Raw genomic sequence first — 144,179 nt, forward strand, 5'->3', positions numbered from 1 at the left:
GACAGTTAGGAACCAATGCCAGTCACGGTATTACGTACGAGGATTATGCAGGAGGCTACGCTTTGTGGGCTTTCGATTTCACTCCAGACCAAGGCAGCGACGAGGGACATTTCCACCCTATAAAATCCGACCAGATTCGTGTGGAAATTCAGTTTAAAGACCGAGACCCTGATGAAACGGTGAACGTCATCCTGTATGCAGAATTCGATAATACCATAGAAATCAACAGTTTGAGAGAAGTCATCCTAGATTACTAGAAACCATGGAAGACTGTTATCCCTCTTTACCTAGTGGAGAAACTTTTAGTGTTGCATTGTTGTTAAAAAATGTTAGAGTTGTTGTTGTTTAGTGTTAAGTGATTTTTGAATAAAAAATGTTGTGTTTTGAAAAAATTGTTTGATGATATATTGTTGGATTATTGTTAAAAATGTTAGAGTTGTTGTTTAGTGTTAAGTGATTTTTGAATAAAAAATGTTGTGTTTTGAAAAAAAATGCCTTTGTCTTTTGTTTAGCTATAAGAATGTTGGATTGATGCTCTTTCATTTCTTACTATCCCTCTCATGACACTCACTAAACGTTGCGACTCAAAAACCGTGTGGGGGATGTTTTCCTTCACGTCCGCGCTTTGACTTTAAGAACCGGGTTGTTTCCAGTCTAACCATCCATTGTCGACTCATCCTCCTAAGAAGATGTGCTCCAAACTAGCTAAACTCAACGAAGCCTACGTGAATTTGCATAGGGTCAGACACAGTCTGATACCGAAGCCAGAAGAAATAGAGAATGTGAGAATGTTAAAAATCACTGAAGACCTGATAGAAGAGCTCTTCAGAGAAGAAATGAACAGGGAAAAAGAACAATGGACAGAGAAGTACAGACTTCAGAGACAGCAGCAACAACAACAACAAGAGCAACAGCAGCAACCTGAAGCTGACAGAGGCTTTGTCGATTGTCGTATCGACACCAAAGAGTTCTTCTTCTCTTTCCGAAGAAGCAGACCTATCGCCAGAAAGTCTATCCTCAGACGACATCGCATTCTTAGAAACTAAAAAGAATGCCATAGCAAACAAAAAAAAAACAGCTCTTTTCAGGGCTACCCAATACTCTAGAAAAGAAATAACAATAGATTTGCCAATGTGTGTAGGTAGAGTAGCGTGAAAATAAACACTAACTCTTTTTTAAAAAAAATGTGAGGGTATGTGTTTGTGTGTTTGTGTTTGTAAGTGGTTAAGTAAGTTGGTATGGATAGTAGATTAAAAAGATGTCTTTTTTTTTTTTTGGTGTTTGAGGTGCAAATTTGGGGTTAGATTGGATTGCTTTGCGTATGTGGATAGTCTATTGAAGTGATTTATAAAAAGTTTTAAAATAGTGATGGGTAGCATAAAAAGTGAGTGAGTGTTTCTTTTAGGTCCGCGCGTTGTTGTTTTTTGGTCATGATGTAGGTAAGATCAATTTTATGTTTTTTGGGGATGTTTTCCTTCACGTCCGCGCTTTCACTATAAATTGAAACTCGTTCGGCAGTCCAGCTACCCTTGTTGATTGATCAACACCAAAAATGAACACGAGACTGGAGAAACTGTTGGAACTTCATGTGCATCTGGAATATGCCAGGCGCATATTAAATGAACTGGCCGCGGAAGCCATTGTGGAGGAGGGAAGGATAAGAGAGGAGGAGGAAAGAAGAAACAAAGAAGAGGAGGAGAGAAGATATAAAGAAGAAGAGGAAAGAAGATACAAAGAGGAAGAGAGAAGATACAAAGAAGAGGAGGAGGAGGAAAAGGAGAGAAGAAGAAGAAATTTCAGAATCCCAGAGAGCGAAAATTGGGATTCTGAAGCGACATATCCTGCCTCTGCTCTCTCCCCCAAAAAGGTAAAAAGTAACTGGGGGACAAGATGTGTATGCGGCGCCAGGCCTGGAAGGTGCCACCATTAACCAGGTGTCCATGAAGTTCCAAACAAAAAAACAGCCCTTTTCAGGGCTACCCAATACTCTAGAAAAGAAATAACGATCGATTTGCCAATGTGTGTAGGTAGAGTAGTGTGATTATAAACACTAACTCTTTTTTAAGATAGTGTGAGGGTATGTGTTTGTGTGTTGGTGCTTGTAAGAGCTAAGGTATGTTTGTGGGAATAGTAGATTATGGGTTTTTTTATTGTTTCTTAGCGTAGGTGAAGAGTATAGTTTGGGTTTTGTAACCGCTCACGTACGATTGTGTGGATAGTAGATTATGGATTCGTTTATTGTTTCTTAGCGTATGTGTTTGTGTGTTTGTGTTTGTGTGTTTGTGTTTGTGTTTGTACCCGCTCACGTACGATTGTGTGAATAGTAGATTATGGATTTGTTTATTGTTCTTAGCGTATGTGAAGAGTATAGTTTGGGTTTTGTAAGCGCTCACGTAAGATTGTGTGGACAGTAGATTATGGATTTTGTTTATTGTTTCTTAGCGTATGTGGAGAGTATAGTTTGGGTTTTTATTATATGAAATGAGAAAGTATAGTTTGGGTTTTATTATATGAAATGAAAAAGTAGGGGGATGTTTTCCTTCACGTCCGCGCTTTTCGTATAAGAACCCACAGTATTCGTCGTTCAAACCATTCTGCAAAGAATAAAAAAAGAAGATGGCTTCTAACCAAATGGACAAAATGGAAAAATTGCAAAACGTCCTCGACAATTTAGGAATGATAGAGCAAATGTTGGTTAACCTAAACGAGGATCACTATTCTTATAGTCCCCATCGAGTGAAGATGGAGATAAACAATTTACGAAAAATGAAGGTAGTCATCAGTGATCTGTTGAAAGAAATAAAGGAGGAGAAGGAGGATGAAGAGGAAAGGATAAGGATGAGAGCATGGAATGAAAAAATTGAAAAAGAAGAAGAAAATGAAAAGAGGAAGAAAGAAGAGGAGGAAGAGAAGAAGAAAGAAGAGCAGGAGAAAAAAAAGAAAGAAAAGAAGAGAAAGAGTGTTGGAGATAAAATAAGAACTTGGTGGAGAAAAAGAAGAAACTAGAAGCAGAAGAAGAAGAAGAAGAAAACCCAAAGGCCCTTTTCAGGGCCAGCCATATTTCTCGAAAAGAGATAGCCTTTCCATTGCCTACCCCTTTAAAAATTTAAATTTAAATTTAAATTTAAATTTAAAAAAATTTAAAAAAAAAAAAAATCCCAAAAGCCCAAACTCTATTCCCCATGTTAATTTCCCTTGTCCCTAGACAGACCCAAACTCTATGTTAAATTCCCATTGTCCCTAAAGTGACCCACGATTTCTCTCCATGTTAAATTTCCATTGTCCCTAATCTGACCCAGGGGTCTTTTTAATGCTAAGTCCCATTGTCCCTAATGTGCCCCACTTAACTACTTTCGTGGGTTCGAGTCTCGGGTTCGACTGATGTAGGTATATGAGAAAGCCAGCAGCTTATCGTGGTTTTATTTTGTTCTTTCTTGGGTTTCCCCGGATTCTTCCTCCACCATTTTGGTGCTGAAAAATAACGTTAAACCCTACAACAACAAATTAGAAAATATGGGTTAATTTCGGGTTATCACCTTTGAACTATCTCTAATGGTGTACTTCGAACATAACAAGATGTTAAACGATGGGCTTAGTTTTGGCACCAAAATTGAACTTTACAAATGTTTTGACAATCAGATCGTAAAGATTATTAGTTTCAAAAGCATGTAATAATTTCCTTTGAAATATATATACTGCTAGTCCTGAACTCAAAGTACGTATTCTTAAAAAGTAAAGTAGAAACTGTAATATCTAAATCCAATCTTCTAAATTATCTTTTTTGAAAAAAGTTTTTGTGAGTTAATTAACCAGTTTATTAGTGAATACTTTCTTTAAATAAAAAAAAACAAAACAAGTTCGCATTTAATAAGAGAAGCTTTGTGAAAAGGGCACGAGAAGGTTCTCGCATCTTATTTCTGCAGTCATCGCCACATGCGTTACTGTACATATAATGTTTTATTAACGTTTCCAATGAATGTATTACCATATTTGGGGATGAAATGTGGTCAAAATATAATTATAGTGCCATTTTCACCATATTTTGTATTTGGACTGTAGTCGAAATTTATGACAATGCCGTTTAGTTGGGTGGTCATGAAAAGTTAAGACACTGTAGGAGATAGTGGTAAAACTGAAACATGTTATCTACAGTTTAAGGTCCCCAGGAGGGTGAAATTTCATAGTCATACTCCAAAAGCCATCAAGGTGTGATGAGTGTAGATCGATTTTGGGGAATAACTTCTTAATGGGGATCTTTCTTCATACCTCTAAAGTCATAATCATTGTTTCTATTTTCCTCCTTAGACTCACGTTTTCGGACACAACGACATAACAGTTATAAACCAGTCACGTTTATTATGAGCATTAATTTGTTGCTGGTGACGAGCGACCACGTGATACATTCATTATGTTTGACTAGTAGGACTCAACGATACCTTCAGTTCCTTTTCGTAATCCATTGACTAGTTTGACGACTTAACTCTGATATAAATATTCGTAGAACACATACTGGTCTCTCCAAACAACATTAATAGTTTCGTACGTTTTTTTTTTTTTGGACAGCAAAATATTTCGTAATAAATCAGTGTGTAGATGTTCCACAATGGAATTATCCCTAAAACTGAAGCCCTCGTATCTATGCAACAATAACGGCATCATAATTATTGTGAAAATGTTTTTTTCTTGTAAATCCAAAGATACGGACAAATTTCTTATGATGTGTCATATACCGTCTGTATGCGCTTATAAGTCAAGTCAAATTGCAAACAGCAAAGATCCTGATCTGCAGTCACATAAAGCGCCTGCAGATCAGGCTCTGTCTTGTTCGTTTTACTGAATACTCCTAACAAACTGCACATGACCAGATCCAACTGCGCATTATGAGACGACATATCTGGAGCAGTGCAGTTTGCAGTTGGACCTGCTTTATAAGCGAGTATATACGGTGCCAAAACCGTCACAATACACTATCAAATCTGCCGACGATGCAGTTGAACCCTTTGCAACAATTCCACTTTTCTTTCTTTTCTGTTTCTCCCTCTCTTTTAACAATATTCTGTTAAACAATATTTTGTCAACTAAGTCCATGCCCTATCCCTCGAAAGGCACCTTGTCTTACTCCTTTTTGGGGTGCGTAATCTAGGATGGTTAGCTACTTAATTGGCCGTTAGCTTTTGAACCGGGCTTGACAATGAACTCGTTGAAACAGTTTGTGAAAGGGGAAATCTGAATAACCTTCTCAGACGCGAGTCATGACTAAGTGGATGTATCCAGGTCCAATACTTATCAACTGAATGATGTTATCCAATACTTCATCCAATAAAGATTACGACACTTGGACTTACACATGGACAATTTTGCAGGGTTAAATTAAATGTTTTTAATACCAATGTTAGTAACTTGAGCTTGAGTTTCTTCTGAGGTTCTTTCTCCTACCTGACATAGGGCACATAGAGCTAAACAAGTGCGGAGAACTGGAAATAAATCGAAGTTAAATAATGAAATACTGATATGCATCCAATATAACCAATATGTTAATTAAATAGAATAAATGTTGTCAATACATTGATGAACACGAATAAATTAATAATGTTTGTAAGCTTCTCCATGGACCTAAACTTCTTAGATATTCAAATCAACGCATCATTAATATCAATATTTGACCGGATTATTATTTAAAAGAACTACAACAATAAATCCTCTTTCGAAAACATGGCGTGTTTTGGAATGCCTGAAAATTATTGTCAAGCACATACATTTTATCTTCATGCGTGGAGGAATCAGGTTACACTCTTAATGACGAAAAATGTTCAGACTAACAGAACGGTGCAATCTACTTGATAAGGTGATGATACGTATCGTCACTTCAGACTCTCTTTTTGCCACAATTACAGGCCGATAAAGCTAGAAGACTTTATATTAAATCTTCACCGACTCAGAGAGTTAAATGTTCACGGCTATATTGAGAATTTAATTGTTGCAACAACATAAAATGGCTAGTATGTCCAGCAAAACCAAAATCCAGGGATAGTCCCACATAGATCTAGTTCTCTCTCTCTCTCTCTCTCTCTCTCTCTCTCTCTCTCTCACACACACACACACACACACACACACACAAACAAGTTGTTTAGGATTTAATGACACCACACCTACAATACCTTTAAGTTCCTCTACAAACTAGTTGTAAACTTTACGAGGTTCTAATGAATTGAACGAAACTGATTAGAAATGGAACGTAAATATTTCACAACCAATTAAGCCTACTTACATTTCAAATTCTTCAAAATAACTGTCTGTGTTCGATGATGATGTCCTAGTGCATTTGAGAGGCGATCTTGATGCTGTCAATGACACTGGGGGCATCGGAGTGGGCGGGGTGAATGGGGCGTGACAACAAATCGGCTCCTTCATTTTACAGCATTACTGCGTTAGTTATATCATTTTGTCTCACCTTGATGGGCCATGTATATCATTTTGTCTCACCTTGATGGGCCATGTATATCATGTTGTCTCACCTTGATGGGCCATGTATATAATTTTGTCTCACCTTGATGGGCCATGTATATCATTTTGTCTCACCTTGATGGGCCATGTATATCATGTTGTCTCACCTTGATGGGTCATGTATATCATTTTGTCTCACCTGACGGGCCATGTTTGAATCTTTTGCACTCTTGGTTCCTAACATGGCAATACCGCTGTACAACACAATGGCGCCCCGTCCGTTTCATAAAGTTGATCTTTGACTATTGCGTTTCCTTTATCTGTCAATAGACTTTTCACAAAGGTGTTGCATATGTGTTCTTCTTTACATTTTCTGTTGTTCACTTTGTTAAATTGTACGCTAACTTAACCGGATAAATTATTTATTTTCATTTATATACTTGCTTCATTGGAGTGTATTGGATTGCTTTTGGCATTTGTTTTCTGTTTCGTTTACGCTTAGTTTGTTTTCTTTGATTTTATTGTTTTAAATAGGGTTGATTCGTTCTGCGTTTGATTGTTTTACATTTGTCAGTTTTGTTTGTGCCTTGTTTGTTTCATTTGAGTATTGATCTTATTGTCTGAGATTTTGTATTTTTTCGACAAGCAAATTGTTTTGGGGTTTTTTTTGTCTTCCGTTTTTCTTGGTTCATTTTAAAGTTAGTTATGTTTTAATCTCATATTTTTGGCAGCGATGCTTCGCATTCTGTAAAATAAGATTTTCGAAGCATCATTAACATTTTTGATCTTATGTAATGGCAATATTATAGTATGTTACTTTATTGAAGTACCTAGTATATTTTATATGTAACAAATCTGCTTTTAAAGTATGTAACTCTTATCTTTAAATTACACAACAAAGCATGTAATCACAGTTTCCAAACGATGAAAATCTTCAAGCTGTTAAATCAACAAAAACAAAATCGGCAAACAGGAAGTTACGGAATTGTAATATAGCATGCTGCAAGTGACAATAAACTAATTTAACGATTTTCTGATAAGAAATTGTAGCAAAAACGCTTTTATGTTCTTACTTCATACAGTAACGCAATTTTTGTATATAATGATATATCAGGGGACATTTAAAACTTAATTAGATTACACTTAAATCTTGGATAACCATTCTGAACAGAGTAAGTGTAAGTTTAAACAATCACAATACCTGATAGTTTCATTATCACGTGACAATAATGATGGGATGCACTGACGATATAGGAACAGTTTTCAGAGATATTTCATAAAGTATGGACAGTAAAAGTAATGGAGGTTTGTATCAAGACTGCATTGTTTTATTGTATTTGAAGTAGAATATAATGTTAAAAGATTTGAACATGGACTTTACAATTATTTACACCACGCTAATAAACACGTGCGTATATCAACAGATAAACATACTTCATTTTCATTCACAATTTATATTGTTTCAGTGCATGTTGTTTTCCATTGAAAATAAATTTGTATTGTTTAAGTGCATGTTGTTTTCCATTGAAAATTAATTTGGTATTAAGAGCGTGTTGTCTTCTATTGAAAACAGATTTGGTATTGTTTAAGTGCATGTTGTTTTCCATTGAAAATAAATTTGGTATTAAGAGCGTGTTGTCTTCTATTGAAAATAAATTTGGTATTGTTTAAGTGCATGTTGTTTTCCATTGAAAATTAATTTGGTACTAAGTGTGTAATGCTTGTCGTTGAAAATAGATTTTTGTATTGTATAAGTGCATGTCGTTTTCCACTGAAAACAAATTTCTTAGTAGGTGCGCATTGATTTTCGTTGAAAAAAATGTGGTATTTTTTAAGTGCATGTTGTTTTCAAGCGAAAATAAATTTGGTATTAAGTGCGTATTGCTTTCCGTTCAAAAAAGATTTGGTATTGTTTAAGTGCATGTTGTTTTTCATTGAAAATTAATTTGGTATTAAGTGTGTATTGATTTTCGTTCAAAATAGATTTGGTATTGTTTAAGTGCATGTTGTTTTTCATTGAAAATTAATTTGGTATTAAATGTGTATTGATTTTCGTTCAAAATAGATTTGGTATTGTTTAAGTACATGTTGTTTTCCATTGAAAAACTATTTTATATTCGATATGAGCGTATTTCTTTTATTGAAAATAGCATTTTACATTATTAAAGTGTAGTTTATGTTCCAATGAAAACACACAGTCAAGTTATGGATTATGCCAACATCTAATAAGGGTCTGATCTTTTTACATAGCATACAAGCTAAGAAGTTTCCTAAGAAAAAGATAGCGATAATAACAAAGGAGAGAAAACTATAATAAACATTTTATTCAGTAAAAACAATGAAAGATGAAATCAGAAGAAGCGGAAAAGCTACACAAGTCACATTTTATATGGGATTTTTCTCTGTTAAATATTGTTATAATTGTAGCCAAACTATAATGTATATGAATGCAAACAAATACACCGTATCTGAGACGAAAGCTGTGCATACTCAATAACTCGTTCAAAGTTGTTCACAATTCAGAAATTTTCATATCGATGATAGTACGTGGGAGATTCAAATTTATTCAGTTCTTTACAAGCCTTCTCAACGGCCAGTGTCAGAGGATGTGGTCCACAGCTAAACACACCTAGTCGTCTCACCTGAAACAAAGCAACATTATCCAACTGATGGCGTTCAACATATTAAAGTCATCATTTTATCTTCGAAAATATATTAAATCGTGTTATTAAAAGACAAAATAGTAAAAGAGGCACTAGGTGTTAAATTTACAAAATAGTGTCTGATATGGCTTGTGTTCTGTCCAAGTATTATCACTTAAAATATTAATCTCTTTACAAACTAGTGTCTGATATGGTTTGTGTTCTGTCCAGCCGTTATAACGTAACCTTTTTGCAAACTAGTTGCTGATTTGGCTTGTTTTCTGTCCAAGTGCTAGAACTTAAACTCGTCCTCAAATTCCGAGTAGTCTTCATTCAACGTATTACTGAAGTCCGTAACCTATTAGACATACCTAATTGCTATTTAATCTTTAACTGCACTCCCAAAAGCTATGCGCTGTGCATGTAATGGACCTTTGTCGGCGGGACAAGTTTAATATCTGCAGGACCTACCTAACGTTATTAAATAACAAACAGATGTGACTTCATTTTACGAGATGACCTGATTAAAATTAGCTGGTATCATGTGCACATTAAAGTACAATGGGACAGAAGAAACTAAAATTGCATTTCAGAATTTAAATATGTTAATAGATTTCTTACATTACGATGTTCATGACTGAGGGATGCTAGGAAATCCTGGAATCTGGGTCGTCCAAAATGAGTCGTGGCCCTCAGACCTGTGAATATGCTTTTACCTGCAACTTTCTTGAAATGTCTTTCGCACAGGTACTGTGATGGGTAGAGAAGATATTATTAATTGTACAGCGATACATGCAATGTTGGTTTTGTGAAGATAAACAAAAGAATACACACAAACCTAGAACGATTTCGAATTTGAAGATTAATAAGATATTGTAGAGATATTTATAGATAGGTATACACATTGTATGAATCATGTAATACGTGTACAGCATTCAGACCACACATGTTCAATTAAGCCACACCTGCTCATTTAGGCCACACCTGTTCATTTAAACCGCACCTGCTCATTTAGGCCACACCTGTTCATTCGGAACACACTGGTTCGTTCAGACCACACTTGTTTATTTGTAATGTATGTTAAGTAACGTCAAACAATGCAATCAAGTTAATTGTATCTTACTAACTCTTTTAAGTAATGCAAACCATGTTCATAGAGTTTTGTTAGATTTCTGTAACTTCTGAATAATTTTGCTTGTTCTGCTACCATATAAAAAAAACTGAACTCAATAAAAGCGATATTTTACGTACCAGCATTGAAGTTCTCAGATCGTATTTCTTCTTGAACTGCGTGACAAATATGTGAACTTCTACCAGGTCTTTGCTGTCACGATTTTCCACCTCACGGATTATATCTGTCATCCATTCGAACTGCTTCTGAGTTCGTGTTACCCAGAGAAAATAGATCTGAAATCAAAAAGCGTCCATAAAGGCCACTCTACAAGTTAACAATAGCATGATATATTACAAAACGTGACTGCCGTCGCCCTTTGTCGCTATTGTGTTAACAGCTACGAGATTTTTGGTCTTCTATTCAAGTCGATATCAAAAGCACTGAGATCAATTACGTCACTATCATTTGTTTGTACCTCTGCAATATCCGAAAGAATACAATACGTTTATTGTCGCTCTAGTTAACTATTTGTTTTAAAATTGGTGCAATATTTGTATGTTATTACCACTCTCTGGCCTTAAAATAAGTAAAAGAGTGAGAAGAAACAAGCTTTGTAAAATTCAACGAAAAATTTATTTATCTGGGATACAAAATACAAAATGTAAAAGTACTTTACGGTATACCGAAATAAATCCCAAATCATACTAAAATTTTGAACACAAGCCCTAATAATTAAAGTTCTTAACAAACTTTAGTCATTTTCTAAAATAAATCAAGCGCTGGAAGTATCGATATGCATGTGGTTGCCGTGTCGTATGTGCTATCAGTCTTGTTAAATCACAATAATACAATCCAAGAATATATCCTTATTTTAAATTTCACTATAAATCCAAGTCTCTATTTCGAAGAATGATATTTTTCAGTATTTTTGTATCTCCAGGAAGAATAACATGAACTAAATAATGTGAAAAATTACATTCTACCCCAAATGAATAATTTACACAGCAATAATTCAACTGATTCTTCTATGATCTTACGGTACGAATAAATAATTTTCCCATTTAAACGATTAAATAGTCTTCTACCTGACCTCAGGTCACAATCAGCATTTTATAATTTAAAAAAATTATATATTACCTTAAGGAAAATTTCATTCTCGAATGTCCTAAATGTTTGCTAGATAAAATATTCATAATAATTAGAAGGTCTGTTCTAAATTTATGATAAACAACGTGGTGAACACAGTCGTTGATTCAGGCAAAGATAATAACCCTAGTAGCTAGTCCCTACTCATAGATAAAATATTAGCTATGTATTAGTCTTTTACAAAAAATTTTAACAAAATCAATTTAGGTAGAAAATGAACATGACTTTGGACAAGGTCAAGTCCAAATTACAAGTATCAATAGCACAAAATGAAATTTAAAAAAAAATAAAAAATAACCAACAAACAATGCAAATTAAATATACATAATCTAACCTAATGTTTCTGAAATCTTATGGTAATCAATGTAATACTAATTGTTGTTCAGCATTTTGCATATTGCGCCTAACCTAATTAGTCTGGAATCTATAGTAATCGATAGTTCAATAATTATATTTCTTCGTTTAGTATATTGTGTCTAACCTAGCTTTTCTGGAATACATGGTAGTCTATCCTTTAATAATTCTATTTCTACGTTTCTATATTGTGTCTAACCTAGCTTTTCTAGAATCTATGGTAATCTATACTATAATAATTCTATTTCTTTGTATATTGTCTAACCTAGCTTTTATATAATCTATGGTAGTCAATACTTTAATAATTCTATTTCTACGTTTTGCATATTGTGTCTAACCTAGCTTTTCTGGAATACATGGTAATCTATACTTTAATAATTATACTTCTACGTTTTGTATATTGTGTCTAACCTACCTTTTCTGGAATCTATGGTAATCAATAAATACTTTAATAATTATATTTATACCTTTTGCATATTGTGTCTAACCTAGTTTTTCTGGAATCTATGCTAATCTATACCTTAATAACCATAATTATATGTTTTGTATATTATGTCCAACCTACTTTTTTTCTGGAATATTATGGTAATCAATACTTTAGTAACTTTAATTCAATATTTGATGATCATCTGCCATTCCTATCACAAGACACCCAAATCCATTGATATACTCACTTTTTTACATGAAAAAGGAAGGTTCACGGCCGACTTGTGCACAATATCCTTTAGAATGGAGGCAAATGGAGTGACTCCAATACCTCCACCAATCAGAACAGAGAGGTCGTATTGGTACCAGTCCTGATTACTCTCCCCAAACGGACCGTCCAGGTAAATCTACAAGAATCACCAACTGATTATCTTCACACAATGAACTTTGGCAAAAAGAAGAGAAAATATAATCATGATAAAAACATGCTTCAATATTGCGGTGAGCAACATTTATAAAGTTACACAGCGTCAACCGATATTTCTGGAAAGTACAATGAAACGTCTTCATTATTCCGGTAAGAACTCGACCTATTGAAGCAACTACACGGACTAATTCAACAAATATTCATAAATTAAATTCAACTAATCAAACTTAGTTAAACTGTGGAATAATTACAAATTATGTTCACTCTGTTGTGTACAAATCAGCAAAATCATATGAGAAAAATCTCAATTGCAAAATGTTATTCAACATGTATCAAAACACAAAACAAGTTAGACAGTATCATTATTGATGAGAAAGACTTAAATATTGAGTTTCATTGAAATGTGGATTGTGAGATATCTGTTCAAAAAGTTTTTTAACCTTATGGCAGTAATCACTAGGTTCAGGAGATGCTGCACTTGGGGTTCTGTTTCTAATTTTGTCCACCAATCAGTAAACAATTGTTTTTTCTTTTCAAAATGGCAGTAAACATAAGTCGCAATTTATGGACAGAAATATCTATCAATTCTTATTCGTGAGAAATGTCATCAGTGGAAAACATAAGGAGTGACCGAAAGCGAACTAACTGCTAAAAGCTTTCTGTGGGTTTTCATGGAAACCTATTTGTATTGCCTACCTTAGGATAAGAAGTATTCCTGCTGGGGTCGAAAGTTTCTCGAATATTCTTGGTCCAGGGCCCCACGGCTCGTATGTGCATGCGTAAATATTTCTCGTGCGGGGCAGATGACAGAGTGAACGGGTGAAACTCGTGCTTGCCCAATGCCTCACAAGACATACGTACCCACTGTCCTGACTTGTGCTGAAAACCGGGCGGCTTTTTGATCGTCAGAGCGATTACATCTACCAAAATAGAATAATAACCAATGCGCAAAATAACCTTAATTAGATTTATAGCAAGAGCACTTTTTGTCATTATTTACTTCAAATAGATTTCCAATAAAATATATGTATGTAGACTTTACGATAGAAACAGTTCCATTTTGCAAAAAAGTTATTTTGGTTGCTCGGAATCTTCCAATTCCAATAATGATAGCCGGTGTTTCTATGAACGTGCAGTCTGTAGAATTTGCTGTACTTAAATGATAACACTCACAATTGCATCTGAGTACATTTCAAATATAGAACATATGACAATTTATAAATAAGGTTCATAAATACTTCGAATGTACTACTGATAAAATTACACAATAGCCTGTATATGATAAGAACTTGACTTAATGTCAATGGAAAATGAAATAACATGAATTAGTCTGGTAGTAACTACCATAGTGTTTGCCACCCACCCCACCCCCTTTAAAACATCATCAAGGATATTAGCCTAAAACTGGGCCATTCATTAGTCAATGTATAATTTCTAACCTGATTGTTGCTGGGGGTCGGGTGTCCCAAATAATGTCAAGTTAGTAACACGGTCGCCATATTTCATTTGCGAGTCTATGTTTACAGGCAGTTCACCGTCATTGATAATCTCAATAATTCCGTAAAATGTGTAACTTCATCTGCTTCTTTAAATAATACAAAACCTAGACATTGTAAATAGTGAACATAGACGACAGTTTTTAATGCAATACACTGTTCTAGAAACCAGAAAGAACACAAGTGTCTGTCTACTTGTTTTACATGGAGAGTTTTCGTTTGCATTGAAATACCAATACGTTGATACTTTTACGGACCCCCTGGCTATAATCAATTTAGAAATTTTAAATTGATAAAATGATTGATTACGATACTTGTGTTTTTTATAATCTTGATGCTTCATGTTTTTTAAGGGGATGGGTAGAAACAAACGGGAAGGTATGAAAATACTTTAGAAGCTGCAATTACCGACAATATGCAGAAAATATCTGCTAAATTAAGTTTTGTTGAATCCAATTAAGAAGAGCATTTGTGGCGTTATTGAAAGTCGTTGTAGCGTTATTGAAATTCGTTGTAGCGTTATTGAAAGTCGTTGTGGCGTTATTGAAAGTCGTCTGCTGCACATTATTTTGCGTCGAGACAGATTTGATGTGTCTTGCTGAGCAATTATGGCAACTTCAGTTGTCTTCTTATATAAAGAAATATGCTTCCGGCTTAAAACTATATATATATATATATATATATATATATATATATATATATATATATATATATATATATATATATATATATATATATATATATATATATATATAAGCGTTTTGCTACATACAGAGTTGCCCTGAGAAAGGTATTAATTTGGCTTAACTTTTTACAATTGAGGTTTGGGAGAAACTCCTATCATGCCCAAGTGAAAACTCTAGCATATAGTAATGTGTTTTCTTCTAGTTTCAGTTCAATACAGAAAGTGATGCAGAATCTATGCTAATTTCAAAAAATGTATCACGTCACCGTAACGTTATTAATGCCACTTTAGCAGAAATCGACGTCTGGAAAGTAATACCAATGAGCCAATCAGGGCAGAAACAAGGAGCAAATCACAACGATATTTCAGTCAATTGTTGCATGAAGATTCAAGCACTAATTGTAATGACCATCAGTTATTTGTGTTATAAATGACTATAGTCTGATAATACAAACCCGTTTGTTTGTACCCCCCTATCGATTTAAATAAAGGAAACCTTTAATGTGATAAAACGTGCAAGGAACTTAGTCAATTCATTCATTGATTTATAGTTTCTAACTGACTTTGCGTAGAGTGGCCCTAACACCGTCGTCTTATGCGCGTTTCATGCTTAACGGAAGTTTTCAGTGTAATAGACGGACATCCTCGGATACATTTCCAGTCTCTGGACAAGTCCATTTTCAGCAAAGGGGTTTATCACGACTACAGATGTACATATATAAGTCGTCTGCTTCCGATATTTACAATGTCGAATCAAGCAAAGAAAAATAATGACAACTACAAATTTGCTTTTCATGTGGATTTAACGAGCGGTTTAATTTCTATGTTCATGTATGCAGAGGGATATAATTCCAAACTCTAAACGTTATGTAATTTACGCAATTATTCAGCAGTTGCCGAACAGGATGAACTACGTCATTATGTTGTCTGATGGAAATAAACTAGCCTATAGTGTACGGAATATGGCGCCGTGTTAGTATGGAAAGTCCGTTAAGCATGAAATGGTGTAAGGGATGCCAGCATTAGTGCCATTCTGGTCATAGTCAGGTTAGAAATTATAAATCAATGATTCAGTTGACTTAGTTATGTGCACTTTTTATCACATTAAACATAATCGTTTTTGAAATCATGGGGGGGGGGGAGTACAAACAAACGGGTTTGTATTATCAGACTATAGTGACACTGACCTGAAGGTAACATTTCCGCCTTGAGAACTCGTAAATGAATTTTCATTCTACTGATGCTGACGATGCTATCAAAGATGTACCAGGTCAAAGGACCCAGGAGGAAACAGTGAAAGGACATTTCTTCAATCATCTGTCTGCTGCCATGGACCAGTATCAATCCGTATATTATGATATAAAGCTTGTGGGTCCGCCAAAATGCGTCAAACAGATATCTGCGAGCGTAGGGTAAAGCGAACACGTACATCACTATCACTAGTAAACACAGCGCTAGTCCAGACAGTCCTGAAAATATAAGCAGGAACGTCTTATCAGCCGGTTACAAGACCAATAGCCATTCCAGATTCGGAAAACAACTTCCAAAGACGTTCAAAAGACTAAGCAATCTCAAGTGCATCCTCCACGATAAATGTGTCGATAACGTGCAAAATTAAAGACAACATTATTTACACACACACACACACACACACACACACACATATATATATATATATATATATATATATATATATATATATATATATATATATATATATATATATATATATATATATATATATATATATATATATATATATATATATATATATATATATATATATATATATAGATAGATAGATAGATAGATATAGATAGATAGATAGATAGATAATTTCTCGGTCTTCACTTCATTAACTGCAGGTAGGGTAGACTTTTTATTTGGACTCTACAAGAATTCCCGCCAGAGATGTAAGGCAGCAATAAGGCTGAGAACTTAGACTTCGTAGATCTGTCCAAATGTAACTTATTAAATTCCATCTAAACATGAAAAGCAGCAGTAAATGTACAGTTTGTACTTACCGGTCACTGTTTTAAAAAGCCAGAACTGAAACGATGCAAGTTCGTGCGTCCTGCAAAATAACACTCTGGTAGTTAATGTTTTGTTTTGTACTTCGTTTGATTGTTTGGTGCTTTTTCATCAACTTCTAGAGTGGAAATATAATGTTTTACGTTCTACAATCGAATGGTAATTGCACATAGTAAATCTACTCAGAATTATTTGCAAAAGAGAAGCAACATTTTACGACATGCCCTCGCGTATTTGTATTTATTCTTCACAGTCCTTATAACGATATCATCTTATTACGGTTACAATCATTACGTTTCTGAAAGTTATGACTTGCTTTACGAGATACCAATTTTACCTAGTAAAATATGTTTCTTTGATAACACTTACCCAATCTTAATACATTAGGAGTATTACTACTACCTCTCAAATCTAGCTCTTCCAGATATTACGTTTAGCTAAGGGAGTATAAACTTCTCTGCTGACCTATGTGGCGGTCGGGCAAAGTGATCTCCCCTTAGATAAAAAAACTTGAGGAAACGTTTGTTACTATTGGAGCGGATGGCAGGCTATCTATGGATCTAACTACAGGGAGGTCGGGAGGGTGCACATTTATTAAAAGTTGTTACGAATTCTCGAAGAAACATATTTTACCAGGAAAATACGTTTCATATTCAAATACGATACCCAATCAAAATGCCTTAGGAAAATAGATAAGAGCTGGAGGAAAGTGCGACCCTTTTTTTGCGGAGATACAATCTCTGGTCCCCTAAGATATGCGATGAAGCTTCCAGCTAACCCAACTGGAGGGACTAAGTATGACATGGTGCGTCTTCAAATAGGGAAACATCACCACCACCACCGCAAATCCAGCGAAAGTCGTGAATTCGCGTCTAAAAAAGCAATTGTTGTTGTTGTAGAGCTTAACGCCATTTTTCAGCACAAGATACGCTATACATGGCGGCCAGTATAAATGGTGGAGGAAGAACTCGGGAAAAACCCCGGAAAGAACCAACAACAAACGACAATCTACTAGCAAGCTTTCTCACATACACACATTGGCCGAACCCGAGACTCTAACCCAGAGGATGACAATGATCCGTAACGGTGAGCGCTTTAGTCCACTATGTCAATGTTGAGATAAGAATATAGATCCTACCAGATCGAATTGGGCCGTTTGGGATGACGGATCTCGGAGATAAAAGGGAGAGAATGTGTGCTCAGATCTCCATCCCACAGTAATGATGTCGGTTAGCGAACAGTTCCAGTCGAATACTAGGCTGGTGGCAAATGCTCTAACGCTGGACGCCGAAATGCGTAATAATTCGTTTGTTTTTTTTTTTACTTTCTATAAACCTTGCGAATAACCCACTTAATCCAGGACGAGATTGTCTGCTTTGACTAATCCTCCAGTCCTTTTATGAAAATCAGCAAGCAACGTTATCTTCGTGGATGCAAATGCTCTGATCAGTTAAGGTACCCATTGAAAGCCCGAGCTGGGTCTTTTAGGTGACTTCAGCTGATGTGTGCAGACTAGACAGAAGATTCAAGACGAACGTCCGGTTACCCGTGGAAGGAAGCCGGTTCTTGACGATTAAAAAGAATGCCGTCATGAGAAAGACTGACCCGTCTTGTCAAAACTGCGTGTAATTCTGGTCGGCTGACAGGCTAATTATGCCTGCTCTCGCTAACGCCACGAGAAAGCAGGTCTTGTATTAAAGATAATCCACAGCTGCACTTGAAAGTGGTTCAGATATGTCTTGTTCATCCAGTTAATACCAAAACAGATTTCACAATGGGAATAAAGCTAAAGTTTGTGATTTCTGTATACATAAAGTTGCAGAGTAACTCGGATAAGTCCTCGTTTTGTCCGATATCCTCTTTTCCATGATGAAAATGACAGCGATCCCGGAGCGGTTACCTTTTATCATACTCAGTGCGAACATTCTCTCTAGGAAGAGCCACAGGAAGTTATCTATTTGCGGTACAGATGCCTGGAAAGGTACAGTGTGCTTATTTATGCAACACTTGGTGAAAACGTGCTATTTGCCTTCGTGTGCTTTCAGAGGGTAGGATCTTCTTGCTAGTGCTATTTTCTTTACGACTGGTTGGGAACATTGTTTGTTTCTGGGGACCTGTTTCAGATGATCCAGACGTTCAGTTTCCATAGCTCGGAGTAGATGTGAAGCAACTGTCATCGGGGTTGTTTGTGTAGTTGAGGAAAATCCGAAGTCTTTGAGGAGTTCCCGTTGCGAGATTGCTGAGGTCGTTGATCCGCGACTTCTCCCATCCAAGTGGTGCAATGAGGATAAGGCGATACTCTGATTCTCTTGCTTTCTGTATCACTTTATGGAATTAAAGATGATAAAGGATATGCCTATGCATTCAGGCCGTTTCCAAACTATCGATAGAGTACCGACTGCCCGGGGTTTGAGTCCGGAACTGGAGAAACGAAGGTTGGGAGTTGGTTTTTCACGCGAACTGGTTCACAATCGGTTGGTCCCCTTGTGTACATACTTAAATGAAAACCGAAGGATGAAAAGACCCTTCTGTAAGTATTAGTTGGTTGTTCCTTGCCAAAGCTTCGGTTCTTATGTTAGAAGTCCTGGGATATGGCGAACTTACTCGTGGGTTTATTGTTGTACTTACCACTTTAGAAAATTCCACACCAAGACCCAATGTTGTGATTTAGTTCCGTCTTGTCATTGAGGTTAGTCACTACTATAGGACGTGGCTCCACCTTGTCGTTTGAAACAAGTTACCATTGTATATATGTCGAACAGAATGAGGACATCCTTGTTATGGAAATAGCAGGTCTTGTATGAAAAATAATCCACAGCTTCACTTGAAAGTGGTTCAAATATGTCTTGTTCAGCCAGTTAATACCAAAGTAGGTTTCACAATGGGCATAAAGTTTGAATGAGGGCTCCCTTGTCATGCAAATATTCCTGCCACCAGTGACAGGATTTCAACATGGCCGACATCTCCCGAATTTAATGATATCAAAATGTCGTTCCTGTGGAGAGCATGCACCGCTGGCTTCCTGAATGGATGGTAATAGTTGGGATCCCCAGTCTTCCGTATTTGCATCGATACAGACTGTAATCTTGAGCGGTTGTACTGGTAGATACAGAGTTCCTTGAAATTAAACGTGCTATATTTCAAAGTCTGATCTTGACGAAATATGTTGCCTGTGTAAACTCTATACCAAGGTGAACCAAATGTTGAGATGGAACTAGATCAGATCTTTCCTTGTTGACGAGAAGTCCAGATTGATAATAAGGGATATCATGTCTTGTTAGATTTAACTCACTAGTGTTTCTGCAGGATCTCGTCCAGGTAACCTGATGTTGCCGCCATAAAAATGGTTCGAAAGAGATTCATCAGACACATGAGCCCTAATGAGAGTACCCTGAATTGGTATACGATGTTGTTGGTGAATCGCAGGAACGTCTTGTGAATCTTGAAATAGGGATATGAAGGTATGCACATTTGAAGTCCACACCGACGGCGATGTTTCCCTCATAAACGGCGTGAATGAATTGATTGAGGGCGCTTAGGTCAATGACTAGATGCAGAGTGCCTGTGGGACCAAGCCAAGTCTGAAGCAAATGATAGGACTCTTTTGGTGCTATAACCGCTTTGTATGCGAGAACTATGACTTTGGCTGGGTGAATCTTCGATAGGATGGTTTGAGAGCTTTGTATCCAATGAGTGGTCCCTGGGTCGTTTTGTTGATTTCCCGTATTATTCCTGTATCGATGTTGTGGTTATGGGAAGGAGGGAGGGAAGTTGGTCTCCTTGGTGGCTTGTTTGCGGACTTCTTCAATCTGGACGTTAAACAGAAGGTTTCAGGATAAAATCTGTGCTCGTAGTTTGGCCTTAGGGTGGTCCTTCACGAAAGTGCAATCAGAAATGACTACGTTGCGTTTTGCCAATTGTGAATTTGTAGCTGAAGCTGAGGCATTAGCCATAGTGAGGAGAGCGGCTCTATTCAGTACTCAGGCCATTCTTGAGACCAACTCTCATGCATGCCCTGAGGTATTCAAAAGGTGGGAGAAGATAAGCTATGTTTCGCCTGTTTGATGATAGCCATAAAGACGAAAGTACAACATCAAAACCATGGCAATTACTTTGCGCACTTCCAAGTATCATCAACAGCCATCTGGTCCACGTCTATGGAGTGTGTCTCTGTCATTCCCAAAGCGGCGATATCACTTTCAACTGCTTAGGTTCCCAAATGAAAGACTGGTGTGTGGCAAAGGAGCCGCCGCCGACAAACTGATGATTCAGGCGGTCAGTACAGCTGTAACTCTCCCAGACTGCTGAAGTAATTGAAGTCGGACTCTTCCATTCCGTTGTAAGATTAACATATGCTGGAGCTCTTGTCTAGGTTGCTGATGGACAGGGAAGAAGAGGACACAACTTAAGGGGTCTAAGGTAGAAAACGTCCTCAATGGAGACTCGGAAGGCTGAATCTTCACATGCTATAGCATAGTGTAGAATAGATGACAGCACTGGAGAACAAGCAACATCGTCTTGGCTGCTGAGTGAGGCTAAGGATCCATATAATGCTTGAGACTTAATTGGCTCAGAGAGATGAGGTGTGCCGCACACTAAACTCTTACAACGCCATGGATTGGAAACCGTGACTTTGAGACAGTCGCTCAGTAAAGAGGCTCTTCTCGTGGCAGAGTGCAGTGAAATTGCGAAGCGACATCTTTTAAGAGTGAGAAACTATATGTGGATTCGTGCCGAATGAGTATCTCGAGGTTGTTTGAGGACTGGTCCCTGCACATGTCTACAAAGGTCAGTTTGGACGTACTGGAAGCCGGGCTGTTAGTGATTCTGCACTTAATGTTGATGTTTTTGTCATTCATGATCCCTAGTCTATTGCATAGGCCGATCTCAACGGAAATAGTCCATCCAAGTGGGGAGGATATCGTTAGGGTCATCAGTTGCGGAGGCAAACGGGATGTTTGATCCATGTTACCTCTTCGTATGTCTGTTGAGTGAGAGGGAGCTTGGCTGTTTGTTAGCTCTGTCCCTCGCTGTACTGCAATAGGAATCACGTTGAACCCTGACGGCGTAAGGTAGAACTAGTTGCCAAAATCTTGAGTCCAATTGCAATGACCTGTGTGCCGGAGCTGTTTCAGTGCGTGACAATATTCGCCACTTCGTGGCCGAAGGATAAATTGATTTATCTCCCTTGTCCGAGTGAGACGCGACTGAGTAAACCACGTAGAGAGCGCTTACCTGTGCTTGTCCGACCAGAGCAGAAGCAGTACTGATATGTACACACGTGTCTATATTTGACATAAAAAGCCCAACATTAGAGGAACTGAGGCCCCGTTATAGATAATTACTAAATAGGTGTGACAATATCCAAAATGAAGCAATTACATGTAGGAAAAAAGCTCACAGACCGCCTTTAGAAGTAAAAATACGGAAGTAGGCGTCCAGACACTATTTATGAAGTAGGTGCGACAATATCCAATATGACGCAATTATCTGTAGGAGAAAAGCCCACTGCTTGTAGAAGTAAAAACACTGAAACTGGCGTCCGGACGCTACGAATACCTTGGAATTAAAACTCATCGATATGTACCCGTTAGTAATGGCATTACACATATATTAGGAGATTTTATAAGCGCTAGAGACTTGCTCGTAGATAAAATAATTATAGCCCGTACTTAATATTACGTATCTTAGGCTCCCGTGCAAGAGCCTAAATATGTGACGACCAAGTGTTAGCCAATCGCAAAGCAGAATATTTCGGCACAGGAAGAGAAAAAGTTGGATGTATACATCGAGTATATTTGTATATTTCCTTAGAAGTGAAAACATATTCCAACATGTAATGTTATATCTTCCACGTAGATTATGGCTTTTGAGAGAGATCTTGTGACGACATCGTGCTTATTGACACGAGCAGAACTAACTTGTGTATTCGTAGACTTTGCTGCCAAGCCCTACACCTGAAGGGTGATAACTCTGCCCTACTGCCACTTAGGTCGTCCAACTTTTAGCTCGGGTTAGATAAAAGTAGTATTTAGGAGGGCTGGATTTGCCAGGTAGGAATAGTTCTCCTAATTTATTATGATTGGGTAACAAATTTAAAGTCGAAATTGTTTGTTTTACAACTTCTTACACCCTTTCGAGGAAACAGAGCGTCATCTTCCTGGTTAAAATTTCATATATAGGTACATATATTTAAAATATAAAAAGTGCCATAGCGAAAGAGAGAGAAAGATGTGGACGGAGGAATCGTAAAGCAGGTAAACCATTACATACGATAAGAAGTATTCTTTGAAGAAGCAGAAGATATCGGACGTTGGCTGGGTTGATATGTGATAAAAATTGAATGCGTGACCAATGGAGTGTACGCCTGGAAAAATAAGAATGAGATATGTAACAGAAGAATATCTAAGCACATCAAAATCTGTATCTAATTTGATGATTAATCAGACCCGTCTTGCTCTAGGCAACCGTATTCATTCGATGAGATCTTCATTGATTTTAATGCAAGCTATAATTTTGCACTTGCAAATTGGTCGTATTTATATATTTCAAGTCATAAATTAAATAAACAATGTGTAGTGTAAGATTAAGGCTAGCTTAGTTTCGTCTTGAAAAATCAAAGACTGATATAAAACGTGGAGGAGAACCAACGACTTTCTATTGAAGGAAAGAAATCTAAGAAAGAGTCAATCTTAATGTAAACCAACCTGTGAAAAAAAGTGCCAGTAGCGCTGATATTTTATGCATGGAATGAAGTGAATCAAAGGGAATGAATATGTTGAGGAAGGTTTCCCTGAGTCTGGTGATGCTGTTGCGGCACATGGTTAGAAGTAATGTTGAATAAGTAAAGGACATAGCAGTAGCCGCGGCTCTGGTACATGCAATGCCATAACCAGCTATGCCACGTACACCAGTGTGCTCCGATTGGACGGAAAAATCTGAAACATTTATGCTTAAAAACAGCAAGTGTAAATAATGATGTATATTTTTAAATAAGACGTAATTATCCGGTTAATTTAAATTTGCCAAATGGAAATCTTTTTTTTAGCAAGAAAAAAGTATTTTAAAAAAAAAACTTTGAAATCAAACAAAGTTGATACATATTACCTCTGCCAATTTGTTTCTTCCACATTCACTTCTGACGTCGCTCGTATACCTTAGTATTTGTTTTTATATCACAAATAGTATGCACGTACTTTGCATGTTACAAATGAAAAAATGCATGAACTAATTGGAAATGTGTATTGAAAATCGGTTCTGGACAGACGTTTGATATTTTCCATAAATAAAGAAGCGAACTTGTCAAAATTTATTTCAAAATAAAGTTTACCACTTGATTTTGTTTTAAACAGACAACGCAATAAATACTTACAATATACACGTAGTAGAAACATGCCACATAATACAAGAGAATAAATAGTCATCCAGAAGACCTGTAACCTGTAGGTTTCCAAAAATCGAACCACTTTCAGCAGTTTTTCTTCTGCGACCGATTGTGGTTGCTTCAACTCGGCGATGTGAACCGTGCCAGTCGTCGTGTGCAGAAGCGTGTCGTGTGCAGTAGCTGAGACCTGCCGCCGCAATGTCGGCCTTCGGTTACGTCCAAAGCTTAAAAAGCGAATTGCACATACAATATGTATAATAAATATGTAAAACAACGGTAAGTATTAACATTGTATTGAAAATTCGGCGTGTTGAACTTGTGTTTTTCTTGAAACTAACATTATCCGGACTGTAAAATTCAACAGTCGATTCGTAGGAAGTAGAGCTTGCTGCCTGTAGAAGTAGATACCTTGGGTTCATATTAAGTAAACTCTCTAAAAGAAACGACCTGGATGTCAACTATGCATTAAGTTGTTTAGTATACATTGTTTTGTCTTCCAAAGTATCACGTGTGGAGAAAGGGGCCTGCATTTGCACCGTAGACGTCATTTTGCTTTCAACATGACCCACATAAATGACAAATGCGTTTGCTTAGTTATGGCTGAGGTGTATAGACTTATTTTGCTATTACCTTGTATAGACTTGTCAGGTCAAACGAATCATATATGGATGTTTAATTTATTATAGCAATCCAAATCCAACAATATGAACCTTTATAACCTAACTAACGTAATCTATTGTTTTATTGAATTTTTATGTTATGCAAGTTGAGGAGGCATCATATTTCTGTGCAGAACTGTCCCTTGCTCAATATAGAAAAAACTTCCATTTAAAAAAGTTGACTACTAGTCGTGAAGTAGGCTGCCTGCCATTAGCCTATGGAGACTCGAAATTAATTCCTTTTGCAGTTTAGTATTTGTGATGGACACATAAACAAATAGATATTTCTAAACATGTTATTAGAATTTCTCCAGTAAACTCGGTATTGTTAGATAATAACAAGTAGCTTTAAAGAAACTGAGAAATATGACAATCAACGTCATATCCGGCGTGTTAATTATCTACCCTTGCATACAGACAAGGCCGTAATATCTAACCCTATCAAGCAGGACTATGCACAAAACGCGGGAGAAAGTGTCGTGTTGTACTTACCTAGCATCAATATGAAACGGTAAAGTTTACACTTGACTTCACAGGTTAATTGTTCACAATAAGAACAGTGTATCCGACGAAGAAAGAATTAAAATATAACCATTTTCTTATTTGGACACATGCAAAGTGGTTGTTTTGTTATTAATTTGTGTTATTCATGGTTGGATCATACAAGGGATCTTTGTAAAGTGTGTTCCTTTCCGAATTGCTGGATTTAGTACTCGCGACTGCTGGTTGGATCATACAAGGGTTCTATGTAAAGTGTTCCTTTCCGAATTCCTTGATTTAGTACTCACGATTGCTTTATTTTCATACTAACTTTGTTTCTTCTACATTGCCCTGGTTGAAAGGTTTTAGCAAATGATGAATCTTATAATCAGTACCAAATCCTTTAAACCCAATAATCACTATCTTAAAGTTTAACTTTGTTCATTGTAACCGGTATCGCCGCGTCCATAATTCTTAATAAGCTGTGTTTTAATAAATTGAAGCCTACAAAAGAAAAATAACTTTTGAGTATTTGCCCCACAGCGAATGGGTGAAGTATATTTTTCTAGGTTCTTAGTTACAAAAAGAATATAAAAATAGCTACCATCATGAAACTCAAGATTCGCACACCGATTCTTCAGCAAATAAATTGACATAAAAACGTAGTGATGCTGGCCTACTTAAAACTCAAATTGCAAATTAAATGGTAAGTCGTCTTTTATGAGATCTGTGTTGCTATTGCATTCTCCATCTCTTCTGGTTTAATTGTGCGTCCTTAAATATGCTGAGCCATGATCGATAATACCCCTATTTTTACCTGACGTTCTACGCAGGAGCAGGAGTTATGACATAATTTTGTTTTGCGCAGCAGAATCTTCATAATGTCAAGAACGTGAATAAAGTGAAAATCAGCACGTGAATGAAAGTCTAGTACTCAACTGAGCCTTATCTTGCATATTTTTACTTTTTTAAATCTCTACGATGCTATTCATGTCATAATCTTTATCAAACGGAAACCAGCTTGCACGAGCATGTTACTATGTTTAATCACGGTTCATTAAAAATGCTAAAAGAATCAAAATTAGATGCACGCAAACTTTGAAAATTGTTTACCTGTACGCCCTAACCAACGTGGACTGCTTAGCCGCTAACTTGTCTGACTTCTGAGTAGGTCTCACCGTAGGTAGTCCCAGTCCTGTATCTTTACAGAGTAACGACAAAAGATATAAAAAGGAGAAGAAAAAAAACTCTTGAGCATACAAGCAGCATAAAATCTAGGAAGGTTTCCATGACTTTGAAGTTAATGTAAATTTATTAAATAGTGATATTTGAAAATAGTTATCGTAAAATATCGATTATTTTGCATGCGAATCAATTATGTAATATGATGTGAAGATTACGATAATGAACACAAAAGACTTTTAAAAGGTTAATGGTAGGTACAACGATTGCTCCCGCATCTTCGTTAGCCAAGGTTCAGTAATGTTAACCTATCTATACCTTGGCGGGTTGATCAGATATTTCTTTGCTTTGTCCTAGCGACACTTATTTGATTGTATGAGATGCCTTCCTTAGTATGTAATGCCAACTAACTAACAGAGTGTAACCGAGGTGCATTGTACATCGGCCGAAAATGGTGGAGGCAAATTACTTCAACGGGATACTTTCTAAGTTTAACATAGAAAGTATGACTACCTACCGGAGCGAAGCCATTACAGGTGCATTTGACGAAAGGATATGTTTGTGCAAATATGGACCTGCAGTGGAAAATTGCTTATTTATGAGTCCATTTCAGTTGTATGATCCTCTTGTATCGATCATGCAGGAATAGTGTTCAGTGTTCAGAACAAGCTGATTTTCATGTGGTGGCTTGCCGCTACATCCAATGAAATTCAAAGACCCGAGGAACTGAAATATCTGATCGACCCGCCAAGTTGTAAAAATGTTAACCTATCGGAACTTTGGCTAGCGAAGTTTGGGTTCCCTTGGTGTGCCAAAGTTATCGCACAAACAATTAGCCTCGTGTTTCGACAATATTTTATGACATCTTAAAATACCATGACCTTACATATTTATCTTCATTACACCACGCCGTTGATTTCTGCCATTACCAACTAATGGCAAATATAAATTAGGAAAACATGGAGGACAAACATTTTACCTTCTAGTTCTAGCGAAGTCCTTTCTACTGTTTTTCGATACTCATCATACCGAAATACTTTTTTAAAGTTTTCTAATGTTAATTGATCTCCGTGATTTATGCCAGCTATTTCATATACTGATGCCACAAACTCAGAAACTTTCCGATCGTTCACATTGGAATCGGAAAGTTCAAGCAGCGACCTGCAAAAATAAGTGTGAAAAATGGAAATTAAGTAAAAAACTAAAACTTGTGAAATAGATTTGATTTAAGCATGGCAGGGCTACTGTAACGGGTACTGTTTTCACGTGTGCTTTTCTTAAATATCAATATGTACTTGTAGCTCTCTTCTTTACAGGTACTACTTCAACTGTTTCTATTACGACTATGTTTTCCTTTTTTTGTTGATTCTTTGGTGGGGTTGCTTTTTAATTACTTTTTAGCAGGTAATTATATTAGATGAAACTAACTTTCTTGATTAAATACTTGTTATGTGATTAAATACTTGTTATGTCCCTTATTTGTCATTATTGTTTAATAATGTCAATTAAATGTTTTGCATCTGTTATCTGCCTAATCCAAATACGGTGTCCCACAATCTGCTATAATCGAAACAAAACGATTTTAAAGACGTTTGATGAAATAAACTCCGCAAGCATAAGTTTAAAACTAAAATAGTTGGCCTGACCAACCACATCCAATTATCACCCACCCACCCCCCACCTCAAGCACCCCATTCCGCATAACCCCCAACCCTTCTTGGGACCTTTACACAGCCATCTTCCATTTTCTGTAAAACTAAATTTAGGCGTAAAAATGTGTTCATCATTGGGGACCCCATAGGAGTGGCCAAACCGCCTCGGTGTCCTGCGTCTTTATAGTGTTGTTACTTTTCTTACAGGTGGCCCCGAGTGACCGAGTGGCCGACTGGTCTAAAGCGCTCACCGTTACGGATCATTGCCATCTTACCTGTCTGCGTGGGTTCGAGTCTCGGGTTCGGCCAGTGTGGGTATGTGAGAAAGCATGCCTGTAGCTTCTCATGGATTGATGGTTCTTTCTGGACTTTTCCCGGGTTCTTCCTTTGCCATTTATACTGGCCGCCATGTATAGCCTATCTTGTGTTGAAAAATGGCGTTAAACCCTACAACAACAACAACAACAACTTTTCTTACATAAAAAATTAATTTACAGAAATAGGATAAGTTGTTATATTGTTTGGAGACTTAAGTGAATAAATACGGTGGTACACACATGTTACAGTATAAAAGATGCATGGTCTATCCGTGCTGGAAGTACGCGAAAGGAACAATGTCAGACCCCAAAATATGTGTGGGCTATGGTGGTTCAATTGAACAAGACATACGAAGAGGAGATTGCAATAGAAAACGAAGGCATTGCATAGTTATTGTGAACTACAAGCAATGCAGCATCTAAATGATAAAAGTGTGATAATATTCTTAACTTGTTACAAATTTATAAGCTCAGATATGTTCATTTATAATTTAATATGGACAACAAGCACGTGATTTGCGTGACAAGTTTAAAAAATTGAGTTGTGTACTACCACCCCATTCCACCCCCTTATCCCAAGAGTCGTATAGGACTGCAGCAACTCTGGGAGAAACTCGACCGATAGTAGGTGGTCCGGTCTGACTTGAGACAACACAGAATTTCGTCTATTCTGTCCAGCTGAGATTATTCAGGCCGACGTCTGTAGCGTTATTCAGAGAGCTACGGAAGGTGAGTCGATGGGAATTTGGGTTCTTAATCGTTGCCTTACCCTGGGTCCTATTCTCAGTGCCGGATTAAAGCCTGTGGAGGCCCTTAGGCAGTCGAAATCTTGGGGCCACCCTCGCAAATTATCTCCTAATACGTTTAATCTATATTATTTGTATATCTGTTGTCGCGGGGCCCCTAAAAGGCGTGGGGCCTCATAGGCCGGTGCATAATCTGCGTATTTGGTAATCCGGCACTGCCCATTTTTAATAGTTTAAGCTGGTTGACAATCGGTGCTTTAGAACTAGAGAGAAGCAAATGCAGATTATCAAAGCATGCATAAGGTTCACTTCTGCAGCTGAAGAGTTGGCCACCAAAGTCTTAAGTCAGGCTTCAGCAGCCCGAGAGCAAAACAAATGGAAGCCCACGCATACTGCAATGCTTCAAGACATTCAGCTGGCATGAGTGGATTTTAGACAGAGTGGTCACTGGAGCCACCTTTGTGGCTACGATATGTCTTAGGCATAGAGCCTTGACATATCAGCCAACTACCTAAGCTGCTTTTTGGTAATGGAAGAGTGTGCACCATGCACAGAACAGTATACCCACCTCTGCAATGGGATGACACGTGTTGCTATTAACCAACCACTATCTCAAAACATCAGGGGATTTTCATACCAACGCACTTGAGACTTTGATTTCGGCTGTTACCGAGTGATTCCTTCGTGGTTTAGCCGCCACTTTAAGAAATAAATAAGAAAACAAGGATACTCGTAACGACCGTGGCTGAGTTCCCATTGCATGGCTCAGGTCTATGGTCACGTGCTTACTGATCTTGATATGGTATGTCATCGTTTTCTACAAGAAACTTACCAAATCTAGCTTTCGGAGGACAATAAAATGGGCTGCTTTTACGGTGGACAAACTAGAGATTTAAGACAGGTAGTACAAACCGCTGCAAGCGTATGACACATCAAATGGTTGCTGACCGTGGTGGTCAAGAGCTTTCTATTTCGAATCCGTCTCAAGACCAATTTTCAGATCGGTTATGAAAAAGCGCTCATCAGGAATGTCATTACTTACTACGAGATCTCAACAGCCGCAGTACACGCATTTTACGATTTCACTACTGTATATCCAGGGGTGTAATTACATGCGGTTATGAATCAGCCGTGAAAAAGAATATATATAGATACGGAGACGAGCGCACTGAGGGTGGAGTGGAATGGATATACTGAAGGGGGGGGGGGGAGCGTATGCGCTCTTCCAAAATTAGCACTTTTTATCATGCCTGGTGTCACGAAAAGGCGTTAACAAATCAGGAGGTTGACCATTTTTTCGTTTCGGGTAGAAGGGGGGGGGGAATGGAGAATTGGAGGTAGATTTTCGGCTCCCAATAACTTACTCTCTTCATTCCACCCTGTCGCTTAACTAAACTAATAATTTCATTGCAAAATTTAATGAATATCCTTTTTAAAAAGATTACTTCCGAATAGCGAAAACACTTCTCTACCAAACCTAAATATATGTATATGATAAAGACAAATTTGCATGTTTATACTAGTCCTTTCATGTACATCAATGTTAACAATCTGCAAATCTGTTAAATCCACCTTGTCATTTGTTGAACATCGTCCAACTTGAGTTTTCCTTCCTTCTGATACATGTTAAACAGGAACTGAACCTTTTGATCGACGTCATCTACAATAAAAGTAGTACGGGCGGTGAGACTTTCTTTCTTTACATCTAAAATTGTATTAATGGCGAGCTGAGAGTAAAAAAAAAGTCGCTTTTGTTTTCGTGAAAATCCAGCACAGAATAAATTAAAGATTAAAATATACACTTCAAGATCAGAATCACGTTAATTTAGCTAGTCATATGAACACGTATGCAACATTACTCAAACCATACTTCACTTTCAGTGTACAGCTGATAATTTGTAAGATACAAATCATGGTAGTTAAAACATATTCCTCCTAAACGTATACATGTGGCACATAATTTGATCAAGGAGATATGGAGTAAAAACAAAATGAAATCACTGATAGAACGATCAGCAAATTTATCTTTAGATCAAAAAATAGAAACCTATCTGTAAAGTCCATGAATATTAGTTTCGTATTGGTGTAGGTTTCTTATTTTTTCCGTCATCCTCGTTACTTTGAAAAACAAAAGAAAGAAACAAAACGCACTTGGATGCCATTCCAATGCACATATAACTGCAAACAAATATCCATATATCTATCGACTGACCTTGTAACTTGGAAAAAAGAAACACGCTCAAGACATTGTTACGTGTAGAATAAACATGCTGATACTTGAAACGACCATACAACATGGCCTTTAGTCGCGTTTATTTATCTTAGAAATCTTTTCAATTCAATCAAGAATATGATACCAGAACATATACACGCTTCAAAGAATATTAGTTTTTCTATCCATAGCTCCTCTCTCTCTCTCTCTCTCTCTCTCTCTCTCTCTCTCTCTCTCTCTCTTACCTGAAGAAAGAAGTAAGAATACGTTCATAAACTCTCTGAAGGACACCAAGCCTGACCGGTCTGCGTCTGCCAAGAGGAACATCTGTTGGACGAACAGGGAATCTGGTTTCATCCCGAAAACTTCGGCAAATTCCGTGATTGTCAACTGTGTTTGTGGCAGGTTCGAATACCCAGATTCATTTTCATCGCTCGTGTTTGTACTGACATCTTCTAGCGTCTGCAGACACGAAGTCATTGCAACATTAATACATCCTGGTATTATACCAATTTGTTTGGGCGTTTTGAAATCACGTCTAGGAATAAATTCACAAATGAAATTAACAATCATTAGACCAATATAACGTAGAGTTGACCCCGCAAGGAGTGATGCAAAGTAGATTTCTAATGCTTTGACCTTATCTTCATACCATCTTTGCTATATTTTTCTATGTTAAGACGGCAGTTATTATCGAATTTTTCCCAAGTTGTCTTATCATATAGTAACAGTTTTAGTTTTGGACATTTTTCCGAAATATTGAAGATTACTAAGATTTAAAAAAAATTTGAGAGATACACCCATTCCTCGTGTTGCTATAGTAATGCTTGCTAATACTGTTCTGGTGTCGCCTTTCTTCATGATTTCAACTGGCATACCATCTGTTTCACATAAGCGTGTTTATTTTTGTTTCTTTTACAAAGGTTTTTTTCTCCTAATTAGGTTGTAATTCGCTCATTCCACGTCATATCCGGCGTGTTAATTATCTCCCCTTGCATAAAGACATAAAAGTTGTTCAACTCAAGAACTTGGCATGACAATAGAGAAGTTCCACTGTGTGAAACACCATCAAAATATCAAAGCATTTAGCAAGAGTTGTTGTATATTCAGCTTCTGAAAACAGATTTTACGATGGATAATCAAAATCATCAAACCCTCTTTTATACGAAATAATGCCATGTTCTAGTAAAGAGCCATGTTCTAGTAAAGAGTAATTAATCTCGCATTCGTACGTGGCAATAATATTATATCTCACTAGCTTGGTCGCCGAGGAGCCAAAATATAAAGAGAGTATTTCAGGTCTATTTACCTGGACAAATTTTAGTTGACGACACTATTTAATAAAGTTTATTTTTGTCTGACTGGTCCAGTAACATTTAGTGATTTTCAACATATCATAAAAATGAAAAATTAAATGACTGGTCTAGCATCGCCATGTCCTAGCACGTTCCGTACTTGGCATCATATATGCGTGGGTCAAGTACAGTGATGAGATTACACTTACTGTGCCTGCTTAATATTACAAACAGCTGCTTTTTACCATCGAAGGAATACACCATTTTCTTGGCGAGATTCTATAATATTTCACTCCACAAAAAACTGTATTATATTTCGTCAATGGAGTGATTTATCCAAAGGAATTCTATTATGATCCTAATTTATTCAAATAAATAAATTATTCTTCGATGCAATAGTTAGTTCATATTCTTCCTGTGAAATGAAATATATTTCTTGAACGTACGCCTTCACAATTTATTGTACATTTTTTCATAACACCTTGTATGAAGCATAACCACAAATGCAGATGAAAAGATTGTTCTAAAATCGTCTTAAAAGGAAAATCCTGCAACTCAGTTCCTACCTTCACAAACATAATTATGTAACTCAATTCCTACCTGCATGAATATAATTCTGAAGAACTTATCCAACTGTTCTTGGCGCATTTTCTTTGTTTTGCAGTTTCTCAAAATATAGTTCTCCACCAGGGATCGGCTTTGTGTTGCAATAGAAATGGCAAGAAATAACTGGTCCATCAAGTTGGAGAACCGACTTCTTTCGTCATGTGTTTCGAAGCGGAGCACCTGTTACAACAAATTTGAATACTGAATATATTTAAATATGGCACATCCATTAGACCACACGACTTGGCATTCTACAACTCAAAATTTATAGATAAGGATATATACCAGCACCACCAAAATAAAATTAGCCTCTTCACTCATTATCTGAATGAAAAAGTTAATATATCCAGCGGTGAACGTAAGGTAAGCATCTACGTGACCAAAAACAAATATCCGACGGTTCAGGCACTTTAACATGGCAAGACTAGCAAAAGTCAAAATGCTTCCCACACATATAACAAACTTGCTTGAAAATATTTTGGAATTCCAAAATGTGCCGAAGATGTTAGAAATAATTCTCAGCAAAAAACAATGTATAAACATATATTTAGATCTTACAAGCAATATGTTTTTCTTGGACAAAAATCAGTATTAGGTATTGAAACAAAATCAGTAGCTGAAGAAGAAAAAAGACAATTAATTAATCTGCAAAACTATTATATATTATTTCTTATTTTATAAGGATATTTCCCTTGTTCTATTGAAATTTACTTATCTTATATTAAAATTTATTTTTCTAACTTCCATAATGCTTTGCAGGTGTGAGATCTCTGTGTAACATAAACTTGTGATTCTTATAAATCAGTATCGTGGCTTATTTCCTTTGGTTTCCACTAGGGAGAAGACGGGTGCTTTAAAGAAAAAGCACTGATTATCTTGCATACGTTTTAAGGACTGTTTGGAACTACGTATCGTTATTATGGGTAGATCTTCCTCATTTAAACTCATTGAACATCTTGATGACTTAAGTCCATTTACAAAGTTTACTCAAACTCGGATTTTGAAGGGACAAAAACACAATTTCTAAAATGGTTACAAGTTATGCCAATCAGATGCTAAATCACCTCCTTTATATCCTTGGGGCATTATCGAACTCATGTGAGATTTTGATCACATAAGCCTACATTAAATGTTTCATCAAAATCTAATCAGAAATATAGCCTAGAGAGTGGTTCTAGGCAAAAGTCAATCAGACACAACATCGCATCATTATTGTGCGTGGATCTCGCACATTATCGAACTGTTCTAAGAGCTTCATGAAGTAAGATGTGAGACTTTTGGAGAAGAGTTTCCGGCCCCCAAATAGCTTGAAGAAAATATTCTGACTCCGATATTCAGAAAAATAAATATATTGTTTATATCTGTTTAAAAAATCATCTTCAGGTACATTGAAAACAAATTTTCTGGTCGGCTACAGCTCCCCCCCCCCCCCCAAAAAAAAAAAAAATTATTTTAAAATGGTTACAACCAAAATATCTATCTATATAGCTGTGAGTGTTATTCCTATAATTGTTAATATTTGTAACACAACTCGACAATGAGACAACAAAAATTATGTATTTATTGCCTCTACATTGAATTTTCTTGAAAAATACGAAATACATATGGACCAATGGAGACAAAAAAAAAAAGACCAAAACAGGATTTATTTGAGTTGTCCTCTGTAAATAAAGATTTGATTTAAAGAAGGTAATATTTGAGTATTTTTACAACTTTTTATCCCAAAATATACGTCTGCAATATTACAGTCAAGTTAGAAAGAATAAATGTAATGAGTTTTTAAAAATCAATTCATGGTAGATAGTATGTTATACAAGAAATATACTTATTAGTGAGTCGGTGAGTTATTGAATTGATGGAAACGGGCACATGAAAAATATTGGTTCCAAATAATAATAATATGGTTTTGTGATAATTATTTTTTAAGTCTCTAACCTTTCTCTCTCTCTCTCTCTCTCTCTCTCTCTCTCTCTCTCTCACACACACACACACACACACACACACAAACAAACACACACAGACGCATATACATATCTCTCTCACACACATAAAGACACACGCAAACACACACACAAACAGACGCACATACATACACCCCCCTCTCTCTCTCACACACACACTACTTGATCAATGGATTTCGGTATTAAAAAAGCAATTTTTCCGATTAAATATTTTTCTTCGAGAATACTTACCCAATTATAACACCTTAGGAGAAATACTATTATCTCGCACCTCCCGTCCTCCCAGATGCTACTTTTAGCTACAGGGAGCAAAAGTTGCCTGCCGACCTATGTGGAGGTCGGGCAGAGTGATCGTGGAGACTTGGCGGCAAAGCTTAAGAACATGTCAGTTACTACTGGAGCGGAAGGCACGCTCTCTATGTATGTAAATGCGGGAGGGTGTATGGGTATTATGTTTGGGTAAGCATTCTCGAAGAAACACATTTTACAAGGAAAAACTGGTTTCTTCAATAAATGCGAAACCCAGTCATAATACCTTAGAAGAATAGGTAAGAGGCAGAGGGAGGTACATCTCCTTAACCACGGAGATACCATCTTCGGTCCCTTAAGGTATGCGAGGCAGCCTCTCGGTAACCACACTGGAGGGGACTCCATCTTTCGTGGTGCAGCTTCAGATGGGGAAAAATTTCTGACCGCAAATCCAGCGGAAGTCGTGAAGCCACGTCTTAAGAAGCTGTCGATCGACTTGGAAGCGCGTATTGTTGAGCTGCAGATATAGGTCCAACCAGATCGAACTGAGCTCTTTGGGATGACAGATCTCGGAGATAAAAGCGAGGGAATGTGAGCTGCGACCTCCATCCCACAGCGTGAATGATGTCGGTTAGTGAACAGTGGGACGATTGCTACTCTGGTGGCAACTGCTCTAACCTTGTCAGCCGAAATATACGAAATAAATTCGTTTAAGCTGGGGTTATTTCTTTATATCCAGAGCAAATAACCCACTTATTCCAGGACGAGATAGTCTGTTTTGCTATATATTCCTGTCGTTTTATAACAAGTAGAAAATGGCATGATCTCCCCCGACGCAAACACTCTGTTCTGTTAAGGTACCATTTGAAAGACCGAACTGATGCGTCCAGACTAGACAGAGGTTTCATGACGAAATTCTGGTTACCCGTGGAAGGAAGTCGGTTCTTGGCGATGAAAGAGAATGCCATCATGAGTAAATCTGACCCGTCTTGTCAGAACTACACGTAATCTGGATCTGCTGATAAGGCGTGTATTTCGCTAATTCTGCCTGCCGTCGCTTACACCATGAGCAAGTAAGTCTTATATGAAGGGTGAGACAGAGATGCCCTTGAAAGTGGTTCAAATATGTCTTGTTTAGCCAGTTAATATAGAAAATAGGTTTCACAATGGGCATAAGACTAAGGTTTGTGATTGTGTATACTTAAGTTGGAGAGTTTCTCGGACAAGTCCTTCTTTTGTCCGATATCCTCTCGTCCATGATGTTGAAAAGTGTCAGCGATCCCGGAGCGGTAACCTTTTAACATAATCAGTGCAAACTTTCTCTCTTGGAAGAGCCGGAGGAAGTTAGCTTTTTACGGTATAGATGCCTCGAGAGGTATGATTTGTTCGTTTGTACATCACTGGGTTAAAACGTGTTATTTGCCTTCGTACGCTCTCTGAATGGAACACGTTCCCGCTAGAGTGATTCTGTTCACAACTGGTTGTGAGAATTGTTTATTTCTTGAGGACAGTTTTATATGATCCAGAAGTGCAGGTTTAGTAACTCTGAGTAGGAAAGAAACAATTGCCGCCGTGGTTGTTTGAGTAAATGAGGGAAAATCCAAGTCTACGAGGAGTTCCCGTTGCGAGATTGATGAAGTTGATTGATCCACGACTTCTCACATCCGAGTGGTGCAATGAAGATAAGGCGACGATCTGATTCTCTTGCTTTCTGTATCACTTTTTGGAATCAGAGGTGTTGGAGGGTAGGCGTATGTTGGGAGCTAGTATTCCGCCTTGTCGCAAACAGGCCCACCAACGGTCGATCTCATCGGGTACATATCTGAATGAAAACCAAGGTATGAAGATACCATTACTTCTGTATAGTTGATTGTTCCGGGACAAAGCTTTGATTAGTACTTAAGGAGTCCTGGGATATGGCGAACTTGTACATGGATTGTTGTTGACAACACCATATTAGAAAGTCCCACACCAGGACGCAAAACTCTTGGCACTTGGTTCCTCCTTGTCGATTGAGATAAGTCACCACTGCAGGACTTAGTTCTTCCTTGTCTTTTGAGGTAAGTCACCATTGTATACTTGTCGGACAGAATCAGAACTCGCTGTGAAGATTGCGAGACTATGGTCCAGTGGTAAACTATAGGACTCTATTCGGGCAGAAGAATCATTTAGAATGGGCCGATAAGAAGGCGACCTAGGACCATGAGGTCTGCTGCCGCGTTGAGCAAGCCTAGTAGGCGAAGGATCTGGCGTTCGGATAGAACTCCTCGAAAGGAAAGGTACTACCATGGTTCGGATTTCGATGCCCGATACAGAGGGACACGAAATATTTTGCCTGTGTATTGAACTCCATACCTAAGTAAAAAACAAAATGTTCAGATGGTACTAGGTCGAATTTTGTCCTTGTTGACGAGAAGTCAGATTGGCAAGATGGGTTATCATGTCTTGGTAGATCTAACTCACTGATGTTCTGCAGTATGTCGTCCAGGAAACAATGTTTCCGCCATATAAATGGTCCGGACATGCGCCATTACTCTATTCATCAGAAGAGTGGAGACCCAGGGGCCGATGTTGAACCCCAATGGAAGTGCCTTGAACTGGTATATGATGTTGTGGGCGACTTGCATTAACGTCCTGGAAGTCTTGTGAATAAGGGCATGAATGTATACGCCACACAGATAATGAAGTCTCCCACATGGATGGCATTCAAAATGCGGTGTGGTGTTTGCATTGAGGACTAAGGGGCTTGGGTAAATTTATTGAGGCCGCTTAAGTCAATGACTATACGCAGAGTGCCGGTTTCTTTAGGACCAAGAAAAGTCTGGAACGAACGATAGGAGCCTTTCGGTGCTATATCCGCTTTGGTATGCGAAAATTGTTGCTTTCGCTGGGTGGAACGTCGATAGGACGGCTTTCTGAGGTTTGTGTCCTATGAGTGACCCTTTGGTGCTTTTGTTGATTTCACGTACTATCCCTGTATCGACGCTGTGACTGCGGAAGTGAAGACGAGATATGTCTCAATGGACTGTTCGCGTACTTCGTCAATCTGGAAGTTAAGCAGGAGGATGGAGGATAAAGTCTGTGCTCTTAGTTTGGTCTTATGGTGGTCCTTCAGGAACGTTCATGCCGAGAACACTGAGTTGCGTTCTGCCAATTGTAAATTTTAGCTGTCGTTACGGCATTGGTCAAAGTGTGTTGAGTGGCTCTGTTCAGTACGCGAGCTATTCTTTAGACCGACTCCCATGCATGTCTTGATGTATTAGGAGTGGGAGAAGATAAGCTATGTTCCGCATGTTGGAAGATAGCCATAGAGGCGAACATCCAACATCTAACCCACGGCAACTATATTACTTACTAAATGCCGAGTGTCATCAAAAGTCATCCGGTCGATGAGTATGGAAGTGTGGCTTTATCATCCCCAAAGAGGCAGTATCACTGTCAACTGCTCGGGTTACCAAATGACAAACTGGAGCGTGGCAAAGGTAGAACCGCCGGTGAACTGATGATGAAGACGGGCCAGAATGTCTGTAAGTCTCCCAGACTGCGCCGGTAATTGAAGTCGAACTCTTCCGTTCCGTCGTAAGATCAACGATGCTGGTGCTCTGGAATATATTGCTGATGCAGTGGGAAGAGGAGAACAATGCTCTGGGTTTCGAATGTGAAAAACGTCCTTAATAGAGAATCGAAAAGCTGAATCTTCCCATGCCATAGGATAATGTAGAATATATGACAGCACTGGAGAACAAGCAACATCATCTTGGTTGCATGAGGTGAGGGTAAAGTCCCTTGTAATGCTTGAGACTTAGCTGGTGAAGTGTGACGAGGTCTGTCGCTCATAAAACTCTTAGAACACTCTAGATTAGAAACCGTGAATTCAAGACAGTCACTGAATAGAGAGTCTCTTCTCGCGGAAGAGTGTAGAGTAATTGCTAAGCTGCATATATTGAGGCGTGAGGATCTATACGTGGCATCGTGCCAGATGAGTGTCTCGAGGTTTGTATGAGGGTTAGACTGGTTCCTGCACAAGTATGTAAGAGTCGGGTTCGACTTACTGGAAGCAAGGCTGTTAGTAATTGAGCCCGTAATATTTATATTTTGGTTCTTCGTGAGGCCTAGTATATTGCCTAGGTCGGTCGCAACTGAAATAGGCCATCCATGTGGGGAGGATATTGTTAGGATCACCAGTTGGGACTGGTTATTGGATGTTTGAGCCATGTAACTTGTTCGTATGTCTGTTGAGTGCGAGGGAACTTGGCTGCTTGTTAGCTCTGTCCCTCGCTGTTCCGCAATAGGAATCAAGTCGAACCCCAACGGCGCAAGGTAGAACGTGTTGCCAAAAATGTTGAGTCCTGTTGTGATGACATGTGTACCTGAGCTGTTTCAGAGCGTGTCAGTGTTCGGCGCTTCGTGACTGAAGGGTAAATTGATTGATTTCTCTTGTCCGCCAGACATTTCATCACTGAAGAATAGACTGGTGGCGTCTTCATTCTGAGCTGTGTGTTTTTGCGCTTTGCCCGTAGTTTTAGTATGTAAGACAAATAGAGAAAACGTATAAACTCTAGCCGTGCACCGTGTCTTTTTGAACGCAATGTCGGTGCAGAGGTAAACCTTTATATGTTGACCCAGAAATTGATAACAGACAGTCTAAAAAAGCAATGAAGCATACATGTATGAAAATATCACCTATAAGGAGAAGTATGAATTTGTTTGCCTTTAGATGTAATGTTTGAATTCTGATTGGGTGAAGAGCTGTACCATAGGGTGGTCACGGGGGGAAAAGTTATTGCAGTTGATCGCAATTACAATGCTACTGGTAGGGAAGGTCATGGACTGCTAAACTCGTAGAACAACCTGGATTAGAAACCATGACATCGAGACAGTCGCTATGTAAAGAGCCTCATCTCGTGGCAGAGTGCAGAGAATTGCGAAGCAAAATGTTTTTAAACGTGAGGAACTATTCATGGCATCGTGCCGAATGAATGTCTCGAGGTGGTATGAGAGTTATACTAGTCCCCGCACATGTCTACAAAAGTCAGGTTCGACGTACTGGAAGCTAGCAATTAGTGATTGAGCCTGTAATATTGATGTTTTCGCCCTTGGTGATCCTTAGTATATGACCTAGGCCGTTCGCAACGGAAATAGGCCATCCGTTTTGGGAGGATATCGTTAACAGCATCAGTTGTAACGGGTTATGGGATGATTCATTAGCTATGTCCCTCGCAGTTCCGCAATAGTAATCAAAAGTCGAACCCCGAGGAAGCCGGTAGAGGGAGTTGCCAAAAATGCTGAGTCATGTGGTGGTGACCGGAGCTGCGTAAGAACGTGTCAACGTGTAATTTAATTATCGCCTTTGTCCGCCAGACATTTCTACACTGAGGAACAGACTGTTGACGTCTTCATCCTGAGATGTGTGTTTCTGCGCTTTGCCCGTAGTTCTAATCTGTAAGACTAAAAGAGTAAAACGTATAAAACTTTAGCCCTGCACCTGCCTTTTACAACTCAGTGTCCATGCAGAGCTATATTTTAAACGGTTGAGACAGAAATTGATAACAGACAGTCTGATACAGCAATAAAGCATACAGGTAAAATAAAATAATAATACCACCTTTAAGGAGACGTATAAACCTGTGGGCCTGCACATGCGAAGTTGGAATACAATGTGGGTACAAATGACGACTACCATGAATTGGGGATAGCAGACGATCGCATTTACAATGTTACCGTTTGGGAAAGTCAAGGACGGCATGTACAGGTAGAATCATTGAAGCATGACGTTCCAAGGCTAAGGATGACGTGGTAAAGGAAACCCACATGAATGTACCAGAAATGACGTAACTATGCATATATAAGGAGTTTTTAAAAGGCATAAAAACATGCACACATATACATTTTTTAGCCAGAACCTAAGTGCTCTTTAAATGTGGTGGAATGCCTATGCAGATAATCATAACTCAAGTGTCGCTGTAGAAACATGCAAGAGCAAGACGCGACTGAGAAAACCATGTGTAGAAATCTTAGCTGTATTTGTCCGACCATAGCGGAAGCAATACAGAAATGAACAGAAGTGTCTACATTACACACAAAACCTTCACATAAAGGGTACTGAGGCATCGTTATAGATATTTACAAAGTAGGTGCGACAATATCCAAAATGAGTTTATTTTACCTGTAGGTGCAAAACCCATAGACCGCCTGTACAAATAAAAACATTGAAGTTGGCGCCCGGACGCTACGAATGCCTTGGAATAGAAACTCACCAATATGAACCCGTTCATAATGACATTACACATATATTAGGAGTTTTCATAAGCACTAGAGACTTGCATGCACATAAGATAATTAGAGCCCGAACGTATTGTGAAGTTGCGTAGGCTCCGCGTGCAAGCACCTAAATGTGTGACGACGACAAAGTGTTAGCTTATTGTAACGGCAGAACTTTATCGGTACAGGAAGAGAAAAACTTAGAAATATAGATGGATTATGCTTTCCTTAGAAGTGAAAACCTCCTCCAACCAGTATTGGTATATATTTCACGTAGATTCTGGCCTTAGCGAGGTCTTTCGTGATGGAAGCGTGCTTCATGGTACCAGCTGAAATAGAGTGTGTGTGTGTGTGTGTGTGTGTGTGTGCGTGTGTGTGTGATATGGATTTTCAACGTAGCTTTAACAATTTTGCAGTCATATCGCTACGATGTCTGCAGTGTGGCGGTTTATAGTGATGTGTAACACTGGGGCATCATGTCGCAGACATGCAGCATGATGTTCCACCCAGTCACATTATCCTGATACCAGGTCGACTAGTCCTAACACTAACATCTTAATGCTGAGTGCCTAGCGAGGCAGCTGTTAGTACCATTTTTTATAAGTCTTTGCTGTGACTCGGCTGGGGTTCGAACCTGCGACCTCCCGCATCCGAGGCGGACGCTCTAACCACTAGGCCACCGGAGCGGTCAGCTGAAATAGTAACTGACATGTTCTTAGACTATACCTAAGGGGAAACCACTCTGCCAGACCTCTACATAGGTCGGCAAAAACGTTTGGCTGCCTTCATTTAAAAGTAGTATCTGAGAGGACTGGATGTGCGAGGTAGTAGTAGTTCTAAGTTATTCTGATTGTGTAACATATTTAGAAAATAAATACCAATCAGTCATTCCACGGGTCAACGTCTGGCAAACGTATAACCTCTAATACTGTTTTTGACCCAAAAGACTATAATAAACACTGGATGAACAGACAACAAAATATTAATGAATTTCAGTGTGGCTGATGTCTGCAATAAGGCCATAATGTTTACTTTCCATAAGGACATGTACTGTTGTGTTAAATTCCATAGGTGTCCTATACCTCCCAAACGAAAGGTTACCTTCCCGTAAATCCCGTATAGAAATAACCGGTGCGAATTGCCTCCCACCCATCTCCGACCAGAAAATTATTGGTCCCAAACATCACTCACTTTGCCTTACGGTCAGGCGAGGTAAAATCGGATCTAAAATGGTAGCTTCTTAATGTGAATAATTCTTCAATAATTAATTAAAAGCATTCTGCAGAAAAGAGTACCAGATCGTATTCACTTGGGATCTTGACAGCTATCAGGTCTTCATTTTGATCGCTGCTGTAATGCACCTCTACACGGTCGACTCCGCTCCCAGCCATGGCTTTAACGTTAATTAGACGGACCAGGGCACCAGATTGGTCATACATATTTATTCTCGTTTCCTTCTGGTCCAGCTGAACAACTCTAAAACGGACTGGTTCATCTGGGTTAACCCACTCAATTACTGCAATATATCGTTAGACAAAACAACTCACTGCAAACTAAGGTATAGGCAGTACTGACTAAATTCGCTACAATGCTTTCTAAAATACATGCAACAAGAAAGAAGGACACCATGAGAATAGCATAAGAGCAGTAACACCATATGATAGTGCAGACATGCTGACCTGCCATTTTGCATCAGTTGAATATGTGATGTAATATTCTATTGTGTACATCCATGGACATAGCTAATCTAAACTTGATGTGCATGTGGTCTGTGTTAAATTGAAAGACCACTTTAAATATCTCTTTTGAAACGCATATTGAAACGTCCCCTTTCCCGATGCACATCAAATGCTTAATTAAAACATTTGAACCACTCGAAATGTTTACCACTTACAAAATCTAACTTAGTCTTGTCAGTATATAAAAATAAGTACAATAACGAAAAATAGGATTACTTAAATTGTGGTATTTTAAGTTCTTTTACCTGAAAATTTTGTGAGATCGGAAAATTTCACGTGTTGGTACGCTGCATTCTTTAAGGCCTTATGTATAACCTTCTGGCGGCGTCTCGTTAGAAGAATCATCACTCCAAATGTGACTTCACATGCAAGATACAACAAAAACCATTTTTAAGTGAACGAATCATCTCTCTGACTCGAATATTTAGACGTACAATAGCTTGTATGCTGAAAATATGCAAGAAAGTTAAAATGCCCCTACACTTTATTTAGTAATTGTCTCCTTGTAGCACGTATTCCTACGCCTTTCTGGGATCGACTCTTATTCAAGGACTATTGTTCATGTTTGCCAAATCCTTTGTGTTATATCCCAAGGATTTAAGATTTTAAATTAGAAAAAGAGATTGAGAGGTGGGGTACGACATTAAGCACGCATTACACCATGCGCGGTCTGTCAGAATCACTTTGTCACGAGTTTTTTAAAATGGTAGAGGAAGAAAACCGTAATAACACGTATCAATGGTATATATTTGCAAAATATGAAACAATTTTATTTCTAGAAAAGTATGTTACTTTGTTAACAATTACCAGACCATAATACCTTAGGAGAACGACTACCACCTCGCAAGTCTAGCCCTCCCAGATTAAAACATTTTAGCTTAAAATCTAAGTATTATCTTCACAACCAGATTGCAGTAGATAAAGTGGTACGGGGATTGGCGCTAAACAAATCCCATTTAACAATTGGAACGGAAGGTACGCTCTCTATGTGGATGTATTTGCAGGGAGACTGGGAAGGTGGATGTATATTATTATCCATTAAGTAGTGTCGAAGCAACATATTTTAGTAGATAAAATTAGTTTCTTCTTCAAGAACGTTACCTGATCATAATACCATAGGAGGATATGTAAGAGGCGGAGGGTGATACATCACCTTGCCCAGAAGAGACCATCTCCAATCCCCTAAGGTATGTGAGAGAGCTTCTAGAAAACATCACTGGAAAACAGCGGCTTCGAAAGTTTAAAATGTATTCCCTCCCGCAAATCCAGCTAAAGTCGTGAAAATACTTTCTTATAAAAATGTCGAACGATCCGGGAAGGTAACCTTTTGCGCCAAGGCCATAGAACCCACCAGATCGAGCTGAGCTTTTCAGAATTAAAATCTCTGAGATAAAAGCTGGAGAAATGCACTCTAATCTTCATACCACGGCATATATACTAACAGTTTCCCTCATATGCTATGTTTGTGGCGACTGTCCTAGCTTCGTGATCTCATATTACAAGCATATTCATTAGTGTGGTGTTATTTCCTATATATGAAAAGAAAAACCCACTTTATCCCGGACAAATGTATCTGCGTTGATACATCGTACGTTTCCGCTTTGATTGATAAGAAGAGGCATGATCTCCCTCTACGCAAGCTCGGTCTTCCTTAAGTATATCTTCAGAACTCGCATTAGGTCATGTTGATGACCTTGATATGAAGTGTCCAAAGTAGACAGAATTTATTACTAAAGTCTGATTACCCATGAACGGTAGCCTGTTCTGAAAAATGAAAGCAGAGACCGTCATGATTGACCCTTTGTATCAAAATTGCATTTAGAGTGGTCCACACTATAGAATATATTCTCCGACTGTGCCTGTCGTTCACCAGTGCAGTGAGGAGGAAGGTTTTATATGATAGATGAACCAATGAAGCTCTTGAGAGCGGTTCAAATGGTGTCTTGCTGAGCCAAATTAGTACCCATGATAGATTCCACTTGGGCAAAGATCAAACGTCACTGGGCAGGGGTAATCGAAAACAGATAGAAGATCGAACAGGTCTTGGTTTTTCCGATATTCTCTCTTCCATAATGCATTGTATCAGTGATCGTGGAACGGTAGGTTTTAATTGTGAATGGTAACAACTTTTTCTCGTAGAAGAGCCATATGAAGTTAACTATTGAGATATTGATGCCTGCAGTGGTATACGTATTATTGTGCGCAGCACTGTTAGACTATATTTCTTAGACTTTCTACACCTTTAAGGTGGAAGAGTCATCTAGCTTAAGCGATTTCTCCACCACTGGTTGTGAAAACAGTTTGTTCCAGAAGGCGTATTTTAATAAGATCATCATGTGTAGGTTCAGCAATTGTGGACTGGAATGAAACATTTACCGTTGTGGTTACTTGAACAGATGAGGCAATATCTCGATCTCCTGACAATTCTGTTGTGAGATTTAAAAGGTCATTGACTCAAAGTATCCTATGAGAGTGGAGTAATCAGGATGAGGCGGCCCTCCGATTGTTTTACTTTCTTTATCACTTTCAGAACCTGAGGTGATGGAGAAGAAGCGTATACATTTGGTCGCTCCCATCCACAGAAGGAGCATCGATCCGGACTGGTAAGACAAATGTTGGTATCTAGTCACTCCACCTTGTAGCGAATATGTTCACCAAAGTTCGATCTCATCGGGTACCTAAAGAGTGAAAAGCAAGGGATCAAAAGACCATTCCGTTTCTATTAGCTAGTTCTGATTGAGAACTCATTAAAAGCTTTCAGAACGGTCTTAAGCTAGAGAATGTTGATATGTAAATAATGATCCTGAAGGAGTCACATTCACCTGGTATCCCTAGTCCATATGTTCGCATCCGTACAGATCCTGCTTTCCGCAGGTTGTGCTTGATAAGGTATCCACGACGTGAGTCTAGTGAGGTTCCCCTGCCTTCGAGGTGGAACCTGATATTGCGCAGATTGTGACAATTGGACCTATTGTGAAAGGTTCGGCCTCCATTTGGACCACATAATCATATAATGGGAACCCAAAAAGACAATCTTTGGTTCGGACGTCCGCTGCAGCGTCGAGCAAAACACAGCAGGCGAAGGAGCCTGAAGGAGACATACTCTGCTCACTTTAATGTTGAGTTCCAGACCTAGATGACCAAAATCTTGAATTGGTACTAGGTCGGAGATGTCTCTGCTGACAAGGAGGCTGAAAACGAGAAGAAGCGTAACAAGTTATAGGTCATGCTACAAGATATAACTCTCCTGCTGTTGTGTAGCCTGTAAGGTTTTGTTGGTGAATCACAAGAACTTAAGGAAGCCGTGTGAGTGGGGACGTGAAGTCACGCCTCTTACAGGTCAACTCTAATTGCGTAGTCTCCCCTTTGGATGGTATTTGTTGCATTCCATCGTGAGCAAAGAAAATCTAAAAGGTCCCATAGGTTGACGACCAAGTGACGAGTGCCGAGTTTGCAGCTGAAGAATCAATGGGCAAATGAGGGTTGTCGGGTTCATATGTCATCATGGCAAAATTTCCCATTCGGCAGCGAAGGATTAGAGTCTTCCTCCTAGCGTGATCAGTAATAACGGGACGTAAAGATAGTGTCATGTGAGATAGTGAGAATTTCATAAAGAGAAACGCTAGCAAAAACGATCTCCCTCCTTTTGACTCTTATCCACTTTAGTTCAGGAGAACTGTGGTTTTCGATGGTTATATATTCAGTAAGACTCCCTCGCAGTGGCCTGGGCTCCAGGGACGTCCCTGAGATCTTATTTAATTGCCTAGCAATATTCACCAAAGTAACTTAGATTATAAGGGAGGGAAAGAAGGCATCCTTGGTGGCTTGTTTGCTCTCTATCGTGGTCCCCAGCAAATGATACAGTTTCGAACCTTTGCGTGCAGGCTTATAATATCTTCGTCCCTTACATTATGCATCTACGCCTTCTCATTCAGTACTCATAGAATTGTTGCCCATTGACGTCTGTTCATAATATGCAAGTCTGACATGTATTCAAAGAATGACAACTAGAGTAAGCTACACATGTATATTGGTTACCTGTCTTGCTCACCCGTGGTCTATATCGGTTAAGCAAAAACAAAACTAGAGCAGACAATATATATATATATATATATATATATATATATATATATATATATATATATATATATATATATATATATATATATATATATATATATACAGAGAGAGAGAGAGAGAGAGAGAGAGGGAGGTGAATTGCCGCACGAGTCCTGCTTTATGTACTTAGGAGTGTCTATGCAGAGCTACACACTATGACAATTACCTGTAAAAGGACGCAAATTGCCATGTAGGGCATCGCTATTGATAGGCATGAAGCAGGCGCTAAATTATTTATTTTAACAGCAGGCTACTTGTAGGAAGACAAATTTCTGACTGCCTATAAGGTAAAATGCAGTCGCTTAAAGTAACTATGCAGTGGACGTAATGAGTATGACAATATAGAAAACTCACCTGTATGTATCCGGACGGAGCCAAAATTATACAGCAATATTAAATGAGTTTTCTATATTATGCACCAGACCCGCACTTATTAATATGGTGTGTGTGTGTGTGTGTGTGTGACTTGGATTTTTAACGTAGCTTTAACAATTTTTCAGTCATATCGCTACAATGTTTGCAGTGTGGCAGCTTATAGCGATGTCCAGCACTGGGGCATCATGCCGCAGACATGTAGCATGATGTCACACCCAGTTGCATTATCCTGACACCAGGCCGACCAGTCCGAACGCTATCATCTTAATGCTGAGCGCCAAGCAAGGCAGCCGTAAGTACCATTTTTGTAAGTATTTTGTATTAATATGGTTATAGCAATGTGAGGGGAGGCCATGTTCCAAGGGCGCATAATTGTGTTAAGATGGCAAAGTAAAAACACTGAAAAGTCAAAACCGTCGTGGCTGACGAAAGAAAGAACAGAAAATTGGGAAATTTATAGACGGATTATGCCTCCCTTCGTAGATGAAACTCCTCCAATTTGTTTTAGGGTAGAAAACTTCGAAGCTACTTGCATGGATTTTGCGAGGCCTCTCTGACTCTAGAGAACGTGCTACTCGTCATGAGCGGAAGTGGTAACTGCAGAATTCACGGTATTTGGCGCCAAACCGGTATTAAGGGGAGATCACTCTATCTACTGCCACCTAGGTCGGCAGATACCTTTCAGCTTTTAGCTAAAAGGTTTTAATCTGGGAGGGCTGGATTTGCGAAATAGCAACAGTTATCCCATGGTATTATGATCGGATAACATATTTGAAGAAGAAATAGTACATCCATAGGTTAATGGTAAAAAGTTGTTATCTAACCTTAAAAGAACGTTATGCAACTGAGACGACTGTTTAAGCCACCGCTACCAATATAAGCGGCTTTTTTTAAGAGATCAAGACCTTGGACGCGTACGAATTATAACACACCCGTTGATAAGCTAGCATAATACAAGAGTACTGAAATGAAAAAGAAAACAAAATATTAAAGGATAATTACCTAGGATGAATAACACAAGAAAGAAATACGTCAGTGCAAAGGCCTCTTCACTGCCCGAGAAGAAATCGTATGTTTGTAGAGAAGTGCACGACTCAAAAATCGGAACCCCGTTGTAGGCTTTCTCTGGGTCCAACTGCTTGGGTTGCTCGTTGCAGTTGACTCCTGAAACATGTGTTGTCAAGGTATTATTTATCTGGTAGATAGGAAATGGAAGTACGGTATGCATGTGTAATAAGGTTACTGTATCTCGGAGACAGGAAATGGAAGTAAGGCATGCATGTGTAATCAAGCTATTTTTTATATCGTAGATAGGTAATGGAAGTAGGGCATGCATGTATTATCAATGTGTTATTTATCTGGTAGATAGGTAATGGAAGTAGGGCATGCATGTATTATCAATGTGTTATTTATCTGGTAGATAGGTAATGGAAGTAGGGCATGCATGTATTATCAATGTGTTATTTATCTGGTAGATAGGTAATGGAAGTAGGGCATGCATGTATTATCAATGTGTTATTTATCTGGTAGATAGGTAATGGAAGTAGGGCAAGAATGTTTTATCAATATATTATTTATCTGGTACATAGATAAGTGAAGTAAGGCATAAGTATGGCATGCATGTATTATGAAGGTTTTTTCTATCTGATAGTTATTTAATGAAGTAAGGCAAGCATTGTAATCAAGGTATTATTTATCTGGTAGATAGTTAATGGATGTAGGATATACATTTGTTATCGGGATATTATTTATCTGGTCGACAGTTAACAGAAGCAAGGCATGCATTTTATATCAGGTTTATGTATGTAATAGATAGTTAATGGAAGTAGAGCATGCATTTGCTATAGGCGTTTTATGTATGTAATAGATAGTTAATAGATGCAAGGCATGCGTTATCTATCAGGGTTTTATGTATGTAATAGTTAATGGAAGTAGAGCATGCATTTGTTATAGGCGTTTTATGTATGTAATAGATAGTTAATAGATGCAAGGCATGCATTGTCTATCAGGATTTTATGTATGTAATAGATAGTTAATGGAAGTAGAGCATGTTATAGGGGTTTTATGTATCTTGTAGATAGGTAATAGCAGTGGGGCATGCATATTATATTGAGCTATTATTTACTTGGAAGACTAACTGAATCGGTTTGGTTTAGACAATTTTTACCACTTGTTATACAATATGTAATGCATCAAGAATTCATTATACATTAATACATTACAAAGAGAGCAACTTGTAAAAATTTCTTAGTTTACCCTTCCTAAACGGCTATAAGATTTGCCCTAATGATAAAAACATTTAAATCTTAAACATAAATACTGAAATTCTTAGACAAGCAAGTGCGTGCAGACTTATCACTTAAGATAATTGTTGAAAGAATCAAGTCATTATAACAAATAAAAGCATGAATTTTGGAATTATCGACAGCTGGAAGATTGAAATTGTTCCCTTTAAAATACAAACGGAGAGATGATCACTAGAGGTCATAGTTCAAAAGTCAAAATATATACGAGTCTAGGCGTTGTTATTAATTGCAACTGATATTTTGACATGTGTGTGTGTGTGTGTGTGTGTGTGTGTGTGTGTGTGTGTGAATAAATTAATTCCAATGCAAGCAAGTTAATGTTTGCCAGAAAAAAAATACATGATAATTTGGACTGACTGGTTAATAATATCTCTCTCTCTCTCTCTCTCTCTCTCTCTCTCTATATATATATATATATATATATATATATATATATATATATATATATATATATATATATATATATATATTACATTCGTTAACTTACTGTCGGACGGTCTGAAGAGAAAGACGTCTCGCTGCATGTCCTCCAACTGGACTAGCGTGACAGACGTTATAATGTCATATAAAGTTGTTGTGTTTATGTCAAACATCTCGGAATCCGTCAGCTTGCTAAATCAATGGTATAATTAAACTTAAATACAAGAGTCAGAATATATGAGATATTATATAAATTGTTTGCGGTGAATTTTACTACGTATATTCCCTTTCGTGTCATATTTTGCATTATACATAGCGGAATCTGTTAGCTTGCAACATCAATTGTAAGACAAAGTATAGATCAGACACAAATCGAAACAATATGTGTCTTTCATTATTGTACTTGATATTAGTCAGCAGTCTCCACTAATCATGATTCCCACCTCACTTGACTTACCTGGCCCCGTATATTCAAACTTATAGCAACTTATTAATTAGCACTTTCCACTAATCATGATTCTCACCTAACTAGACCTGGCCCCGTATATTCAAACTTATAGCAACTTATTAATTAGCACTTTCCACTAATCATGACTCTCACCTAGCCTGACCTGGCCCCGAATATTCAAACTTTATAGCAACTTATTAATTAGCACTTTCCACTAATCATGATTCTCACCTAACTTGACCTGGCCCCGTATATTCAAACTTTATAGCAACTTATTAATTAGCACTTTCCACTAATCATGATTCTCACCTAACTAGACCTGGCCCTGCATATTCAAACTTTATAGCAACTTATTAATTAGCACTTTCCACTAATCATGACTCTCACCTAGCCTGACCTGGCCCCGAATATTCAAACTTTATAGCAACTTATTAATTAGCACTTTCCACTAATCATGATTCTCACCTAACTTGACCTGGCCCCGTATATTCAAACTTTATAGCAACTTATTAATTAGCACTTTCCACTAATCATGATTCTCACCTAACTTGACCTGGCCCCGTATATTCAAACTTTATAGCAACTTATTAATTAGCACTTTCCACTAATCATGATTCTCACCTAACTTGACCTGGCCCTGCATATTCAAACTTTATAGCAACTTATTAATTAGCACTTTCCACTAATCATGATTCTCACCTAACTTGACCTGGCCCTGCATATTCAAACTTTATAGCAACTTATTAATTAGCACTTTCCACTAATCATGATTCTCACCTAACTTGACCTGGCCCTGCATATTCAAACTTTATAGCAACTTATTAATTAGCACTTTCCACTAATCATGATTCTCACCTAGCCTGACCTGGCCCCGAATATTCAAACTTTATAGCAACTTATTAATTAGCACTTTCCACTAATCATGATTCTCACCTAGCCTGACCTGGCCCCGAATATTCAAACTTTATAGCAACTTATTAATTAGCACTTTCCACTAATCATGATTCTCACCTAACTAGACCTGGCCCTGCATATTCAAACTTTATAGCAACTTATTAATTAGCACTTTCCACTAATCATGATTCTCACCTAGCCTGACCTGGCCCCGAATATTCAAACTTTATAGCAACTTATTAATTAGCACTTTCCACTAGTCATGATTCTCACCTAGCCTGACCTGGCCCCGAATATTCAAACTTTATAGCAACTTATTAATTAGCACTTTCCACTAATCATGATTCTCACCTAGCCTGACCTGGCCCCGAATATTCAAACTTTATAGCAACTTATTAATTAGCACTTTCCACTAATCATGATTCTCACCTAGCCTGACCTGGCCCCGAATATTCAAACTTTATAGCAACTTATTAATTAGCACTTTCCACTAATCATGATTCTCACCTAGCCTGACCTGGCCCCGAATATTCAAACTTTATAGCAACTTATTAATTAGCACTTTCCACTAATCATGATTCTCACCTAACTAGACCTGGCCCTGCATATTCAAACTTTATAGCAACTTATTAATTAGCACTTTCCACTAATCATGATTCTCACCTAGCCTGACCTGGCCCCGAATATTCAAACTTTATAGCAACTTATTAATTAGCACTTTCCACTAATCATGATTCTCACCTAACTAGACCTGGCCCCGAATATTCAAACTTTATAGCAACTTATTAATTAGCACTTTCCACTAATCATGATTCTCACCTAGCCTGACCTGGCCCCGTATATTCATACTTTATAGCAACTTATTAATTAGCACTTTCCACTAATCATGATTCTCACCTAGCCTGACCTGGCCCTGCATATTCAAACTTTATAGCAACTCATACCCAGCTCAAAATTCAAACGAATGAAGAAACATCCATTACTTCACTCTGGATCAAGGAGAGTACTGGGTGGCCGACTGGTCTAAAGAGCTCGCCATTACCAATCACTAAACATCTAACCTCTCTCCTCGTGGGTTCGAATCTCTGGCTTGGCCAATGTGGTTATGTAAGGACGTTTGCCAGCTGCTTCTTACTGGGCTTTTCCTGGATTCTTCTTCCACGATTTATACTGGCCATCATGTATAGCCTATCATCCGCGGATAAATGGGGTTAAACCAATAACAAAAAACAATACCGGTTTCGACGTGTGCATAGCTATGCCGTCAAAGATTGGTGGTTTTGTCAACTTCGAGAATAGCATCGTAAGCGTAATATGCTGATCATGGTCATTAAGCTCTTCAACTTGAATGCACACTCAAACGCACACATTGCACTACATAATTCCTTTTTTACCTCAAAAATATGCATCAATTAAATAAATTCCAAGTGCATAAATGAATTTACACGCTACCGAAGATTAAAAATTGAGATTGAATGCATACTCAGATTTTGTTGTGTGAATAAGGTGCCTGAGTTATGTTGACCATGTTGTATGAGAGACGAACAAAATAAAAAAGAAACAAATAGTTCTTCAGTATTCTTGGCTAATTGTAATTAAATAAAGGAAACAGTAGCTGCATGTTTTGAATTTTAATTGTATACATCAGTTCAATTTTGCCAAAAAAGAACAAGGAGTGTGTCTTCATGAACTGGAATAAACTTCGATCACATACATTTTTAAAAAAAATATGGCTTCTGGTTTTGTACTCTTAAGTTTTGATATGTGACCTACGTTTTCTGAGAATTTAAGGATAAATTATTTCAGTAGTATTTTAATAAACACAAGTTATATCAATAACACAGCTTATAATAACTTGATAGTGATATACAGAGTTAAACAATTTCTTAAAACATGACGAAAAGTTTCAGGCCAGTGTGTATGCATTTTTGAGCGCTTTATATACATCTAAAGTATTCGTACTAAAATCCCGAGACCTCTTATTTGAGTCACAAAGTCATGATGAAATTGTTCAGCATTGTATTTTCAAACTGAGTGATAAAGTCATTATGCAGACTGCTTGCATTGTATTTTCGAACTGAGTGTCCGTCCTTGCAATGTAAATAATGGACCTATTGTTCTGCAGCGTATGACCTTGTATCTGGGCGTTTTTTTTTTTTTTGTTTTTTTTTTTTTTCTGGCTATGCAGTAGAAGTGACTTATTTGAAACTTACCATTTAGTTCATAGGATGTCACGACAAAACATTTTCTGCAAAACCAAGCTTTTCTTTTCAAATTTTTGCCAGATTATTAGAGATTTATTTTTGGATTACATGAAGTCGGGAACCAGACACAATTTTGGTTATCTGTCCTGAATGGGTCATGGAACAAAATACGTAACTTTACACTATTGCATGATGCATTTACAAGTAAAAATTAGTAAATGAGCTATAATTATATATGTTTGCGCCGTTGCCTCGGCTAAGCAAGTATTTGAAAAAAAAGGGAAACCCTTTGTAAAGTTGATGACGACCTCAAATTTAGCGCAATTTAAGTGCTTTGTATGCCCACGAGTATCGTTGAATATTTGTCCCCTTCCTCTTTTTATAATTTCATATTTTCTATCGTTTCTACAAATGTGTTTGTTTTTGTTTGGTTTATTTTAGTTTTGCCAAAACCTCTCACTCATGACTGAAAAATGAACATCGCAGGTATTTTGTAACAGACTACCAATATGTAGCTTTCTGCAAATAATTTCGTTTATCGCAAGACAGTCAAACTGGAGTATGATTACCTGTATCCACTTGCATGTAAGTGGCAAATGCATTATAGGAAGTACCAAATAGTTACCTTGTTTCCTTATTCTCAAACCAGAACCTGTCACTGTTCCGTATTCTGAGGAACTGCTCCAGTAAGATGGTTCTGAAGAGTTCTCCGGGGCCGTCTGGCGTGGTCTCTAGAAGACCTCCCGTGAAAAGATCTACGTCATCAGGACGAGTTGTATTCCCGTAAAGGGCTCTCAGTCTTTTTATCTCCTAAGGATCATAAAGTACGTTCATAAATAAATAAAATTCAAGGGATAGAAACAATAAGCTAGACAGGCACGTCATTCATAAATCATTAGGTTATTGTTTAATTATTTCTCTGTTATTAAGTGAATTGTTGACAAAAACAAGGCAAAACTAAATGACCATTTGTACATTTAGTTCTGAACCGGTAGGTTAGCATTACTAATACAGATATTAATGATTGCATTTTAGGATTTTAATTGGTTCACACGTTTATATCACTAATCCAAGCTATTAGTACTTCATTGCAAGTTACACTGAGTGATTACTGGGAATTTTCATAAAAATATTACCATGGATATTACTAAAAATAATTTCTCATAAAATTCAAATTATAATGAAAACGTTTAAATGATAATAACAGACCAGAAAAGCACTAAATTACCTCCTTGTTGTAGGAAGGATTAATAGCTTCCCATGATTTTTTCTCCTTCAATCCGTACGCCCTTCGGACCGTGTTGTAGTCTGCTATCCCATGATCCCTTCCCCGCTGGATGTTTAGAGCAGCGAGATCCCTTCTGGAAAACTCCAGAGGCCCGAACACGCTCTCTGTTATAAAGCATTCAAAACTTTAAACAATGTGAAACTTTATCAGACTTTCATGAGCATTCGTTTATGAAAAGAAGGGACAAACGGGTAAGACAATTACGAAGCTATTAGTACGTATATTAACTTGGTTATGATCATCAATGTCGTCATCGTTGTCGTCGTCGCAGTAGTAGTAATCATTATCATATATTGTGGTCTAACCATTATTATATACCATATTTTATTCCCACTTATTTAATATAATGAAAAGTAATTATTATTTCACCGTCAGAAAAGATATGTCATCCTTTAAAATAATTTGGGTGTCATGTTCATCATTCGTATTTGTGACATAGGGTTTGGTATGAATGAGTTACCCTTACTGAGATGCACCACCTTATAAATTTTCGTGTCTGTGGGTAAACTAGGATTCATGATCAAAATCTAGAATGAATGCATAGGGTCTGGATTTTGAGGGAGTAAGAAATGAATGAAAGAACGAACACAGAAGAAAAAAAAAACGAACAAACGAATCAATGGGCATAACGCAATACACCACCCCACCTTCGCTTGGACAATGAAAGGCCGATAAATCAGCCCCACACCCGTGGTGATATTGACTGACATTTAGGGGCTGATATCGTCTATTCATTAAAACATGCCAAAAGCTGTAGCCAGTCTTGCCTGCACAAATCGGCGTACATTTTAATTTCTTATCGATATTTCTCGCGGCTGTGGAGATACCGTCGGCTGAAGAGTTCTTTTGACGACATGTACATCATAGCAAATCCTATGTTTGGAAACTTGTAAATTCAGTAAAATACCACAACCCTTGGTCCCGTGGCAATTTTGAACTTTACGCTATATATGGCTGTGGCCATATACCGTTAAAAGTCTAAAGTGTACCCAGATTTGTTCCGGAAATATCTACATGCAGCAAAAAGTGCACATTTCAAAGAACAAGTGACATCAGACCCAAATATCGTCCGTCATTATCAACACAGATTTGTCAGGGGTGGGGGTAGTTTGACAGAGAATAAACGATGGTATACGTAGACACAGTATTAAAAGTACTGGTAATGGCGATTTTCGAACTTGGTAATTTCATTATATCAACATTACCCATCATTACCATCTTCAGACTAGAAATAACAATCTAAAAAGACACCTTGACACGGTTACTTTCGTCATTTTATAACTAAAAAAATGGAGCTACTTTTAATATTTAAACGATATTTTAAGACTAGTCGGAATATTACTCATTCGCATTTTGTTGAAAGCAAAATAATTCCTGTCGGAAAAAAAAACAGTTAAATTGCATGCCTGACAGATTTTATTGCATACCTGATATATCGGGCACCAGTAAAGAATCTTCCCGCTCAGCTATAGTTGACGCCATCCCTCGTAGAATAGATGTCATGTCGGCCTCTACAAAGTCCTGTGAAGTATACAAAACGGTAATGTCTATTAACTGAAAGGAGATTGAACAAAATGCAACATCATGAGATAGTCCGCTGTTTTCTTTTGTTATGTTTTCTCAATACTCAATTCAAGATACCAGCAAATGAGTTCACTTCCTTCGCTAACAATTATTCCCGAACATAATATGAAAAAATTATTTAGAAAACTATATTCTTTATAAGCTATTTTTAAAATAACCTATCTATCGAAAAATGGACGGAATCAATCAATTTATTAAAATGTCCACATTACAGAGTTTCATCAGTTGCATCCTATTCTTATTTTAAGGTTATGCCAACTGTCGGAATCTTACCCTGGAATTCCAGAAGGTGTTACACAGGCGGATGGCTGATACTTGACGGAACTCCCCCGGCAGTTGGTACCGTATGTAGTTGCAATTGCCGTCCCTGGTACAAAAACAAAAACAAATAACGTGTCAACCACATATTCTTTTTCAGAATTAAAGTTCCAATTATAATCTTGTAAAAAAAAAATGCTTTAGCTCTGGACGAGACGGAGGAGTGATGGGTATATGTGTATTCAATCCACATGAAAATAATAATAATAATAATAATAATAATAATAATAATAATAATAATAATAATGAGCATTTTGTATAGCGCCTAATCTTTAGAAGCTCTACGCGCTTTACAACATTAGACAACACCTATAAGATAAAAAACATATAATGATATGATTACAAAAACAAATACCGTGAAATTAGAAAACATTATAAAAACATGCTGAGAATATTTAAGGTAGAAATTATTATTAGGTCTTTAAGTTTGTTCTTGCAGTCGAAATAAGTGAGTTTTGAGAGCACTCTTGAATGTGATCACTGTGTCTTTGTGTTTAAGTTCAGTGGGCAATTCATTCCACGCTGCTGGGCCCTGGTATGCAAAAGAACACTGTCCATATGACTTTGTGTTCATAGTGGGAATAATGAGTATACGATTGTCAGAAGAGGAGCGTAACTATCTTGCTGGTGTATACACATGGGTGAGGTCAGATAGTTATGTTGGACTAGAGTCCGACAGTGAAACGTAGCACAGAGAACAAATTTTGTGTTTGATTCTGGATCGAATGGATAGCCTGTGTAGGGTACAGAGCATCAGGGAGGTGTGCTCTGATCGTGGTACTCTAAGTATGATCCGAGCAGCTGTGTTTTGAACTTTTTGAAATCTCTGGAGCATATATTGAGATGAACCAGACAGAATTGAGTTACAATAGTCCAGTCTTGAAAGTACTAATGAACACACAAGTGTTTTAGTGGCATCAACTGAAAGATGTTTGCGAACTGAGCTGATGCGTCTCAGCTCAAGATATGCAGCCTTGCATATGTTCATGACATGTTGGTGCAATGTGAGAGTACTGTCCAGAGTAACACCTAGGTTTCGTACTGATTGTGTGAATTTAATGTTGGTGTTGCTGATATTTATTGTTTGAGGTAAAGGATGTGAAAGAGAAAGTCTTTGTGTTGTGATCAGAATGGCCTCAGTTTTATCATCATTCATGTGCAGCTTGTTACATGTCATCCATGATTTCACATCAGAAATGCACCTCTCTACACCTTCGATGGTAGCATCAACTTCAGCTGGGTGGCTAGATTTGTATATTTAGGTGTCACCAGCGTACAATTGGTGAGACACTGGATGATGATCTATGACACTTGAGAGGGGCCCCGAGTGGCCGAGTGGTCTAAAGCGCTCACCGTTCCGGATCACTGCCATCTCACCTCTGTCTGCGTGGGTTCGAGTCCAAGGCTCGGCTAGCGTGGGTACGTGGGAAAGCCTGCCAGTAGCTTCTCGTTGGTCGGTGGTTCTTCCCTGGGTTTTCCAGGGTTCTTCCTCCACCAGTTATACTGGCCGCCATGTATAGCCTATCTTGTGCTGAAAAATGGCGTTAAACCCTAGAACAACAACAACAACAACAACAACAACATGACACTTGAGAGCGACTGATTGTACAGAATGAAGACAACAGGTCCAAAAAAAGACCCCTTTGGAACACCACAACATAGATCAACTGGGCTGGAGTGTATTCCATTTGCAGACACAAATTGTGTCCTGTTGACCAAGTAGGACTTGAACCACAGTAAGGCTGTATCATGATTGCCAAATACATGCTGGATACGGTGAAGTAATATATCATGGTCTGTCGTGTCAAATGCTGGAGACAAATCAAGGAGGGTGAGGGCTGTAATCTTTCCGCTATCCAACGCAGAGAGAATGGCATTAACTACTTTTAGAAGAGTAGTTTCAGTACTGTGGCAAGGGCGATATGCAGATTGTACATTGCTAATAAGACTGTTTGAATTTATATGAAATACAAGCTGGGATAGAACAACCTTTTCTAAGATTTTTTTTATATGAATGGGAGGTTAGAAACTGGGTGGTAGTTTTTTTAAATCGTTATGGTCCAGTGTTGGTTTTTTCAGCAGAGGCTTTACAATGGCAGTTTTGAAAAATGATGGGAATTCCCCGGATGAGAGAGAGGTATTAATAACATCAGTTAGTGAAGGCAATACTGGATCTAAGCACTCAGGCTGTAATGATGTTGGAATTGGATCAAGTTCACGTGACTTTGGTGCACTCTTCATCAGGATTGTACGTACGAAATCCATAGAGACAGGTTCAAATGTGCTAATGGTTGCCGCTCAAATTCTCTATCCCAACTGTATCATGACGACGAGTCAGTTGAAATTGTGGTGTCAAGCTTATCTCTAATGGTTTGTACTTTGTCACGGAAGAAATTTGCAAACATGTCCGGAAGGTTGACTGGTGAGAAGGTAGTTGGAAGTGGTGCAGATTTGTTCCTTGACATTAGCTTGGTAGTAATCTCGAAGAGCTCTTTGCAGCTGGAACTTTCCATGATCTTAGTAGTGTAGTGGACTGATGTGTGTGTGTGTGTGTGGATTGAATGTATGTATATATATATATATATATATATATATATATATATATATATATATATATATATATATATATATATATATATATATATATATATATATATATATATACGCATGCATGTATGTAAATCCCGATTCGTAAATCGTGATCGGGTCTGCGTTCATGAACATTCTCTTGTAAGTCAAGGATCCGTATAGTAAAAAAAAACGATGTGAGTGGTTCCAATCATGCTTTCTTTAAAACAACATGACGGAATGTGTGTAACGAGATCAACATTCTCTAACTGCACCAGTTCACATTGGCATATACGTAGGTTTGTGTAGATCATCATTTGCGTCTAAAGTAGCTTCTCTGCAACTCCACGTTCCAATGTATTTGAACCGAAATTTTTACAGTGAAAAATGCGGATGAAGCTATATAATGTAATCAGTCTGAGGAGTTCATTTTACATAATGAGTCTGTTAACTATGCGTATTATCGGCCCACTGTTTAGAAGAAAGCATGCTTTAATTTATAATTTATTCTGACAAGTAGGTTCGCCATTTTCTCGCAGAGGCGCAGTATTTTTGACATGTATTTTGTGTGTGTTCGCTGCATTTTCAATCGTAAATAAATGTATACATTGTTATATGTAACTTTTTGTTGTTGTTATTATTGTTGTTCACGTGAATTTAACGCACTTTTCAGCACACGATAGGATAAACACATGGCGGCCAGTAAAAGTGGTAGAGGAAGAACCCTGGAAGATCCGGGTAAAAACCTCCAACCCACGGGAGTTGTATGTAAGAAACATGATGTCAAGAACAAGCACTTTTTGTCTCAAATTTCTTATAATTTACAACTTCTATGATCAAATAAATAAATAAATAATGTGCTGTGACCGGGTTTGAGAAATGCGATTTAAAATATTGGTTCGTAAATCTACTCAAACTAACTAATAAGACAATACAAGAAGAATATCATTATTATAAATATGTTTTCTTGTCTAAATGAATTATGTGTATTCTTTTTTAGTCAGTCGCACATATTTACATGATTTTTAGAGAGAAATGTTGATCTTGTATGGATTTTGTTTAGCTCCTTCGTGAAATAGAATTGATGCAGCACTCATAAAAATGAAGAATTCGAATGAAAACAAATTCGTTTATTTAGTTAATACCCATCTCATTAAATCTAGTGCGCAACTTTTAGTAAATACATAGCACAGAAGCAGTCTAATGGATATAGACTCGTATACAAACGTGTTAATCCCAGCCAGCATCACCCTTAAGTCCGTGCGACATCATCGGAAAAGAAAATGAGTTCGTGTGTGTGTGTGTGTGTGTGACTCCAGATTTTAACGTTGCTTTAATAATTTTAGTCATATAAAAATGATGTCTGCAGTGTGACAGTTTATAGTGATGTCTACCACTGGAGCATCATGTCGCAGACATGTAGCATCATGTTCGAACCAGTCACATTATCCTGACACCAGCGTCACCCACCCCACCCCCAGTCATAACACTAACCTCTAAATGCTGAGCGCGTAGTGAGGCAGCTGCTAGTACCATTTCTACAAGTATTTGGTATGACGCGGACTCCTGCATCCGAGGCAGACGCTCTAACCAATGTGGTCACCGAAGCGGTCTACTCCGTTTGTCTCAGAGTACCTAAATACATAGTCAACATGACCTGGCTGTGTGATAATTCAATTTATGATCTGATTATCGGATAAGCCACACATTTTGAAAATTGGTGTATCTTAGAATATAATGAAGATTATCATACTGATAGCAAATCTGAACACCGGTTTTTCCCATCACAATTTGTGACATCCATTACATGAATTACAGTGATGATAATTTATCCAAATTCACGCTGTTACAAAACCTGCCCTGTTGGAGAGGTATGGGGCTATAGCCATGAAACTTGCTCTTTATGATAGGTTTTTGTCATAAACCCTACCCTATTTGAAGGAAAGAGACGATGTAAAATAAAAAAAAAACCTGCAAAGTACGCGAGGAACGGGACTCTCCTAGAGTTATATTTCATGCACCAATACATACTGACGCAAAAAGTGAAAAGTGAGATTCGATAATACAAGAATTAAGCATTATCTACTTTAAATATAAGACTCACTCTACAGCATACTAGTATATTTTAAGAAAGACTTGAGTCTTACAGAACAACTTGGTATCGCTAAAGGACACATTTCTTTAGATATAGCAACAAAAACGTGCAAGGGTGGTGGTTTTAATAAATACGTGCACTACTGTAATTCCGTGTACCCGTGGTCATTTTGGCATTATTGCCCTAATTCAGTGTACCGTGATCATTTTGGCATTGTACGAGGCAGTAAAATGCATATAGAAATATCCAAGTTCCACCAAGGATCTTACCGTCGCCATATTCCAGCTGGAATTAAGGTGTGTCCAAACCTCATAGCGGCGGCCTGGAATTCGTGACTTATCGAGGGCATCAATGTAGAATCGTATCCTTCAAAGTAAATCAAATTATGAAGTTCATCTACTCACTATGTGCCGCATATTTGACAACATTATGCCACCCCAAAAAGTTTTTAAAAAATGAATTCAGATTCAGTGGTTTATATTGATTCATAAAGGAAGTGAAAATACGAATTTCGAGAGGAGAAAGGGTTCAGTCTGACTGAGGATGAGACGTATTCTTCACAATCAAAAAACTTCTTCAAATTTAGCAATATATAACGTTTAACGTTTTTCACTTACACTCAATTTATCCAAAATGTTGAACGGCTAGGGGCCGTCCATTTAGTATGTACGCATGGAAGGGGGAATGGGGGTAACCCAAATGTATAATAATAATTTGTCTAATACGTAACCTGTTCGGCTGGGTTTAGTCGGCGTTTGAATTTTAGCGGACACTAAACACACTTTTTAAAGTTACGCAGCTTATTTCTTTGATGGAGCCAGACATTCAACGTCGGTGGACAATGTTTTATTAAACACGTTAATATTATTAATCCTTGGTCGTTTCTGTGTAGATTAAATATAGGCCTTTCTATAGAATTCGGGAGGGGGGGGGCGTCAAGCATACGTACGCAGGTGGGGAGGTCAAAAAAAAAAATACGCATGTGTACGGGGAGGGGGAGAGGGTAAAGCTTTGACAGATTTTTGCGTACTTACGTACTAAATGGATGGCCCCTTTATATAATCATAAAAACTTTTCTTTAAGCTGGGTTGAAACAAAATGTAGCAAAATCGTGGGGTGGAATGGAGATGTTCTTCATATATATGTATATTCCCTGCTTAGTTTATTTATATGAGCCGCTGTAGTTCAGTGATTAGTGTACCGGACTCGCGACCCGAACCATGCTGGTTTAAATCGTGCTCAACCCAAGCAAAGTGGGCCGCCGTAATTTGTATTTCTCTGGGCAAGTACTATGGCGGTTTTCTTTTCCTTTTCGTATCACCATCTTGTCCACGTGTTAAAATGTCTAAAATACATACAGATGACACGAGAACACGAAACAATGGAGAAAGAATACGCGAGAGAAAGAGAACTTGACAACATGAGAAACCAAACGAGACGGCAGTAAGACAACACAGAATATATCATGCGATATAACGATCACTTAAACTCAGATGAAAAACCGTATGATAAATTATTTTGCCGCTATGGAGCGTTTATCATTCTGTTTTCACGATGTCCTTTTATCGTCTTTTTGCGTCAGGGTTATTGTGTTGTGTTATCATTCCGTCGTTCTCTCGTTTTTACGTGCTATTGGTGTCGTGTTGCCGTTACAATCTGTCCTCATTTTAACACTGCGGCAAACGGTAATAAAAGATGGCAGAAAAAAAAAACAGTCAATATATAACAACTAAAATATATTGCTCATGGCCAGTGTGCTATGGGAAATACTTAAAATAAACATTACAATACACATAGAATTACATGGTAAAGCAGATATCGATAAGCTTGATAAATGCATATAAATCATTAAAAAACATAAGTCTTTATTATTATTCAGGAGGGAGAGACCATGTGTAATATGTATTTAGTTAACAGATTTTGTAAAACTGTATTCACTTCCTGATATCAGTGATAATTAAATCACTGTTTTCTACATGATTGCTTGTGCTCGATATGATCTTGACAAGTCTAAATATATTCGGCTTCTATATCCTTTTTCTAAATGGATGCACCTAGTAATTTTTTTACCCCAAATTTTTAATCACTGGCAGAAAGGTGTGAAATAGTTCCGATTCTTAAAAATAGTAAGCTCGGTACCTATATATGGATAACGCTGCCAGAAGTTCTCTGTCTGCTGGTTAACGTTCACCGATAACCACGTTGGAAGCCAGTCGTAGAAAGCGATCTTCTACAATAATTGTAAAAGTCATTAAGTATAAACCCAAAAGGCCTTTGCAACATGACTCCGAGTATTTTTGCTAAACATTTAAATATGAAAATACTTCAATTTTGCACATGTATGTATGTATGTATGTATGTATGTATGTATGTATGTATGTATGTATGTAGTGCTGGTTTTACAGGCACGTCAGCACAAAACTAGCTATATGATGCCGATTAGAAGCTAAATTATAGAGACGGAAAACTTAAATAATTGTAAAACGACTTTAAGAAGATAAACCCTTCCAAAAGAACGTAAACATGTATAAAACAAGATATAGGTTAACACGTAACGTAGTATTATCGCCATTCCCTGTATTCATTAGAGCACCCAGATACGTTTGGTAAATTTTAAAGCCCGGTTTAAGATTTCGAGGAAGATTTGAAGCGTAAGTGATTTGCTCTATAAAAAGATAACTTACGAATTCCTATGAAAAGTGATGTCAGTATAATAATACTTGACTAGAAGAGAGAGAGAGAGAGAGAGAGAGAGAGAGAGAGAGAGAGAGAGATGAAAAAAGTGATCTACTCTTCCAAATAAAAAAGGTAATTATTGAGACCAAAAATAAGTTACATGTTATATACAAGCTGAAATTCGACTTCCAAGACAGTCACATTTACATCCCTTGTATAAATAACTGTAAGATTGTTAACAAGTATATATTACAAATATAAGAAAGAAACATATTTTTACGTTCGTGCTTTATCATGCACAATTCAATTTGAATTTAACGTATTATAAAATTTTAGAAGAAAATACATGTCTATTTAAACTTTTACTACTCTTTAGTATATTGCAATGTCTATTTTAATTGCATATAGAAATTACTGGACACATATATTACGGTACTATAAACTGTGGAAACTGATGAAATTTTCGTGAGAATTCCCTTACCTGATACTGTGCGATAACCCGCTGTCTGGCGATCAGGAATATTTTCTCATCGTCTGCAACCGGATCCCAACTGGGGTGTTCGCGTAAGATGGACCGGGCCTGATGGTTATGCCACCGAAACCAGACTATCCCTAACGTAAGCAGCATTGGATTTTCGTGGCCTCGGGGATTCCCCAAAGCTGAAATAGCAACTTTGTTATTTGGGGGTTTGAGGAGGGGGGTATCTCTACAAAATATGCATACATGAGGGGGGTATCTCTACAAAACATGCATACATGAACTACACTGATGACAGCGAGCAGAAAGTTTCAGAGCGTCTGCCGTCAATTCAGGTCATATAGTTTGTTATTACCAGCAAAATAACGCAGGATGACGTGAGTACGTTATATCTTGTTTATTTATAATTTGCATTTTCTTTATACTTGTACAAATAGAAATATATAGAATACACAATATATTACCGCTCCATTGTGTTTAATTCGAATATATACAATTATTTTACTACATGTTGATCATCGCACGAGACGTTCTTTTGAATATTTCATGTTATTTGCGTAATAACTGCTCTTGAACTACAAACTGTTTGGATGCAAATGAAACCTTCTTTATGTTTTGTTTTCATTGAAGTGAAATCAGTATTATACCTGTATTTATGGAATATAGTTAAACTCAGAAACTCTTTCTTACTATAAAACCTGCTGACTGGCTTGAGTACATGGTCTCGGGGTGGGGGTGGATTCTCAAAGGGCAGCCGGATCGAGTTATCTGCTGGAAAATCCATCATAACTTCATTAGGATTGGTTCCTCTGAGACGCCCACCTCGGAACTCTCGGATGGCGTCCGTCCATGCCTTGTTAGGTCCATATATTAGCTGGCCATCCAGAAACGGAGTAATTTCTGACAGCTGAAATGGGATGAATTGACTGATTGGTTCATTCATTCATTAAATCATTCATTGGTTGATTGTGGTTTGATTGATCCAGCATTGATTTATTACTTTCATTTGTTTGTTTCCGCTGTAGTAATATTAGTCATCGTTTTCAATGTTGTCGTAATGTCGTTATCATCTTCGTTATTATCGTCATCGTCGTTGTTATTTCCGTAGTAATAGGAAGGAGATACGACAAGGGTCAGGACGACGATCAGGTGAAGCTGATATATACTGTAAAAACTGGACGTCGATAATCTTGGATTACCGTTATGTCCTGTTATAAGTCGAGTCAGACTGCAAACAACGAAGATCCTAATCTGCCGTAATACAATGCTGATCAGGGTTTCTGTTGTTTGTTCTGCTGATTACTACTAAAAAAAAAAAACCACTGCAAAAATCCACATCTGCCGGCGCATAATGCGCTGCAGATCTGGGTCTGTGCGGTTTGCAGTTGGACTCGTCTTATAAGCGAGCATAGACGGTAAATGATGGCCATCAAATTGGTGGTAACATTGAGGTAAACATTTTCCATAGAAATTTTAAAGAAGGCCCCGTGCTGTGTCAGTGGATCACCTGTTTTCTTGGATTATTAGGAGAGTGTCCCGTGTTCAGATCGTAACGAGTCCTCCGGAAAGGCATCTCTAAGTTTTTCTTCCCTTCCTGCCGGAACACAGGGTCAGATGCAGGGACCGGGATGTTAAAGTACTCGACAGGACATCCTGGTCTTTGAGAGTCCATAATCTCTTCTACTAGCTGCTGACCTGAATTAAGTGGAGAAAAACTGACACTACATTTTAATATCGAAATAAAACAATGCAATTTCAATAGACAATTTGAGGGACGAAGTTAGTTTTACCAACGAATTATTTATTTCTAGCAACTCAGCTAAGTATTTTGGACAGCTTTGAGGATGGAATATGTCTTTGCGGTGGAAGAAACTATCACGTGCATTTGTCCAATCATTCCCTTATGTATTCACTTGACACTGTAACAGTTGAATATCCTCCCAAACATGCAGTTTAAACACAACGAGCGTGTTCGTTGTATTTATATAAATGATTGTCTTACCACCTAAATCCACCCAGATCGTTCAGTTTAGCTTGCTGATCGTTTTGGGAAACATATTTTTCCTGCATAAAATACACAATGAATCACATGCGGTGACTTCAAGGTAATGAAAATGAGACCAGCTTTCCCAATGTTGTCAAAATGCACTGTGTTTTGGCGCTGTGACGAGAAAATTGTTTCACCATTCATTTGGTGTCAAGGTTTGTAGGTAATCAGTTTGCGCTTCCTTTGATCTTGTCAAGTTGTGTTGATAATCAGTTTGCTCTTCCTTTGATCTAATCAAGGTGTATTAGCCATCAGCTGATACTCTCATTAATTGTTGCTAATTAATTGTTGATCTTGTCAAGGTGTGTTGGTAATCATTTTGCTCTTCTTTTGATCTTGTCGCGGTGTGTTGGTAATCAGTTTGCTCTTCCTTTGATCTTATCAAAGTGTATTAGCAATCAGCTGATACTCTCATTAATTGTTGCTAAGATGTGTTGATAATTAATTGGTTCACCTTTTGATTGTTGCCAAGATGTGATAATAATTAACTGTTTCACCTTTCAATGGTTATCAAGGTGTGTTGGTAATCGACTGGTTCACATTTCGGTTGTTGTCAATGTGTTTTAGGTAATCATGGTTATTGTTCAGAGAAACCGATTCATGTTTGTAATTCAACTGAATCAAGGTCACCAAAACTCCTGATTGATGATCAATGCATACTCGTATTCCTGGTCAAAAGCGTCTCATATGAATTACCAATTATTCAAACAAGACTTAAACATTACGAAGTAGTTGATATCTTTTAAATAAATATGTATCTGCCTTTGCTTGAGTTTAGAACTAGCCACCACAAACTTCCAGTGGAATCAGTGTCCAGAGAAAACATACCAAGACACGACAGAAAATGCATTGTGTGCGATGGGATGACATGGGTGATGAATTTCACTATTTGTTTGTATGCCGTCTTTCCTCAAGAGAAAGATGTAAATTTGTACATTATGTGTATTGTACTGATACTAGTGTAATAAAATTTGGTAAACTCTTTTCCTCCAGAAATTGTTCAATATTAACACGTTGTTTTTGTTTCTAAATTAGCTGTAATAATTATAAGGTCTAAATAAATACCAGCTATATACGTATGCACGTATAAATATGTATGTTTATGCATATGTGGATATGTATATACATATATGTGTACGGGTATGTATATGTATATACACTTGCATGCACGTGCGCGCTGCATATATATGTGTATGTAAGTGTATGCATGAGCATATTCATCCACATAAGTGTAGCTCAACGTATGCAAGCATATTTATCCACATGCATGTATGTATAGGTGTGCATGGTGCGCAGTGTATGTATGTGTACATATGCGGGTGTGTTCGTTTGAGAATGATACAGAACCATGACATACCGTTATTCCAATTTATGTTCCTCTTTTTGGGGTAGGGGTGTGAGGGGTGCAAGGGAGACCAACTTTAAAAAACAATCATCTCACCGAAATAAACCAGCATAGCCGTTCTGCCCCGGTATGAGGAAAGTCCTGCCCGACCCCTGTGTACTGCCCGGCTAATCTCTAGGGGGTTTGGTCTCGCCTTACCCGAGGGTGTGTACACTCCGTCTCCATACGCCGACTTGCTGATCCGCCGTAAAGGGGTGTCTGGAAAGCATCAACACTAAACCAACACAAAAGATAGATACATCCATTCAAGGGGCAAGTTATATTATACCAGTAATTCTTCATGTTGCATTGCCTACAAGAATAGTAGTAAGGTGCTCTTGTTGTTGTTTTGTTTTGTATTTTGTGCTTCTTTTACGTTTGTTGTGCATAGTTTCTAGTTGTCTTTTATTTGGGAAGGAATAGTATGTGTCTATATGATCACGTCTTTACGAAAAGGAGAAACAAAACGTTTGCTGAATCATCAGTTAGTGGGCTAAGCCTCTATAATAACAGGGTCATATTCCTTTCCTCATTTTTCCTTTGAAATTTATAAACATTTATATTGTTATGTGTATTTAATTTGTATAATTTGTTGGATTTATTCTCCATGATTATATGCTATGTATAACTGTATTTTATAATTGGCCTTAGTCCAAAATGAAGTTCACCGTGTGCCTGAATAGGGACATTAATTTTGTAAACAAGATAATACATAGCTAATATTTTTCTGTGAGTGTAGATTAAATATTAGGATCATTATCAATGGTGGTAAATACTGTAAAAAATATGGAGTATGCGCATTTGGTTATAGGGCCCTGTTTTACGGAAGTCTTATATTTTTGTGATTACTTGTTTGATTATTGGAACTCGGTCCAGTGGAAATATTCCTTAGCCCGAAACAGTTAGCCAATTACTAGGAGCAAACGTCACGGAGTGAAGTGTTAGTGAGTTTCCATGATTATATGGTTTACTTTTGGTGAATGCAGGTCAGAGCTGCATGAGTGTCCCTGTCGTTCGATAGTCCCTATTAAAATTTAGTGGTGTACATTGGTTGTGTGACTGCGGGTGCGGTATTGATAGTTGGAGACTGGTAAATTACACAACGGAATAAACAGGAAGGGACTCGGCATATACCGTTTATGTCACCATGGTGGCACATGTCATGCAATTTTACAGGCGAAATGTAGCTCAAGAACATGAATTAACTGGCCTAAGATGGCGTATTAAAAAATAGTTCCCTGTGCTTGGGGAAGTTGTATAGTTTTAGCGCGTGAAATGCTGACGTTACGGAAAGTTGATGAAGAGAAGCCATGCAGATGTGCGCTTGATAGGCAATTCGAAAGTTGTGAGATCTGTGGTCATGAATTTATTAGAGTAAAATTGTTTATAGAATGGACACGTTGGGTTTTGTAATTTACAACAGAAGTTGTAAAGAAATCTTTGGATTAGGGGAGACTTGTGACTTCTAGCGGAATCGCGCCAGGGTTTGACACCGCTCGGTCAAAGCAAATGCCCCTGGTTTGTAACAATATGTTTATATCATAATCGGAGTCTAGGACATTGGTATTCCCCCACTGAAACCCTGATGTGCCTGATGTTTACTGTATTCTTTATTACAATTTTAGTAATAGGTCTTATTTTGTTGACAAGTTAGAATGTTCAGAAATGAACTTTTGAACCTCATCTTGGTTCTACGTTTGTGTCTTAGCTTTTTATATAATGATGCTCACTTGCGAAATTACCATTTTTGCCTTAACATCTTGAGGTAGAATCAGTCTTATTGTTCTGTTTAGATTTTCATTTGAATGGAATTATTTATTCAAATTATTTTTATTGGAAATACAAAGTGCTTATCAATAATAGTCTTAGACAGAAACATTAATTTGGAATTATCGTGAATTCAAACAAGAATATTTTTGGATTACCGGTATATTATTGTGATACATCAAAAGACTGTTAGCTCATCATCACAATTCAGGTCATTGGCACATTATCATGTTTGAGACTACATGCACATCAACATATTTAACATTGGAGCTTTTTCGGAATACCAATGGAATTCTGATGGAACTTTATACATTTGGATTTGTGCGAAGCGTTTTAGGACTATCTGCGATTTAATTCACAGTATTGTAAGTTCTTTTTAAATTTTCACTTTGTATTCTAGAGAAATAAAATATTTGTTGAATTTTACAAAACATGTTGGTTTTCGCTCTTTTCTGTCACTTAGTTTAAGACCATAGAGTCGTAATAATATCAATTGTTGGATTGCTTTACGGCAAGACCAACATTTTGGTTACAGATGAACCATTCTTTTCAAATTGTGTGGTAGGAAAGGATTCTTTTTCCTTTCATTCTTTCTGATTTATTCCCTTCATGGTTCATTTATTGTCTGTTTTATATTTGTTGGCTGGCTGGTTGTTTGTTTGTTTGTTTGATTGGTTAGTACATAAATTGGTCTTACCTGCCGTTCCCCAGTCCGGGTTCTCCAGATTGTTGTACCAGCCATCAAAGGGAGATACCTCTGCATCATTCTCGGTGATTTGGCATGCTACATCTATGATAGAGTACATCATACAATCTTTACAGCTTATGCAGTTATTTATTATTTAAATCCATTCATATACGTCGGTCTCCAGGCGACAATATAGCAGGGAAATAAATCTCTAATCCTAACCCTTCTCTAACCATTCATATAGTCAGCCTTCACGTGACCAGGTAGACGATCAGTAAATGAATTATTATTTCAAACGTGCCAGTTCCCTCGTGCCCAAGTTACAGGGCAATGCGATCTCAAACCCTAACCCAACCGTAATCATTCATATAGGTCAACCTCCCCGTGACCACGTTACAGGGAAATGCGACCTTCAACCCTAACCCACCCCTAATCATTGATATAGTTCAGCCTCCCCGTGACCACGTTACATGGAAATGCGATCTTTAACCCTAACCCAGCCCTAATCATGCATACAGGTCAACCTCCCCGCGACCACGTAACTGGGAGATACGAACTCTAAAGGATCAAAATATATTCAGTGGTTATGCATACTAACTATTCAGAAGGTCATTTCTTTGTGCAAATAGTAGTAAACTACTCTCTCTCTCTCTCTCTCTCTCTCTCCGATTCACACACAAAGCAAAGAAACTAAGTATCTTATTATAGGTTCACAGTACAAACACGGAAAACTGATTTACTGTTAACATGCTGCAAAGGGCAGATGGGTCCACTTTAACAAATGAAACCCAGTATAGTTCAAATGGAATCAAGGTATAAGAAATACACTTTTGTATTTTAAAAACATCACAGGTCAAAAAATAATTGCGTTTCACTTCCAAAAATATGAAACTTATGAGTTATTTCTTATATGTATGTATGTATGTATGTATGTATGTATGTATGCATGCATGCATGCATGCATGTATGTATGTATGTATGTATGTATGTATGTGTGTGTGTGCGCGTGTGTGCGTGCGTACGTACGTACGTACGTATGTATGTATGCATGTATGTAGTTGTTGTAGGGTTTAACGCCATTTTTCAGCACAAGATAGGTTATACATGGCGGTCAGTATAACTGGTGCAGGAATACCCCTGGAAACCCCCAGGAAGAAACAACGACCCACGAGAAGCTACTGGCAAACTTTCTCACTTACCCACGTTAGCCGAGCCCGAGACCCGAACCCACGCAGACAGAGGTGAGATGGCAGTGATCAGGAACGGTGAGCGCTTTAGACCAATCGTATATGTATGTATGTATGTATGTATGTATGTATGTATGTATGTATGTATGTATGTATGTATGTATGTATGAATGTATGTTTGGCGGGGATTATACGTGTCAGTTAATGTAGTATAAATAAATTTGAAACGTGATTTAAAATAATCAATCCTGAGGAAGTTTTACCACTGACCGGACGATGGACCTTGTGGAGAATAGAGGTGAGCAATATATTTTTGTCTACTAGAGACAGTAGTTAATAATTACTTAGCTTTGTTTCTTGGGGCGAATGATTCAACTGATGTAAGGCTAACCACTGAGTTGTACATAACTTAATTGTTCTGATGGAATTAGAGGTGAGGCGCTTAAACCCGGTGTATCTTATGTACCATAGTACCAGTAAGCACTCCTTTACAATATGTCATCGTTTTAACTGAGAAACCAAATTATTGTTAATAATTAGACGTCACCAAATATAATGAGAGTATCTCCTTAATAGATAGAAAATAGCCACGAACCTCCATCACCCCCACCGCCCTCGATTCCCGCGACCGTCGCATAGCGGCCATCTATCCGCTCAGACATCATAGAAAACAAAGTATGAGTGTGCCATAACTTAGCAGTATTGGCCACTTTTAAACTAGATCAAATATATTTCTGGACCATAACATTCATTCTTGTGTTTGAAAATATATTTGTGCTATTATCAATTATATTGTTCAAAAGAAAAATCCCATTAAATAGAAAACAAAATGTCAACCACAGGTTGCGTTTAATGACATCTACAATACACAATTACTATTTGCAGATTTTGTGTAAAATGTCACGTATAGATTGTTTGGCTGTTACTTGAGACACCTAAAAGCTAATGGACACTGCGAGAAGCTTGTAACGTAATTATTTAGGAAAATATTTGGGACTCTATACAGTTGACATTTGAAATGAACAAGACTGATGAAGGCATACAATGCAAATAATGCATCAACGTCGTTCATCAGTGACGATATTTTCATGGACTCATCGTATGCTTTTCAAACAGAACTGTTGAAACAAATATTTCAAATAACATTCATTTGCCGTTTAAATTAGGACAATGTAACACCATAATGTACAAACTGTCAAGCAAAATATCCCTTATCTGACACGAATTTTGCAATATGCCGATGGGCCCAAAAAATAATTTTTCAATTTGTATCTCTGTGTGCCTGATGTGTTTGTGGGTGCATATTTTCGGTGTTTATTCTTTTCTTTTTATTCTTTCGAACTCAAATAGAATATTTATAATTGTCTTAAAATATGCAGTCCCTGCAGCGTAATATGCAAGCACTATACGCAATAGGGAATTGAGTCTCTTTACGTTCTTCAGTCAATCGACTTTTGAGCACATGAATACTACCTCGTGTGTTTGGATTCCCTCATGTTATTTTCCTTATATGCCTCATATGTTATGAACTTCACAACCTGAGTGTAATGAAGTCTTACCTTCTCTTGCATTGTTGAACTGCACACCAAGTGATCTATCAACACTGGTGTAGCTAAGATATTTGGGCCCTTATACAACGCTTACCGATGGATCCCTGCCTATACAAAAAAATATAATAACTCGTGGGACCCGGTGCTTTGCATATTCCTTGCTATATAGTAGTATATCAACGACAGTGAAGATCGTTTTATTCATGAGTGTGACCTATATAAAGTTGTTAAATTTAGTGCGTGTTAGTAGAGACAACACAAATTTAGCACTCCGTAGTGACTTACACAAGGACTACAGGCTCCCTATGTTCTACAGTCAAGCATTGCCCATAAACCTCGGAAAACATTAACAGAAACTAACAAGATTAAATAGGATAAACAATGGACAACTAATAAAAAAAACAATAATAGGGAAATTGAAAACAGAAACTAACATGATTAGATAGGAACAACAATAGACAACCCCTAAATATGACCTAGACAGAGCCAGTCCTAACAAGAAAACACACGATACAACATTACATGCATAATAACACAAAACAAGGACAAACTGACTTGGCGAGGAACTATAAATCACGATAACCTCAAAGGGGAAGGGAGCGAAAACCTGATCGATAGACGTATGTCTAAAAAAAACAACGAGTACGGTCCCATGTGAGGTTTAGAATCAAGAAAAACTTGCCTACATGGTGAGCTGCCAGTACTGACCCGAGGATAGGAACCAACCTACGTTCCGGGTAGGAAGGGAGTAAACTTAGAACCAGCATGCAGGGACAACTCTAGGTTATTATCAAACAAAACAAAGATCAAACCTGTTTTTAAAAATAGTAATATTTGAATGTTAAACAAAAAAAACTGGAATACTACACAAGATCACCTAATTTAAAATATATACAAATACACCTTCTGTGAGGACAGGGATACACAAATAAAACCCATTACCTTTAGCAAATGAAACACAGGGTGACACCTCTAGCTCTTTACCAGCATGTGCTGGGACGGAGCCATGGGGTGCCAACATAACGAACACATGAATAGGCCTACCAGACATTATCCGGCTGTTGGATTTCCTGACAATCGGGGATGAGCAAGGATCAGTAATATGCGGTATCATTCGGGCAGGGTACATTCTCAGTTTGCTCTGCACAATAACACCTTCAAAATTGTGTCATAAAACACCGATCCAACTATCGTTTGTTCCACTGGGGCTTCATAGTCCTTGCTTTACATATAAACCTTGCAGTGCATTGTATGTGCATATTTAGCGATTCATATACACCTAGTACATATTTCTGCACTGTAAACATAGCCATGTGCAACGGTTAAAGATGACATAATCTTTAAGGTTGGTAAAACACTCTAAATAATATACACTTAAAAATCCTGAGGAGCGATACGTGTATTTTACCTTAACGATAAGTACGGTTGACTATCACTTCAAACACTTACCTTTGCCCAAGATCAAGACCAGCCATGTTATAACAACGATCGTCTGCATGTAGTCCTAACTTTTCAGCCGTGTTATTGAACCGCAGCAATGCAATGTTGATTCAAGAGATCCTTCTGTACTTACAGGTGTGTTAGCAAGTAGGTGTATGCAAGTTAATGTATCCCACATACAAACATGTTAAACTAGGTCGACCATCTTAACAAGTCTCTAAGGTCATTGAGGCGTAAAAACCCGTACATTCAGAAAAAGTGGGGACATACAAATTAACGAGATTTTTGGGTCACATACAGTTGAGATTTAGAATGTTTCTTACTTCACTGCAAATTGTAAGTAGGGAAAATGTTGCTCTCTTTCGTATCGAATACAACCCGGCATATTTCACTGGACAACATGTCATTAGTTCCTTTGTGCAAATTATGTACAATCATTGTGAAATGTTTACGACATGAACGCTATGTACTGTTGTTGTGAATCAATATCAAAGATCATTTTATTTCAGCCCCACCCCCCACCCCCGGCCGAACAACACTTTTTAATTTTATAAAAGAAAAGTTTTGTTTGAACAAAAACTAGGAGAGGCCTGGGTGTTTATTACCCCAGGGCCCGTGATCGCTCTCTACGGCCCTGTTTAATTAAAATATTCTTTGTGGAAAATACAATTGAAATATGTTGGCAACTAGATAACTTTAGTTGTACTTCAAATGTCAAATCGCATTACAGCGACCAATTTTTGTCGTAAGTTATTTTGCGTTATATCAAGTTTGCCGTTTTATAAACTATGGGCGGGGTTGTTATTGTTGTTGTTGTTGTTGTTGCGGTATCCATCTGATTTTGTCTCTTTTTCTCTAGGGTTATGACATGGTCGCCGGCTAATTGCAATCTCATGTTAATGCCTTGTCACAACCGTTCATGGTATGTATCGTATTAAATTTGCTTAAATCATCATACCATATCGTGACGTGTTTGTATCTTACTCAGTCCTCGTTATTTGTGAGCAATAGATCAGCACAAGACTAGCTTATTATATGCGCTGTTATCAATTTCGATTGTCATCACGAATACTCGAGTGCTGCGCTCACATTGTTGTATCAGGTACGGGTAGTTCAGAAATTCTGACTACTGTCTGTACTCGCTTATGAGAGCAGTCAAACTGCAAGCTACACAGACCTATATCTGCCGGCACATAATGCACCGGCAGATTTTGGTCTGTTCAGTTTGTGAGGAGTAATCAGTCTAATAAATAATATACTCGATCTGCGTGCGAAATATGATACAGCAGAGCTGGATCTTTGTTATTTGCCGTTTGAATCGTCTTATAAGCGATTATAGACAGTGATAAAAAAATATTTATTACAAGTCTCTGCTAATAATTATTCTCATTAAATTAAGGATTAACTGGTAGTCAGCGAATTTCAGGACTAGGTTCGTGTCGTGGTAGGTATAACATTACTACGTAAATTCCATACATATTTCCTTCATTCTGCTACATTGTTTTTATGAAATGCCGTGCAAAACCGTCTTTACGCGCTTATAAGTCTATTCAAACTGCACACACCAAAGATCCTGTTCTCCTTAGAATAATGCAGATCATCGCCTATGTAGATTGTTCTACTGATTACTCCTTACAAACTGTATAGACATAGGTCTGCCGGCGCACAGTGCGCCGGCAGATCTTTGTCTGTGAAGTTTGCAGTTGGAATGTTATAAGCGAGTGCATACAGTAATTAGTTGCACCGAGACTATCTTATTCATCTTAGGCGCAAAGCTAAGCATACGTTATGTTGTATTTTTCTGGAAATAGTTGAATGAAATGGTTGGAATTCTTTGTGCCAGAGACCCTTACCGAACAAACCGAATCGCGCCTGTTTGCTTAGTCATGTCACGCAAAAGCCAATAGGCAAAACTCAGTAGGTATTCTATTTTATGTTTAGGCTGAACTCTGTTTACTACTAAATGCAAGTAACAGTTTTCATTGGGTTAGCAAAATCACCAAGAAAATCAGAGTCAAAAATATATTATTGATTTTCTTCGGGACTGCGGTCCGATGCAGTAAAAACAGATTAGTTTAATTGTTTATTGATATTTTGTTCTGCACCGCTAGTATCACTAAAATATAGCTGCAAACTTTGTTGGAATTTCTCAGGTGTAGATTCGTTTAAACAGTTTTATTTCAGAAACTTTGTCAGCTACAAGAACAAATAACGGATATTAGAACGTCGGTAAAAGTACGAGATATCTCCGCTACGAAATTTTTATTTAAAAAAAAAATCATAAGTTTGTGTGCCAGTACAAGTGGTTACAAATTTTTATTATTTGTTCCGTGTCATATGATGCAACATAATAGTCGTTTGACCTAGCATGCATCACCCGTGTCATTTGATGCAACATAATATTCGCTAGACGCAGAATGCCTGACCCGTGTCATTCGATGCAGCATAATAGTCGTTTGACTTAGCATGCATGACCCATGTCATATGATGCAAGATAATAGTCGTTTGACCTAGCAAGCATGACCCGTGTCATTCGATGCAACTTAATAGTCGTTTGACCTAGCATGCATGACCCGTGTCATGTGATGCAACATAATAGTAGTTTGACCTAGCATGCATGACCCGTGTCATATGATGCAACATAATAGTAGTTTGACCTAGCATGCATGACCCGTGTCATTCGATGCAACATAATAGTAGTTTGAACCAGCATGCATGACCCGTGTCATTTGATGCAACTTAATAGTCGTTTGACCTAGCATGCATGACTCGTGTCATTCGATGCAACATAATAGTCGTTTGACCTATCATGCATGACCCGTGTCATTCGATGCAACATAATATTCGTTTGACCTATCATGCATGACCCGTGTCATTCGATGCAACGTAATAGCCGTTTGACCTAGCATGCATGACCCATGTCATTCTATGCAACATAATAGTAGTTTGACCTAGCATGCATGACCCATGTCATTCGATGCAACATAATAGTAGTTTGACCTAGCATGCATGACCCATGCCATTCGATGCAACATAATAGTAGTTTGACCTACCATGCTTGACCCGTATCATTTTATGCAACATAAAAGTAGTTTGACCTAGCATGCATGATCCGTGTCATTTGATGCAACATAATAGCAGTTTGACCTAGCATGCATTGCCCGTGTCATATGATGCAATGTAACAGTCGTTTGACTTAGCATACATGACCCGTGTCATTTGATGCAACATAATAGCAGTTTGACCTAGCATGCATGAGCCGTGTCATATGATGCAACATAATAGTAGTTTGACCTAGCATGCATGACCCGTGTCATTTGATGCAACGTAATAATAGTCTGGCCTAGCCTGCATTACCCGTGTCATATGATGCAACCTAATAGTCGTTTGACCTAGCATGCATGACCTGTGTCATTTGATGCTACATAATAGTCGTTTGACCTATCATGGATGACCCATGTCATTTGATGCAACATAATAGTCGTTTGACCTAGCAAGCATGACCCGAATCATATGATGCAACATAATTGTCATTTGACCTAGCATGCATGACCCGTGTCATTTGATGCAACGAAATAGTAGCCTGGCCTAGCATGCATTGCCCGTGTCATATGATGCAACATAATAGCAGTTTGACCTAGCATGCACGACCCATGTCATTTGATGCAACATAATAGTAGCCTGGCCTAGCATGCATGACCCGCGTCATTTGATGCAACATAATAGTCGTTTGACCTAGCATGCATGATCCGTGTCATTTGATGCAATATAAGAGTCATTCGTCCTAGCATGCATGACCAGTGTCATTTGATGCAACATAATAGTCGTTTGACCTATCATGCATGACCCCTGTCATTTGATGCAACATAATAGTCGTTTGACCTAGCATGCATGACCCATGTCATTTGATGCAACATAATAGTCGTTTGACGTAGCATGCATGACCCATGTCATTTGATGCAACATAATAGTCGTTTGACCTAGCATTAATGACCCGTGTCATTTGATGCAACATAATAGTAGTTTGACCTAGCATGCATAACCCGTGTCATTTTATGCAACATAATAGTAGTTAGACCTAACATGCATGACACGTGTCATTTGATGCAACATAATAGTAGTTTAACCCAGCATGCATGACCCGTGTCATTTGATGCAACATAATAGTAGTTTAACCCAGCATGCATGACCCATCTCATTTGATGCAACATAATAGTAGTTTGACCTAGCATGCATCACCCGTGTCATGTGATGCAACATAATAGTAGTTTGACCTAGCATGCACGACACGTGTCATTTGATGCAACATAATAGTAGTTTGACCTAGCATGCATCACCCGTGTCATGTGATGCAACATAATAGCAGTTTGACCTAGCATGCACGACACGTGTCATTTGATGCAACATAATAGTAGTTTGACCTAGCATGCATGACCCGTGTCATTTGATGCAACATAATAGTAGTTAGACCTAACATGCCTGACACGTGTCATTTGATGCAACATAATAGTAGTTTAACCCAGCATGCATGACCCGTGTCATTTGATGCAACATAATAGTAGTTTAACCCAGCATGCATGACCCGTGTCATTTGATGCAACATAATAGTAGTTTAACCCAGCATGCATGACCCATGTCATTTGATGCAACATAATAGTAGTTTGACCTAGCATGCATCACCCGTGTCATGTGATGCAACATAATAGTAGTTTGACCTAGCATGCACGACACGTGTCATTTGATGCAACATAATAGTCGTTTGACCTAGCATGCATGACCCGTGTCATTTGATGCAACATGATAGTAGTTTGACCTAGCATGCATCACCCGTGTCATGTGATGCAACATAATAGTAGTTTGACCAAGCGTGTATGGCCTTTGACACTCGATCACCAAGTAATAGTAATCTGGCCTAGCATGCAAAACCTAGGATATTTGATCACCAATGGAGACTAGCCTGGCCTAGCATGCATGACGTGCAACATTCGATCAACAACATAATAGTCTTCTTACCTAGCATACATGTATTCTCAATGATGACAATAATATCTAGTATTAAATACTGTATATTGTGTTATGTATATTTGATTTAATTTATACGTGATTTAATTGTTTCTAAGTTTTAAAAATATTTCTAGTTTTTAATTTCATTTTATGTCAAAATAATAGAGTTCTTTTTACAGGGAACTCGTACTTTTTCCAGAAAATAATTTGACCTTGACTGTTCATTTCTGTAAACACATAAGGGTGACCTGGTTACCGACCTTAATTTAAATTTAGCAACAGTCACGTCAACAAGTTTTTTAAAATTTATTTTTATTGTGTGAATAATAAGGTTGAGATCGAGGCTGTGATGGAAACGTAACCCTCGACTTGTAAATAGTTTTTAGTGAGGTAAGCAACTTTTATTCTCGGAGTAAAATGATTGGTTCTATCAATGACATACAGGGGCTACGTAATATTTTAAACATGATCATGTGACTTATCCGGGCATCTGTTTTGCGTAAAATTTAAGTTTTAAACCATCCTTTTAGAGAAATATTCTCAGTTGGGCTTCTGAACACTGGGATATAAATGTGTTTCTTTTCTTGTGTCATTCTGAGAATTACATTTTAATGTTTATTCGAATTATTTGGATTTAAAAGGATTAATTATTTACTCTGGAATATTTTCAGTGCTTATACAGAATTCTTGAACAAAGATATTTCTTAAAATTCTTATTCGGATTTCAAACACCAAATTACTTCTTGTGTTTCTAAAAGGAACTGTAAACCACAGCAGAATACAGGATACAGCATACATCATCTCCTTCCATCTTAGATTCTTCGTCGGGACTCGAACTTTATTTCATTAGAACATTTCAATATTAGGAATTCTAAGATTTCGTGTAGGATAATTTGCATTATACACAAAATTCCCTCACATATGCATAGGAATATGATGCTTGTAAATAAATGAACTCCGATTAAAATTCAAAATCTTTACCAAATGAAAGCTCTGAAAATAATAAGACAATAGCATACATCCAAGAAAAGAAAAATGCAATACCATTTTTTAATTAAATTTTATGATTAAGTCAGCAAGCTATAGAAAGATAAGAAACATAAAATTTGTAACTGCATCCATATTGGCATAACAATCAATATCTACATTCATATCAACATAACAATAAATTGCTACACCCGTATTCACATGACAATCAGTAGCCACATACATACCCACATACTAACCAATAGCTATTTACATATGCACGTAACAATCAATAGGCACATACATATGCGCATAATAATCACTAGCCGTATCCATACTCACGTAAAAATTAATAGCTCCATACATATCCAAATAATGAATAGTTACACACACATCAACATAACAATGATAAGGCACATCCATGTCCACATAACAATTTCAGACTTGAATCGACTTGGCTTACACGGACGCTAAACATCTTTATGTACTTTGCAATCACGCCTTTGTTGATTATTTTAGCTAATGATATTTAATATGCACTTAGCAATTGTCTTGTACATATGGAGATGCCTTGATTTCTTGGCAGTAAGATAAAAACAAATTAGATGTCAAGTTTTCAAAATGTTCTGTTGATTTTACTAAATGTCTATCTGTTTCCAAGAATTGTATTTGGCATTTCAATGGAAGATGGGTTTAATTTTTAACTTTTCCAGTCTTACTTGTCTGTATATTGTATGTCCAAGTAATATCTTGAGTGTAGCATACACCCATATCTTGAATGTAGTATACACATGTTGAGAGTAGTATACACACTTTAGTTTAGTATACACCCTTATCTCTAGTGTAGTATACACCTTTATCTTGAGTGTAGTATACACCCTTAGGGGCCGTCCATTTAGTACGTACGCATGGAAGGGGATGGGTTTAACCCAAATGGACACGCTTGCGTATGAAGGGGTGGTGGTGGACTTCTAATAATGTACGTACGCATAGGAAACGAGGGTGGGTGGGGGTGGTGAAATGTGTATGATACGTAACCTGTAACCTGATCGACTGTCGGCGTATGAATTTTAGCGGACACTAAACACACTTTTTAAAGTTGCACAGCTTATTTCTTTGATGCAGCTAGACTTTATTAAACACGTTAATATTATTAATCCTAGATTGTTTCTGCGTGCATTAAATACAGGCCGTTCAATAGAATTCGGGGGATTGGGTGGGATGCGTCAAGCATACGTACGCAGGTGGAGGGGGTTTAAAAAAGTACGCATGTGTACAGGGAGGGGGGAAGGGTCAAGCATTGCCAGATTTTTTGAGTACATACTAAATGGATGACCCCTTATCTTGTCTGTTTAGTACACTTGATGCAACGATTGTTTTCCTTTTATAAATGTAACCATACCAGTACTTAGACAAGAAGAAAACAAAAACGTATAATCGAAGCATGGATGTGTACCGTGCTGAATGGCAACATAGGTAACAATTTACCAAAGTATAACGCATTTGGGACACGTAGCGCTTTTTCGGTAGAAGCAGAAATACATCTAATGTAATGGTGTAACTCTGTGTCAGTGTCATAGAAATGCTGTTCCTGTGTACCATACTGATTCATGTCCCAATATTAAAGTTGCTAACATCGTGTCGCCAATAATTTTCATCTTTTCATTTCTTTTCTGTTTTACTGAGATAAATAGCTGATCTATTAAATGTGATCTTAATATAATTGCATGCATATATTCGTTTGATATATATATATATATATATATATATATATATATATATATATATATATATATATATATATATATATATATATATATATATATATTCCATGATAGGCTAAATGATGTTGAGTAGTTTATTGCATTCTTTACGATCATAAATCTTGTTACTATCTGTTATTATCTGATTAGGCCCCGTCCCATGACTGAATTGGTGGCTTCAACTCTTTCTCATTATTTTTCAAGATTTTCAGAATATATTTTGTTTTCTTTGTCTGTTCAGCTAATGCATATATTTACAAGTCATACTCTGGAAATGTATATTGGTCATTCTCCCTTGAAGGTCATATGGGTCATTCTTCCCTTGAAAAGTTCATATGGGTCATTTTCCCTTTGAAAAGTTCATATGGGTCATTTTCCCTTTGAAAAAGGGTCCATTACAACGCCTTTTTGGATTGGAATTTTATTGTCTTACATCTGCTGTCATTTCACTGACTGACTTCATCTTTGGGATTTATTTCCTTTTTGTTTTTATTTTTTATTTTCATTTTTTTTTTCTTCTTTTTTGTTTTGTTGTTTGTTTGTTTTTTCTGGGTTTGTTGGTCTGATTTGTCTCATGAATAAAGTATCACAATATTTATAACTTTTATAAGTTGATCTTTTAATAGATTATTTTTTATGTTAAGAACGAACTGTGTATACTTAATCTGTATGCATTATATCTGAACTAAAATGTGCTCGGATTTCGTTTCCGCGTACATTCGGAAGTGGTTTATTTACGTCTTACATTATTTCAAAACACTGAGTTCGGTACACCCAGGCTGCAAGAGCAAAGTGCTTGCAACGACAAAACGGATATTATCTGTCCTACGTGAAGATCTGACAGCGACCGCTTGGGAGTCTTGTTCGGGTAACCTTTGAACTAGCCAATGGAAATGCACCTTTTAGAAATTAGAAAGTGAATCAAATCGTTCAGCACATACTGAAGCTTTTAGGCCATTATGCTCCGTCTTTAACTAAACAATAAAACTATACTAATATTGAATAAAGTGTTTACATAACTTCGTTTTGTTCAAGATATTGATCATCCTTTAAACAGACTGTGGCATTCATGGCTTCAACTACATTCCAGCCAAGTGAAATTTTTTAGGTCAACGGAACTTGAAAACATGTCCATTTGCTTGTGTAAGAATTTGAATTTATTAGAAAAAAAGACATCAGAGTAAGTAAAGTTCGAGTAAAGCAATATCACATTAATTTGTAGGAAAGCGGATATATGGGCTGCCAAGTGTTTGAGACATTCCTGAAAGTTTTACATCTCGTTCCTTTGCGAGTCGACATCGAAACACACAGCGTCGTTCCTTAGGCAGTAACACGGTGACCCAAAACAAAAATATCGGTTGAGGCATCTTACATTGTAGGACTACACGACCAGTGGTAATTAAAACTCGAATCAGACAGTACCGTTCCAAAAACAAAAGTCTTTGTCAGGAAGCTGTAAATATTACAAGAGCTTCTTCAGCTGTGGTGGTAGGCGAAATATAAAACTGCCTTCTCTTTTCAGTGCTTGTATTATGTTGTAGAATTGTTCCATATAGAGGATGCTCCAATATTTATTCTAAAGTTGACAGATTGTCATACCTATGTCATATAACGCCACGTTATTAGACACACTCTAGTCTGTATTCAAGTTCGCTATTTTATAACTGAACAGACGTATTAAAAGATGAGTAAATACTCGAATCTTTATCGCTCTGTAAAAATATTATTGTTGGATACACATTCATACAAGAACCTGGTTATTACAATAACAATCTTGTACAGTATTTCCGATGAAATGATTTATATGTAACGAGCAACTTTGCGTGCATGTATGTGTAAAGTATTATCATTACAGTTGCATATGACGGTGTCTCGTGTACCATACGGCTGTTGTCTTTATATTTTCGGCTGGATGTTTGGATGTGGCCGTTGGTCTGAATTTTGAGGTGTGACCATATATATGAATTTGGAGGGAGGTGTGTGACTATGGTCTGGACATGTGAGTGGTCATTCTTGTAATGTGATTTTGGCTGCAGAGTTTATATCTTTGATGCCGAGTTGCAGAACTATGTTGATTTTTGTACAGCCTGCTTGCTGCTGTCGACTCGGATGAAGATAGTGGTTGTCTCGTGGTGAGGAACCAGAGCTTGGGGAACAACAGGTCTGCAGCGAACAGTGAGGCTCTTGGGAGATCACTCGTCAGACTGGGAGGGGAGGCCTAAGCGTGGTACATCCATGATAATCCGACAGAGCGGTGGGACTCGAGGTAGTTCGTGGTCTTCAACTGGACGCCACGATTTATATTCCGTTCCAGTATCACTGTTTTAACCAAAACTCTAAATGTATTCAATATCACTATTTGAATAAAAGAAAAAAATTGTATACATATACTTGTAGACGAAACCATGATATCAGTTGTTAAAATCGGTTTGCGTAATTTTGTACCATTGATTGTTGGATTTTATGTGCCCGAGTATGGTGTCAGATTTTATAATTTTTCGATCACATTATAAACTATCTCATTCACGAAATTGCTCTTCACTAAAGTCTGGTCCCAAACCAGATTATCGTGTTAACAGTATTCAAATCGATTGGTTTCATGACTAGGTGCATTTTCTATATCAGTTGTTTTATTCTTTAGATTTATCTGTATATTCTGAATTGTTCTTTTATGTTTATCTAGAGTTTCAATCATTTCTTGACTTTATTATTTATTTATTTTCTTTCTTTTTTCTTTTTTTCTTTTTTTCGTTTTCCTGTCGTGTTTTATAAATTATGTACATGCCTCTTTTGCTTGGTTTTGACTTGTCCTCTTTTGTATTAATTAATTATTCCTGGTTTATGGATTTTGCTGTTTCTTATCATTCGTTCGGACCTGTTAACTTTCCTATTCATGATATGTTTCTTTCAGTATTTGTAGTCTTGACAGCCATTATGGGAATACTTTACAGATCGGTCTGTCCGTCTCAATTCTCTCTCTCTCTCTCTCTCTCTCTCTCTCTCTCTCTCTCTCTCTCTCTCAGAATTAAGAATAGTCCTATGGTCCCTGCTACTTGTGCTTTCACCTTCTCTTGCTCAGCTTCATAAGGCATGTTTCTTTATTTTAATGACGAGAAATGCATCAGACGGGAAATCCAGTATATATGTAATCAGGGTTTCCGCTAGTATATTTTTCTCGCTTCAAAGTGACTCCCTTAAAATTATTAAAGAGGTCACAGAAGAAAATTAGCGGGTCAAGGTGAGAAAGTACCAGGTTAAGCATAATAGAATGAAAGTCAAAAAAAGAAGGAAGCACCATGAATATATTACACAATTATATGAGTCCAAGATAGTTCATCTTTGTTTAAAATCTTGCTCTTGTTGACCTTCCTTCATAAATCAGCCACTACTTTCTTGAATTATTTATTCCATTCCCCTTTGCATACTGTATTAACACATACATTATTTAATTTATTACTAAACAGTGTATTTGAGCTTTTCTAAGGAAGCTGACTCGGAATATCAGGTATACAAGATATAATGGTGGTCGGAATTGACTTGCCATGACGGAAATGTAAAATGTTGATGATAATTTTTTTTCTAAAACCTATATTAATTGTTAATGATGCTATCAGACAATTGAACCATTTTAAGCCACTTTAACGATTACTAGGTCCAACAGCACATAAATCGTATTGAAATTCACCATTATTTTCCTCCGATATCATCCATATAAATCAATACAAAAGTGAATTATTTCCCTGCTCTAAGGTAGTTCAGGTTTGAACTAAAGTTTCAGTGACATCTAACACCTTCTTTTAATATCTAATTTTCAAGTGAAATTGTCTTTGTTACTAGGATATTGACTGGGGAAGAAACCTGACTTTTCTCGACAGTACCAATCTGTTCTGAGTTTCTTTTTCAGCCAATAACGACGGGTCTCCAAAACCAGGTCGGAAGAAAAATGAGACACCTAGAGGAAGATGTGCATCAGTCGACCGCTAACACCGTTGAATAACGCCGATTCCAGTAATAGGTCCGAAAAATGGCGCGTTGTACCAGATTAACAATTACATTTTTTAGAAGGACAATTGGTCTAAAATGTGCCATTTGCGGAATAAACGCTGCGTCAACAGAAGCTATGCCGGCATACAAAAGTGTAATTTATGATATATCAGTACGTTGAACATATCTTCGGTGTTACTGCATTGTACATTGGCTTATGTACGTGCATTTAATTCATGAATGTTTAATGCTTATTTTAAGTTTTAAAATGTTTCCACATCAATATGAAACTGCTCCAGTGGCCTCGTGTTTAGAGCGTCCGCCTTGGATGCAGGAGGTGGCGTGTTCGTACCCCTGCCGAGTCATGCAAAAAAACTTATAAAAATGGTACTAGTAGCAGCCTCGCTTGGCGCTCAGCACTGTGGTTAGTGCTAGGACTGGTAAGTCTGGTGTCAGGATTATTTGACTGGGTGGGTCATCATGCTACATGTCTGCGGCACGATGCCCAACGCTAGTTATCACTATAAACCACCACACTGCAGACATGGTAGCGAATTGGCTGACAAATTGTTAAAGCTACGTTAAAAATCCAAAATCACACACACACACACACACACACACACACCAATATGATCTCTCCGATATAAACTAACTTTAACTTTGCTGTTTGGAAAGTACATAGCTATTTTACTTGCTTGCGTACAATTTTTGAATATAATTCGAATTTCAGAAGAAGAAAAAAACAAATAAGAAAAGTACTATTGATAGAAAAATAATTTAAACAAATATAATTTTATCATGTCTGCAATACACGTTAATCAGCTAAATGTTGTCGGTTGCACCTCCCAATGTTCTTGTAAAGTTACATGCCCCTGTTCAGATATGGATCGCATGAAAAATGTTTCATTTACATCACTCGCTGCTTCATCATCATGACCAGTCGGCACTGCTGTAATTATCTGACGTTCAAGACCATTTACCTCTGTTTCTCTGGCTGTAGCATTGGTTATGCTTTCAGTGGAATTATAAACCTGTCCTGGTCCTTGTGTAATAGAGGCAGTGGTAATAACAGGTAAAGTCTCATAACCTGGGTTGGAGTAGGCGTCTGGGATGTTCTGGATATACATCACAGTTCCGTCACGATTTATTCTGGCCCTTCTGACGTCTGGTGTACCTACAACCCCGTGTAGCTGATTAGTAACACTAAAGCTCCCGTCCACAGACTGTTCAACTATACCCTGATTATATTGTACTTTAGGTTTAGACTTGCGTTTTTTGACCATAAGGATTAGGACTATAACCACCACCACAACTATGATGACCAACATCACGGCAACCCCGATCAATATCGGCACAAGATTATTTTGTGCATCTGCTTTGGTTTTCATTTCTCTTGGTGACTCTGAAAAGCAAATAAGGCGCTTTTAGGTATCTTATAGCAATCTCAATAAAAAAAACATGTTTCGTTTTCCACTTTTTTCAAAGTTCTAAACTGCTTTTTTATTCAAGGCAATTGATGCATTTTTACTCCTTTACTTGTAAAACTTCTCTTTTGTCCAAAAGCTAATTTCATGGACGCTTCAAGTTCGGCGCCTGTCTGGGATTTCGACTATACACAAATCCATTTGCAATAAGTCAACCAGAATTCATCAGGCTAAATCGATCTTTGAATAATATGTCCAGCAATTATAATGTAAATTAAATACTCTCGTAATGGTTGATTAAATTTGTACAGCTTGAACGTTACGTGTGTTACATGGTGGTTTCCTTTCGGAACCCTGGCAAATAAGATTTTCTGGCTAAGGTTATGTTGATGAGTGTATCAGGAACCCTTCCTGGCAAAATGTACATGTCGTGGTTATAAGAAAGTAGTAACAAACAACCGAGGCATAACTGTCCGTTTCACAGCGCTTGTCCATATTTAGACAGCTTACTGCAAGTGAAATAAATCTTTCAGGACAAAGGGAATTTTTGCGAGTTCTCATTAAAATAAAACTCCTGCCTCAACTGCAAAAGACCTATTTTGCTATATTTCAACTTCCAGCAAAACTTGCTTGATGAAAAGAGGTGCTTTTATGAGAAAGGGTGCAACTCAGTAGGCATTGTAGGGAGTGTAGATGAACTGCAAAATATATTTCCTTTAAAACTGTATAAAATTATGATTTTGTTGGGAATAACGCCAGCTTACAATTATATAAATGGAACCACTATCGATTATTATAATTATAAATGTAAGTATTTGCTTCTGTTCAAATTAGGCCTTTCACGCACTAAGTAAATACGGTAACGTTACTTTTGTATCAGAATTACATAGATTCAATGTGGAAAGAGTTGTTGTCGAAATGTATCAAAACTAAATAAACTCTCCAATTCAGTAATGGACTGAAATTATAATAAAACATTCTTGTTTGACAACATACTAAAATCAGTGGTCTTAACTTTTCATACTGGAGTTTACTAAAATCATTCCAAAACCTACAGATCTTATAATACACAAAAATCAGTGTATTTTCACATAAGATTTTAACTTTTATTCTACAACTAATCTCGATAAATAATATATCGTTTGCCATTCTAGTAACAAATTGAAGAACAAAAATCTTTCATTTACGAGTTTTCTTATTTTATGTAAATATATTTATGTCCGTATTTGTGTGCTGTTTTTTTTTTTGCACTATGCTGAAACAGATCAGGCCGCCAAACTGACTTTTTCCGTGCTCCGCCTGTGGAGTGGGCGATGTAAACAGAGTAAGCCCGATGCGCCCTCCTTCATTTTCTAAGAGGCAACTAATAGAGGCAACATGTTGTACATGTGGTGCGTCCACTGATCATGATTTCATGGAGAAGGATATCCACAGCTTAAAAGAGTTAGATTTTATTTTAATAAACTGACGTTGTATTCAAGGATTTATATCACTGTTATTGCCTTTATGTTTCTTCAGAATGCCATTTTAAGATTGCTTAAAACTTCTCGGCACAATATAGCCAGAATTGCGCTTATGTGCCCTTAAACCCAATACATACATGCTTTTTCCACGCACTTTATCCCATTGTACAACTTGGTTCACATTCTGAAGGGGAGACTCGTTAGCTGGCAAAATGACATGACATACCTGCTTTTTCACACTTGACTCCAGCCCTTGTCCCGTTCCCAGCTTTTCTGGGGTCCCAATAAGCTTTACATTGAAAGAATGAAGTTTCACTTCCGTTGCAAGAAACTTTAGTGACATCATAGCTTCCATAACTAAACACTTGTAGTCGTCCAGATGGAAATCCCATAGCCCTGCAGTATACAGCTGCTTCTACATCCGTTATGCTTTCTGCGGCTATTTCCAGACTGTCAGAATCTGCTTGGATCTGCATCAACCCACTGCTGTCCGAACTGAGATTAGATCTTGCTATAGCACTTCCTGCAATAATGTCAATGCGGTATAGCAAAGTTGTTGTTTTACGTGTTTGTTTCCTTTTTTGTTTGTTTGTTTGGTTTTGGCTTTTTGTGCACTGAATAACTTGCATTACATTAATTGTATGTTTCGTATATTATTAAATTTGTTGATCCTTATTTACTTCAAATAAAGACCAGTTTCAACCAAAGACATTACGAATTATGTATTCACTTACGTATAAAACATTCAGAACAGTTAAACGTTGCCAAGATAAAAATTTAGACTACACCTATGAAAAGGCTGAACCTAGAGTTCTGTCTAGAAACTAGCCGATAAATGGGGAAAGAAGACTTTATACTAAAAAATAACTTATCTTATCTTGTCTTTGATTTGATGCATTACAGATGATAAAACTGAAGAGAGATCACGAAGATACGACCTGGCAGTTGTCCCCCAAATATTTTTCCCCAAATAATTGATATTTTTTTAACACAGCTGTATATTGTATAGGAATTTACCATTTGAAGAACATATAACACCAGCAACAGTATTTCGTCCCGAGCAGCCATGATCGACTCTGAAATCTCCTCTCTGACACTGCATCAAGCTTTTCTCTGACCCTGTACATCGAACGGATCCTTGAATCACGGGAAATCCCAGCTCGGTGACAGTGGAGACTTTTACACCGTTTTGATACCCCAGTTCTCTGCATACGACACCAGCGTCTACGTCATCAAAGTCTACGTCACACACGGCTCCCCATAATCCGTAACGACTTACTTCCACTGGACCGTAGAAGCTGCTTAAAGGAAGCCGTACTGAAAGACCTTTGTAACAGAAAAGAATATATATATATATATATATATATATATATATATATATATATATATATATATATATATATATATATATATATATATATATATATATATATCTGTGTGTGTGTGTGTGTCTGATCTTTTCATTAGAGATGTAGCTATTCTTTGATATTTTGCTTTAAATTCACCCACCTTCTATTTCCTTGTACATGAAAGTTAAATTAATAAATAATAAACTTTATATTTATTGACTCTGTTGCATTAGATATCCGCTTTTCGTTTCCATTTAGGTTAGAAGCACAAAACCCATACATATTTAAACAAAAACTGAGCCTAGGTAACGAGTTCTCTATTAGTATGTAGTTTCCTCACAAGCAAAGCTTTATCTTTTTCTTATTATATACGACTACTGTTTCATACGTGTTTTACAATATACCTTATGTTAATTCAAAGAGAACTTTGCTGCGTTAATGAGAAAGGCTGTTTGTTTTGCAATCAGTCAGTGATGTCGCCGGTTGGCTTAGGCATTGGACCGGGAAATCCGTCATTATAACATGTCAATGCTACTACCCCAAGCAGTTTCAAAGAGACCACCAGTATCCACTAAGAACTCAAATAGTCAAAGTTTGAGCCGGTTATAATGCAACCAGACATTATCATGTTACATTTATTTTGGAAGAGTCAGTAGAGGGTTTTGACGTAACTAAAGAAACATCACGGTACTCCGAAGTAAAGTGTGCACTCTGAAAAAAGAGAGAGAAAAAGGAGTTCATGGAAATTCGGACGAGATTTGGAACAAATGCTTCTGAGGTAAAATATATTCGCCCAAATCTGTCACACCTCCTAACTAGGTGTTGTAATATTTATACGCTATTATGTGCTTTTAATTAGTAAAAATTGTCTATGTATAGCTGAATTATCAGCATGTCGTAACGTAGCGTATAGAAAATTATTAATATTCAAGATTAACATATGTAGTTTGTAGGATAGAATTGAAGTGTATGGTGTAACCTGTTACGATGTTGCATCATGGCGCATAACTGAATTTAATAGTGAGTTGGTTTAGAACTTGTATTTGTTTGTATTTAAATATATGGATTCTGCAGAGTTACGTATTGTTGGCCTTGTGCATATATAATTAGGCATTTTTATATTTGTATGTGTCTTTTCTAATTGTAAGGTAGGGAATGCGTATGAGTATTGTCGACGTTGATAGTTAACAAATAGAAAGTAGGGATATGTGTGTATGTATCAGAAGTACTGATACTATTGTTGTTGTTGTAGCCTTTATTATAGAACGAGCGTGTATGGAATATTTAGATGTGGGTGTGTGAGTTGACCTAATTATTTAATTGCCATTATGCTGATGAAAGGTCTGTGACTGAGCAAGGAGACAAATCTGTACGTCCTTTCTAATCCACATGGAGCTTTCCATGTGGGATAGAGCACCACCCGAAGATTAGAAAGAGAAGAAGAAGACCTGTAGAGCACGTGGAAATACGCAGTTGTGCGAAGGCGGGATCCAGGAGACTAGGCAGTTGTTAGAAGACGCAGGGCCGGAGAACGGAAACACGGGTACCGGAAGTACCGACAAGGCGGAAGATACAGATGAGTAACATAGAAGGAATACAGGAAGAAAACATTCGCGTGATGAAATAACTGGCAATTTGAATAGGTCTTTGTACTGATTGAAAGAAATGGCGTGGAAAAAGTGTTGAATACCGTGATATAGTTTATTAAATTGTTACACCTTTCACCTTATTCTTTTTATATTGTATGCACCTTGACCGTCGGCCTTGCAGACTTGGGACTTGGAGCTATTTAATATTTTAATTATCAGTCCTTCTCCGGTGTTAGTAATAATACAGTAGGGTCCACGTGATACTTTTACTTTTTTGTTTGACTACGTTAACAATTCTAGTGAATGATAAACAGCCAAGCTTGCGAAAAATGTTGTAAACTGATTATTCTTTCACGGTACTTTTGCCTTTCGACATCGATTCTATGTTAATATATGTCACACATTTCTTTCTCATTATAACTTTGAGATTAATCATTTATGTAGTAATTTGCTTTGTTTTCTGGTTCTGACAATACCCCACCAACAAGCTGACAAATTTTACACCTCTTCCAAAGTAGCAATGACTTCCAACTATTAAAATTTTGCGAATAAAGATAGTAAATGCCGATAATCAATTTTCTAACCCTCAACATCGACTGTGATTACACTGCAGTATACGGCCACGTAGTGGTTTGATGTACACATTCCTTTCTGCAGATAACAATGTCCGGCTTCACATGAAATAGTTCGAACGGTGATTGGGTCAGAAATTGTCCCCAAGGGAGAACAGCACTGTGGCTTTCCGTCTGTGTAACCTAGTTGCCGGCAAACCGCAGTGGCTTGAAGCGTGTGGAAATCCTCGTCACAAACAGCCATCCATGTCCTCTCAGACCTATCAAATACCTCCAGCCTGCCATAGTTGACAGTAGTAGAGCCACTCAAGCGGACTGAATTTAAATCGAAACCAAGGAATGTTAAAGTTCGGAAATACTAAAATGAAATGACGTGGGTCCATTTATTTTAATACAAATAAATATTCCATTTTTAAGAAAACTTGACGGCAGTATAAATACTTGTCAGAATCATTCATTGTAGTTTGTTCCAGAAATCCCTAGAATAATTGCCAGCTATGGCGCCTTAGGCGAACCATGCAATCGGCGTCTCCCCACCACAACAGTTTTAAACCCTCTCCTCACATTTGGCGCCCCATTTAACTTGGCACCCGAAGCAGCTGCCTAGTTTGCCTATATAGACGGGCGGCCCCTGGATATTATAATGAGCAAAACATATTTTTAACCGAACAAGAAATATTATACATTTCATCACATCTTTAAATGGATTATTTATATAGTACTTTGTTTCGGTTTTTTGGTAAAGATATAAACCCAAAAGCAAAATCACAAATTGCACAACTCTTCCAAATTATTTTTTCTTCTTCAAATTTTACAAATAGTGTTCTGAAACAAGAAAGTTAGAAACAAATCGTGCACTGGTAAGAATGTACATAATTTGTATCAAGTTGAGATAAGAACTTTAATATGGAATATTTGCTTGTTTTCTTTCTAAAGAGATATCCAAATAGCATACATGTCTACATTCAGAACAAGCGCCATCTAACAGGCTTCTTATTTTAAAGGCATTTATTTACCGTCTGTAAAACACTTGACTGCAGCTGCTGTGGATGAGCCGCACAAGTTTGTTTCTCCAAAACCTTTCCAGTAGCAATCTAGAATACTTGATTCGTTTCTATAGGGACACCTGAGACTTGTCAGAAGAAAGGAACCATTGCTGTTCCCATAGTAAACAGGCTGTAGAAGGACACCGTCATGGTATCCAAGCTGGTGACATATGACCTCAGCCTCGTTTTGAGTAAGATTGTTTGCACAAATTGAACCCCACTGTCCGCCAAGAAAAACTTCAACACGGCCATCTGTATCTGTACCATCTGTGAGGCGCACGTCTATTTTCAATTTAGCTTGAACATAGTTAAAAGGTATTTATAACATATTAAACAATGTAGATATTAATGATATGTATCGTTTTTAGAAAGGATACTGTATGTGAAGGGAGTGATGAAAATTCTAAGCTTGCAATTGTATTGATCCTTATATTAATGTAAAAACTTCACGATGAAACTATGAAAATTAAGAGAATAAATTTCAATCTATCCTTCAGTTACAAATTTGTCGAATTCAGTTTTTCTTAACATCACGTTATTTCTTTATTTAACTTTTATAAATATTCAATATAAAAAGTAAATCGTGATTACCTTATATATTTCCCTCTTGTGAATTCTGACTTTCTTCAACAAATGTATTTCTTTAAAATCATTACGTTGGTCCTAACTTGCATAATATACTTACCTTCATCATTTGTGCAGAAGACGGCTGCTACTGTGTCCCAAGCACAGGAACCAATTTGCCCAAAGCGCAGATTGGCGCACTGCCGAATGCTTGTCTCATTTCCGTTACAACCCAAACCCCGGAGCCAACGAATGGACAGTGTATCGAACGTAATCTCTTTGTAAGCCAGACCATAGCGACATCCATTCTGCCGACAGATGACGACAGCCTCTTTGTCCCCGAACTCCTCGCTACAGATGTAGCCTTGATTACTGTAGTAATTAATCTGCACTGGCCCGATGTTTCCACGGGATATTATAACACGGCCTTGTGAAAAAAGAAAACGAAAGAAAACAATAAGGTGAACGCCTTCATTCAGATTATCCGGACACTTACATTCTATATTCCCATAAAAGGCTGTTAGTTAATATGTAGTTTATCTCTATTCATCTCTTAATATAAACCAACAGAAACATTACTGTTAGAAAATGCATGTTTGTAATCGTCTGTTAAACGAAATTTAAGAGAAAGTATTTTATAACATATGCCGAAGAAAACTGATCGCGATGTCATTATGATTCATAATACCTGAAATAATAAATATATTCATCAAGCATGCAAATTCCATCAGGCAAATTCAATTTTACAATAAAAAATTAAGGGAGGGAAACATAACGATGATATAATAATAATAATAATAATAATAATAATAATAATAATAATTTAACGCTGTAATATGATAAGCGTGTGAAAAGTAAACTGAATATGCGTGTAAATTCCAACAGACCGCACATATTGACTTGCAATTTTAAATCTAATTAAAAACAAGTCTTCACTGTCCTACGTGAACACTGCACAGACAGTGTCCGCTTAGGGGTCATGTTCTGGTGACAAATGTTATTACCATAATCACTAATTTTATCAATCAGATGAAGTATTTTATCCTTGCATTTAAAAGACTGAGCAGTATAGATGAAGAGCATCAGTGTGTGGATATTGATTCGGGTCACTTTCAAATTTCTGAAATATGCATTTCCATTGGCTAACTCAAATGTCACCAGAACATGACCCCTAAGCGGTCGCTGTCACATATTCGCCCAGAGATTGTTTTAAATCCATCTGAGTCTGAGTAATTATCATTGCACAATACTTACAACACTTCTTTAACACGTAACAGAGATCTCAGTAGCGTTCCGTATTTCTCCAGTTATTATAACATTTGACACTAGAAATAGATAAAGTTTGTGAGTAAGTGAGTGAGTAAAACAATTACCATTGAAGCTGCCCTGGAAGTTCGTGCACACCACCGTAGCGTACGTGACAGATAGACAGCGAAGATTGCTTGTGTTGATAGAACATGTCGTGAGGGAAGACTCTGTGCCAATGCAGGACACATTTGCTAGCACTATTGGAAGATCGATTGGCCCCGCTGCTGAACAACAGAGTGGCCTCCCGTACTGAAACCCCAATTCTCTGCAAGTCACAGTGGCTGCGTTCTCATCAAAATTATCTGCACATGTCAGACCATAGCTTCCACCAGTCCAAAACTGAACCGCACCGAAGAAAGTCGAGGGGTGAAGTTTAACTGAAATTGCAATTAATACAACTGTTCCGAGAAATGCCATATCTGGCCTTCTTCCGAGTGATGGGCTTTGCACGAACTCTTACACACACTGGCTTGAGTAAACAAGGAAAATCAATTGTTTTTAAAGTAAATTATGTTTCTCCGAGAATACACCCCCAATTGCATTATTTATGAATATTAGCCTGCTACCTCGATCAATCAGTCATGATCACACCAGAGATACGATCATTCCTACATCAGGGGCGCAACCTTGGTTAGTTGGTTGACCATAGGGATTCCGCAGGAGAAGCCCCTATCAGAAATAACGATATGTACCTACTCCTGACTACACTACTGGCAGCAGAACGTGGAATCGTTCAGACATGAAGGCTGTCATCTACGCCTTTCACCCCCAGTAGGACCGACTGTCAGAGAAAACGGCCCTCATTATGTCCGACAACTTTGCAGTGATGATCTACCTCCTGAAATGGGGGGGGGGGCACCAAATCACCCGACCTGTGTAATCTGATTTAGCAGTTTCTACGGTGGTGCTACAGTCGCCATATCTACGTGCAAATCAGAAACATTCCCGGTAGATTCGATGTCGTAGCTGACACTCTTTCCAAGCAAGGTCTACGACCTCACATGGAATGGTCTCTCCATCTATCGGTATTTACTCGGACCTGTGCAATTTAGGTGCGTCCGCTGATCGAACTTTTGCGACAAAGTGGAGTCCAATTTACACATATTCGTCTCTCCAGTCCCAGACCCAGAAGATTGGGCTGTGGATATTCTGTGAATTAGTTGGGAGGGTCTGTGGGCATTTTCCTACCCTCTCACGGTCCTGATACCGTAAATAATCCAGAAAATACGGGATCAAAAATATAAAATAATTCTGATTGTCCCTCTCAGATGGGATAAGTGCTGGGTCAACAATCTACTCGATCTAGTGATAGATCGGCCAAGAGAGATTCCGGCCACCCCGATTCTCCTCAAACACCCACGGTCACGTGTGTTCCATCATTGCGAGTCTTCTTCTGCATGCTTGGCTCTTATCAGGACAATCTTGCGAAACAGTTTAAACCTTCGACTGTGGAGAAAATCTCGTGAGCACGAATGTCCTCCACTCTGAAGGCTATGAGGGAAAGTGGCGTATTTTCAGGGAATGGTGTCGTGCTATATCAATAACATAGTTCCTCTGATTTTCTCAGTCACTCAACTGGCCGACTTTTCTCTGGCTCTTCAAGGAGAAATAGTTGGCCGCCCCAAGTAGTATCCCATGCCACTATTCCATGGTCTAGGGCACATTCCGGCATCATGTTGATGTGATATTTGAAATGATAGAGATCTTTCAGATCTTTTAGTCAATTTGGATCTCATTCGACCTAACTCCCACACCCTGTTTCCGAATGGCATCTGTACTGAATTTTAGCATGGCTCAATTCGAATAAACTTGGGTCTTTATCCCTCGCTTCGTTAACATACAATGTTTCCTGATAGCTTTAGTTTCAGCATTCAGGGTAGGTGAGTTACATGCCTTTTACGTAGATCCGAATCGTCTTCAGTTCAGATATGATGGTTCAGTGATCCTCTTGGCACAACCAAGCTTTGTAGCAAAAAATAGGTTACCAGACCATCAAAGATTCGTCATGTGCTCGCTTTTTTCTATAGAACAGATCGAGATTAGCAGCCTTGCATGATCATGTTCTTGTACCCAGCACCACTTGTAACGCACAGAAACAAATCGTGGCACGCGCAAATGCCTCTTTTCACCGGTGAAAGCCGTGATACGGGTTACCCTTCAAGCCCTTGTTTTGTGGCTAAAATGGGTTATACACTGGGCATATTCTGAGGTCTCACAAGATCAGAGTCGCCTCATGAAAATTAGTGCTCATGAGTTTAGAGAAATCTCTGCGACCTTCGTGTTCGAATGTAACGTTTCCATCCGTGATATAATAAAAGCCGTTGGATGGCATCCACGGTCAATCTTTTTCAGTTATTATCTCACAAATTTCGCTTCGGAGAGGTACACATTGAATATGTTAGGTCCGGTGGAGGCAGCGTAGATGGCACCTAGACCCAGTCAAAACCAACAATACAATATATTAGCTACGCTGGATTTGCCAATGAAATTTTGTAGGTAAGAATATTTCAATAATTATCTTCATAACCATTTTTTGGGCTCACGAATCAAGTGACCCTAGCCTGTATTGCTTATGTAATTAGGAGAACGGGTTATCGTTTGCATGGGGAATCCAGTCATCATTCCCTAGTAAGATGCTGGAGGTAGAGGTCGAATGCTCAGCAACCCCTCCTCAAATTACCTACTCGCCTAATGTAATGTGATTTGGGGAAACTATTTGAAATAGAAAGCAAATTTTAAGTAAATAATGTTTCTTTCAGAATACTAACCCAATTGCATTGCAACTATTGTATACTGAAATAATTGAAGACAATCACAAAGACGACTTACTGGTTTTACTCATGGATCAGTAATAAGTAACATTTCCGGTAATGTTTATTTTGGCGTAACGCTTCAAAAACCTGCTTAAATTGATAAATTTCAGAAGCCACGCCACGATCGTATTATATTCGAATTCGTACGCGAAGTCCTCCCCAAAATGATAATACACTATTTACACACTATTTCTCGTACTTTCAAAAAAGAAAATTTTCCAGGTACGACAAAAACACACGTACATGTATTTAGAATTTCAGGATCGTATTGTATTCGACTTCATACGCAATCTCTTCCCCAGAATGATAATACATTTTTTATGCACTGTTTCACGTACTTTGAAGAAAAAAAATACGTTTTCATGTTCTTATGAATATATGAAATTTCGGGACCCACGACCGCGTTATATCCGAATTCGCGTCATCGCGGGGCGCTATATAGCGGGGTTGCATTGTACTTACAAACCCTCCCAACGACTCCGCCATGCGAGCATCCTCGTTAGGATCTCTCTAAGCTAAAAACTAGCAACACTTGGCGGTGGCAAGGGAGATAGTGGGCAAGAGTTGTTGCCTTTTGTCCATCTAAGATAGAAAAGACGATTTTCATCTTTTAGTAGGGCTGGATTCGCGAGGTATTATGCTAATATTCCTAGTGTAAATGTGATTGGGGAACGTATTTGAAGAAGAAACATTGTGTAGGTGCCGATAACAAATGCCGGTGACTAAAGCGTCATTGCTATGTCTAGCAAAGACATCCGGAAAAGTATACACAATAAAACAAGGCGGCATTAAGGCGTGAGTCTGGTACGTATATGAAGGAAAAATAGATTGTGAGGATCAGGTATTGGAAAACAAAACACACCTCTATTCGTTGTTACTAAAGACACGTTATGAACATGCTGGACAGATACAATAAAATTCCATCACAGAAGTATTCAGTTATTTTTACAGAGAGGTAAGCCAATCTTATCCAAAAAATAATAGATGCTCACAATTAAAATATATGATCAAATTATGGTGTTACTAAAGATCTCAGTTATATTGATATAACGATTTATTTTCAAACATTGTCCACAACTATGTTAAAATGTTTTCTAAAGTCTTAAGTATTTATAACATTTTACAAGGAATATAGACAAGAGATGTGTTGTATATATGGTTTCCGATGGTTTTGTCTATGCTAAGGTTATTAACTGTATAATTTCTTTTTGTTATTCCATGCAAGGCAACTGTAAATTATTGTTCAATAATACGGCAACACCTCTTGAATTAATAGAACAAAAACATTCATATCCCCAGGTAGTCCGCATGAAACTGTCCCACATTTCAATGAAGTGTTTATCTTGCAGACTTTATAGTGAATATATTTCTTCTTCCAAAATTAAATACGTCTCTTTTTTCGTTAAATCCCCAACCCCTAACAATTCAATGCTGCGACATTTGTTGACTCAGGCATGCTTTTTAACGAAATTATATACTTTTCTTTTATTTCGTGTGTGCAGAAACCATAATACAATTGTACATAACAAATTTCGTAAATAAATCATTCATCTGAGAATATTAACATGAGAACATCAACAATGATGGTGTGTACTGTCCAACAGCAAGAATACCGATATTACGTCATATGGTAATCTGGTATACCGATAAAACATTCATCTGAGAACACTAAGATGAGAACATCAACAGTGATGGTGTGTACTGTCCAATAGCAAGAATACCGATATTACGTCATATGGTAATCTCGTATACTCACACAAAAAGTACCACATAAAATAATAAGAAACACAAGATAATAGTGGTCGTTACAGTGACAGACAAAGCAATGAAAGAAAACAAAGAAACAACACAAATAATACAATGTCAATCTACTGTTGACCAACCTCGCTGCACCGGTAAACCTGCAGCAGCAGAGAGGGTGAACAGACCACTTAGGGGAATGGTCACCCTTGTGTTTTACCAAAAAAAATAGTGACCACTCATAGAGGTCAATTACCACGTCTACGATTATTGTTTGTCCCAAACAGAATTGTAGACGCCCCTCTCTGCTGCTATCAATATTGGGAATCATCATCTGAATCATGGGAATCTTCATCTGTTTCATCTTTATTTGTTTCATCTTTATTTGTTCTATGTTTCAAGTAATATTCAAGTTCTGATGGTGGTTTTTCTATTTTTGGATTTATGTTCTTTCTGTGTTTATAATATATCATCAAACTTCTGTATCGATCTCCGCCGCAATTTTTACAAATCTGATATAATCCTCTAACGCCGTTGTTACATCCAACACATCTTCGTGGACCAGCATGAGGATTTTTCTTTATAAGATAATTATGTTTCTTGCAATATTCTCCACGGCATTTTTTATTACAATTGTTAGTGGTTCCTTGACGCAGCCACGCACAGTTGTTCATTATATTAATGATATCTATTTAATTAAATTTAATTTTATCATCACCCCTCTCTGCTGCTCCTCTTCTGCTGATATTAATTAAATTATTATGTTATAATAAAATGATACATCCAGAATCTCATACTGCAAGAACAGCACGAGAACGATTAGAAACAATTAAAAAATTTCTTCCTGTCAGAGACTCATTTAGAAAAAATCTGCAAGCGCAGCAAGAATCAAAAGTTGAGTACGAAGAAGACACTAAAAAACTATTTAAACCCGTCACTGCAGCTACTAAGAAAGCTGCATCGGCTGTTGAAAAAACTATATGGGGAGATATTGCGGAGGAAGATGAGAAGAGGAAAAAGGGTATTTTTCCGGTATTAGAACAAACTGCAGCGCAGGCTGAAAAAATAGCAGCGAGAACTAAAAAAACAAAGAAGATTTTACGAGACCTTCCAACTGACATAGCCGCAGCTCAACCTCCACCTGTTGATGAGGAAATACTTGAAGGTATTGAAGAACTTCGTACTGAAGTCGCCGATGTGAGAAAAAAACTTGCATCTAAATCCAAACCAGCAGGAGAAAACGTAGAATTAATTGCAAAATTTAACGAAGGAGTTGTTGAGGAAATTAGAAAAACTGAAAGAGAGAGATTACCTGAAGCAATATTAAATAGTATATCTAATAAATCTAGTATTTTAAAACCCCGTTATGAAAAAACAAATGATGATAATTTCATTAAATGGATATATCGCGTATATTACAACAAAAAACAAGCTAGAGGTTCAGAATTTGAAAGACTTAAAGAAGAAGTAAAAAGACTTTATAGAGAGAGACGGGAACAACTAGAACAAGGAGAGTCCTCCCAGTATCAGCTTCCTCCACCTCTGCAACAAATAGAACAACAACAATCTTCTTCGCCACAACAAAGGTTGATGTCGGAAATTAAAAAGGCTAAAGAGTCACTTAAATCATCCTCCTCGAAGAAAATTTCTGCACCTTTACATAAAATTCCTTCACATTTACGTACAATTTCTGCACCGAAAATGACATTTACACCGACAGGTTCACCACATGGATTTCGAGAAGGTGACTCACCCCCGGCCACCACTGAAGTACTTACTTCGGTAATGCAACCACCAGTATTTAAAACACCCCAAGATGAACCTAAAACAGGATCTGGTTTATGTCCTGATAATATCATCAATGACGTGTCACGGTTAGAAGTTCTCATAGGAGGAAAACGTGCCGGAAATAATTCACCAGAAATAACCAATGAAGCAGCTGATATTTGTCGGCGACTATTTCAAGGTGGTATCATGGATATTGGCGTTTACCGAGAACTTATTGATGAGCTCGTTGATGACTAGTTGTTAGATAAATGGTAAATAAAATAAGATGATTGTGCATGATAATCATCGTAAACCCACACAGGTTAGAGCGGTAAACTCACGATTACCAATCTATGAAGCAATTTACGGAAATGGACTTGGTGATGTTGTGCGGGGATTATTCACGAGGATAGCTCCCAAAGTAGCACCTGTAGCAAAACAATTATCGATGAAGGCTATTGATATTGTTCGTGATAAAGCTCCTGGTGCAATTGTCAATGTTGCTGGTAAGGCGTTCTCGGCGATTAAAGAAAGATTATCACGATTATTGCGACGAAAACAACAACCACCGGTGAAACTGGCAAGTACTGAGGTGATGCCTGCAGATGTTAGTAAAATAATAAATCAGGCTGCAAATCAAAAACTAGCGGCGTTAGCAGATCAAGGACTCGGTGAATCTGGAAATAATATCTCAAGTTTGATATCAGGAAGTGGAACTTCCCGAGGTGGAATTTCCCGAAGGCGGTGATCAACGTGTTAGACGAAAAATAATTATAATAAAATGTTCAAGCGCGTATCCGACACAGCATTTGACATGGAAGCACCCGTCCTTAAGGATGAATCTGTACGTGATTATCAATTTTATTCCTATGACGCAAAACAACCAAATCAGCCCGGGAGAATCGAATTACAGGTTCATGATACAAGTAGATACTTTTTACCCGCTGATGCCTTTCTTGAGGTAGAAGGTACAATTATAAAAACGGATGATACTAATTACTTAGATCCAGTAAAAATTGGGTTTGTCAACAACGGGATCATAGCATTATTTAGTGGCGCCACATACATGATTGATGGAAAAAATATTGAATCAATTCAGAATGATGTCGACGTTGCTACAACAATAATTGGTCTGGCGAGATATTCTGATGATTATACAAGATCAGCAGGTCCCACAATGATGTTTGTGAAAGATAACTCCGATAACCCTGAAAGTGATCCGTATAATATAAGACGACCAAGAAATTTTGCCGAAACGGGTGATGCTGATGTGTGGCCAGTAGTTCGTGGTTCTAATGACAATTTCAACTTGGGATTTGCAGCACGTAGAAATATGTTGCTAGGAGGCAATAGAGGTTTTTCATGTACAATTCCACTATCGCATATTTTTGGATTTTGCAGGAATGTTAAAAAGGTTATTTTTGGAGCTAGACACACGGTTGTTCTTGTAAGAAAGAACGATGATAATGATGCTCTGTGGAGACCCGTTGGTGATCCTGGTAAAGTAGTATTATCAAAACTTTCATTGTGGATGCCGGTAATGACTCCAACGATCGCAGAAGAACAGCGATTAATTTCTTTCATGGATGCAGGTGGTAAATCCTTGTTGTCATGGTTAACAACAAGCACAGACAGTATGCAAACTAACGTTAACGGTCAGTTTACATGGCATATAGCATCACAACAGGGTGTTTCTGCACCACGACATATTTTTATTGCTTTTCAGAGAACTGATCGTTTAAACTCACAAGTTCACTCTCATATGATATTTGACCAACTAGGTCTCACAGATATTTCTTTACGGATAAACGGACAACAGGAACCAACAGAAAATGTACAACTAAATTATGCATTAAATCACATAGGACGTGCATATCATCGTTTGATGTCATTTATGGGACGTGATCAAAATGTTGATACCGGGTTGCAAATATCACAACTAGATTTTAAAAACTTGTACCCGATTTATTTTTTTTCATTAGAACATCTTGATCTATCAAAACAATCTGTCGTTGATATACATCTCAAAGCAACATTAAATACCGGTGGTGGTGTTGATTACAGAGCAATCGCGGTCATACTTAGCGACAAGGCCATGTTACTTGAAGGTGGCAGTGGTCGAATGAGGGTCGTTGATGCACCGGTGGAAAATCTTTAATCGTGTTATTTAGAAAAATATATTTTATATAAAAATGTCGTATAGTCATGTTAATGTTACTCTGACCCCGGGTCAGGTAAAAAAGCTTCAATCAAAAACCGCCAACAAATGCGGAACTAAAATATCACTAAAACGAGATCATATTAGTGGTGGTCCAAACAAATTATCGCTGACAAATAATCAGATTAAACATTTCAATAAAGCCCTAGAATCAAAAACTGGAGTTCAATTCCATCTCTCCCCGAGCGCCATCAAAGACATGGTTAAAACGGGTGGTATATTCCCACTATTTGCGGCCATTCCGGCATTACTAGCTGCGGCTGCTCCAGCCTTAGCAAAAGCGGCCGCGATAGGTGCTGATGGAACAGCTGCTGGAATGGCTGTAAAGAAAGCAGTAGGAAAGGGGTACAAAAAAAAGGGACGCGGTCTAAGATTACCGGGATCTCGTTGGGGGAGAGGCCTAAGGCTTCCAGGATCATTTCGTTAAACGTTCCATCATCAAATTTTGATTTACTTGATGCTGCTAAAAAAATTAAAAATATCCGCCTTTAGAGGTGTTTTTATGCGAGATCAATTACCGAAACAACCAAACAAACTAGAAACAGGTATTATTAATCTTGACAAACGTTCCGGACCTGGTACTCATTGGGTATCATACGCGATTGATCCGCGTGGAATTGTCTATTTTGATTCGTACGGGTTAGCTCCACCTGTTGAATTTATCAAGTATGTCGCACCACTCCACGCAACAACTAGCGGTTATAAAGTTTGGTATTCAACGCTACCCACACAAACAATGACAGATCCGCCAATATGCGGCCGTGAAGTAATTAATGTACTCGACGCTATATCAAAATCATCCAAGCCGCCACATAAAGTCGTGCACGATTATACAAGCAACCGATATGTTGCGCGTAAAGCATTTTAAACAACGGATCTTATTATAATGGTTGATATTTACGGAAGATCTTCTACTGGTAAGAAAATAAAATCCGACGTTGATCTGTCAAAGTATGCGACTAAAGATGACCTCGCTGATATTATGAACCTTGCTGGAGTTGACCCAGATGAAGTTGTTATTTTTCAAGATCGATATGGTAAACTAAAAACCAGCAATATCAAATGGAATGATATAGTCCGGCGAGTACTTGGTGCAGTTACGGATAATATTCCCGTGTTTACTGATAGCGGCAAAATCAGAGATTCAAGTATGTCACTTAAAACCATCAGAGATGAAATTGCAAAAAGTGTTGCTAATCGCGTGAGAAACACCGGTGACACAATGACAGGTGAACTTAACATGAACGGGAACAAAATAGTAGCTGTAACAGCTCCAAAATCTGACAACGACGTCGCAAACAAACTATACGTCGACGACGTGGATGGAAAACTATCCACGCTACGGGCCGAGTATGACGTTCACACGAGGGCGTTTACAAGGCTTCGAAGAAATTTTCAGAAAACCGATGATGCCACAAATAAGTTCTTTGGAACTCCTCCCGTCATTGACATGAAACTCGTTGATATCAAAAGTAACCTAGACACGATCAAACGAACACAACTAGACGTCGTAGCGGGAATTCCTGAGATTATCAATAAAACCAATCTGATTAAAATTCCAGCTGAAATAACTCCCGGGCATATCACAAACATCGTATGCACGGTATCATCGGGATTTGCAACATGGTCAAAACAAAATAATACCATCAAATATACCGCAACAAGCACTGGTGTGTACAGGCTATCTGTGTTTAGTGCTGCAAAATTTGAAATATTTACAACGTTTCCATGGCGTCATTCCACCGACAGGTTTTCCGGGGTTGTATCTGTTATATTAAATATCGGAGCCGAGGAAATATTTATCCTGGAAGCAGATGATAAGACATTAACCACAACATCTTACTGGTGGTGTTTGGAATTTGTAGCTGAAGCACATCAATTGTTTACTGTATAAAAATATATATGGACGGTGCACAATACAGATACAATCAAGCGCGTGAATGGCAGGCGGCGCTAAAAGATCAAGTCGATCAATATACAGTAAAAGTAAAAAAATATCGACGACGATTGGTTATCGTTGATGTGATTGTTTATTCAGTATCCGCTGTTGTTGCTGGAACCGGTGTAATATTATCAGCGTTGACAACGATGGCACCAGTAGCTGTAACTGTTTGTATTTCAGCAGCAACAACGATTGCAGGTGTGCTTAATATCATCACAAAAAAAATATGTACTTGTACGAACGAAAAATTATCCGATTACAAAATAAAATTACATACAGCGACGGTAGCATACTCGAAATTATCCTCGTTGTTATCAGCGAGTCTCAGTGATGGAATTATATCTGATTTCGAATTTTCAATGATGACCAAAATATACGATGAAGGTATTAAAGATACAAATATCAATAATGACAGAATTACTCCAGCAGATCGTGACCAACACAACTCCGCCAAAGATAACAATGATCTCGGTAAGTTCAATTAATCCTGAATTTAGTGTTAATTTTCCTACTGCAATTCCAGTAAAAGAAATAGCACTAGCACAATTACGAGTATATTACAGCTGGCCAAATATCAGATTAAAATCATTTAATTGTACACCAGCAAATAATTCGCTTGTATTTACTAACAAGAACAAACCCGATGGAACACCTGACTGGGTTGTTGTTGGAATACCAACTGGCAGTTACCAGATTGAAGAGATCGGTGAGGAATTTGCGCGCAGAATAAAATCAATAACAGGAAAGGAATCAAAAATATCAATAAACGTTCATGAGCCGACGTTGTCCTCGACGGTTGAAATAAACTCGCCTGATTATGCCGTTGATATTTATAAATCTTCAATCAGATCCGTACTAGGTTGGCCTGAAATTCCCCCGGCGTATGAAGGACCACCAGAACCAACTCGGGATGATTTTACGTCAAAGACCAGTCTTCGTCATGATATTAAAATGAATTCAGAATGGCTAGATTACATAGAAGTAAAACCAGGATGGAGGGGGGGAACACCTGTATATGATCCTAGAGCTCTTTTGTATAATCTTAATGAACGTGTTATTGCTTTTGATATTGATTCTATATTTGCTTCAATAAACTTAGACCATGAAATACAGGTAAATAATTTACGTGATAGTTTTCAAGAGTATTTATTTGATTCAACATCTGCGCGCGATAATATTATTAGGTACATAGAAGTTTTAAATTATATAGTTAATTCTTCTGAAGTTATCTATAACAGAATTAGAGATATGGTTCTTAAGTCATCAAGCGATTATAAAAAATCCTTCGCAGCCAAGTACAGAATACCCGAAGCTGACATTGTAACGTTTAAGTTTCCTGATTATAATCCCGATAAATTAAGAAAATCTGTCAGTGATGTCATTGATGAGTTTTTTCCTAAAATACTCGATGCGTGGAAAAAACTAGCACCATTAGCAGTTGTTCTCAGATATGATAATGATCCACACGGCGGCGGAAGACACGTATCCCCGCGGATCGTTAATATAACACCGACGGTCGCGGTCAATCTGGTTTGTGACGTAATCGATGGCAGCTATCAAATAGATCTCGGAAGATCAAATCAGGCTCAACAAGGATACATCCTATACACGTTCACACCACAAGTTCCCCCTGGAAATTTAATCGTGCAAGAACCAACTAATCCCGTGTATTTACGGTGTCACAATAATATGTTAACACGAATCAATTTTAAACTCACAGACCACCTTAATCGCTTAATTGACATACGTGAAGAAGAGCTTGTAATAAATCTGTATGTAAAGTCGTAAGACTTTTGTCGTAAAGACTTTATCGTAGATCTTCATGTGAAGGAGGGTTTTACACGCGAGGATTTCTTAACAGTTAGAAGAACATTTGTAACAGAGATCAGAATCAAATTTGATCAACTTAAAAAAATATTTTATTATTACTAGCACAAATTTGTGTTGGGTACAAATTAATCGGCCTAGGCAACTAAGGCCTAGGCAACTAAAAAAGCTAGTCGATGAAAGTAAAATTAAAATTTCTATCACAAAAAAAATAATATTTATTAATTTTCCTGATTTGTACTGAAATTGTACAAATTACTTGATTTGACTACCAACTACCCCGTCAGAAACATAAAAATGCACGAACTACTTGATTTTGACTACCAACTACCCCCTCAGAAACATAAAAATGCACGAACTACTTGATTTTGACTACCAACTACCCCGTCAAAATCAAGAAAGTTCTAACCTTGTCAAATTGTTCCTAATAAATTTTATTTATTATAAATTAATTTTATTTATTAATAATATTATTTTTACTGAGATTTTTATTTTTTTTTTACTAAAATACAACGAAATTGCTCAATTTTCCTGATTTTGACTACCAACTACCCCGTCAGAAATCAAGTAATTCGTGCATTTTTCTTTGATTTTGACTACCAACTACCCCGTCAGAATCAAGTAATTTGTGCATTTTTCTTGATTTTAGTAAAAAAAAAATAAATTAATTCAGTAAATAAATAAATTAATTCAGAAATAAATAATTTGTAAAATTAAGAAATTTGTACAATTTTATGTTTTTGATGGGGTAAATGGTAGTCAAAATTAAGAAATTTGTACAATTTTATGTTTTTGATGGGGTAAATGGTAGTCAAAATTAAGAAATTTGTACAATTTTATGTTTTTGATGGGGTAAATGGTAGTCAAAATTAAGAAATTTGTACAAATTTGTTAAATTTCAGTAAAAAAAAATAAATTACTAACCCATCAAATTCAGAAATATTATTTCTGATCAAAGATCTCAGTCATCTTCAAAATTACTACTTTGGATCGTTTCACCAGTAACGAAGTTACCTTAGATCGTTTCACCAGTAACGAAGTTACTCTGGATCGTTTCACGATCTGACATTATTTTTCTTAATAGTCTTATGCGAGTACTAATCGTTTTCTTCGCCTCATACTCGTGGGATAATAACGACTTAATTCTTTCTACGGCGGTAGAAAGAGGAACGAACTCCTTCACATGATCATCTTCTACGGTAGCTAGCGACTGAAACATTGCCGCCTGAATCCGTTTCATGAGACTGTATTCAGATGATAGTGTGTGTGTGCCCATGGTTTTACGTTCTTGTAAAATCTCAAAATCGGAAACTATTTTTTCAGGATTAAGTTCATCAGATATATTAATTCCATCTTTTTTTAATTTTTTAATAGCGACAATTACATCATTGATATTTTCATGGTTCATTATATAATATATAAATCTTTAAAATAAAAAAAATATATCCCAGAACCCCTTCGAGTTCGTCGGGATGTTTCTGGGACAGCACAAACATATAACTTAATTAAGGTACGCTCAGCAAAAACCCACCCATAATAATTAATCCAGTGGGTGATACGAAAAATAGGTATCAACCACAAGTCAATATTGTGGGTGAATTCTGCTGAGCGGAGGGGTTCTTGCGGTTCCCCCCACTATTATAAAAATCGCAATTATGCGCACCACCGACAAATTGTCAGCCATGGGGATTCGATCCTGGACCGCGAGCGCCACAGTCCAATACCATACTGATCGAGCTATCAAACATTGTTACGAACATATGTTTCGGAAGTTAATATATAGCTAGCTATATAGCTAAGGAACCAATATTTACAGTAAACAGCGGTTTCTGAATAATAACAGTTTCTGTATTTATAACAGTTTCTGTATTTATAACAGTTTCTGAATAATAACAGTTTCTGAATAATAACAGTTTCTGTATTTGTAGCGGTTTCTGAATAATAACAGTTTCTGAATAATAACAGTTTCTGAATAATAACAGTTTCTGTATTTGTAGCGGTTTCTGAATAATAACAGTTTCTGTATTTATAACAGTTTCTGAATAATAGTTTCTGAATAATAACAGTTTCTGAATAATAGTTTCTGTATTTGTAGCTGGTTTCCTAAGCAGACCGAAAATCAATAATAACAGTGGCATTAATGCACCAGTCAAAGAACTTTCCAGAATGTAAGTTCAGTGAACACACAACTGCAGGTCGATTACAATGAGTAACGGTTTCTGTTTACACACAGCTTCCTACGGATCAATAATATTATCATGTGTTGTATGATGGGGAAATATTTAAAAAACATAAATAATACTTCTACGAGTAATTAGTTACGATGTAATTAGTTAACTGACTAATTACGATCATAAAAAAACAACCATCTACGAAGAAAACTATATATTACAAAGTAATCCCCCCTTAAATCAAAAATTCACTAGTGTATGGAGGACCTACGTGACATAAATTAAAAAAATTAATTCAATGTGGTGATGATAGTTAATAATGTGGTGATGATAGTTAATAATGTGGTGATGATAGTTATTGATACTGAAAGATGATTTTCTGTTTATATTTCTTTGAGAAAGCAGATCTTATTATATTTTCTGCGATAAATTGTACCAAACGCGAGTCAATATCAAAATATTTAGCAGCCGCGTTCATAGACTGAAATATAATTTCTTCACCGGTTTCTATGTTTGTAGAAATTACCGCCCTTCTGGAAACTGTCTTACATCTTCCAGTATTACCGCCTGTATTATTCTCGCTGTGAGAGATAGCTTGTAAATTGGATAAATTATTGTTTTGAGGATTTCCATCAATATGATCAATAACAAGACCGTCATTGATCATCCCATTATGACATTCATACGTAAATCTATGACATAGATAATGTTTTCTCTTCCCAGCAGTAAACATTAGATAACCAACATTAGTAATATAACCAACTTGTTTCTTCAACTTGCGGTGTCTGATGATACCATTAATATTTGATTCATAGTTTGTTATGACAGGATGTGGGACAAATATATTTTGTTCCATTATAATAATATTATATGTTTAAATCATTGTTTGTCTGAAATCTTGATATATAATCCTCCACGGATTTTATAGCGTTTTCACCGCTATTATTTTTTTTGTCATAATATCTTTTAAGCTCTCTGAACCGTTTCCCGCCGCACTTCCCACATAATTTTGTCTTTCCTCGCACTCCAATACCACACCGTAGACATGGTATTGGTCCTAGACTTCCTCGTCGTATGTTTTGTGAGTGCATCCAACAAAATTCCTTTCTACAGGATTTGTTGCATCGATTTACTGAGCCGATCATCAACCATCTACATTGGGACATTGTATATATATATAAATAATTTTCTTTATTTAAATATTTGTTTTAATTATATGAACGAGTTTGAGAGATTATCCCAAACTAGGCCTGTTAAGTATAAATTCAACCTTGACAGATTATCTTCTGACTTGCCAGTGCGAGATCTGGTTGATCCGAAAAATAAAAGTTTGATCTCGAAAATTCATGACGCTAAGAAAGAATTTTACACGGATGGTGCATCTCATACATGGTCAACGTTCAAGATCATACATCTTGACTCCGTCAAGGACGCTACAATGAACGACAAGCGAGCGGCAACTATCATTAACTACATCGCTGAATACGAGGGCAATCAAAAATATTTCTTCAGAGTAAAATTTATTGTATTAACAGAAACAGGTAGTTGGATTATCCGTGACAAATATGATCCTGTCCTTGGCAATAATAAAACTATCATATTAAGTAAAAATTCCAGACCGGGTCTATTGACTGGTATTGATAAACCGTATTATGAACGAGCATATCCTGTAACAGCAGTTATTTATGGAATTTATGAGATAAATAAAAAACCTAACGTTGATAAACTAGCGCCGATGAAATTATCATCCTTGACCTTGTCAAGGTTAAATTGTGTGGCTGAACGAGTAATAGAACACTTTACAAACGCGATGCGTGGAAATGGATTAACTGATTTAAGGCGTGAAAAAATAAACTCGTGGGCTGATTCAGTTAAGGACACCGGTGCTACAATAAAAGATGTTGCTGAGTTAGGAAAAATATTAAAATTTCCAATAACCGTAGCAACAATAACAGGAGAAGTACTGTACCAGTCGAAATATAAATCAAAGGGAGCTTCAATAAATATTATCGATCATAACGCGCACGCATGGACTAACGCAGTAACAATATTTCCACGTGATCGAACTGTTAGATTTTACCCCACAGAATTATCTGTGGCAGATATGTTTGATTTTATTAACGAAATAAGTAAAACCGATCCTGTATCGGTATGGTTATTCAAAAGTAATGAGGAGGGTGAATTTGATCAGTTTGTCAAACCGAACGGTGAAATATATCGCACAGAATCCCTCCATGACGAGATGAAAAATCTTGCGACGTTTTTACAGTGCAAGCACGTGGAAAATACTGACAAATTACTAACTAATTGTTTTACCGTTCCATCTGTTGCGGCTCATTTCGCCAGAGAACGAAATTCATGGAAACCAACACGATTTGATTTACTCGAGGACGTACGCGCAAGTTGCGTCGAATATGGACATGGCGGATTATGGAATACCAAATACAATTACAATGATGTTATTTCGGTTGATATGGTTGCATGTTATCCAGGAAGTTTTCTGGGATACGGAGATTGTTCTACGTACTTTGAAAGATTTGGTCACCCTACAAACGAGATGACGCGAGTGGCAATTAATGGACCATTACCTGATTTTGATCTGACTGGATTCGCCTGTATTGAGTCGTTCGAGTTTAACGAAAATCTTCACAAGATTTGTTATGTTTGGTTTGGCAGACATTTTTGTGAAAAACGTTGGGCACCTATAGTTTTGTTGCGATATATGCTAGATTGTGCGATACTGACATCGTTGGTGGTCAGTGAGGCAATTATATCATATCATGCACAGACCAAAGTTTGGTTGCCCATGTCAGATTCTGAAGTTATTAGCGAGTTTAAGGATGATATTCCTAATAAACTCAAAACCGCAAAAGATCTCGGTAGAAAAATTATAGGTAAATTTACTCAAGGTGGTGCATATGATTATAAAAGACATCACGCACGATTAATTCTAGATGATGCCGAGTACGATTTTATAATCGCTGATACAACGGCGAAAAATACATTTGTAAATCGAGAGAGTGTTTATTTATCCGACGGAACAAAATTAGGTACGATCGTTAGTTACATAAATGACGTATCCCCGCAATATACTCATCTAAGATCTTCCATGTTGGCTTATGTTTCTATAAATTTATTATCGATGATTAATAGATTTCCTGAGACCGCAGTCAGAGTCGCAACGGACTCGTTTTATATTTCAAGTAAATATTTAGAACCTGTTATGAAATTTACAAGTAATGATGAACGATGGGGTTCGTGGAGAATAAAAAAGGAACTATTACACAATTATACAGAATCAGCAGATGTTCCAATGAGAGATGTTTATCGTGAGGGTAATAAAATATCAGAAATGTCGAAGGCACCATCGTTGAGTGATCCAATAACCAGATATAAGACAGTATATCTCAATGGACCTGGTGGATGCGGCAAAACAACTCGAACGATTAATGTTTTTAGAAATTCAGATATAATCGTGCTGACACCCACACATAGACTCGCACGTGAGATGAAACAGCGGCAAGTACAATCGTGTACGTATCATAGTTTCTTTCGGTGGCGCGGGGATACATGGACTCCTCAACGGATGGGGGAAAAATATATACCTAAAATAATTATTTGGGACGAGATATGCACGGTCTCATTGGATACATTAAAAATGTTTCTTGATTGGTTGTTGACGAAAAATACCGCCATAATAATGTGTGGCGATCATGGTCAACCTCCGCCTTTTGTTGGACCATCTCCACATGATTGGTTAAAAAATTTCGTCGATTATTATGAAGAAATAGATGATGATCATAGAGCTCTTGATGCAAATTTGAAGGAGTTTAAAAAATTAATCAGATTACAATCAAACAAAATTCAGTGTGAAATAATACGTGGAGTGATCTCAGAGACATCAATGAGTGATTTTCTGAACTCATGGAGACCCAACGATTTGATCGTAGCAAGTAGAAAAATAATCAGAGACGCTTTACAACAACAGTTATTTCAACTACATAAAGAACAATATTCAGAACTACCCGTACCGTTGTGTTATAGACCATCAGATACACGAAAACAGAATATTAATGTTGATATTCCAGGACCCTTGACAGAGTCAAGGAAACAGAATCTCGTATTAAATGATATTGTCGCCGTTGATATCAGTGTGGTCGAAGATGCATTACGCGCTGACAAATCTCCATGGGTGTTGGCATACGCTATGACGATCCACTCGTCTCAGGGATTAACTATTTCTGATACACGAGTCTGGATTGTGGACGATCGCATCGAGTGGTCAAATTTAGTTTATTTAGCGGTATCGAGGGTCAGAAATATATCTCAATTACGTAGAATTATAATTCCTGAAATCGTTGATAAATTTAACATTATCGACAATGATATAATAAGAAAAAAATTAATCGGATACAAACAATCTGATAAAAAAAATAAACGTGACTTTGATCTTGATGTTGAATTTATTATTGAGTTAAAACAGCAGCAGAACAATCATTGCACCAGTTGTAATTGTATAATGTTATGGCGATATTCAAGTAATGATTCAAGACAATTCACCGTAGATAGAAAAGATAATAGTCGCGGTCATACACGAGAAAATACCATGTTAACCTGTCTTGAGTGTAATCGACGTAGAGGCGCTAGTGCTAGTTAAGTGATCGAAATCACCGAAGTGATCGCGGCGGTAGTTGTGTATCCGCGGGAATTATTTGTAGTTGTTCACGTGTAAATCCACGTTGAGGAGCAGCAGAATCTAATTTGTAGATTGCAGGTCTGAAAACGCCTACATTTCTTCCAGTGGATCTTGTCACGGTAGATATTTTGTGTGTGGTAACACTCCAAATAGGATCAGTTGCTCTCGCGCTACCACCTTCAAGTTCACCAGGCTCATATAAATATCTGACTGTGACATCACCTATAATTTTTTGTTTTCCAGCATCTTTTCGTTGTGTTGGTATATTTTTTTTTGTGACCGCGCTAATGGGTTTCATGTTGGTTGTTCGTGTGATTTCATTATTTAATGCAGCTATCACGATTGGTAATCTTGCAACCCATTCACGAGATCTCTTATCCTGAATAAATTCCCTCGCGTATTGATATCCAAATAACCGTTCAGCAAGTGTTCGATTAAATCGCTCAACAATTGCCTGATCACGGTGAATTGCAGTATGACCTCGTCGTATTTTGGTATTATGTTGTTTCATCAACGATGATACTGGACCAAGAAATTCCTTACCAGGATCAACCTGTAGTAGCTGTGGCCATCGCAGACCACCTTGTGGTCCGAGTCCTCGTTGATAAATTCGTTCAAACGCATCAGCTACTTCAGATGATGTTTTCGCCGATAGCGGCTCTGCCTCTTTATATCTACTTGCAACATCAACTACGGTTAGCGCGTACTTGTACGTTTTTCCACGCACAGTATCATGCGGTAAAAACAGAATATCAGCTTGATGAACTTCATTAGGAACACTGACATCGAAATACGAGTACTGAATCTGTTTAGGACGTGGTAGATAAATTTGCCATATTGCTTGTTTAGATAACCACGTTTTAGCAGTAGAATGTTTAACCGATGCTGCATCAGCGAGTTTACCAATTGCTGCTTTGCCTCTCCAGTATCCTCTCGGTGAATAATAAATTGATTCCATTATTAATTACCAGCCCCAATCGCTAATTTACCTTTCATCGAGGATCTTACTAACCAATTAGCTAATGATTCTCTAATATTTTTATTTTTTATAGAATTTAATGAATGAATTAATTTTACATCTGCAATATGCCTATCTTGTAGATTTTGACTTTTATAAGCTACATCATGAGCATGACAAGCTCGATCAATAGCATTTATTGGTTCCTCGCCTGGTTTTGGTTGATCCTGATTATCAAGCCTGATATCAAGTCGAGTACCAGGACCGCAATAATTATATCCTGGTAGATGTTTTTCTCCGCTGTATTTAGCCCATGGAGCACCTGGAAACTTTGACATCAAATTAGCAATATCACCACCCCGCTTATTAGGTAAAAACGAAAATTTCTTTCTACAGCATACAGAACATTTTCCACCGTACGCTATTTTTTTATTTTTTGTTGTAACTGTAGATAAATCAATAGTTGGAGTTTTAACTTTACAGCGTAAACAATATAAATTCATGTTATAATAATATATGGATATAATTGATTTCTCAGCAACTCGGCAACGAGAGCCAGTTAAGCATCATCCTGCGCTACCGAACTCCATCAGAATGATTATCATAGGACCATCTGGATCGGGTAAGACGCAATTATTACTTAATCTGATAATGAGATGGTTGAAATGGGATAGGTTGTATTTAGTAGCACCATCCATTGATGATCAACGATGTTATGATGTACTTAAAGATTTCAATGAAAACGCGCGATTACTGGATGAAGATAATGATGTTATAGAGTTTATAACCGATATTGATGAAGCACCATCCGTAGATTCCATAGACGGATTTATTAATAATTTAGTTGTATACGACGATGTGATGCTAGATAAACAATCAAATCCAGCCAGAATATTTTCCCGAGGGAGACATAAAAATACAGACGTGATCTATGTTACTCAACGATATACACAAATTCCGAAGGTGATCAGAGACAACTGCAACATTTTAGTTGTGTTTAATGGCGTAGACACACACACGTTGCGAAATATTCATCAAACCTGGTGTGGTGGTGACATGGATATAATTAAATTCAAAAATTTCTTCTCACGAGCGCAAGCTACCCCACATGGATTTATAACAATAAATTTACATGATCCAAGAACAAGATATCGTGTGGGTATTGATAAAATATTTGGGTAACAGGGGTGATGATAAAATTAAATTTAATTAAATAGATATCATTAATATAATGAACAACTGTGCGTGGCTGCGTCAAGGAACCACTAACAATTGTAATAAAAAATGCCGTGGAGAATATTGCAAGAAACATAATTATCTTATAAAGAAAAATCCTCATGCTGGTCCACGAAGATGTGTTGGATGTAACAACGGCGTTAGAGGATTATATCAGATTTGTAAAAATTGCGGCGGAGATCGATACAGAAGTTTGATGATATATTATAAACACAGAAAGAACATAAATCCAAAAATAGAAAAACCACCATCAGAACTTGAATATTACTTGAAACATAGAACAAATAAAGATGAAACAAATAAAGATGAAACAGATGAAGATTCCCATGATTCAGATGATGATTCCCAATATTGATAGCAGCAGTCTACAATTCTGTTTGGGACAAACAATAATCGTAGACGTGGTAATTGACCTCTATGAGTGGTCACTATTTTTTTTGGTAAAACACAAGGGTGACCATTCCCCTAAGTGGTCTGTTCACCCTCTCTGCTGCTCCTGCCCAATACAAGAGGAACCGCCGGTTCGGGCATTTGGTTCATGTGCAGAGTTGGTAAGCCAGTGGTACGAAACTGAGGGATTATCACACACACACACACACACACACACACACACACACATATATATATATATATATATATATATATATATATATATATATATATATATATATATATATATATATATATATATATATATATATATATATATATATATATATATATATATATATATATATATATATATATATATATTCTTCGAGATTCATCTAACATCAATAAAAGTAATGTTAAAGTCCAGTCAACGTGCCCTAGTTATCACTCTTTAAACTATACAGACTCACTATTACCACCCCTTTTTGTCTGTGCATTTTTCAAGACTAAAAGAAATCTAGGTGAAATGTTCCCGAGTTATATCGCAAAAACTAACAATTATTTTCACAACGGTAAAATTATTGGTATGTATTGTAACTTGCTGTTAGGATCAGCCTAACGTATTTTGGTCCCGAAGTGCAAACAGGCCCAGCCCTAGGACAAGGCGAACGAGGCAACCGCATTGGGCCCCGCGGTTTCAGGGGCTCTGCGCTGTTGACGGATATCAACTCCGCAATCCAATGTTTTGCTTGGGGCTCACTCATCGCTTGCTGTCTTGGGCCCCGCACATCGTAGGGCCGTTTCTGAGTGCAAATATTGCTTTATTTGTTTACCACTAAACAAATGATAAGCAGTTCTAAGAAAACAACAGTGCCATAAATGTAGACTGGTTGCCTATTGTTTGCTTGTTACAGTCATTCATTAACTATCCGCAAAGAGCTTCTCCAAAAAATGTACATATTCCACAAACAAACACAATCGAACAGTGTGTTTGTGTGTGTGTGCGTCTGTGTGTGCGCGCGCGCGTTTGGATTTTTAACGTATCGCTAGAATGTCTACAGTGTGGCAGTTTATAGTAATGTCTGGGACTGGGGCATCATGTCACAGACATATTGCATCATATCCCAGCCAGACACATTACCTGACACTAGGTCGACCATTCCATACACTAACATCTTAATACTAAGCGCCAAGCGAGGCAGCTGCTAGTACAATTTTTCTAAGTCTTTGGGATGACTCGGTCGGGGTTCGAACCTGCGACCTCCCGCATTCGGTGCTGAAGCTCTAACCACTTAGGCCGAATAGAATGTCATATAATTGGAATGGTATTATGAATAACTAAATTACCCTTCTAAAATAAAAATAATGTAAATGTAATATGGAGGCTGGAAGGAAGAGATGAAGATTTTGTTGTTGTTGTTGTGGGGTTTAACGCCATTTTTCAGCACACGATAGGCGATACATGGTGGCCAGTATTAATGTTTGAGGAAGAATCCGGGAAAACCCCAGAAAGAACCACCGACCCACGAGAAGTTTTCTCACATACCCACATGAGGTGAGATGGCAGTGCTCCGTAACGGATAGCGCTTTAGACCACTCGGCCACTCGGGGCCCCAAGAAAGGAAGATAAAGAGAGAGCAAGTTTATTCTTACATCCCATCATCGCTAAGTTATCGCCGTTATGACACCATATAACTTGTCATACTGAAAAACCCACGCTAATCGAACATGATTTAAGACTCGTAACGTTCCATTCAGAGGCATCATGTATTCCCATGCCTAAGTAATTAACCGTCTATCTACGATCAATGGTTACCTAACGTATGATGACAGTTAATCACCTACCGGCATATATGAACATGAAATCCATATCAGCCGAGTTAGCCTTGATCAAAGCCCTTTGACAGATGCATTCTAAAGATAATGGGTGAAAATAACTGTCCGTCTGACACCTATGTTATCATTTTATCATTCATAGTGCTGCAACGTGACCAAATTCCGATATTTTATTCAGCCTATATTGTATTCCATTATTATCTTCATTTTCATTTCATTATCGGTTTTCCATTAATCAACTTCTTTGCACACTTTTTACTTTATTAGTTATCCTGCACTATAACATCATATTGAGTGTTCAGACTTGGGGTATGGTCACCTCTGCCTATAATTTTGTAATGGTATCCTTAGAAAAAAATGTAACTATATATATATATATATATATATATATATATATATATATATATATATATATATATATATATATATATATATATATATATATGATCTTATTCTAAGTCCATCCTATGGCATACTGCGTATTTTATTAGATTTGATAACTGTTATAACGCCTCCATTAACCAAAGTGTCTATACAGATACTTTTTGTAACCTGACATGGTCTTTTGTAACACTTAAAGCATGCTGCAAAACACTGCTCATACACGTCCTTTATATTTTGTCAGTTGTACTTTTTTCATAACATACAAAAATATACAAAGGAACGTAACCGTATTTGTAACAGACAGCCCCGGCATCGTGTGTATGATCCTGACACGTGGTGGGAATATTCATCCAGCCGTGGTTCGGACACCGTAAGATATCTCTCTCCGTCCCGTCGCACTCTAAACCACTCATGTAGACAGGAATTGTTCCTGTTGCCCAATCAAAACTTGACCTGAAAAATGTATATATCACAAATGCTATTTTAATTTCTGAAGATTTTAATATTAGAACATATATAGCGTCAATTATACGTGTTATGTATATTTAATTTGCATTGTTTGTTGGTTTTTCTCAATGATTATATGTTATTATATTTGCATTGTTGTAATTAAACTTAGTCAATATGGTTTGCTCTTTTTAAACTTTCACTTTGTATTCTAGGTTAATAAATTATTTGTTGAATTTTACAAAACGTGTTGGTTTTCGCTCATTGCTGTTACTTAGTTTAAGACCATAGTATTGTAACATACATATAATGAAATGTCATCCCTGCTTGAGCAGTGTCATAACAGGCGTTTGAGGCAAGCTTAACGGATCCGGTTCCAGGCACTAAACCCATAAAAAATGCTATAAGCTTTTTTATTACCGACAGTTTTTGCTGTAACTTGCACGTGGGCGAAAAATCCGTTTTGCGTTTGCGTCCGGTCCCGTCCCGTCACAAAGATCCGCGAACTTGAAATTTCTTCAGCATTTTTTCTGTAGATATTTTACCGTGTTTCATTATGGGGGCCGCTGTGCCGTGAGCTCGCATACATATACAAACAAATCGATATACGCTTGAAGCGCATAACTGAATTGCTATTACATAATTATTGTAGTAAAATATTTCATTATAAATGACACAGTTTGAATCATACCATTGTGAAATAATTCACCTCTGCGGCTAGTGCAAGTATTAAATTATCAGACCTATTGTGAATTTGTGACGTCACAGAAAAGACTAAATCGGTATTTATCCCAAATATGTCATCTCGACTTATCGAAGAGGCCCAACATATGCTATATCATTTTTCAAATACTTACTGAAACACCCTGATAAATTAACAAAGCTTGGGATCGCGCTGAAGCGAGCACGACGAAGACTTTGCGAAAAATATAATAATGGCCAGAAAGTCACCGCATAATATTATAATTGAAAACTTCACGTAGCTTTTGTTAACCGAGTTAACGGCGAACGAAGACAGCAAAACATCTAGCGAAAACAGCGAAGCGTCCAACGTACAAATTCAGTTAGAGGCCAATATTGCACGGTGGAATCAGTACTCGACTTAAGTGTGGTATCGGAATAATCAGCTTTGCTGAGCATGTGAATCTGTTCGAACACGTTTGAAACAACGACTGTCGCTGTTTTCCATGGCGATCTTATCCGAGCTACATCCTGCCAACGGACATGCATATCGGTCTCAAAAATACGAACAGCATGTGCGTGAATTTGAATATAGCAGCATAAAATTCCCTATGAATGTTACTGACGTCAAAAGGTTCGAAAAACTCAACACTGATATCACCGTTTCGTGTAAACGTGGCAAAGCGACCTTTATCCAAAGTGGCTATCATCACACGCACAAAAGCAAGATTCATGCAGGCGGTTGAAAGTTAATACGTTGCAGCTGAGTAACATGGACGGTCAAAAGGGGCGGTACAATTGAGTGTGGATAAAAGATCTTTCCGGAATGGTGTACCAGCATATTAAGCACTATGGTACAAACTTTCCGTTTTAACGCTGTCTGAATGTATTTAGCACACAAGAGCTGCTTGATAAACATTACCTTTACTGCGAGGGAGACAGCGAGAAGCCGATGCGTTCGATTATGCCGGAACTTGGTAAGAATAAATATTCCCGTGACAGACCAAAGTTCTTCGACGGAATCGTCACCTCCCGCTCCACCACCTCCCACGGTTTAATCGTATACGATACAAGTTGTTGAATAGCTCCCATGTGGGTTTGCTACACTGTTATCAGATGTGAAAAAGAAACTGAGCCGCTAATATTATACCGTGGCAAGGTCTTGACTGAGGTGTTTACTAAATCGCTTAAGGTGACAGCGAAGTGGATCCGACATCATCTTTCCTAGCCAGCTGACATCATTATGATATCATTTTCTTTGTCACATCTGATACCTCTCTTTGTCACATCTGATACCTCTCTGAACTCACCCATGTGTACACACCAGCAAGATACTTACGCTCCTCTTCTGACAATCGTATACTCATTATTCCAAGTATGAAAACAAAGTCATATGGACAGCGTTCTTTTGCATACCAGGGCCCAGCAACGTGGAATGAATTGCCCACTGAACTTAGACACAAAGACACAGTGATCACATTCAAGAGGGCTCTCAAAACTCACTTATTTCGACAGCAACAACAAACTTAAAGACCTAATAATGTTTCCTACCTGAAATATTCTCAGCATGTTTTTTATTTTATTTAAAAAAATGTTTTTCTAATTTCATGTTGTTTGTTTTTGTAATAATATTATTATGTTTCTTATCTTATGTGTTGTGTAAAGTTGTAAAGCGCCTAGAGCTTCTAAAGATTAGGCGCTATACAAAGTCCTCATTATTATTATTATTATTATTATTATGACCCGTGCTGACATTCGCAAGTTTTCCGTGGCGAATCAATGTTGGGTTTTTCAGCTGTATCGATAAAAGAAGATATCAGTCATTGCCACTTTACAGGCGCTTGCATATGTGCCACACACAAAGCATGCAATTTATATTTGCGAAGGTACCCGGCAAAATAAATTTCTGGATGTGCTTCATAGCCTGAGCGGGTGTGATGGTCACTTAATCGTGCAAAGAATCGAAACAGCATTGGACGAGGCAATAAGTGTCATTATCAAGAGCACGGAAAATATAGTATGTCAACTCGTCCGCGTTCGAGTACCTAATAATACGAAAATTAAGATATCAGCCTTGTGAACTATGTTGGGAGTCGTTACACAAAACAATACACTGAATAGCTTCATCGGTGCCGATAAGTAGTTCTGTCACAACGCTTATTTGGTCAGCCGCGCTTTGGCGATATCCAAGTTAACTTTTGCCCCCCTAGGTACTTTTTTCAACGGATATTTTGCTCTTCCAATAATTGCGCGGACCGTAGTGAGTAGTAGCCAATTTCTCTTTCAGGTTGATTATATTAATAAGCCATACCTTCAAAATGGTGCATTAACAACTATAACCGGATCTTACGATCCACCGAAAGCAATCTTGGGCTTCGTGCCTCTTTTGTTAATCAATATGACGAGTCGTTCTCCAACAGCCGGTCCCGCAATCACATTCAAGTCATGGACGAGATGCAAGTCAGCATTTTGACGCGCACGGATATACCTTGATGTTTTATACACTTCATCGTCAACGACTAGCGAAGCAGTAATCTGCTATTGACGCCACTGGTCCGGAAAAAATATTCATGTCATATACGATTACGTCATGCTTGACCGGCGAGACAGCCCCGCCAGATATAACAACGAATATGCAAGATGTGCAAGATATGCAGGCCCGATGTTTTACAAGGATGCAGTCGACCATGCCGATCATAAAGCAAACAACGCAAACGCATATGTAGCATCCGAACTTGTCAGCACCATCCCGAATTATAACCTTGGATTCGTGCAGCGTCTAGTACAACTGTGCGATTCAGTTACATATTTTGGTTTTACAGCTAAGCCTGTTAGGTTATTTTCGGAACCAATTACATGGTAGTGTTAACCCGATAAAGCGACGAGCACGGTGCAATTTTGACGTGTTGGAAATGACGCTGCCGGCCAAGCTATGTCGAAATTTACATTGCTGGTTCTTGTGATAACGCTAGTACTGGACACAGAAACGAGTTTATTGTCATTTATGTAGTCTTGAGTCACGTCAACTATATAATTTAGCGCTCATCACAGGGTCGATACAAAGCGCTGTTCGTCGATAGGGTGAATGCCAAATAAGTAGCCAGTAAAACACTAGCGTACCAAGACATGAGTTCATGCTTTTCAAAATATGAATTGTGTGCATGACAGACAGGCCAGAAGCGTAACGATACTGCGCCAGTTAAGTGATTCTTAAGTTTTTCTGCCTATAAGCGGTCATCAGGAACCATCCGAAGAAATTTGCTCGATTGGGGAACCAAAAAAGTCTCACATGCATATAACTAGCTGACATTCTCCGCATGTGGAAAACCGGAATTGTTTGCCTGAATTAGTAAGGAGGACCTGGAATTCATTGGGTCACGTACGCGGTAACACATCGACGGAATAGCAAATGGCCGACTCAGTTTTATTGCTTTCGATGAGGCCTTTGACAGACCTAATCGTCGTATCGTAAAGGGTAGGAGTCAGTATCGTATTTGTTCATTATAAACGGATCTATAGGCAGGTGAGGTGTTATGATTATATTGATAAATAATTATCTGTATGATAAATTAATATCACGTATTTAACAAGTCCATGTTCAAGTAATGTCACGCGGAGATAAAATTCAGTTCGAAGCATATATGTCTATCTCAGAAGGTACTTAATCATCATTGGCGTTCGTGCTTAAGATTTATCATTACATATACGTGATAACTTCTAAATAACCACGCGATGGCGATGTTGCGCAATTTGCTGAGGGGTAATTGATCAGCTGTTAGGAAATTCCAATATCGAATCCATCCATGAATACTCTGAAATATAATTTACGTGAGGGACAAACAGAATCGATCATTGGGATCATCCTGGTGTGTCAATGTCAAGATAAGGCGTGAAAATTGCCAGTGATTGTTTCTACAACAGTGGGATATAATTCTCTAACAGTTATATCAAACCAACAATAACTCGATCGGCGAAAGAAATACCCAGTCTAATATTTAACACGGATGCGCTTACCCATGTAACAGTTCTTGCGTAAAAACTATAATGGTTGTTAAAAGCACTAAGTAAATGGGCCATCGATGTATTTCTAGGCGAACGTGGCAATTGGCAAATAACTGCAGAAGACAAAAATATTCCTCTGGCTAGAAGTGCATATGCATGGTGCATGTTGCATCCGAACCAGGCTCGTTTGTTGTACAATTATACTTCGCGGTGGCAATGTTAATATAAGAACTGTAGTTGGTGGAACCTCGAGGCTACCGACGCGATAAAATAATCGAAGCGGAACATCAACTATGATATGAAATCATAAATAAAACCCTGGTACTTGCGAAATATAAACGTGAGTGTGCTGTCGTGGATGCTATTCGCAGACTTGCCGCGGTAACAACCGTGAACCTTGTGTGACGGAAATTTTGCCTACGGCAACTATCCCAAGCATGCCAATCCGAATTGTTGTCACGAGTATATCGATAGCAACTGGTTTAAACGCAGCGACCGGAAAAAAATATTTTTGTTACACTTGCATAAGCTAATACGTGCCTATTAAAAAATTCTTGCAGCCGCACAAAGTAGTCACAGGGCAGCTGCCAAGCTTTACTTGTTTGCCACTGAAGAAAAAAACGATTACTTCGGCCGAGTTCGAGATGGTGCTGACTAAAATGGAAAACTTCCCATGACTCCGGTCAGTTGGCCTCAAAAGCCCATTATGACACTACTATTTATTTTAAACTGGCACGAATATCCCAAAATGAAACAAATATCACGACAATATGCAAGTTTATAACGTTTGCAAGTTGTTTCTTCTTCTGCCTGCACATTGGATTTGCGATTTGATTGGATCATACTTACCCCCTTCTGATATCTCGCACAATAACGTGACACGGGTTTTCTTTTGAGAAACAAAATGTCATGGATCAGATTAAAGAAGTCAACGAAAGAAATTAGAACATGTACTATTTATGCGCTTTACACATGGTTTTCTGGACGATCAGAATCTTCTGAAGATCCTCTTCTTATGTTTCCTAGAAATATCCCATCAATAGACTCTGTAAAGACCGTGCCTATTTGGCAACTGTACACACCCATGCGAAGTTCCGTCTGCATATCCCAGCGTTCTACAGAAAACCCTTGCGTCAAAACGACTCCACAGATTGTTGCATATGGTGCCCCAGCGACCGTCAAAATAAATCTCAACTCGACCAGCATCTTGGAACTTACTCCCAGCCAACCGATACTGGATGACGTCTGTGAATACATAAACATTATGATTTAATCTCTCTCTCTCTCTCTCTCTCTCTCTCTCTCTCTCTCTCTCTCTCTCTCTCATACACACATATTTTAACAACAAACAAACAAACACACGTACTTTACTGAGGAAAGGGGCCTTGTATATTAATCCTACAACTGTGAATAGACCGATGAGGCAGGTTTTCAGCAAGTAAATGAATTGTATCTTGGGAAAATGTCTTTATCTGTAGATTATTATGAAGTTTTGTTCTTAAATTCACTTTCAAAAAATTAAAAATCAGAAGCCATCACAAGGCAGCTCAAAGCCTCAATGCTGCCATTACGTGCAAAAGTCGTACATGCCGAAACATCTGAATAATACTGAATCTTTAAAACTGTTGGTCCTAAACATCACTCGGTCCTATTAAAACCATATAATATCGGCATTTCAACACATTATGAGCCATGTAAAATCTTCTTCGAACTGAGAAACCTATCATTTTTCACAAGTGCACGAATTAATCCGACGTTGAAAGGCGACATCCGTAGTCAACCGATTTCAAACGAAAGCTGGAACACAAGATTTGATGACGTCACCGTTGTAAACATAAGTAGCCAACTCCACGTTATGTCTGATACAGTATGTGATCTTATGTGATATGCTATTCTCATTTTGCGTTTGATATCATGCAATAATCGGCCTAGCATTTACGAGTATTATTTCTTTAAAATCTTAACAGACCAATTAATGTAGAAATTAATATGAATTTGTCTTCAGCCTATGTTTGCTCTTCAAAGTATTCCAAAGCCACAGCTGATCATCAATATTCACTCGAGTCTTATTTTCATCTAATGCACTCTTTTTCCTCTCAGATCCGCTAAAAAAAGCTGGCCTTACTCTCATCACTTCTTCTCGAATAAATTTGACGGACACGTGTAAATGGTGTTATTAGATTAGTCACTGACGTAATTTGTCGATTCTATCACATGACTACTTCAGAGCATTCCCGAAAAAGAACAGAATTAGGAGCGACTTCGGAGACTAACTAAAGGTGGCACCTCTTATTTATAAACTGAATATTTGAACGTTGTTTAAACCTAACATCTTGATTATTTCAAAGAACAGTATTAGTCAGATTTTTTAACAAATCACTTTCTTCCTTCCAAACTTTAATTAGATTAGAAAACTAGTGAAACTTATGAAAACGGCGGCATCGGGGCTTTAATGTAAACAATATCAAGGTGTTTCAAGCAACTATTATTCTGACCAAGGTCAATCTTCAAATATGGTCAGTTGAATTGTTACCGTAATGAGTGTAGCAGAGGACTCCGGCTGAAGACGAATCCGTCAAGCAGTCAGAAGGAACATCCTTACTGTATTCACAGTCTGACAGACGGTCCTCAGCCCGTGTACAGCGAACGTCTGAAGCCCAAACTGGGTCCTGTTTATAAATGCTGCTTGATTTTGGAGTACCGAACACGACCCCGCCCTTGTAGCCGTTCTCCTTACAAATAACGGATGCATCATCGTTATCCCAGCCATGCCGGCATATTGTAGCGTTGGTGCCATACTGCTGGATATATACGTAACCGTTCTTGAAATTACTTATCAGAAACCTGGTTTCTGCAAACAGAATTCAAATTAAATTGGGTAATGTTAATATTTTGTGTGTTTCATGTCCTCCAAGATTGTCATTGTTCATACGCCTTGGAGTTATAAATGGAACCTGATTCAGTATTTATTACCTTTTATTCAAAATCAGATGCACCTATACATCATGGATAGAAATATCCAAGTTACAATATAAGTGAGTATAAACCGGTAACCATGAGCGTACATGTTCATCAACCACAACACAAACAGAAATTGAACTGTACCAGGCTTCTGCAATTCTTTTGTGTGACACCCATGTTCGGTAATGCTATATTACAATCTTGCCAGACTTATATAATTCTTCCGTGTGAAACCCATGCTTAGTAAAGTTACAATTCAATCTTGCCAGACTTTTACATCTCTTATGTGAAACCAGTGATCGGTGATGTTAATAATTCAACAATGCATTTGCGAAAGTCATGAGAATTTCATTTACAACGTATTTTCTCTCTAAAGAAATTGGAAGCAATAGTTGCCTTTGTTTCCTGAAGAAAGTTAAACATCCTTGCTGGATTTCGCAAATTTAGATGCCAGGTTTTCCTTGTACATAGTTATCGAAAAGAATATTTGATACAGAAGATGACAACTGTGCGAAATCAGAATATGTTAGCTCGTGAGGACACTTCGTCCTAATCGACTTAGCACTTACCATATGCTACATCTGGCTTTAGACAGACCAGACTTGCCGGTTCACCACGGGCACACTTTCCGGTAGCAAAAGAACACTCGGAGATATTTTTGGCGGTCGTCGCGCATGTAGCATTGGTGACGTATTTAGAGTAGTACCTTCCAAATCCGCCAGGTGGCAAAATTTGCGTGCTGTTATATCGTAGGTCCAGACACGCCAGAGATGCAACGTTATCAGTCAACGCGTCCGGACAGACAGGTACATAAACGTGGTCCACATAAAATTCCACACTTCCGATGATAAAATCATCAGTTTCACGTCCAGCAGCTAGACGAACTGAAAGAGCATGATCTTTTTAAAAAATATCATACATAAAAAAATCATTAAACTTTAGAATGGGGCTAAACATATATTTGACAAAGAAAAATTAAACATACCTACAAACTCAAATAGGAGACAGACGAAACTCTACCTCGGAAATTCACACACACGCGCGAGCACACACACACACACAAACTGATATGCGTGGCGCGGTACTAGCATGTAGCAAGAAGTTTATAAATATGGTAACAAGTACGAAAAATACCGATTAGAAATCCAAAGAATTAAATTTATTCACGTAAGATCGATAAATGCTGTAATTATAGCATTAAGCCACATCCTTTTCTATATGCTCTGCGAGAAAGAATATCAGTCTGGAACGAAGACCCACTGTTCTAACTTTAGGACTACCGACTAATATCTCAAATCTGTAACGAAGACCCACTGTCCAACTTTAGGACTACCGACTACCGACTGATATCTAAAGTCTGGAACGAAGACCCACTGTCCAACTTTAGGACTACCAACTAAGATGTCAAATTTGGAACGAAGACCCACTGTCCAACTTTAGGATTACCGACTGATATCTTAAATCTGGAACGAAGACCCACTGTCCAACTTTAGGACTACCAGCTAATATCTTAAATCTGGAACGAAGACCCACTGTCCAACTTTAGGACTACCAACTAGTATGTCAAATCTGGAAGCAATACAACCTCTCTCCAACTTTAGGACTACCGACGGAAATCTTAAATCTGGAAGGAAGGCTCACTCTCCAACCTTAGGACTACCGACTATCTTATATCTGGAAGGAAAACCCACTCTCCAACTGTAGGACTACTGACTGATATCTGAAATCTGTAAGGAAGACCCGCTCTCTAACTTTAGGCAAACTGACTGATATCTCACATATGGAAGACCCGCTCTCCAAATTTAGGACAACCGACTAATATCTCCAAGTCGAAGTTTCAATAGGAATATATCTACTGTGGGCAATAACGTTCTATAAATCGCAGAAAATGAACGATATTTTTGATAATTAGCCATTTCATTATGATCTACTCTTTGTTTTTGTTTCTTTTTATTTTGATTTGAATGTATCTAAATGAATCTAAGTGTTATGGAAAAACGTAGCTCTTTTTCTCTCCACAGTATTTTATTAAATTTAATATTTATCATACAAAACAATTACGACTCTATGTCATTAGCTTGCATCGTTACGAGCTGTATCTTGAATTCTATATGCGACTTCATAAAGGTAATAAAGTTAAGGTCATAAGAAGTACCTGATCCAAAGCAGTAAACCCTGACGTCGTGCTTATGGTCTATACAGTCTGGATCCGTCACGTTGAACGAAACATTATTACAACGGAACATCGACGCCCTGGGACCCTGACAAGTGACACCCGTAAGCAGCACATCCGGCACATTAACAGAGTCAGCAGTCCTGTAAAGTAAGTTGCAATCTACTGTAATGTCATGACCGGCTGAAGATATTAACATGGTTTTCTGGTGAGTATATTTGTCTGGCCAATATTTGATCGAATTATCTACATGTTATCTTTGTATGACGGTTACTTTTCGAAGGTAATCATAGAATAAACAAAGACCGCTCTAGTGGCCTAGTGGTTAGAGCGTCCGCCTCGGATGCGGGAGGTCGTAGGTTCGATTCCCGGTCGAGTCATACCGAAGTCTTACAAAAAAAATGGTACCAACACAGCTGCCTCGCTTGGCGCTCAGCATTAAGAGGTTAGTGTTAGGACTGGTCGGCCTGTTGTCAGGATAATGTGACTGGGTGGGATATGATGCTACATGTCTGCGGCATGATGCCCCAGTGCTAGACATCACTATAAACTGTCACACTGCAGACATCGTAGCGATATGACTGAAAAATTGTTAAAGCTACGTTAAAAATCCAAATCACACACACACACACACACGCACACACACACACACACACACAAAAACACACACACACACAAACACACACACACACGCACACACACACACACGCACACACACACACACGCGCACACACACACAAACACACACACACACGCACACACACACAAACACACGCGCACACACACAAACACACACACACAAACACACACACACACACACAAACACACACACACACACAAACACACACACACAAACACACACACACACACACAGAATAAAACAAGATCATCTTAACCTCGACGAAGTTAACGCAAAACTTACGCTGGAATGACATATCCGGAAATAAAACCGAGCTGTCTGCAGACGACATCGGCTTCTCTTGATGTCCATACCGTAGAGCATACTGTGCCGGACTTATTGTCAGCTTGGATCAAGACTGTACCGTAATGGGCCTTTCCACCCAGCAGAGTGACACTGGGTGCTGCATGATAAAATATATTTTGTGAGTAGATATGTGAAAGAAAGAAAAACTTCTGACATGGCATTGAAAGCTGTTGTCACACTTTGTCGATTAACTTTGATTAACGACAGGATCATTGCCAACCCTACATGGAAGCTGTAATTCTAAAGAATATGTATGTTTTTCATTTGGTATAATTATATTCTACTTCTTGTAACCCTGTACCAGGGCTTAGATAATCTCCGGGTGAAGATGGGGGAGAGGGAATAGGAACTAGGGTAAAAATGGGGGAGAGGGGAGGGGAACTACATATTGATGTTTATGATGGTGATGATTAGGCAGTTGTAGTGCGATGTTATACAATTTGTGATATTCATCAGATGACAAACATAACCAGGGTGTAATGAATGTTTCCATAGTTCACCACTAGGAAGATTTTATTAATCTCCAAGATAATTATCATGCAGAATAAAATAGAGCCGCTAACAAAATAAAAATCCGGGGCCAACAATGGACCGGGGGGGGGGGGGGGGGGGTGCGCCGTGACTATTTAATACACATGGGCTTACTGGATAGTTATTCTTGGGGCCCACAAATCCTGTCCGCGGCCGTGTGCAGACAATGAGTTCAGGCTAAAGTGATACTGACAACAAATTGTTGACCCCTGTTCTATTTTTGTTTCACATTGTAACGTTTCATCTTTTCAACATTTTAAATTGAAACTCTTAACTGGCATTAGACACCCAATAAGTTGCTGCAATAAATGGCAAGTAAGTACATAAAGTTGTTTTAATTTTTAAAACACAAACACACACACATACAAAACAACAACAACAGCAAACAACAACGCATCTGATTGAAATAAAACAATGAAGTGAAGTGTCATCCTGAGAGTGAAAACGGCTCTCGAATACCAAGACAATCTAGGCCTGATAAGGGTCACATGCTAAGACGCTGCTAGACGGTCGACATCTTGTGCCGTTCCAGCATGCTTGAAATGCCTGTCACGCACCCCCCACACGGAGAATAACAAAGATTTATTGTGTAGACTCCACCCTCAAACGTTCGGTTAAGTATATAAGAGTGAAGACTAAAGACTAAAGACTGACTGTAAAACCAAAATAGATTTATAGTAAATACTTCTACCGAGACTTAGTAAAATAATTAGTAAGCAGCCAATAAGGACACATATAGCTTGAAAAAAACATATATCTTTAAATTTTAAGATAGGCTTTTGTGCACCTATAGCGGGAGAGGAATTTAGTATAGGCACTTGGTGGGTGGTGTGAGGGTGGATATATCACTGCCAACAGGGGAGATGGTGTACTCAGAATAACCGGTCCGAACCATTCCTACCTGACAGATAAACTCCACTTCAAAAAGAGGAGACCAATTTGACTCATTAAGTTAGAATGACTAACACAAAAATGAAACCGAACAAAAAACAAGCAAACTAACAATAACTACTACGAGAGTTTGAAAAACATATGACATGTCTCGATGGACACAAGGGACTGGGGTTTATGTCCATTAAGGGAGAGGATGATGAGAGGCTATCATTAAATGTCACAAAATGACAAGAAAGTTATTGCCACGTGAAATATAGGTCAAACAGACCACGTTAAGCAATACGGGAGAAGAACGTATCAAGATGAATCCACTCACTCTCCAAGTTTTATGGTCCTAAGCAGAAGAGTATACAGAGAAGTTGTCAAAATATCACGTGGTGATGAACAAAGCACAAAGACATAGCCAAAGCATGTAAATATAGGTCACAATGCGCTTCTTTTGTTGTATGTGTGTTACAGTAGTAGATGCATACCATCAGCAATTTCACGATTCTAGCATGAATACTGACTGAGAAATGAACATCAACACATAGTTTAACCAAAGTATGTGAAGCATAAAATATGACACATAATTACCTACTATTCAGATGAAAGATTAACGCTCATCAAGATACATTTCCTCACCATGTTTCAGCATACTAGATAGGAGAGATAACCCATGTGGTCATGCGTGCACAATTATATCCTAAGCCAATTTAATGTGAAATGTAAGTCGCGGTGACTTTTTATAAGGGTATGTTACTCAGATATATGCATACAATCACCTAGTTTTAAGGATTTAAGCATGAAAAGTAAACACCCAAAACTGAAGCAAGAAATATTGACCATACTGACCTTCTCTGAAGGGAAGTATAGTACTGAACAAGGTACATACACTCGCTGAAATTAATGATTCCAGGTAAAAAAAAATATTACATCTGAGTTATAAAAAACTTATATTTGTCATGAACTAAACGCAAAGACATAACATAAGCCAGTAAAACGAGAAACGTAGGTCACAGTGACCATATTTTGTTGTAAGAATGTGGTATGATTAAACATGTACATACGATCACACATTTTTTGATGAGTCTGTAATTAACAATGATTGAGATTGAACCAAAGTCAGTTAAGATTCAAATATGAGTCAGTGTGACTTACTTTTGTGATGAGGGTGTAGGATTAATTACGATGCATTCCATCACCGTGCTTTTACTACTCCCGACATAACAGTGCATATATAGGGTGCCAGACACCTACATGGTCCAGACGTAAACACAATACCTTTACAAAGGCCAGCATAGAGAGTAGTGTATATCACGGTGGTCTGTTGCTTTATGGCTGTGTCAATGAGGCAGTGATGCATACAACTTTCTTCGCTGCTATTTTTAGTGTGAAGAGTGCTTGAGAAATAAGCTCAAAGGAAAATGTATCTAAAGTCGTTGAGGCGTGAAATATTGGTCATATTCACCTACTGTAGTGATGGGGACGTTGTACGCATCATGACGTCCCCCCCCCCCCAACTGAGTTCTATGATTCAAAGTATAACGGTATTTAAACTATGCAAAATAGCTACAAGTAAAACTTTAATCGAGAATCTACAACTATTGTACCTGTATGCATAATGCTAGCATCCCCGCCAAAAGTGTAGGTTCTATGAAACCTAATAAACGCTAATGCCTAGGGCCTATGAAGAAAGAACGAATGTGACTCAGGCCCGGCCCTAGGGCAAGGCGAACGAGGCAACCGCCTTTTGGTCCTTGCTTTCAGGGGCCCCGCGCTGCTGACGGAAATCAACTCCGCAATACAACTTTTTTGCTTGGGGCCCGGCTCATCGCTTGCTGCCTTGGGTCCTGCACATCATAGGGCCACTTCTGCTGTGACTCATTCAGACTGTACAAATATATGGCTGGATCAGGTCCAGTGTTAGTGGGGATATGGTCCAAAATTCAAAAGGGCCCTCGCTTTCCTCGAATGGGAACCAAAGCTACTAAAGTATATATCTATTCACTCAAAGTGTGCATTATACCAAATAAACGTGCGCGAGAATAAAACGATGGTCAAATTTAAAGTGACAAGTGACTGTACATGTGTGTGTGTGTGTGTGTGTGTGTGTGTACTTTAATTTTAGTCTGAGGGTGCGGAAACCCTCACATCTGGCCCTGCATATATGCGTATAGATTTATATGTACGAACGCAGAGTGGAGCACAGCAGCTTTGTAGAGGTGAGCCAGTCAACAGTATAAGACATACATTCATTGTTTGTTACAATACAAAGATTACAAGTGTGATTCCAAGTCATAAATCGGTTTTTCTCTTTAGAATGGAGAGGGATACATTCAGCAACGGGTACAATACATGCATGATGTTATGTGTTGGCTTTTGTTGCCGTTGTTTGTTTGTTTGTTTTTTATTTATTATTAATTATTATTTATTTTATTTTTGTCTTACCTGATGAAATGTAGCACCAAACCCCTGCAGCCGATTTGTTTTGACCGCAAACCTGGAACATTTGTTTACATTTACCCAGATTTGTCTCATTTCCAAAGCAGTTTATTTCTGATATTACATATGGTGTGGTTTCTTCATAAGACATCGTGGTTGCCACACCTCCCGCATACCCCATTTGTTTGCAAGTGACCTGGGCGTCAGAGTCGTCCCAGAAGTCGTCGCAGATCTGGCCCCATATTCCGTACATGTAAACAAGCACCTGTCCGTAGTTAAATGGGCCGTTCACAGACAGACGGACGCTGTTTTCTGCAGAACAAGCGAATATATATATATATATATATATATATATATATATATATATATATATATATATATATATATATATATATATATATATATATATATATATATATATATATATATGTGTGTGTGTGTGTGTGTGTGTGTGTGTGTGTGTGTGTGTGTCAAATTGTGATCCGCCAACGGTACATTAATACGCATATATAAACTTAGCCTAAACCATGAATGTCCTTACTACAGTATCGACAGGCTATTACAAGTTTATACCATTGGTATTGAGAACAATGCAGATAAATCCCATCGAAAGTGTTGTTTTGGGGTTTGACGCCATTTTTCAGCACATGATAGGCTATACATGGCGGGCCAGTTAATATGATGCAAGCAGAACCCGGAATAGACTTGGGATGAACCATTTCCCTAAGGGAAATTACTCTCAAGCTTTCTCACAGACCCACGCTGGCCGATCCTTAGACTCAAACACACGCAGACAATGATGAGATGTCGTTAATCTCTAAAGACGAGCTCTTTTGACCACTCGGCCTTTGACCACTCGGCCACATGCCTTCTCCTTCCCTCACTGAAAAGTGTACACATACCGTCACGACGATCAATGTTATTGTAGGTCACTTGGTGTAAGTTCAGTTTTGAGTGTTTCATCCAGCTGATATTCTTGTTCCGTCTGACTCCGGTCATTCACGTATTTACCCCCGTAAGTACGAGAGAAGGGAAAACGGGATTTCGATGAAATCGTGTACAGTGTTCATTTTATGTAGAAAACGGGGATTATTAATATTTTTCTCATTAGTTTAATCTGCCGTTTATGAAATTAGAAATTGATCACTGATCAAGTTAGTACAGAGCGATAATTGTTCGAACTATGTTCATATATGCGTATTAATGCCTCAACGGCAGACCACAAGTTGATATCCAGACAGTATTAGTATATCAAATTGATTTACGGCAGCACTTAGAGCCGATGCTATTTTTAATGTATAGTGTATAAATAAATATAAAAAACAAATAGAACTAGAAGGTCCTCTGCAACTGATTTAGCTTACCGTTTGTGTATCGTTTTTCAGTTAATTTTGTTTAATAATAGAACCGTTCCGTTTCCGCCCCATCTGTTATATTTTCTTTTCGAACTTCTTTTCATTGGCGTACCGTCTTAAACAGTTTTCTACCATCATGGATGTTCCCACCTGTTTAAATGTTTAGCACCGTTTCTTCCAGCCTCTTTCCAAGTTTTGAAAGTCCTTTCGTTGCGTACTGTTTTTATTTGTTCACAATTTGATTATGTTTCCGTGCCATTCCAAATGTTTGCTTAAGTTGCCTGTTCGTCTTCACGCCTATTTCCGAAAGTCTGTGTCGCGCACTGAACTATAACGCAAGCGTAACGTTTGGTCTTTATATCGTTTCCCATATTGCAATATATGTTCCAAACGTTGTAAGCGATTTTTTTATATATGTTAAAGTAAAATAAGTCAGATAAAGTTCGTCAATGGTTAACAAAGCCTGCACAATTAAACGCTGACTACAGAAATTGACTCGAATTTTAAATAATTGAAATTTTTCAATAACAGGTGCATAATACAAGGATAGCAAAAGTGAGAATATACATGCATTAAAAACACGTCAGTCGTATATGTAATCGATTAAGTAGCATCACTCATACCCAGGTAGTTCATGTTTTACCTCACATAATTGCAACAGATGACAACAAAACACCATAAACCGGATATCAATAAATGGATGCATCCGATATCATCGCGTGCAGCTGCTGCATTGGTTACAACACTGATTGACAGGGGAAAATTTCAATTTTCGAATGTCTTTTTTTCTCCCTTTGAATCTTGACATAAATTTCTTATTGATTTTAGGAAGTTGCATTTTCTTTAGAAAAAAAGAATCAGTTTATATACGGGTGAAAATAGTTTAATGGCCAAACTGGAACGCCGCCTTAGCCACAGTGCCGTTCATACTACAAAAGTGGCTACCTTTCACTAATGACAAAGAAGTTGCATCTGGTCATCTACAATTTTATTAATAAAGCAGGTTAATTTCAGCATTCAATCAAATTCACAGAAGAAATATCAAATACAAATCATGGACATAAGAACAACAATCATTTAAAGCAAACTCCACAACATCATCAACACTTGTCCCAATCCGGCTGCCACTCAAAAACATTGCATTCAAAACAACCCTTTAGACAGGTGCAAAGCGTAAGAAGAATCTGCTCTGAAGAAGAGACATCCGAAAAGCAATCTTAATAATATGTCCGGTTACGAATCAAGATGATTTTTTTGGATGCAACGAATATTAACCTAATACATAAAATAGCCCGAGTGGACATTGTCTTGACCCCAATGGACAAACTGCGAAAGAAGACAATGTTCCCGGAGATAAATTGGCATTCAGTCTGATAGAAAGTCACTCTGTTATACAAATTAATGGGTGGTTACACTGAATAGTAGAACCGTGAGACAATAAGTACATTTTCTTGTCTATATAATAAAAATGGTGTATTACCTGTGGACTTTGAGACGACATTAAACTGTTGTAAAGATGGTCCGACGTTCATCCTAATACTTTCGTCTCCTAATTTTGTGGTAAATGTTACGTAAGAAAAACAATACATGATATTTGTCATTGAATTATAGTATCTAATTTTTGCCAAAAGGTTTATCAAGCCATGTAACATTAATTTATACTTGCCTTTGTAATAAGTGTGTAGATACGGCAGCTAAATAAGGAAGAGTGTATAAGAATGTAAACAGGTAATTCAATGCATACATATTTCTCAAAATTCAATCATCTCTGTAATACATAGATTTTGTTGATTGATTTATCTTTTCAAACCAATTCTGATACAATCTTTTCACTGTTTGAAAATATATTGATGCATGAAAATTTTTAAATCGCGCATATTTTGTTAGCTCGAAAAAAAAGAATCCTCAGCAATTTCGTAAACGACGATTCTCATTAATTAAATTAAAACCATATGCCTTAGGATTTTCTGACATTTTTAAATAATTAGTATTTAGATTGGCGTTAATAAACTAATTCGTTTAGTTTTTCATTTCACCTAGTCAAATGGAACTACGTTGATCCACTGACGAATACTTTTTTTTCCCAGCAAGATAATCAAGTGATTATCTGCCTATATTAGCCTACATTCAAAATTGGTTGATGTGTTTAGTTTTGTGGGTTTAACGTCATTGTTCAGCACATTCTAGCCTATGCATGGCGGCCAGTATATTATAGGAGGAGCCCAGGAAGAACCACTGGTACATGGAAAGTTACTGACAATCTTTCTTACATACCCACGTTGACCGAGCGGGACTAGAACCTACAGGGGAAAAGGTGAGATGTCAGTGATCTGTAAAGACGAGCACCTTAGACCACTCGGCCGGCCATGCAATTCTTCGTTTTTCCATTTATAAAACTTGACTTTTAATCGGCACCATTGTTCTGCAGAAGTTCCGTTAAACTAATGCATGCATAGTTACTATCTCATTTTTCATTTTAGATTTTAGTTTTCGATCTTAGATTAGAATATTAGATTCTGGATTATAATTTTGGATTCTGGATTATACTTTTGGATTCTGGATGTAACTGCAGCATAAGTGTTATCCTAAACAAAAATTAGGGTCTCCACACATCGCCATCAATGCAGTACCCTGTTACGTTTCCTTTGTTGTTGGCATCCAAATTTTGATCAGCTGCCGGTACCTTAGACACAAAAAGGCTTCTTGCTACACTGAAATATTATATTTAACAACATATACGTATTACATAGTATAAAGTAACTCCTTTTTATGCTATATTACTACTTGATACTTGGATTTTAGCTCAAGAACAAGGCAGTATGAAAATATATTTTGTTTACGTTTTTTGTATTTGTAATTGTTATTTGTCTGTGTCGTCGCCTTGAAAAAGGGATTCGTAGATCTCGAAAGTACTTGGCCAGAATTTAGAATTGCTGAGCCGTTCTTTTCCATATTTCTTTCCCCATCATTTTTCTTTGACAAACACGACTTTTCAAAGATCCGGTGCATATAAAGAGATTGTTTTTTGGCTTTATAATTTGTAACTCACATTTGTATTATGTACGAATCTGATCAGAGACTCGTTCTAATGGACGTTTTGTATAAATCTGATCTGCGACATGTCGTAAGCAGAATGTTGTGTACAAATAAGATCTGCGACATGTAGTAAGCCGAAGGATGTGTACAAATCTGATCTGCGACATATCATAAGCAGAATACTTTGTACAAATCTGATCTGCGACATGTCGTAAGCCGAATGTGTAAGAATCTGATCTGTGACATGTCGTAAGCCAAATGTTGTGTACAAATCTCATCTGCTACATATCGTAAACCCTATAATGTGCATAAATCTGATATGCGACATGAAAGCCGAATGCTGAATATGAATCTGATCTGCGACATATCGTACGCCAAATGTTGTGTACAAATCCAATATGTGACACATCGTAAGCCGAATATCGTGTACAAATCTGATCTGCGACATTTAAGCCGAATGTCGTGCACCAATCTGATCTGTAACATGTCATAAGCCGAATGTTGCATATGAATCTGATCTGCGACGAATCCTAATCCAAATTCAAAGGTTTAGGACCTCGAAACCCCACGAAAACAATCCGTATACTGAAGAAGAAGAAAAAACAGACTCCTTATAGTAAACCAGTACAGTGCAGTCTAGAGCTATATCTCAGCACATGACTCCTTTGAAAAATACAAGAATTATATGGCCTGCATGTTGAGTCCATAATGAAAATATCTCTGTAGAACGTGTGACTTTGACCTCTAAGTTGGGCGAGCATGTCGCAGAATGGATTGTCTTAGCTTGATAATAATTCATCCAAAGCGTGATGAAAGTACATCAAGGGGTTTTAAATATATAACCAAATAAAACACTTGAGCCTAGTCGTTACGCAAATTTCAATGACTGTGACTTCAATCATAAGGTCAAAGTTTCTAACGAGCTAGAATTCAAAACAAATTGTGTTAGATTCATATTCAGTTTATCCAGGTATGAAGCAGACCATTAGGAAATGTAAACAAATGAAAGAAAATCAAATTCTAACTCAACCCTTAATGCAAATTTGATTAACTGTGACAGGGACCGAGTTTCTTTGACTTCATAACGAATCTTCCTTGTACAATGAGAATCAATCGAGCGGTATAAAAAATATATACGAGTGAAAAGTTTAACCGAAACCGTCACAAATTTTTGATATATTATTGTTAATGCCGATTCCGATTATATTACCGTGGGCTCGACAATAAAATCGATCATATCGATATCCTTGATATGCATTTTTTATTTCTTTACGTAAGATATACAGATACTACAAATAAACTATTGATATGTTACTTACCATCAGCTGTTGTATGATGGAAGCAATTAACAGCAGCATATTGACCATCTCTAGACAAGCACTGATCACTACTGAACCTGCAGGACGTGATTGAAGTCTCTGACCCTGTGCACCCGGCAACACGGGTTGTGTACCGCTCTGTCTGCAGCACCCCGTAGCTGCCAGTTGGTAGAGACCTCCCCTGTTCGTAGCCCAGCTCTCTACAGACTACCATAGCCTCTGTGTAAGAAAACACCTCGCCACAAAGAGTCACCCAGGTCTGATTCAGGGTAACCTCCACGATTCCAGAACTTATTTTCCCACCAACCAGGCGGACTGCAAAAAGGGATAAGTTCACATAAACATCGTCAAGTTTTCATTATGTATAATGCAGGGACCCATGTGGAGCTGGTACACACACACACACACACACACACACACACACACACACACACACAGAGTAAAAAATACAAAAAAAAACAACAAAAAAAACAAGAATAAGCGCCAAACAACCAGAACCTATCCTAGAGTAACTTTTCATTACAGTTAGACGGTTCAAGTAATTCCGTGGAAACGCTCAAGATGCAGGAGCATGACGTTCCAAATTACAATGTCATGTTCCAGTTGGATAAGCATTAAATAATCTGACGTGTTTGCTAAATCGTAACACATAAAACCTAACAGCCACCCCCCCCCCAGCCCACAAACATTTTAATATAGCAATTGTCACAGACTATTTCTACACGTGTTTAACCTTCTTTTTTATTATCAATTTAATTCATTTTCATTAAGGTATGATGGCATGTACTCTCACGCAATAATAAGTATTCATTAAAGTCGAATTAGTAATTGCCTTTGTGACCTCCTGCACAAATGCATGGGTGAGACATTTTTATGTAAAAGCGTAAAAGAGGAAGTACATATGAATTTCTGTTAGGATGGGTTGTTTTAACATTTTACTTGAATTTAGAAAATCGGAGTAGTCTTTCTTAGATCTTACAGAAGGATCATTACTCGACTACTTCGTTGATTCATTGTTAGGTATTATTAATTTGAGCAAGGTGTATATTGTGCTATAAAAACGGTGAGATGATTTGTGTGGAAATTTCTAGATAATACTAACTAGTACAAATGGCTCCTTAACACCTCTCTCTCTCTCTCTCTCTCCATACAGTACAAACATTGTCCACTGTTCGATTGAAATCTACATTATTAGCGGATTCGTTCACCTCAATATGCATTCAGTCCAAGAGTACACGATTACAGGTATATTTTCTAAATCATTTTCGTTCCAGTTCATTCATTTGAAAATCAGACAGACATACAGACATACAGAGACAGACAGAAAGATATACCCAGATTTTGTGTCATAGATGTTGATAGAGTTGCGGCCAAAACTGTCAACAGAAATCCGAAATCCGCTGTGATGGTCGCCATTATACTTTCCTTCAAATCCTTCACATTCAAATCTTTACGAAAGCGACGATAGTTAGAAGAAGGTAACGAAGACCCCTCAGATCAGGCGTACTTCTTAAGTAGACGGCAGTCGAGTTTACATTTTTTAAAAATGGAATCTCTCATTCATGTTTTTGCTAAATACCGATAAGGAGATCACTAATACAGGTTCCAATAAGCTGTTAGCCCCCTTGTATGATCACACGACAAGGTTAACACAACAAACGTTATTACAAAATGATCTACACACGTTGTTTGGAGTCACGGCTCAGTGAATATTCTTGCCTCTCTATGCATAGCGCCAGTTTTCTTCCTACACACATTTCGTAAAATTGTTTAATTTGTATCTCTGTCAGTACAGAAATCCAATTACTGCCCAAGCAGATAATTGTGAACTTTCGGTGTGCCTTTGAGAAGGATACTTGTCTCCCATTTTCTTAGCATAATATAGACAGTAATGTGTACAAGTACCGTTAAAACGAGCAAATAATAATAATAATAATAATAATAATAATGTTATTATTATTATATTATTAATATATTTTTTTAAATTGCACGTGGGTCTTTAATCGCTCCGATACAAAAGTTGTTGATATAATACTTTGCTCATCATGTGAGACGAGTCTCTTGGAAGAACAACTTCCTTTTGAGGATTTTCATATAAGGAAACCACAAAATTTGTATAGTTTATTTGTATAGTTTATATTTATATTTCGTTCTGCAATCACCGCTTGAAGGAACCTGCGCATTATCTGTATCCTTCTTGAATCTGCATTTGATGTTATTGTCCTTTAGGAAGTGTGTGTCCTACACATTGAAGTAGGGTGAGGGGGTATATAAAAGAAGCTGTGTGTGTGTGTGTGTGTGTGTGTGTGTGTGTACATACACCTTGATAATTACTTTTACATCCTGCAAGATGCATATAAATATTCAAACCTGCTTTCTAGAATGTGCTGACTGTGTACAACCAGCCAACAGTTCTACTTCTCAGTGTACTTACCTACCTGAACGTGTACATAAACACCAGCTCACCTGCATTTATGTCTTTTTGATGTTCTAAATTAATATTCATCTGAATCACATCCCGATTCAAAAAGAAAAAGTAGGCGAAAAAGTTTACATTGGTTCCTAAAGGACAATAACATCAAAGCATATTTTGGGACTGACGTATTTAGTTGCATCGTATTTCCGGTAAAACCGTTCCAGTGGTCTATTGGTTAGAGCGTTCGCCTCGGCTGCGGGAGGTCGCGGGTTTGAACCCCGGCCGAGTCATACCAAAGACTTATTAAAATGGTACTAACAGCTGCCTCAATAGGCGCTCAGCATTAAGAGGTTAGTGTTAGGATTGGTCGGCCTGGTGTCAGGATAATGTGACTGTGTGGGAGACATCATGATACATATTTGCATGATGCCCCAGTGATAGACCTCACTATAAACTGGCAAACTGCAGACATCATAGTGATATGACTGAAATTGTTTAAAGCTACGTAAACATATCCAAATCACACACACACACACACACACACACACACACATTTTCGGTGAAAGGTAAATTTGGGCGATGAGTAGTGGTGAATGTGGTTTGGAGATTCGTAGTCCGT

The 144,179-nt window shown here is 37.7% G+C and overlaps 2 protein-coding genes across 4 annotated transcripts; both read right to left on the reverse strand.

The window, feature by feature from the left end:
• Positions 1 to 8,753: 8,753 nt before the first annotated feature.
• Positions 8,754 to 75,509, reverse strand: LOC149801862 (dual oxidase 2-like). 3 transcript variants are annotated; one of them, XM_089956232.1, is made up of 31 exons: positions 75,354 to 75,509; positions 71,177 to 71,269; positions 68,770 to 68,931; positions 66,789 to 66,976; positions 65,972 to 66,188; positions 65,285 to 65,463; positions 64,267 to 64,357; positions 62,397 to 62,493; positions 57,420 to 57,513; positions 56,990 to 57,083; positions 55,503 to 55,666; positions 54,900 to 55,084; positions 50,796 to 50,920; positions 49,005 to 49,166; positions 43,754 to 43,867; positions 43,065 to 43,285; positions 33,293 to 33,478; positions 31,643 to 31,859; positions 30,758 to 30,845; positions 27,450 to 27,631; positions 26,402 to 26,489; positions 24,138 to 24,373; positions 23,473 to 23,703; positions 23,039 to 23,132; positions 16,759 to 16,808; positions 15,922 to 16,203; positions 13,250 to 13,473; positions 12,375 to 12,533; positions 10,338 to 10,493; positions 9,708 to 9,836; positions 8,754 to 9,086 (listed from the first exon to the last, which is right to left on the reverse strand). In XM_089956232.1, exons 1-31 carry the CDS (start codon positions 75,400 to 75,402, stop codon positions 8,964 to 8,966), a joined length of 4,680 nt encoding a protein of 1,559 aa, XP_089812358.1. In that variant the 5' UTR covers positions 75,403 to 75,509; the 3' UTR covers positions 8,754 to 8,963. The 3 variants fall into 3 exon arrangements, with proteins under 3 accessions (XP_089812358.1, XP_089812359.1, XP_089812357.1); XM_089956233.1 differs by having other exon boundaries at positions 68,770 to 68,947; positions 75,354 to 75,370; XM_089956231.1 differs by lacking the exon at positions 75,354 to 75,509 and adding an exon at positions 74,949 to 75,250.
• A 12,311-nt stretch (positions 75,510 to 87,820) lies between these two features.
• On the reverse strand, positions 87,821 to 142,799 carry LOC149801863 (scavenger receptor cysteine-rich type 1 protein M130-like). Its single transcript, XM_089956234.1, has 16 exons — positions 142,479 to 142,799; positions 141,145 to 141,459; positions 135,441 to 135,746; positions 131,523 to 131,682; positions 130,583 to 130,743; positions 128,997 to 129,311; positions 128,000 to 128,317; positions 126,549 to 126,711; positions 120,623 to 120,789; positions 96,442 to 96,753; positions 95,190 to 95,495; positions 94,475 to 94,801; positions 93,471 to 93,773; positions 90,966 to 91,274; positions 90,175 to 90,471; positions 87,821 to 88,463 (listed from the first exon to the last, which is right to left on the reverse strand). Exons 1-16 carry the CDS (start codon positions 142,558 to 142,560, stop codon positions 87,880 to 87,882), a joined length of 4,425 nt encoding a protein of 1,474 aa, XP_089812360.1. The 5' UTR covers positions 142,561 to 142,799; the 3' UTR covers positions 87,821 to 87,879.
• Between the last annotated feature and the right edge of the window lie 1,380 nt (positions 142,800 to 144,179).

This window comes from Sinohyriopsis cumingii, chromosome 4 (genome assembly GCF_028554795.1).
Source record: "Sinohyriopsis cumingii isolate HCF-2022 chromosome 4, ASM2855479v2, whole genome shotgun sequence".
Classification (NCBI taxonomy): domain Eukaryota; kingdom Metazoa; phylum Mollusca; class Bivalvia; order Unionida; family Unionidae; genus Sinohyriopsis; species Sinohyriopsis cumingii.

What these genes read in the sequence shown, in the direction of transcription:
- LOC149801863 (XM_089956234.1), bottom strand. Translation starts at nt 142,560, where the DNA reads ATGGCGACCATCACAGCGGATTTCGGATTTCTGTTGACAGTTTTGGCC. An exon ending in ATCTATGACACAAAATCTGG is followed by an intron (nt 141,460 to 142,478) that starts GTATATCTTTCT and finishes CCCTTTTTGCAG; the next exon opens with TCCGCCTGGTTGGTGGGAAA. An exon ending in CCATCATACAACAGCTGATG is followed by an intron (nt 135,747 to 141,144) that starts GTAAGTAACATA and finishes CTTGTTCTGCAG; the next exon opens with AAAACAGCGTCCGTCTGTCT.
- LOC149801862 (XM_089956231.1), bottom strand. Translation starts at nt 75,033, where the DNA reads ATGTACCCTGCCCGAATGATACCGCATATTACTGATCCTTGCTCATCC. An exon ending in ACGTTGGTTAGGGCGTACAG is followed by an intron (nt 24,374 to 26,401) that starts GTAAACAATTTT and finishes TCGCTTTTTAAG; the next exon opens with CTTTGGACGTAACCGAAGGC. An exon ending in GCTTTTTAAAACAGTGACCG is followed by an intron (nt 16,204 to 16,758) that starts GTAAGTACAAAC and finishes TTATATTTTCAG; the next exon opens with GACTGTCTGGACTAGCGCTG.